We start from the raw sequence: 144,179 nt of genomic DNA, 5'->3' as shown, positions 1-144,179 counted from the left end.
GGAGGGTCCTGCACTTTTAATAAAATGCTCTGCCCCACAAGTGGCAAACATCACGTCTATTCATTGGCCAGGGCTAATTGTGCAGTCCCACTCAATCAGAGGAAAACAGAAAGTGAAAATTTATCATGTTCCCAGAACAGGGGAGAGCCATAAATATTTGTCAAACACCCTAATAACTGTCACATTGGCCAGGACCAGGGGCAACAGATATCCACACTGTAGATCCCAGGCCAACTTAAATGAAGGGTAAGTCTGATAAGAACTTGAAGCCCCCGGGTAGGCTTAACCAGGGGGTAGAAATAACTCATCCTGTCCAGTAATCTTTACATAAATGGAAAAACCCAGAAGTGTATAGTTTTAGGATAATCTGTGCATATATGGGATGTAGGATAGCTATCCCAATTGTTCTCAAATGATTCAGGATCAGTGATTTCCAAACCTGACCATGAGGGTCACCTGGGAAGGTTTAGAGACTAGAAACATTGTGAGACTTCTAACTCAATATATAACTGGACTAGGGCTCATAAATCTACATACTCAACCTACTGCTATGCAATGAAAAATGCATATTGGTCCCTGACCCCCTCCTCATTTCTGACACAGAACTTATAAAACTCTTGGAATTCCCTGAGTGATAGGAGTGATGGGAATGTCATTTGTTATTTATAACATGCCCTTTTCAAACACACCTGAATGATGCCAATGAGGTGACTTTTGGCAAACCTTTAATAGCTTCAGAAGGGTGGTACCAGAAGGAACCAACCTTATGACTAGAGGGTTAAACTTCTTGCCCCACTCTTAAACTTCCAAGGAGAGAGTGTGTTGATCAAGTTTTAACACCAATAACCAAAAATTTAGTCAATCATGCCTACATAATAGAACTTTCATAAAACCCTAAATGATGGGGTTAAGAGAGCTTCCAAACTGGAAAACACATTCGTGTCCTGGGAGGGTGGTTCAGCCCTCTTACCTGGGGACAAATGTTCCTGAGCTCAGGACCCTTCCAAACCTTGGCTACCTCCTTCTCTCCATGCTTGTTAATAAACTTAGTAGAAAGTATAGCATTTTCTTGAGTTCTAAAATTCATTCTAGCAAATTATCCAAACTTGAGCAAGGGAAGGACTATGGAATATCAGCTTTGTAGCCAAGCCAGAAAGGCAGGTAACTAACCTAGGAACCTGACAGCTGTGACTGGCACCTGAAATGAGAGAAATTTTGTAGGACTGAACCTTTATACCAGTGAAATCTGGTGCCAATTCTGGTTAGTTACTGTACAAATTGAATTGAATTGTAGGCCTTCCAGTGGTTGCAAAAGAACCAGAGTATTGGTTGAGTGGGTGATGAACCCCCTTACCCTCACATCCCATATATTCTAATCATTAGTTTTAGTGACTTTTCCTGAAGGCATTCAGCCATTGAGCAGTCCTCACACAGGGGAACTTGCCAGACTTTCTATTCCTTTTTTTTTTTTTTTTTTTCCTGTTGGTTCACCCTCCAATGGCCGCTGTGGCCAGCGCGCTGTGGCTGGCACACTGTGCTGATCCAAAGGCAGGAGCCAGGTACTTCTCCTGGTCTCCCATGGGGTGCAGGGCCCAAGCACTTGGGCCATCCTCCACTGCACTCCCTGGCCACAGCAGAGAGCTGGCCTGGAAGAGAAGCAACCAGGACAGAATCCGGCACCCCAACTGGGACTAGAACCCGGGATGCTAGCGCCGCAGGCGGAGGATTAGCCTATTGAGCCACGGCGCCGGCCCAGACTTTCTATTTCTTACATTGCTAAAAACTGTTGAGTGATTGGATGATCCAAAGGGAGCCACTGAGCACCAACAAAATAAGGTGAATGAGACACTGGCCAGAGTCATTACTTGGTCCTTTTTCTGCTTATCTATTCCTGCATAGCACACCATCCCAAAACTTAGTGGCTTAACATAGTGACCAGCACTTAATTTTCTCATAAATATACATATGGGCAGGGCTCTGCAGAGATGACTATTCTTATTCTCATGTTTCTAGCAGGGGAGGCTGGGATGGAGCCAGAGGATCTACCTTCCAGTTGGCCCCAAAGAGGTATAAGCTGCTGGTCTCCTAGGGCCTGAAGCTGGAAACTGTCCCAGTATCACTCACAGAAGCCTGCTCAGATTCACGGCAAGAGATACAGTTATCATCTCCATATGAGACAAATGTCCAAGAAATTACAGCCATCTTTAATCAGCCATGATCCCTATACTTTCCTTTGGGGCTTGGGTTTCCCACTTGGGAAATAAATGAGTCAAATTGGATTAACTTCAGGGTCCTTGCCAATCCCCATAGGCCGGCATCATGGGTTTTGGTATATAATTTGCTGGCTGAAAAGAAGCTCAGAGTCCACCACTTACAGGTCAGCATGTGGTAACAGCTCAAGTCAGCCACACAGACACACAGTCACAGAGCAGCAATGACCCTGAGCTTCCACACCCCTGAATTTCACTCTGAACTCACTGCTGTCTTCCTCTACAAAACCAAAGCTGTGTTCTAATTTCCAGAACCAGTCAGCAGCTGCCCTGAGGGCTTCTTAACCATCCCTGTCATTCTTGTTCTATCTCTTGGGCAATAACTCATAAGCTAAACATGTAAAAAGTAGACACAAAATTTTGGTGACAGCAGCAAAGCTCACAAGTACAACAGAGGAGTTCAACGAGTGGGCTCTAGATCTAGACATCATGGATTCATACACCCCAGTACCACATTCTAGCTGTGAGATCCATCAAAGAATAACTTCAGCTTTTTAAATTTCATTTTTCTGTTTTTAAAATGGTGATACAAACAGCACTGACCTTGTAGAGTTGTTGCAGGGGTTCCCTGAGATAGTACAAGTAAATCATTTAGTACAGCGTCTATTCCATAACACACTTGACAATAAGTCAAAATGCAATAGTCATCTGGCCCTGGTTTCTCCTGCATTTCCCAGAGACAGAGAGGATGGTTCTTTCTGGAATGAGTATAAGAGATGCAGGATCATATATTGTATATTGCAATGGGCCTGGCCCTTGACCTCTGGTCTCCCCACAAAGGAAGAGAAACAGTGACTGCATAAGCACCTCACCAGGCATCATGATGCTGGTCCGTGATTTACTGATCCTATTGTGGACAAACGTCTCACTTCTAAGCCACCAAGACCCTAGAAATAATTACTCAGTGTCCAGCATGAGCCTACTAGCACTGAACAAGCCAGGCAGCCTGTTTGCATGGAGACCGTGTTCTGCTTTTCCTCCCTATTTGAAAAGCACAGCTTTCAGAGGCTTAGGCACTCTTTCTGCTCTGTCCTGGCCTTCAGTCTCATGTCCTAGAATCTTCAGTTTTCCTGGAGCTGGCATGATGGTCCCTTTCAGGGGTGGGGGTAGAGGACAGCAAGGGGAAAGACTGTATATACTGTAGACAATAAGTGTGTGGCCTTGCAAGAATAACTTGGTGATGCATTAAAATGCAGTTCCTCAGTGTTATTACAAAACTGCCAGCACATTTCTGAAGTACAGAGTGCAAACAAGCTGGCCTTGTTTGCTTTATCAATGCCATACTGTAGTGCTCAGTTCAGCGAGGCGGCTGCCCAACAACATCTCATAATAGCCCTGCTGACCCTTTTAGGAGATGCCTGCAGGGCTCCAGTGTTTCCTGAATAAAGAAGAAATGCAGTGTGCAATACTGGGAGAAATTCAGATGTTAGAGAACCAGGCAACACGGTCTGTAGAGGTCAGCTCTCAAGAAATGAAGGCTGCAGAGCACTCACGGCCATGTGCCCGGGGTCCTCCACAAACACTCACTCTGGCCCTTCCTTCCCAGTTCCCTCCTGCATGGGCTCCTCCCTGCATGGGCTCCTCGACCATGAGCTCCCCAAGGCTTCTCTGCTCACTCACAAGCTTGCTGTGTTACCCCACACTGTGTTTCTTTGTGGGTCATTCCTAAAAGAGATACAGTACCCAGGGTGCTCTCCACAAGCTGTCACTCATATCTATCCAGAAGCCTCCTGGGCATGACCCTTCAGACTCAAACTTCCAGCCATCGTGGGGTGAATTGCAGCCCCCAAAAGATATGCTGAAGTCCTGACCTCTGGTACATGTAAATGTTTGAAAATAGGCTCTCAGCAGTTAGAATCAAGAGTCATTAGGGTGGACGCTAAGCCAGTATGACTCGAGTCCTTATAAGAAAAAGGAAATGCTATGTGCAGGCAGAGACACACAATGAGAACACCATGTGCTATGTGATGGCAGAGGCAGGAACTGGAATGATGTGGCAGCAAGCCAAGGATTGGCAGCCTCTGCCAGCAGCTAGAAAGAGGCAAGGCAGGAAGGATTCTCCCCTATAGTTTCAAAGGGAGCGTAGCTACGGCTCCAGCACCCAGAGCTGTGAAAGCAAACTTCCTGTTATTTTAAGTTGCCCACTTTGTGTAATTTTGTTACGACAGCCCTGGGAAATGATTATATGCAGAAGGGCCCAAACAGAATTCATTGATTTCTACTTTTTTCAGACTAGCTTCTCTTTCAGTACTTCTTGTGGTAGGTGAAAACAAGTTGCCAAATCAGAAATGTGAGGGTCATCTCCCTTCCTCCCTCTCCCATCTTAGCCCACCAGCACTGTCATGTCAATTTGATTTTTTTCTGAGTGTGTATTCACCCACCCTTCATCCATTCATTGCACTACCTCTGCCCTGAACAAACCTGATGACTTCACCAGTAGATTCTATCAGCTCTTCTTTCTATGACGTGCCTGTCAATCTCCCTTTGTCTGATATCCCCTAACCCATCCTTATTCTTCTAGTGTGACCTAAAACCCCCACATCCCACACCTACCTAAAACCTTCCTCAATAGTTGACTCTGTCTTCCTTCAACACAAACTCTAAACTTACAGACATCACCTACGGAACCCATCATGAATGATTTGGTTTCAACAAGCTGTCTCCACTTAATGATATTTCATATGCTCCTTACACAAACCTTGAACTTTATGCTCAATCAATGCTAAGTCTCTGGAGCTTTTCAGAATATGACATGCTCTTTTATACCTCTGTGCCCTTGCAGGAGCTGGTCTTTCTGCCAGAAATATCACCGGGTTCCTAGTCAATATGTATTCATCCTTCAAGTCTTTGATTAAATGATCTCCCACTTGTGAAATCTTCCAGACTTCCCTCAGGCAGTTTTGGATAGTTTATGTCCCTCTGTCCTGTGACAATAATTATCCTCTTGTGTTATAACTAAGCTGTTTACAACCCTGCCTGTCCACCACACAATGTTGAAGACACAGACTGTGTTTTCTTTGTATCGCCAATGTTTTGGCATTCCTTTCCTTTCTTTCACTTATTCATTCATTAATTTCTTTACTTATTCATTCAACAAACATTTATTGTATTCTACACCTACAAAGAGCTAGAAAAGGCACTGAGGACACCACAGTTGCCTTTCTAGAACTTACAATCCAGCAAAGGATAAAATTAGAAAAAAGGGGGTGATTGTGGGGAGCAGGGAGCAGTTTCACCAAGGAGACAAATGCAAGGTGCTGTGGGAACTGTGAGTGCGACCAGGGTGTATGAGGAAAGCATCCTGGTATCAAGAATGCTCCTGGTCCTGCACAGCCAGAGAACAGAGGGGACAGCGCAGAACAAAGGAAAAGACTGGTGATGTACATGGACCCCAGAGGTCTTGAGAGTCAGCTAACGAGAGTGGGCATCATCCTGAGGGGTTTTCTAAGTACTTTGCCTTTTTTCCCCTTTTAAAACTGTCTTCATCTGATGCCTTTAAGTTTAGATAAAAAGACTCCAATAGTAAGCAAAACAGCTAAAGATGTAGAAACAAGAAATTAAAAATTGTTCCTTCTTATTTTTATCCCCTAAGACAACTGAGGCTGTTCAACTGTACTTTTCCAAGCTGGTATAAATATGGGCTTGCCAACCTGAAACAGGCATCAATGTTGGGTTTTATTTTGATTTTTGACTTCTTTGCAAAAACAGAATTATAATATTTGCCTTTTGAATTTAATATGTTGACATCTCTCCATGGGAATATGTTGACTGTTAACTCCAACTCATTCTCTTTTCTTGGTAATAGTTACATAATATCCCACAGCACTGAGAGACTGTGTTAACCACTCATCTTATTGTTGATAGATTATCATGTATTGTCCAATATTTTGCCACAGCAACAGTGCTGCTATATATACCCTTGTCAATATATCCTTATGTACTGATGTATTTATATTTTAATGAAATGACTGCCCAAAATGGAGCATTGGGTAATATGAGCATTGGGTAAGTTTTGGAAAATATCCTTCTAGGTGTGCTGCATATATTTACTCAAGTCCATGGTTTCTCTTTTGACTTTGCTTATGGTGACTTTTTCTTATAATTTGAAAAAAACATTAGATGGGAAACCCCTTTATGGTGTTTGTCCTGCCATCATTGAAAATATCCCTCTATTCAAAGTAACATGAATTTCCTACTAGGTATCCTTCAAATATTTCATGCATGTGTTTATTTATTTATTCATTTATTTACATTTACATCTTTAGCCTAAACCCATCTGTAATTTAGCTTTGTGTATGATGTGAAAAGGTCATCTGCCTGAGTTTTTTCCTCCAGATGGAGAGCCAGTTAGGTCAATACCACTTCCTGAATCATTCATTACTTTCCCACTGAACTATCATCCTTATGAAACAGTAAGTGTGCAAATACACATTCATTCCTAAAAACCACATGCACTCATTCTCAAATTTTAGTCTGTCACAGTGAACCACTTATTCATGTGCCAAAACCAGATATTTTGAAAATGATCAACTTAACTTAAATTTTAATATTTGATAAGGAAAATGTCCCCTACTTCCTTTTGCACAATTATCTGTCAGAGTTCACAAGGTTGTATTCCAATGCCCCACTGTAATTATGCTTTTAATTAAGCATAATTGAAAGAGGAAATTATTAAGAGAGTCTGGGCTACTCCTAGATGGGGCACGAATGAAAGTCCAGGCATTCGCATAGCGAGAATCACTCAGCGGCTTCCATCTCAGGGTCTCACATCCCCCCAATTCCTGTGACCCAAGGCCCCTATAACTTTGTACCCTGATCACCACCCACGTCTTCCCCTCAAGGCCCAGAGGCTGCCTCATCCAGACACTGCGGGCCTTCTGCCCCCTGCCCTCCTCCGACTGCTCCGTCCCAGCTCCTGTAGGACTGCGTGCTGCTGGCTTTCCTCCTCCGCACGCTCCTGCCATCCTCCGCACTGCAGTCCGCCGCTGGGTGTTTCTGCAGCTGCTGCCGATGGCTGCACGCCAGGCTGCTTCGCCAGCACACGCTCTTCTGGTAAATGTCCCCAGCCTCTAGACCCGCCTTGGCCCTGGAATCAGCTCTGACCTCCTCTTTATAGGCCCCGCGGATGGCAAGAGGAGGGAGTAAAAGCAGAATCACAGAGCTGTGTGCTGAACTGTGGCTCTTAAAATTCATACGGTGAAGTCTCCACCCCGCTGCCCATAGCTCCAAATGTGACTTTAGTTGGAAACAGGGTGATTTCAGATGTAATCAGCTTAGATTATGTCATTAGGGTGGGCCCTCAGCCAATAGGACTGGTGTCCTTTTAAAGAGGGGAATTTGGGCACAGAGCTATGCATAGCAGGAGAACGCTCTGTGAAGGGGGAGGCTGAGGTTGGGGTGCTTCTAAGTGCCAGAATGCCAGAGATGGCAGCATCCCAACAGAAGGTAGGGGAGAGGCCTGGAACCAATCCTCTCTCACAGCCCTAGGACTTGTAATTTGCAGAACAGTGACACAGTACATTTCTGCCATAGAAGTCACCCTGTTTGCGGCCCTCCATTCCAGCTGGCCTAGGAAACACCTGCACACATGCAACCCCACACAACCCAACCCAGAGGCCGGCGGGCTGCCTGCCCCCATCGGAGACCTCTCTGACCTTTGCTGCGGTAGGGTAGGAAGTGCGATCACAAGATCACAACTGGCTGCAGTGACATGTTCTGGAGAGCCTTTGCGTGGAGGTTTAGGAGAGCAACTCGGGTTCCTCTTCACCACCAAGAGCCTGGACTCCCATGCAGAGGAATCTGTCCTCGTAGTAGTGATATAGGCAGGCATGTAGGATAAAATTCAATTAGGTTTGTGAGCTGGAAGACCATGCCTTCACCACGCCCCCTCGGAGATCTCCTGCCCCTACCTGACCACACCTGTGCATCCACCTGCCAATCAGACTAATTAACCACTCCCCTTTGGAAGTGGATTAAAGGCCTGGAGCACGGTGGGTCCGCTCTCTTTTTTTCCTCCCTGCCCTTGATCCTCTTGCTGCCCTGTGCCTTTCGGGGCCCGTGGTCTTCGGGCCACCCACTCCATGATTTCCGGCCTGCACGCTCCTCCACGTGGCTGGCTTTTAGCCTACTCTCTGCTCAATCTGAATCCAGATTCCCCATTCTCTTTTAGATAGAGTCCTCACTCTCCTATGCATTTCTCTCTCTCTGAATAAAAAGCTTAACAACTTACCATGTTGCCTGGTTTATTTGAGCCAGTATTCAGGATTCTTCTCTGAATTCACGACAAGAGCCTACACCGCTTATTAATTTCAGGAAATATTAATAAGCAAATTGGTATCAGTGGGGGTGGTGTGCCCAGGTGTCAGTGGCCGGGCAGGAGACAGGCAGGTAGCAACTGCTCTGCAAACGAGCTCTGTGCAACACAGTGAAGTTTCTGGTCCTCCAGGGAGTCCCTGCCACACAGGGTCGTCCCTCTTCTGCAGTGTGTGCCAATGTCCAGCGGGCACTCCCTAGGACAAGTTCTTCCCATTGCCCTGGCGCCTGCCTTGTTGTGAATGTGCCATCTTCGCTTAATGCAGTGACTGGATGGAACTCGCACAGGAGACTCCCTGGCTGAGCATGCCCTAGTGTGTGATTCAGCACAGTGAAGTCATTCTAGGAAGCAAGCACGGAGGAGTGGCTGCAGATTCCTCTTGGTGCCATAGGGCCCCTGAATTCTCTCATTCTCCCTGGGCTGAGAGCGTCCCAAGCACCAAGCACTGCCCCAAGGCTCCCAAGCTCCCTTCCATTAGTGCTCCCTCCTGGCAGCTCTTTGCAGTCCGCCTGGCACAGAGGTTTAAACAGCCTCTGGCAGGTCTCCCTGGAATTCACAGCAGCCCCCCTCCCCCAGCCCCCTGCCAAAATCCACCCAAAGCTTCTAACAAAACCCTGCACGTCAAAGTAGATCTCCTTCCCTGATGTTTCCATGTTGCTTTCTTAAAAAGCACAAGCTCTTCTTGAAACACCCATCCAGGGGAGGCATGTGAAGCGGAGACAAACCCCAAAACACCCAGACTTTTGTGTCATTGTGTTCCAGAAACTTCCACATCTGGGAACTGCAGGGGAAAGGCACATGCCACCACTGGGGAGAGACCCAGGAGACTTGAGAGCTGGAAATGGCAAGAAAAGTGTCCTGAGCTCTGGCCCAACTTGGCTCTTAAGAGAACCCCAACACTCATTAGCTGCCCTAAAACCTGCTACAGGAGAAAGAAAAACAAATGAGCTCATTAAATCCGGAAAGAGGGAATACCCGGGGGCTTAACCGTGGCAATTCCCAGCACCCACTTGGAAAAACAAGGGGGTGTTGGGCGCGATTCAATCATGGCCAGGAGGAGGGGCTGGCGCCCAAAGCAGGGGTTGAATCTTCCCTTATGCTCTGCAAACCGGTGCTTGGTTGCAGAACCACGTTCACTCCTAGTGCAGCCCCTCGGGCTGTGTGGTTTGCCAGTTCAAGTGGACCATGTCTCCAGTCACACTCCTGGGGAAATCACTACGGAAACACAGTGAGAACAGGACAGTTTTTGAGAGCAACAGGACTTCAATCCACACCATGGTAACTGCTTGTGGCAAAGACAGCCTCAGGCCTGGCTCTACTCCTGCCCCCATCCTCACACCTCACTGAGGACCATCATGTGCTGGCTTCCACCAGCTGCCTGACTTGTTAGTGACGTGGCCATCACCCTGTCCCCATCTCTGGCTCTCAGCCACAGCTTCACGCTCTGACTGCGACTCCTGTGTGTTTGGGGCTCCGCACGCCACTTTCTGACATCCCTAGTATCTCCTTTTGTTGAGGGCAAGAGCTCCTGCTTCTCTGTGGCAGCTCCACCTAGAACAATGCCTGCTGCACTGACGCCTGGGCGGGAACAATGCGGGGCAGAGGAGAGAGACCTCCTGGCTGTGCCTGTGTGTCTGCAGGGGCGCCCTCGGAAGGGGGGACTTCTCAGACCTTCCCCAGGTGGCGATGCCTGGCACAGAGCCTGAGGCGACTCTGGGCACAGTGGGGGCCAAGGCACAGGACGTTAAAGAGGAAGACAGGATCAATAAGAAGCCCACCTGCTCCAAGGAAGAGAAGTTTATTCTGGGCCCTTTGCTCCCACCCTCCGATTACGGTTTATGGCAATGGCGTTCAAGACTGACTCACAGGCAAAGCTACCAGTGGTCTATCCTTGAAACCTCACAAGGAACCCTGCAAGATGGTAAGACTCATTCCCAACCACCTTCTCTTCACCGCTCTCTTCCAAACTGGACACCGATCTGGAAGGGCAGCATGTAATTATAGGAAGAGAAGAAATTTTAGAGTCTCAAGATCTTCATCTCAACTCCACTGGTAACTGGCTGTGTGATGCTGGACGGGATACGTAACAACTCTGAGCCACATTTTCCCCATCTATAAAATGAGTATAATAAAATCTGCCAGAAAGAGTGCTCTGTAGATCAGAAAGAACAGATATTTAAAAAGCCTTCAAAATGCTTTGCGTGCAACCCATGTTCAAGACCCCTGTGCTGTGTCACCCCGGGTGCCTCTGGTCCCCCGGAGGACGGGGGTTGTGTCCTGTGACAGCCAAGACTCTCACTTTCAGAGAGAGGTCTGCAAGGAAAAACCGAGTTCCCTACTCAGTACCCCCTTGGAGTCCACCTTCTGCTCTAGAAGCTGTAATTGTCACGCATGAACAAGCCCTTGGCATCCAGTCACTTCCTTAACAGTCAGAGGGGTCAGACGGCTACACCAGCTTCAGATGCACCCTCCCGGGTCTGCTGGGAGGGTCAGGGCCACAGACTGCTCCAGGTCTGAAAGCACGCTGGACACATTCTTCACTCCTCCGAGGCAGCGTGACTTACAAGCGGGGTGCTTATAAAAGATTACACATTAGATGTGTGGTCCCCTTCTCTGGCGGGGAAAGCGCCAACTACTTGGGCTGGTAGCCTGGGATAGAAACCCCATTGACTCCCCCGACGGACAGGACTAAGAGGGTTGCCGTGGGGAAGGGGAGGCAGTAGGGCAGCCCGGAGTCCCCTGGGAGAGGCCCTGAGGTACTTTTCTCAGAAGTCTGGTTAGAGGGCAACGGGCCTCCGCCGCCCTCAGGAAGGGGAGGTGGTAATAAGACCCTTTGTGTGCTGAGGTGCAAACAAAGCGTGGCTGGGATTGCGACTGCGAGGGAGCCTGCGCCGGCCCGGGGCTCCTGGGACCAGCTGGCACCTGGAAGGCGGCTGTGAGAGGAAGCCGGCAGCAGAGCTCAGCGGAGCTGCAACCTCGTGAGCGCATGTCGGGGTCACACTGCTGGCTGGGGATTCGGTGCAGGGAATGGGGTCACCCTCCCTCAGACAACCTCGGACGGACAAAAGCCGCTTTGTGGAAGGCGCAGGGAACGTCCGAGGGCGCCACCGTGTGGCCGCGGGGAGGACCGCGCGCGTCCCAGTTCTTCCTCGCACTCCGGGAACCCTGTGGACAGGTGAGAGCAGGCGCGCGCGAGACACTGGTTTTCTGAGAATCGGGAATTTAGGAGGCTACCTGCCATGCAGCTGGGGCGGGGGAGGGCGAACAAAACAAGAGAAAGAGAAGGTGCGCCCCAAGGGTGAAAAGACGCCCCCTTTACACTTCCAAGCCTGCTGCGGTCAGTTCCAGTCAGGGGCACTGCCTTCAGAGTGATGACTTCAGCACTGCCTGGCATGTGTCCTGGCCCTGACCCCAAGAACACGTGCCGTGGTGCGAGCCACACGCGTCGGGGAATGCGGCCATCTCAGTGTTCACCCAGGCTGTGGCACACCTGCTAGATGGGGCTTCCGGGCCTCCCCCGCCCAGGTCTGGCGGCGCGTGACATTGTTGAGCGTGTGCCGAATCCACAGGACTGGTTCCGGGATCCTCGGGCACTCACCGTCTCCAACCTGAGAGCCTGGGAAGAGTCCGTGCCGGCAAGTGGAGGCGAGCCCGGAAGAGCTGGGAGGTAGGAGGGCTGCCTCCCTCACGCGAGACCTGAGGCTGGTGCAGGGGAAAGGCGCCTAACGCTCTCCGAGACAGAGTCTCAGACCGCTTCAGAGCCAGGTGAGTGGGCGAGGAAGGAAGGCCAGGCTGGGCACGTTTCTGTCCCGCCTGGAAACAGCTCCAGGCACTGAGGGGCTCTGCACGCTGAGACCCAGGGCAGAGCGGGCCTGGGGTGTGGGCCACCCAAAGGGACAGCTCATGAGGGCTGTGGCCACAGGGACTGCACAGGGTCTCTGAGGAGCCCAGGGATGTGCCACAAGTGCAAGGGGTGGGGGTGAGGGCGGCTTCAGGTCTCGGCCTTGCAAGGAGCTACAGCAGCCGCACAGAGGAGGCTGCTGTTAGCCCCCAGCAATCCCTTCCCCAGCCGGATCACCAACGTTAGCAACTGGTGGTCACATGAACTGAAACAGTGAGAAACTAACCATTGGGCCTCATCAGAAAATAGGTTTGGGGGCTGTTTATGGCAGCAGTTAAGATGCCCACATCCTCTGTTGTAGTGCCTGGGTTCAAGTCCTGGGTGTGCCCAGATTCCAGCCTCCTGCCAGTGTGCATCCTGAGGCAGCAGGGATGTTTGAAGCACTTGAGTCCCTGCCCCCCAGCTGGGAAGCCTGAAATGAGTTCCAGGCTCCTGGCTTCTGCCTGGCCCAGCCCAAGCTATGGGAAGTAGATCAGCAGATGGAAGCTCCCTCCTTGCCTCTTGTCTCTCAATCTGTCATCTCTACCTTTCAAACAAATAAAAATAAAAGGAAAAAATTTTAAAGAAAGCAGGTTTCTACCTGTCTTCTGCCCCAGCTAGGAAGGGGAGACAGACTGAATTCTAATTTAGATTCTGAATTATCATTACACAAACCAGCCCTTCTAAGCCCTTGGGGATGACTGCTTACAACTAACTGAATGCAAGACTGCTATTACCTGAGTGTGAGCAGAAAGGGCAAACGTCCAGGGCAAATAAATTCTGAAAGGATGGTGAAAGACCAAACTAAAGATGTGTTTTAATTATAATTCACTTGAGTTTGCTCAGTGTACAGCTCACAGTCTGGGCAACAACATTTTCTGTGCTGTGGGTGGGTCTTGAGGCTTTGGAGGGGCAGGGCTGTATTCTGGTGTTTAATTGTCCTGGAACATTTGCTGTATTGGTCCATAATAAACAATCACTGAGCATCTACTAGGTGATTTGATGGTAAATAATTTTAAAACACAATCAAACAAAAGCTTTACTGGGGCTGCACCCACTGTCACCCTTGCCTGTCCTAGTCTGCCCCCACTTGGGTAGGTGCCCCTCCAGTTAGGAACACAAACATGCAGGCACCTTGAAATGGCCATCTTTCCCCTCCTCTCTGCCAGGGGGACTCCCTTCCTCAAGCATAGCAAACTTGCTCCTTCTTGAAATTCTTCCCTCCCTTGGCTCTTACGCTCCTGCTCTCTTGGTTTGTATTCACTTCCTCTAGCTACACTCCCTTTGCGTTCCTCCAAATCTCCCTGCCCTACTATAACCTCTTCCCAGAACTAGGCAGGAAGCAGGGGTGCCTGGTTGAGTGTAAGGAGCTACTTACATGAACCCTTGCCAAAATTTTGTTATGCAATTGGATCTGGAGGCAAAATGGGAAAGAGGGTTCCAAGGCCTCACAAGGGAAGACTTTCAAAAATGGAGATTTGAGTTGAGCAAGAGAAGACCAAGAGAAAAGGGAAGGCTGGGCTGGTTACTGGTGACAGGAATGAAGGCCACTCTCCTGACAAGTGCTGTAGATGGAGCCTCCACAAGATACATGTGTAGGACTTCAGGAAAGAGACGAAATGACCAAGCCAAGTATTCTGTGGCAGAATTAAATTAATCCACAGAACAGAGGACAGTGAATCTTTGAGATTCTAGAAGTGGTAATGGGTTTTCAGGTTGGAAAGGCAAAGGATGATGAGTAAGTGGTCAACCACGATAGCCTGTGGGCTCCTCTTGTATGCTTAGCTTGAGATGGGTGCCTTGTACATCTCCAAATAAGAGCTGCTCACCAATAGTGCCCACCAGTTTCACTATGGCCAGGAAGGGTGAAGTGAAGAGTCTGACATGCTCAATCACAGTTTTATCCATGAGTTGCCCAGTGTCTATCAGGTTTTCAGTCAGAGATGAGTATCTGAAAAGCATTTAATCTCTAGCACTGTGGATAGGGCAGAGTTTGGGGGGCCCAGACCCTACACTTGTGGAAGTAGCCAGTGATGTTACTAGTATCTAGGAAGGAGTGAAAGTGGGGATGAGCTTTCTCTTCTACCATATCCACACTGAGGGCACTAACAGGGAAGGAAGTTGCTCCCTTTGAGATGCAGAGGTGGAATTCTCCACTGTTTCCTCGCCCTCCATTGGCTTTACATAGGGACAGAAGCATCAGCCAGCCTGACCCAACATAACAATGGACACCTGAGACTTTCCCAGAAGTGGACCCTCAGCACTACTTTTTCCATTCCAATTCCTCTATAGTGTACTAAATGCCGTGGAGTCCCTGGCCACCTCCACACCTCCATGCCTTGTATCTCTGCTTGCCCTTCATATCCTAAATCTCCAGAGTATGGGCATAGTAGCATGGACTCCCGTTTGGCAGATGACATCACCAGATGTACTGTTCCAGTAAGGTGGGAGGCTTGCATCAACTGCAGGTTCCTTGAGAAGGGGCGGGGCGGGGGGTGCTGCAGGGCTGCAGGAGGGAAATAATCCATTTGTTGGGGCGCCCAAGCAAAATAAGAGTAGAAGAGAACAATAAGAAAAGATGAAAATCACCTATGACAAGGGTGGAACTTTGGAGATGAGTTCTTCTTAAGAATACACAAAATTCAGAAGTCAAAAAGGAAAAGATGGATATATTGGACTTTGGTGGAATGAGGTGAAAAGGTCATATCAAGGTGGCCACTGAGGTGAAAAGTTCATACCAAGATGGCCGCTGAGGTGAAAAGGTCATGCCAAGATGGCCACTGACAACAGAAACTGCCTGGCAACAGGCCATGATTGGATGGCTTCAGAAACCACATGACAACAGAGGAAACCACATGACAACAGAGCCGGACTGACCGCAGGCCATGATTGGATGGTTTCAGAAACCACATGACAACAGAGAAACCACATGACAACAGAGCCTGACTGACCGCAGGTCGTGATTGGATGGTTTCAGAAACTGCTTGGCAACAAGAGCCTGACTGGCAACAGGCTGTGATTGGATGGCTTTGGAAACTGCCTGGCAACAGGCTGTGATTGGTTGGGGCATAGACCGCCCCTTGACCAGATTGGCTGCCTTGGCTATATAAGCTGTTGTAGCAACTGAAATAAACGAGTCTGCGGGCTGCTTGCCTCAAGCCCACTTTCACCTGACTCCCAACGTCTGTGTGGTGACTCCGAGCCTCTTGCCCCCACCATGCTCCTCCTCTCAGAAACGAATCCACTGCAACATTGTTGAGAAATCAACTGCAACATTGGACTATTTTTAAATATGCATAACAAAAGTCACCACAAAGAAAATAAAAAAGAAGCCAAAGCAATAAAATGAACAAAAAACTTATAGCACATGCAATAGTCAAGATATTGTATCTAGTATAGAGTGCCTACAAATTGACTTTAAAACAAACTAATGGGGTGTAGTGGTAAAGCCACCGCCTTATGGGTGTTGGTTTGAGTCCCTGCTGCTCTACTCCCAATCCAATTCTCTGCTATGGCCTGGGAAAGCAGTAGAAGATAGCCCAAGTCCTTGGGCCCCTGCACCTGCACAGGAGACCTAAAAGAAGCTCCTGGCACCTTGCTTTGGATTGGTACAACTCCGGCCATTGCAGCCATCTTGGGAGTGAACCAGCGGATGGAAGACCTCTCTCTCTCTCTCTCTCTCTCTCTCTCTCTCTCTCTGCCTCTGCCTCTCTGTAACTCTGCTTTTCATATAAACTAATAAAATATTTTTAAATTTTTTTAAAATAAAACAAATTAATGGAAAAATTGGCAAAGAATGTGAACAGGCGATTGATAAAATGGAAAATGCAAATAAATAATAAACCTATGAAGAGAAACTCAATTTTACTAGTAGGGAAATCTAAGTTAATACAATGTTTTGCACCTGATATTGGCAAAACATTTTATAATTTTATTAAGAAACTTAAAGTCTAACATGTAGAACTGGCAAAGAGGAAGGAAACATAAATAGCAAAAGATTGCTCATGGTGATTGGCTAACACTTTGAAAGATATTCTTAAAGGGGATGGCATTGTGGCACAGTTGGTTAAGCCTCCGCTGATGATTCTGGCATGCCATATGAGTGCTGGTTTGAACTCCAGCTGCTCCACTTCCAACCCAGTTCCTTGCTAATGTGCCTGGCAGCAGCAGATGACCCAAGTGCTTGGGTTTCTGCTACCCACATGGCAGAACCAGATAGAATTCATGGCTCCTGGCTTTGGCCTGGCCCAGCCCTCGCCATTGGAATCATTTGGGTTGTGAACCAGCAGACAGAAGATATATCTTTCTTGGTTGAAAGAGTGCAGTCTCAGGGAGAGTTAGGGAGAAAACAGCAGAGGAAACTCTATGCAAATTGGAGGGACATAGTAGACCTATGTGGAGGGTGAGGACATGCACAACTCAGGACCTCAACAGGAAGATATAACTATTATAAACATATATACACCAAATTACAGGGCATCTGGCTGTTTAAAAGAAATCTTATGTGATCTAAAAGGAGACGTAGACTCAAATATAATAGTAATAGGGGGATTTCAATACACCATTTTCAGCAATGGACAGATCAACCATACAGGAAATCAGCAAGGAAACAGCAGATATTTACAGAACTTGTCATCCTACAGTTGCAGAATACACATTCTTCTCAGCAGTATACAGAACTTTCTCTAGGATTGACCACATGCTAGGCCATAAAGCAAGTCTCAGCACATTCAAAAAAATCAAAAGCATCTTCTCAGAACACATATAATGAAGCTGGAAATCAGCAACTCAGGAATCTCTAGAACATACACAAACACATGGAGACTGAACAACATGCTCCTGAACAGTGGGCCATAGAAGAAATCAAAAAAATTCTGGAAACAAATGAAGACAACAACATATCTAAACTTATGGGATACAGCAAACACAGTGTTAAGAAGAAAGTTTATGACAATCAAGAAATTGGAAAGGCACCAAATTAATGAGCTATCAATGCATCTCAAGGATCTAGAAAAACAAGAACAAACCAAACCCAAAACTAATAGGAGAAAATAAATAATTAAAATTAGAGAGGAAATCAACAAAATTGAATTAAAAATTTTTCAAAAGATCAGCAAAACAAAGAGCTGGTTTTTTTTTTAATAATCATAATTGACACAACATTGGCCCAACTAACCAAAAAAAAAGGAGAGAGAAGACTCAAATCAATAAAATAAAGCTGAAAAAGGATATGTAGCAACAGACACCATAGAAATAAAAAGAATCATCAGAAATTACTACAAAGAGCTGTATGTCAACCAACTGGGAAACCTGGAAGAAATGGATAGATTCTTGAACACATACAACCTACCAAAATTGAGCTATGAAGACATAGAAAACCTAAACAGATCCACTACTGAGACAGAAGTTGAATCAGTAACAAAGAAAAGCCTAGGACTGGACGGAATCACTGCTGAATTCTAACAGAAATTTTAAGAACCAACTTCAGGGCCGGTGCTGTGGCACAGTGACTTAATGCCCTGGCCTGAAGTGCTGGCATCTCATATGGGCGCTGGTTTGAGACCAGATTGCTCCACTTCTGATCCAGCTCCCTACTATGGCCTGGGAAAGCAGTACAAGATGGCCCAAGTCCTTGGGCCCCTGCACCAACATGGGAGACTCAGAAGAAGCTCCTGGCTCCTGGCTGTGGATCAGTGCAGGTCTGGCTGTTGCAGCCAATTAGAGAGTAAGCCAGCAGATGGAAGACTCTCTCTCTCTCTCTGTCTCTCTCTCTCTCTCTCCCCCTCTGCCTCTCCTCTCTCTGTGTAACTCTGACTTTCAAATAAATAAATAAATCTTTAAAAAAAAAAGAAAAAGAAGAAGAACCAACTCCAATTCTTCTGAAGTTATTCAAAAGAATGGAAAAGGAAGGAATCCTCCCAAATTCTTTCTGTGGAGCCAGCATCACCTTAATTCCTAAACCCAGAAAAGACACAACAGAGTAAAAGAACTACAGACCAATTTCCCTGATGAACATAGATGCAAAATCTTCAAAAAAATTCTAGCCAATTGAATCCAACAACACATCAGGAAGATCATTCACCCAGATGAAGTGGGATTTATCCCTGGTAAGCAGGGATGGTTCAACATTTGCAAATCAATTAATGTGATCATCACATTAACAAGCTGCAGAACAAAAACCATAGGATTATCTCAATAAATGCAGAGAAAGCATTTGATAAACTACAACACTCTTTCATAACGAAAACTCTAGGTATATTGGGTATAGAAAGAACATTCCTCAACACAATCAAGGCAATTTATGACAAACCCAAAGTGAGCATCCTATTGAATGGGGAAAAGTTGGAAACATTCCCACTGAGATCCAGTAACAGACTCTCACCATCGCTATTCAGTATAGTCGAAGTTTTAGCCAAAAAGAGAAGTTTTAGGCTAGAAAAAGAAATAAAAGAATTACAGATTGGAAAGACAAAGTCAAACTATCCCTATTTGTAGATGACATGATTCTATACATAGGGGATCCAAAAGACTTCACCAAAAGACTATTGGAAATCATAGAAGAGTTTGGTAAAGTAGCAGGATATAAAATCAATGCAGAAAAATCAACAGCCTTTGTATACATAGACAATGCCAGGAATACCTTGGAATAAAGTTAACCAAGGATATCAAAAATTTGTATGATGATAATTACAAAACATTAAAGAAAGAAATAGAAGAAGATACAAAAAATGGAAAAATCTTCCATGTTCATGGTTTGGAAAAAACAATATCATCAAAATGTCCATTCTTTCAAAAGCAATTGACAGATTCAATGTGCTACCAATCAAAATACCAAAGACATTCTTCTCAGATCTAGAAAAAATGATGATGAAATTTATATGGAAACACAAGAGACCTTGATTAGCTAAAGCAATTTTGTACAACAAAAACAAAGCTGGAGGCATCACAATACCAGATTCCAAGACATACTACAAGGCACTTATATCAAAACAGCCTGGTACTAGTACAAAAAAATTAGATGGATAGAACAGTGGAACAAAATAGAAATGCCAGAAATTAATCCAAGTATCTACAACCACCTTATATTTGAAAAAGAAGCTAAAACCAATCCCTGGAGTTAGGCCAGTCTCTTCAACAAATGGTGCTGGGGAAACTGGATTTCCACATGCAAAAGTGTGAAGCAAGACCTGTACCTTACACCTTACACAAAAATCCATTCAAAATGGATTAAAGACCTAAATCTACAACCTGATATTACCATCAGATTATTAGAGAACATGAGGAAATCCTGCAAGACATTGACACAGGGAAAGAGTTCTTGGAAAAGATTACAGAGGCACAGGCAATCAAAGCCAAATTAACAAATGGGATTACATCAAATTGAGAAGTTTCTGTACTGCAAAAGAAACACTCAGGAAAGTGAAGATGCAACTGACAGAATGGGAGAAATTATTTACAAACTATGCAACTGATAAATGATTAATAACCAGAATATACAAAAAGATAAAGAAACTGCACAACAACAAAGCAAACAACCCAGTTAAGAAATGGGCAAAGGACTTAAACAGACATTTTTCAAAAGAGGAAATCTAAATGCCCAACAGACACATGAAAAAATGCTCAGGATCACTAGCTGTCAGGGAAATGCAAATCAAAACCACAATGAGGTCTCACCTCACCCCAGTTAGAATGGCTTTCCTACAGAAATCAACAAACAACAAATGCTGGTGAGGATGTGGGGGAAAATGTACCCTAATCCACTGTTACTGGGAATGTAAACTGGTAAAATCACTATGGAAGACAGTTTGGAGATTCTTCAGAAATCTGAATATAGACCTACCATATGACCCAGCCATCTCACCCTTTGGAATTTACCCAAGGGAAATGAAATCAGCAAGTAAAAGAGTTAATCTGTATCCCCATGTTTATTGCAGCTCAATTCACAATAGCTAAGACATGGAACCAACATAAATGCCCATCAACTGATAACTGAATAAAGAAATTATGGGATATATACTGTATGGAATACTTCAGCAGTAAAAAAAAAAAAATGATTATCTGGTCATTTGCAACAAAATGTCTGAAGCTGGAAAGCATCATACTTGATGAAATAAGCCAGTCCCAAAGGGACAAATGCCATATGTTCTCCCTGATCTGTGATAACTAATAGAGCACCTAAAAAGAAATCTGTAGAAGTGAAATTGATGCTTTTAAAAGCAGTGACTTGAACAGCACTTTTCTTGACTGTTGAGGAGCAATTTTTTTTCTCTTCTTCATATTATTTGTGGAACTCTTTACTTAACATAGTACTAATCAAATGTGTATAAAGTTAATTGAAAATAGATCTCAAGAAAAAGTAAGAGTGGGAATAAGAGAGGGAGAATGAAGTTTGTAAATGTAAAGCTGTAGAGTTCTGCATACATTCCTATAGACTTACTTCTTTTTTTTTTTTTCCACAGGCAGAGTGGACAGTGAGAGAGAGAGAGACAGGGAGAAAAGTCTTCCTTCCTTTGACCGTTGGTTCACCCTCCAATGGCCGCTGTGGCCAGCGCGCTGTGGCCGGCTCACTGTGCTGATCCAAAGCTAGGAGCCAGGTGCTTCTCCTGGTCTCCCATGTGGGTGCAGGGCCCAAGCACTTGGGCCATCCTCCACTGCACTCCTGGGCCACAGCAGAGAGCTGGACTGCAAGAGGGGCAACCGGGACAGAATCCAGCGCCCGATAGACTTACTTGTAAAGGTACAGTTTAAAAGCTTGCCATGGGACCTGAAATCCCATTAAGCTGGGTTGTAAAAATGCCATCTTAAATCTTAAAGTGACCATATTAAGTGTTGAAGTAATCATATAGCTAGAATTAAGTGTTAAAGGGATCATATAAATATCAAGTGTCTGATAATAATAATAGATAGAATTAAAAAGAAGATAATGTTCCAACATGGGAAGCAGTCCACACAGCTGACTCATAGAATGACAGTCACTTTAAATAGCACTCTGACCTCAGAATCAGCCCTTAAGGCATTCTAGTCTGGTTGAAAAGCCCATGAGAGCATTTCAGGCATGGAAAGCCAAGACACTGTGGCAAAAAAAATCTCCTACATGAAAAATCTGTGTGAGAGAAACCCCAGTGGAAAGAAGTGGCCATCAAAGATGGATGTACTTTTATCTGAAGGGATGCAAGAACTTCTACTTTGCTTATGACCTTGTTAAATACAGGCATTGTGGATTCTAAAGGCTTCCATAGCCTTAGCAGCTCATGTCAAGAGCCTTGGGTGATCACTGATGCCATACATAAGAGTGTTAATTATTAAATTAACAACAGGAGTCATGGTGCACTTACTTCCCATGTAGGACTTCTGTCCTCAATGAGTTGCATTATGAGAATTAACTGTAAAATTTGTTCTCAAATATTTGTGTGTGTGTGTCCAAATTATTGAAACCTTTACTTAGTACAGAGTTGGTCTTCTGCATATAAAGTTAATTTAAAAAGAATCTTAATGGAGAATGGGACTGGGAATGGGAGTGGGAGGAGGCGGTGGGGTGAGGAGGGTGAGAGGATGAGCATGGTGGGAAGAATCACTATGATCCTAAAGTTGTACTTATGAAATGTATACTCATTAAATAAAAGGTTCTTGGGAAAAAAGATATATCTTTCTCTCTATATAACTCTTCCTTTCAAATAAATAATAAGTAAATAACTCTTTTTGAAAACAAAGATATTCTTATGGTTTCAAATAAAATCACAAATTCACAGATAAGTTGGCCAAGAAATCTCAGTTGATGATCTGTTCTGCAAGACACAGAAGCAAAAAACATTTAGATGCAAAACCACCATTGATTTTAGTGGATAGGAAAAAGTAAAATTACCAAAACACAATTTTCTACTTACACTTGCACATGAGTTACAACACTGAATAAAGTATACCATCTGAACTGCTTGACAAATGACCATGAACTTGAGTGTTCCTAGGAAGAAAGACCTAGCAGACATGTTGAAAGATCTTTGTTGACCAGTAAACCAGAGAGCTACAAACTTACTCTCGCCATAATTAGCAAACGCTTTCCTAGCATTCCCCCAACATAATCCCCTCAACAAAATTCTATGTGAATTTCTTCACTGACATGTACTCCTTGCCCACGACGTAATAAATTTTGTGTTTTTTTTCCATGCTCTGGTGGTTTTTATTTTATTCTTCAATAGAGGAAAAAAAGTGAATTACAGAGTTATGGTCTGGACATACTGAATTCTAGTGCCCATAGGACTTGCCCTGTGGTGAGGCTGGCATGCAGTTGCAGGACTCTATCTGAAGCTTCACAGATGTGTTTTGGGGAGAAGCCATCAGCAAGGAGGTGTTTGTTGAAGCCATGGGTGAGAAGAGGATCCAGCTAAGGGTCTGAGAAGAGAAGAGGGCTTTGTGGGCTCCCTTGGGGGACTGTATCAAAGATTCAGAAGCAGAAAGTATGAATGGCTGTGTGATCGTTTACTTGAGGGGTTTTGTGTTCATTCTTCATGCACAGCCAACATTCAATGTCCTGTGCCTCCTGTTGCTTATAGTTTTAAAGTGACTGCTTTGTCTCTGTCCATATCTGTAACTTCTTCCCAGATGTCCTTTGGGAAACAAGGGAGCCCCACGGTTATGTTATGATGGAGTAAGCGAGGATATTCTGGGTAATTCCAAATTACCATTACTGTGCAGTATTGATAAGGAGACAAGTCCTGTTTTTGTTTCAAGGAGGGAGGAATCTGAGTCCTCAGATTCATGAAAAGGAATATAACTTCATTTATGTTTAGCTCAATTTCTACTTGGAACCCCACAATAACCACAATTGCTGCCTCTCCATGGGAAGAGTGGGAATTTAATCCTAATACATTCAGGTTCATTCCCACCCCAACCCATAGAGGCCATGTTGGTCCTTTCAGGTTAGGCTGCATTTCTTGGTCTTCTGTGTGCCTCTGTTGAGAACTGATAGATTCTCCCACAGTGATATTGCTGTCAGCTCACTGGGCACCTTAAGATCTCTCTGGGGGCTGGGGCCGGCGCTGTGGTGCAGCGGGTTAATGCCCTGGCCTGAAGCGGCGGCATCCCATATGGGCGCCGGTCACCGGTTCTAGTCCCGGCTGCTCCTCTTCCGATCCAGTTCTCTGCTATAGCCTGGGAAAGCAGTGGAAGATGGCCCAAGTCCTTGGGCCCCTGCACACACATGGGGGACCTGGAAGAAGATCCTGGATCCTGGCTTTGGATCGGCGCAGCTCCAGCCGTTGCAGCCATCTGGGGAGTGAACCATAGGATGCAGATCTCTCTCTCTCTCTGTCTCTCTGTCTCTCCTTCTCTCTCTGTGTAACTCTGACTTTCAAGTAAATAAATATTTTAAAAAAGATCTCTCTGGGGGCTGGTGCTGTGGCATAGCGGGTAAAGCTGCCACCTGCAGTGCCAGCATCCCATATGGGCACGTAATGACTTCTGACTGGTAATTGGGGATACTATGCTAATTTGGACATCTGTGACTCAAACTTTAAAAAAAAATGCCTAAGAGAGTTCACAATGTTTTTTTTAAGTTCCTGGGATGTAAATATAACAAATACAAATTTTAATGGCAGTTGGGATGGCAGTGAGAGAACACTAGCCACAAAGTTCTTAGTCCTAGCCACAAAGTTCTTAGTCCTAACAGAGGCAAATGGCAGCTGCTGAAGACTGTACTTCCTAGTATCTCTTCCATAGTGTGAGGAACTTTTACAGATTTGCAGAAAATGGAATTAAAAAATACACACTTTCCGTGAACTTTTGAAGAGTTCTCTCACGTGTCGCTAGAGAAGTGTCTGAGCCTCACAGGGCATTGGGAATCCAGAGGATTGGCCTTCTCTCCTGAGCGTGAGGCTAGCAGGTGGTGCCATCTGCTGGCAATGGCTGCTTACTGTGGGTGATTGTTCTTTCTTGCCTTCGGGATGAATTAAGATGGACAGGGAGAAAAACTGGGGCATTCCTTTCTGAAGTGATGGTTTGTATATTCTTCTTCATTCTTGTAATCAGCTCCCTTTTCAGTAAAGGGAAGGAGTTATATCTGGTATCTTCCCTTATTTCAACATTTTGTGTGAGCATTCAGTGCTCAAAAAGATGAAATGAAAATTTAGTTTCTTCATGGCTGCCCACTCTTTACCAAAAACGTCCTTTCTCAGGGAAGGCTGTTCTTTCTCTACAGTTCTTTTCTCTTTTCTATAGAACAATACATGATATGGTTTCTTGTACTTGTGTCTCCTCACTGAATATCCACATCAGTACATAGATGCCGAATTATTTTTAACTGTTGTGTAGTATCTTCAGATATTGACACACCATAACATTTAAATATTGATTTGCTATAGTATATGAAAGTACTTCAAAAAGATCATAGAAAAGACTATTTTTTAAACTTTTATTTAACAAATATAAATTTTGAAAGTACAACTTTTGGATTATAGCAGCTTTTCCTTCCATAACCTCCCTCCCACCTGCAACCATCCCATCTCCCACTCCCTCTCCCATCCCATTCTGCATCAAGATTCATTTTCGGACCGGCACCATGGCTCACTTGATTAATCCTCTGCCTGCAGTGCCGGCATCCCATATGGGCGCCGGGTTCTAGTATCAGTTGCTCCTCTTCCAGTCCAGCTCTCTGCTGTGACCCGGGAAGGCAGTGGAGGATGGCCCAAATGTTTGGGCCCCTGCACCCACATGGGAGACCAGGAAGAAGCACCTGGCTCCTGGCTTCGGATCGGTGTAGCGCCGGCCGTTGCTGCCATATGAGGAGTGAACCAAAGGAGGGAAGACCTTTCTCTCTGTCTCTCTCTCTCACTGTCTATAATTCTACCTGTCAAATAAATAAATAAATATTCATTTTCAATTATCTTTATATACAGAAGATCAACTTGGTATATACTAAAATTTCAAAAGTTTGCACCCACACAGATACACAAAGTGTAATACTGTTTGAGTAGTAGTTTTACCATTAATTTGTATAGTACAACACATTAAGGACAAAGATCCTACATGGGGAGTAAGTGCACAGTGACTCCTGTTGTTGATTTAACAATTGACACTCCTATTTATGATGTCAGTAATTATCCAAGGCTCTTGTCATGAGCTGCCAAGGCTATGGAAGCCTCTTGAGTTCACAAACTCTGACCTTATTTAGACAAGACCATAGTCAAAGTGGAAGTTCTCTCCTCCCTTCAGAGAAAGGTACCTCCTTCTTTGATAGCCCATTCTTCATGGAAAAGAATATTAAAAGACAAGTTTAGGCCAGCTCCGCGGCTCAATAGTCTAATCCTCCACCTAGCAGCGCCGGCACACCGGGTTCTAGTCCCGGTCGGGGCACCGGATTCTTTCCCAGTTGCCCCTCTTCCAGGCCAGCTCTCTGCTGTGGCCCGGGAAGGCAGTGGAGGATGGCCCAAGTGCTTGGGTGCCTGCACCCCATGGGAGACCAGAAGAAGCACCTGGCTCCTGCCTTCGGATCAGCGCAGTGCGCAGGCCGCAACGCGCCAGCTGTGGCGGCCATTGGAGGGTGAACCAACGGCAAAAGGAAGACCTTTCTCTCTGTCTCTCTCTCTCTCTCTATCCACTCTGCCTGTCAAAAAAAAAAAAAAATTCCAAAAAAAAAAAAAAAGAAAAGTTTATTTTGGCAAAGTAGATTTTGAAATTCATCCTTTTTTTAAATAATACACATTTCTTTCATGAGCCTTTTGAAGACCATGTAAGGATTTTTATATTAAAAAACATATCTTGACTTGGAAATGCAAGTGTGGAGAAAACAGTCATTTACATAACACTGGAGATTTGTGAACGAACTCAGCCTCCCAGTGATAGTTTATAAAGTGAGAGCAGAAAAATAAAAGCAACTGAGGACAACAATGAAGAAGGATAGGGCACAAAATAGAGAGATGGTGTCTGCTGCATCCAAGCTCCCTGGAGAAGCCGCATACCCTAGAAGAGGACCCGAGCCCCATCCAGGGCACAGGCTCCTGCCTCCAGACTTGATTCAGTTCCGCACTAATGGTCCTTGTGATTCTGCATTGCCTCTATACATCCCCGTGTCTCTGACCAGAATTTAATTCCTTTCTAGCACCACTCGTAGTACCATTAGAGGATGCCACTGATATTTCATGCATGTAGGCTACACTTGCCAACCAAGATCAATCATACTAAAACCAGTCTGTACAAACACACATGTATCCTTCTCCAGACGGTCATAAAGCCTCCTGACAGAAACCCAGAAGAAAGGTTGGAAAGCTTTTGCAAATCTATGGGAGACAGGATGAAGGATGAGCTACAGCAGTGGCACAGGGTGGGTGTGGGGTGGGGGAATGGGCCCAAGGAAGGTCTGTGAAGTGGAATCAGCAGGGCTGGATCTTGCTTGGATGATCCAGGGTGCAAGACACAGAAGTCAATGAATATGCCCATGCCTGTAACTTGGGCAGCTGAGTTGTTGGGTATTTTATCCATCAAGATGGAAAACAGAAACAGGTCTGTATAGATAAGAAATGATCCTAGCACTTCATTTTTTGGACCCAGGGAATTTGATCTCCCCATGGGGAGATACTGTACAAATACCCAGCAAGCCAGGATTCCCTTGATATACAAGAAATCTGTATGGAAAAAGCTTTCACACAAGAGGCTGAGCAAAATCAGCCAGGGTTATATATCACGCAACGCCTACCGTCCACACCGTTTAGTAACATCTGGGGAAAGTACTCCAGGAAAACACACAGATCACTGTGTTCCTACCCAGCCATGGTTCTCCTCCCTTTATGCTTGCCTGGAACCTTGAGGACCCACTATGCAGAGAGCCTGGGGGTGACCTTGACTCTCGGGCTCCCAACAGCAGCGCACACTGGAGGCCCTCCCTGATGTGGAGCTCAGCCAATCCTGCGCAAGCACCGTGCAGATTCAATTACCCTGGAGCCTTTGTAGCCTCTGGAAGTGAAAAGGGGGAATAATTAATTGGTAGGCAAATAAAACCAATTAATCATCCAGTTCAAGTTCTATTGCTTGTGCATGGGTGGCAGGCAGGGGGCATTTAAACCACCTCTCACATATCACCACCAAGGCGATACATTTCATGTGGGTTATTTTTGTGGCTGTTACAGAACGATCTCAGGAAACAGCTTCAAGCTCCTGCTTCCTACAGCTTGCTGCATCCAATTCCCCCTGCAACAAAAGCTGGGCTGCGTGACTCCCATCGCTGTTCTTGTCTTTAGACCCCTCAGGGGTGAGGGAGCAATGCTGAGTCCAAGAAGGAAGAGTTCTCAGAGGAAGGCCACTCTCAGACCATGGGTGGCTGTTGAGCCATGCCTTATAGCTCAGAAATGTGTTGCTGGCGCCGTGACTCACTCAGTTAACCCTCCGCCTGCAGCACCAGCATCCCATATGGGCGCCAGGTTCTAGTCCTGACTGCTTCTCTTCCAGTCCAGCTCTCTGCTGTGGCCAGGAAGGCAGTGGAAGATGGCCCAAGTGCTTGGGTGCCTGCACCCGCATGGGAGACCACGAAGAAGCACCTGGCTCCTGGCTTCAGATCGGCCATTTGGGGGGTGAACCAACGGAAGGAAGACCTTTCTCTCTGTCTCTCTCTCTCACTGTCTAACTCTATTTGTCAAAAAAAAAAAAAAAAAAAAGGAAGGAAGGAAGGAAGGAAGGAAGGAAGGAAGGAAGGAAGGAAGGAAGGAAGGAATGTGTTGTCTGTGAGTTCCTAAGAAATGCTACCCCATACTGTTCAGAAGGACGAAGACATCTTTGTTCGTTTTGTTGCTGCTCACCTGTTCTGCTGATTCAGGGTTTCCGGGTTTCCCTCCTGCTGGCTTCCGGACACTCCTCAGCCACGAATCCTCCTTCAGTAGCCCTCTGCGCTTAGTGAAGGCGGGACTGGGTCCTAAGGCTCACTTTCTCCTTCCCACAGCAGCCACTAAAGCCACTGTATAAAACAAACCTTTGAGGGGCAGTCACAAGGGCTTTGCAAAGGGAATAGCATTTAGGCTGAATGGGAAAAACTAGAGTACTTCTGGCACTTCGTATTTACATTTCTCAGTGCTCAGTTTTTCAAAATGCAGTTCTTTCACCACCTGCATGCAGGTCTGTGACATCTGTTAAAGCGGTAGATTCCTGTGCTTCACCCCTCGCCTCCTCACTCTGACCCCTGAGGGTGAGGCTTAGGAGTCTCCCAGGTGGAACATATAGCCAAGCTGGTTGCCATATATACCAGATTTGAAAACCACTGCTACAGGCTCAGAATTTTGATAATCAATAAATTAACATCTGGTCTTATCAAACGTGGCTCAAAATATCTGAGCAGTGCAGGCGTGGCTAACCCACCTTGCCCCTCCCCTCCAGTCTCTCATTAACCAGCAACAACAGTTCTTCAAGTGTAGTCTCGGGCAGGTGCTCAAGAGGTAAAACAGACAAGAGTGGAGCTGCTCTGGTCGGAGTGGAAACAGAGTGTTTTAGTTACACTTGCTGAGTGCTGCCTCAATAAATGTGTTCTCTTTCCTGCCCTGAATAGCACAGATCTGGGGACTTGGTAGACCTAGTTTGAATCAAACATTTGTTTAGCTGAGTGAAATGACTTTGAATTACTAAATTTGTCTTCCTTCTTCAAGCTGGGAGCAAGTATCCCTAATTCGTGAAGTCTTCTGCAGTGTGGTCTTGACCCGAAGGCACCCCCTTGGCTGTTGGCTGGGTGCTGGAGTGAGACCAATCAGATGGGACCTTCAGCTTCCGGCCACCCAGTGGAGGAAAGCTCGGGGAGTAGCACTAATCGATGACCATTCAGTCTAGATCCCTGCCACTTCACAGATTTACTCACTATGAATTCTGTCCCCATAGTCACCAGCATTTCACATCTTCTCCCATTAGCTGATCTATGGTAACTGATTGGCTAAAACATAGTGGCTTGTGATTGACTATGAAGTGGTATTTTGTTAATTGGGAGTTAGGAAACGAAATTTTCTTAAAGAAAAACTAATCAAGAGTCCAAGAAGCTTTCTCTTAAAAATAAACAGCAAACACTAGTCTCAAAATGTTTGTTTGATGTTTTTCCAAAATGTCAGTAAAATAATGAAGAGCTCATCATCAGCCAAGGGCGAGTGTGTACTCCACATCTAACACAGACACATGACTACCCCATGAGGGCTGATTTCTAATGTATGTTTCTGCACCTGCAGTCTGTGGGGTACCAGGACCAGGAGTCTTTATGCTGGGACCATGCGGTGGGGCTGTCGCCTTAGTGACTCTTCTTTTTCTCTCTGGGCAAGTGAGGAGCAGAGAACCTAGTTTGTCAATGTCTTCTCACATTTAAGCTAAGCTTCTTTTGCCAGGTGTGCAATCTGGACATTGTCTTCCCTTTTAAAATATTTTCAAGGATCTGTTGATGTGTTCTTGTACATTTTCTGTTATTTCATTTTCTGCTATGATTTTAAAATCACAAGTACATTTTTACTAACAATTATAAAGTGTATAAATATGTAACTTGCTTCCAAGCATTCTCCACAAATCAAGCTATTAATTACTTTTCTCATGTAGATTTAACTTTGACTAGTAATATGGAGTTTTATTTAGGTATTTTTTATTTATATTTATTTATCTATTTTATTTAGAAGACAGAGTTACAGAGAGAAGAAGAGACAGAGAGAGAGGTCTTCCATCCTCTGGTTCACTCCCAAGATGGCTGCAATGACCAGAGCTGCGCCGATCTGAAGCCAAGAGCCTGGAACTTCTTCCTGGTCTCCAACATAGTTGCAGGGGCCCAAGGACTTGGGCCATCTTCTACTGCTTTTCCAGGCCATAGCAGAGAGCTGGATCGGAAGTGGAGCAGCTGGGACTAGAACCAGTGCCCATATGGGACGCCAGCACTGCAGGCCAGGGCATTAACCCGCCACACCACAGCGCCAGCCCCTATTTAGGTATTTTAAAAGATGCACACACAGTAGTAGGCATAGGCTGAATGGTTAGAATGCCTGTGTTCGACATTGGAGTACCTGAGTTCAATACATGGCTCTAGCTCCTGAGTCTAGGTTCCTACAAAGGCGAACTCTGGTAGGAAGTGGTAATGGCTCCAGTAACTGTGTTCCTGCCACTATTATGGGGAACCTGGCTTGAGTTCCTGGCTACTGGTTTTAGCCTGGCCCAGCCATAGCTGTTGCAGGCACTTGGGGAATGAACCAGTGGATGAGATTCTATCTCTAAGTTTTTGCCTCTCAAATGAACAAATAAAAACACACAAATCACACAGTAGAGTTGACTCCCATGACGGTGAACATCTGGTTTGCTTCCATACAACGTTCTAGAGTTCATACAGAAAGCACTTGCATTGGACTTCCTCAGGTTTGGTTTTCTGAAGTCAGGAAGTCTGTACCCTCATTGCCTGGCAGAGTTCTCATCTTATTGAGTCCCCAGTAGCAACTCAACATGTTTAATAGATTTAAGGAAGGAAGGATTAATAAAGAGTACATGATGGAGCGATGTAATGAGACCTGAAGGATGACAAGGAGTTCCGAGTTGATCTACCAGATTCTGAATCCATCCTGATACTAACCCATTTTTGTGACTTGCTCAATTTGACAGGCATGCTGTCCACAACAGGCCATTTTTCAGGCTTGAGCTTGCAGCGAACAAGCTATGAAGGATGAGGTTGTACCTAAGATAAAGGGCAGTTTTGTGTAATGCTTGCTAAGAAAGCAGTGTATTCTGAAATCTCAGTGGTCCTTAGCTGTGGAGGAAATTTAGGTGTCAGCACCTGGACATGTAATATCATCACCCATGTGGGCCCTGTCGGGAAAGGGAACTTCTGCCAACAGGTGGATGCTCAGGCTGTTATGAGTAACAAACTCCTACATCTCTGATCCAGGAGTCTTGTACCTTCTACCAGTGTCCATGAAATAATACACTAACTTATTTGCTTTTTAAATACAGTAGAATCACATTTCCTTTCCTTCAAGTGTTTTTATGATATCAAACTCATCCATATTAGTATGCAATTAGAAATGATCCTTTCTGTTGATGTCATAGAAGTACAGAGTAAGTAGAATAGTGATCGCTAGAGTTAGGAAGGATGGGGTGAGAGGATAGAATGGCAGGGTGAACAGGCACCAAAATACAGTTACAAGGAAGGAATGAGCACTAGGGTTCTATAGCACAGTAGGATGACTGTAATTCTCAACAATATAGTTTACAAAAAAACTAGGCGTTCAAAGTTTCCAAACACAAAGAAATGAAAAATTTTAAGAATATGGAAATGCGTATTACCCTGATTTATTTATTATACATTGTATACATGTATGGAATTATCACACTGCACCTCAAAAATAGGCACAATTATTATATGTCAATTAAAAAGCCAAATGATCTCTTTTTAGGAAATTATTTTCCTTCCATGAGTCTTTTGGTGGCATTGATTAAAATGCATTGATATGCTTCTCAAAGCAAAAGACAAAAACTGGGAGCCTAAGTCATTACATTTAAGAATATTTCCCTTGAAATATTTTGAATATTTCATAATATTGAAAACATTTCTCAAGCAAGAGCTTCTCAGCTCTCAACAGTATTCAGTTTTCTAGTAAAACATAATTATACTGCACAATCTGGGGCGGTTGCTTCCCCTGTTCCTTCCCATAGCTGGCTCCACAGTGAGTGCCCATCCTCCTGTGTGTGCCTGGTAATGGGCTCCAGGCTCTGCCACTCTGTGCCTTCCTCAGCCCCATTCTATCCTTCGATGGCAGTTAAATCTGCTCATCTTTCCAGGTCCAGAGGCTTCAGCCTCACCTCCTTTAAGCTTTGGCCTCCACACTTTACTCCCCAGGGAGAAAAAACACTACTCTCTTCAGGGCTCTGAAACCAAGAGCTGTGGACTCTGCTGCTGGGAGATGGAGGGGAGAGGAACTGCAGACTCACATCCTTAGAAACACACAAGCAGCTTGCCTAGGATGGGCGTGAGGAAAGCAAGTGCTAAGACCTAAGCTTCCATCTTAGTAAATTACTGCAGCATCCGTACACAGTGTCTCCATTTCCTTAGCTCCCATGTGCTTCCCAAAAAGTCAAGATAAATAAATATGCAAGCACCAGCAGTACCAAAACATACCAAACAATTCCCACTAATGTCATGTTCAAGTCTGCGGAACTCTGTCCACAGGCCAGTGTTCAGTTGCATCTGGCTGGACATCTCAGGGCCTCTGGCCCTGTCTACAAGCTGTCCGGCACCTCCTCGGGTTCGGTAGCTCACCGATACTTCCAGAACCCTTCCCCTCTTTCTCGCTCTGCCTTCTTCTTCTCTGTATCCTTGACGGCTTGTCTCATGCACACGTTCAGAGTTCCGTCCTGGGCCCCTTCCTGTCTCCCACCGGGGTCCTCTTGAGTAGTCTCATCCCCACAGCTCCAGGTGCTGCTGCTCTTGCCCAGGCCTGGCTCCTGAGTCCTGGACTTCTCCCTTCCAGCTCTCACAACCTTCTTTGCTCGCATGTGGAGAAATGTATTCTAAGCTCAACGCTTCCAAAGCACACTCAACCTGTTCCCCCTCCTCATCCCATCCCCTACCGCAGCTGAAACGACACCATCCCCCAGATTCCCAGGAAGCAATCCAGAGGCTACCTTCACAGCCTGTCAATCACCTGGAGCTGTTGATTCTTGGCCCTCAGGATCCACTTTACTGGCTTTTCTGATTCCCCTTGCAGGTGCCTGCTCTCTCGAATCCTCTCCCGAAACTCACTCTCTGCTCTCCAGGACAACGAATGTCCAGAGGCACAGCCTGATCTCGCCTCTCCTTTCAAAAAATGCTCTGCCCGCTCCCTAGTGCCCTCCTGGGGAAGCTCACACGCCTTAGGACTGCCGCTCCTCTCCGAGTGCTGGAGCCTGCTCACCTCCCACCTCCATTGGCTCAGGTAAAATGCAAACAAACAAGACAAGCCTGGTTCCTGACTTCACAGTCAAAGTCTAGTGGAGGAGGCAAACACACCACCAAAAAAACTCTCTTATTTTCTCCAAATGGGTTGAAAATGAGAGACGGGAAAAATTGAGAACTTCAGTGGGGAAGGTGGTCAGGGCATTCGGTTTGCTGGCTCCTGAGACGGGGAACTGGGAGGAGGAACAACCTAAGGGAGGACCACAAAGATTTGTTCTTTGTGATACAGACCTCTGCGATGCATTTTAAATATTTGCCCGTGGTCTTTAAGTAGACATACATTGCTCAAAGTAGATATCTTCAGCGCTGCAGAAAACTTCTTGTCCAATATAAGGAAGTCTCCAGAACTGGCAGAGGTGGAACCTGGTGTTCTGCATCTACAGTATCCCGTAACTGGAGACTCCTGTATGTGCATCTGTGCGTGGGAGATGGAGAGTGGGATGTACCTTATATCTGCAAGGCTCAGTTCAATTCTTCTTTCTTCTAGGAAACTTTCCCTCAGTCTGGGCATAGCTGCCTTCCCCCGTCCAGCTCATCGCTCTAGATTGTAATAGCTTCCCTATTTCATAGTAAGTGCATTGTTTATCTTCTAGACTTGTGGAATACCCAACATAGATAAGGCGTGACCTTTGACAAGGTGTGGCTTTCCTGTAAACCTTGATTTTCTCATCCTTTCAGGTTAATACAGCTCAGTACTTTTTTTTTTTTTTTGACAGAGTGGACAGTGAGAGAGAGAGAGAGAGAGAGAGAAAGGTCTTCCTTTTGCCATTGGTTCACCCTCCAATGGCTGCCGCCGGCACACTGCGCTGATCCGAAGGCAGGAGCCAGGTACTTAACCTGGTCTCCCATGCGGGTGCAGGGCCCAAGTACTTGGGCCATCCTCCACTGCCTTCCCGGGCCACAGCAGAGAGCTGGCCTGGAAGAAGGGCAACCGGGACAGAATCCAGCACCCTGACCAGGACTAGAACCCGGTGTCCCAGCGCCACAAGGCGGAAGATTAGCCTAGTGAACCGCAGTGCCGGCCTACAGCTCAGTACTTTGTGATAAGGCTTCACTGAGAATTTTGTGCAGTTTGGTAAGAATATAGTTACAGAGCAAAAAACTGCATGGGATATCAGAATCTTCTTATCAGGCTCCAAGGTTTCTTCTCTAGTTTTTCTTCTGGGGTGTTTGCATAGAGCACCAAAGGCTCAATTAGAGAAAACGCACTCTGAGAGAACTGGAAAAGTCAGCCTTGCAATGTATGCTGTATCCACCAGAGGGCAGCCTAACCATGGACGCTGTGGAACTCTGTGTCTCAGAGCCCTGAGGTAACATTTTCCAGAGAGCTGAAAATTGTCTTTTTTTTTCCCCTTGCAGCCATTTGGGCGAAAACCCCTATAAAACAGATTACATTATCTCCTAGCCATTATGAGTAGATTATTGTAACTGTTTCCTGTGAATTAGTCTCACCATTTTCTGTCATTGTTGCTATTAAGCTCAATACGAGACCACTGCAGCTTTTTATTTTGAAGAAAAAATGCAAAAAGGAACTAAGAACTGGCACAGTTTATGCATTCATAGATTTACTATTATTTTCAGGAGAGAGATAGAGACAGAAATTGATCTCCCATCGCCTGGTTCACTTTCCAGATGCATGCGAAAACCAGGGCTGAGCCAGGCTGATGTCAAGAGCCTGGAAATCAATCCAGGTCTCCCACGTGGGTTGCAGCGATCCAAGTACTTGATCCATCCTTGCTACCCAACAGGGTGCACATTGGCAGGAAGGTGGAGGTGGAAATGGAACTGGGACTCAGACCCAGGTACTCCAGTGTGGCAGCCAGGTATCCTAAGCAGCACCTTAAGCATTTAAACACCTGCTACTCCAAACACCCATGCTGTCATGTTTTGAAAACAAAATCTATTACTCTTCCTTTGTAAAACTGAACTATCCTTATGTATTAATTAGTTTTTCTTTACTACAACAAGACACCTGAGGCAACTAACCTTATAAAGGTAAAAGAGTTGCTTAGCTCACAGTTTTGGAGTTCAGGTCCAAGATCAGGTGGGCAGACATGCTTGGCCTCTGCGTGGGCAGTGGACCACATGGGACAAGGGATCACATGGCGAGCCAGGAAGCAGAGGGAAATATCTGGTCCAATGGAGCATTTTTTTAAAAATTTATTTAAGTTATACAAGTTTCATGTATTTCATAGATACAGATTTAGGAACATAGTGAAATAACTTTCTCTTTCAAGACATAGAGAAATAACATAGAGAAATAACTTTCTCTTTCAAGAACTCACAAGGTCACATGAGAACTGGCATAAAGGGTGCCATGGTGAGCAAGCAAGACAGGAATCTTGAGGTTGCCGGTAATCAGCTCACCCACGCCGTGCTCTTTCATTGTGCTCCATGAAGTTGTTTAGTAAAATTGAAACTGCAGCCTGTTCTTCAACTAAGATAAAGTCAGGGAGGCCTGGTGGACGCTGGCTGTGGAGGAATATGGGAGAAAACGAAACAAGATTCTTTAAGCTTATTCTTTCAGTTTTGTAAAACTCTACAAACCATTCCTTACTCCTTAGAAGGCTGGAGCAACAGGAATACCTTGGAAATGACCAGTAAATCCTGCCTTCCTCCCATGAAAGTCTGTCTTTTATTTTTCTTCTCCTACCCATGGGAAACCAGTTCAAGGAAGAGTAAAGTTTAAGCAGTTCTGAGTATATTAATAATAAAATATTCTCACCACTACAATCACAATAATCTTTGTTTTCCATTTTACTCTTCTTTATGAATTTGGAGTCTACTTTTTGAATTGGCAGAAGAGCCAAAATTTTGCTAATCTGAAACTTGAGCTATGTGATTCATTGCTATTTATAAGGATCAGTTCTTGGTGTAGTCAAGGAAGATGAACTTTAAACAGAAGGCTCTGCCTTTCCACACAGTGCTTTGCCCTCTTGTTAGGCTAATGTAACCCCTTTACCCTGAGGATACCAAGCTAGAGTATGTGGGGTGGGCTGCATAGGTGGTTGAGGTTTTAAGAATGCAATTTCCTTTTTAGACTAAAGTCAACAGGAAACTTTGGAAGACTTTAAACGGGGGGAAGAGGAAGGTGTGGAATGTGTTTTTGAGCCATCCTCTTTGGCTGCCAGGTGGAGCAGACCTGGGGGTAAGTAGACACAGGAAGACCAGTGAGAAGACGATCCCAGTGATTTCCAGTGATCCAGAGAAGGGATGATCACCCGGATTAGAGATGTGGATGGGAAAGGAGAAAGTAACACAGAGACTCCTGAGATACTTGATGGTGCCAGTTTCAGAAATTTCACCATGGAGAGACAGGGAGGAATCAAGACAGCACTGAGGTTCTGGTTTAGGGGACAAAATGGGTGTTGAAGACCTTCCTTGAGATAGCCAATATGGAGGAGGAGTTTGAAAGGGGGCAGGGTACATTCAGTACAGTACAGTACCATTCAATTGGGTTAACTAACAAGTAGTCAGATAATCACATTACACTATGTGTTAACTCCTTGCAGTTCACCATTGCTGACAGTGTAACTTCCAAGTTTCTCAGCAAGACTTACAATTTCCCCTATCCAACTTCACCTCTTCTCCCTATGCCACCAAAGATGCGAGGTCCAAACTCAGCTCATTTCTTGAAGGCGCAATGCTGCCTGTGGTCCCTGGGACTTTGAGGCGGCTATTATGTCACAAGCTGTTTTCTCCTCCTTTCTGTGCACCCAGCAGAACTAGGTAGGACCAGATGAGTACTAATTAGGTACTAGCATAACACAGTGAGCAAAAGCCTGTATCCATTTCCTCATGGAGCTGATGCTACAATGGCAGAGTTAAATACTAATCCAGTAACTACACAAGTATGGAGACACTGCAAATGAGATCAGAGCTGCAAATGGAATACACCTAGTAGGAATGAGAGCCCAAGTACAGAAGATTTGCCTACAAAATATTAATTTCAGAGGGAGGATACAGCTTTCTAGGCTGGGGAGGCGTGTAAATTAGTACCTTAAGGGGGAGTTAGAGAAATATGCATTCCTTCTGAGGCGTCCTAAGCAAGATGTGGTAGAAAGACATAAGGGGGAAATAATAATAAAAAAAAATTGTCCATTTTGTCCCATAGCAGCCGCCATCCGCCCTCAGGTAGCCAGACCTCGTCGCACTGGAGTCTGGGAGTTGTAGTCCTGACCTGAGGCAGCAGACATGGCGGCCTGCCTTGCAGGGGGCTGTGGGTCCTCCATGGGCCTGACCCGGAGCTTCCGCGCTGCCAGGGCGTTGCTCGCTGCGCCGGCTTCCGTCGCCTGTCGTAAGTGGAACGGGACTTGCGAGGCGGGGAGCGGGGGCTGCTCAGGGCCAGGTTGGGGGAAGGCGCGCCCCGAGGTAACGATCGACCCGGGCATGGATTCCCCATGGAGCCGCGGATTGGGGTGAACTGCGGCGCTCCGCGGGATCTCAGGGCAGCCCTGGAGTCCTGACTTCAGTCGCCTGTTTCCGCAGGGGTCCACACGGAGCCTGGCCGTCTGCAGAGCAGTGGGCCTTCCGAGCCCCGCGCGTTCCAGCCGCCGCCGAAACCGGTCATCGTGGACAAGCGCCGATCCCTGGACCAGGAGAGGAGGTGAGGCCGGGCCGCGGCGGCGGCTCGCTGGCCTGGACAGTGCACGTGGGCGTGCAGATTGTTCAATTCGAACTTCAGGCAGGGATTCCCGCGTTTTGAAGCCCTTGTCCCGTTCCAGAGTTTTTTTTTTTTTTTTTTTTTTTTTTTTTTTTTTTCTTTTTTTCTCCTTGAGGCTTATCCAGTAGCTGTTTACGGTCAGATCTGTTCTCTCGGAAGACGCTTAACCGTCGGTGGCAATCACTTGGCAAAACTCGCCCTGTTTTAGGCAGGAATGCCTGGTAGAAGGTGGTGCAGTGGTAAAAATCTCCGCTAGTCGGTGTCTGAAATTTCCCCTTCCAATGAGATCCCTGAAATGAATGCTGGGCACCTGGGAGGGAACCTGGACATATGGCTGACCTGATGAAAGTGCCTGTAGAGCTGTGGACGTTTTCAGAGGCCCATTTTAGGAGGAAAAACTTGACGTCCTCGCAGCTTTCTCAACGGGCAGGAGGTTATTGATTAGATTATCTCTGAGGTTTTTTTTTTTTTTTTTTTTTTTGATAACATGTAAATATTCTCTGATTCTCAACTGAAACAAACTTGTATGTTAGGGAACCTAGGAATCAGAAAAGATTTTCTTATTATTTTTAAGGATTTATTTATGTATTTGAAAGTCAGAGTGAGACAGAGAGAGAGAGAGAGAGAGAGAGAGGTCTTCCATCCGATGGTTCACTCCCCAATTGGCTGCAACAGCCAGAGCTGCACCGATCCGAAGCCAGGAGCCAGGAGCTTCTTCCAGGTCTCCCACGCGGGTGCAGGGACCCAAGGGCTTGGGCCATCTTCTACTGCTTCCCCAGGCCATAGCAGAAACTGGATCAGAAGTGGAGCAGCCGGGACTCGAAATGGCGCCCATATGGGATGCCGCACTGCAGGTGGTGGCTTTACCTGCCACGCTACAGTGTGGCTACAGCCCCAAGATTTCCTGATTGTATGTTGTTTTTTAAATGGAAAACAAATATATGTTCAAAGGCAATGCTTAAGTTCAGTTAAATAGAAATATAAGACTTGTGCTCTGGAAAGCACTTTGGCCGAATGTGGTACATAATGTAGTACATTTGAAGTTGTGCATAGCTCTTCACCAGAAGGTACACAGCTTGAAGGGTTAATACACATGTACAAGGAGACATGGGCAACACTGACCAGAAGAATATTGTTTGTGACAAAAGTTTAGAGGTGGCCTAGATGCCCATCAGTAGGTGAACAGGCAAATACAATAATAGAATATTATATGGCAGTGAAAATGAATGAACTAGAGCTAACCTTTAAACATGGGTGGATTTCAAATTTGTAAAAAGCAATCTTCAAAAGAGTTGATATGGTAGGATACCATTTTCATGAATCTAAAACCTTACTAAACAGTATGATATATTGTCAAAATATGTATGCGTTTGTAAAGTATCAAGATGTAAGGGGAACATTCTGTGCTTTCGCGAATCAAACTTGACTACTAGGCTGTTCTTGATGTGACATCATCACATATTCTCACTAAAAGTATTTAACCTCAGCCTAGGTGTGTGAAACAATAAATCCCGAATCCACTGACAGTCTATGAGATAATAGGGCCTTGACTGTTTAAAAAAGTTGGAGCCAGCGCTGTGGCATAGCAGGTAAAGCTGCTGCCTTCAGTATGGGCATCCCATATGGGCGCTGGTTTGAGTCCCAGCTACTCCACTTCTGATCTAGCTCTCTGATATGGCCTGGGAAAGCAGCAGTACTTTATAATTTGTGTGTCTTTGTGGGTGCAAACTTAAAATCTTTACTTAGGATAGAGTTGATCTTCTGTATATAAAGATAATTAAAAATAAATTTTAATGAAGTATGGGATGGGAGAGGGAGTAGAAGGTAGGACAGGAGTGGGGGTGGGAGGGCCGGTATGGGGAGAACTGCTGTATTCCTTTTTTTTTTTTTTTAAAGATTTATTTATTTATTTGAAAGTCAGCATTACACAGAGGAGAGGCAGAGAGAGAGAGTGGTCTTCCATCTGATGGTTCACTCCCCAGATGGCTGCAACAGCTGGAGCTTTGCCGATCCAAAGAAAGGATCCAGGAGTGTCTTCTGGGTCTCCCACATGGGTGCAGGGGCCCAAGGACTTGGGCCATCCTCTGCCGCCTTCTGAAGTGCATTAGCAAGGAGCTGGATCAGAAATGGAGCAGCCAGGACCCAAATGAGTGCCCACGTGGGATGCCAGCATTGCCTGCAGTGGCTTTACTCGCCACACCACAATTGCAACCCCAGTCACCAAATTTAGAATAGTGATTAACTGTAGGAAGTAGGGAGCAATGTACAGGGACTTCACCTATGGTGATAATTTCTTTCTTTTTTTTTTAAAAAAAACTTTTATTTAATGAATATAAATTTCCAAAGTATAGCTTATGGATTATAATGGCTTCCCCCCCATAACGTCCCTCCCACCCGCAACCTTCCCATTTCCCATGCCCTCTCCCCTTCCATTCACATCAAGATTCATTTTCAATTCTCTTTATATACAGAAGATCAGTTTAGCATATATTAAGTAAAGATTTCAACAGTTTGCACCCACATAGAAACACAAAGTAAAAAATACTGTTTGAGTACTAGTTATAGCATTAAATCTCAATGTACAGCACATTAAGGACAGAGATCCTACATGAGGAGTAAGTGCACAGTGACTCCTGTTGTTGACTTAACAAATTGACACTCTTGTTTATGGCATCAGTAATTTATTTCTTGATTTTAGGGGTGGTAGTGACAGGACTATGCATTGTAATGCATATATGCTTTTTCTGTAAGTTAAATACTTAATCAGTTTTAAACCAGTTAAAGAAGAACATAGAAAGATTGTTTTTATTTTATCTTTTTGAAATTTTTTAAAGATTTATTTATTTATTTATTCAAAAGGCAGAGTTACAGAGAGGCAGAGAGAGAGAGAGGTCTTCCGTCTGCTGGTTCACTTCCCAGATGGCTGCAATGGCCAAGGTTGCACCGATCTGAAGCCAGGAGCCAGGAGCTTCTTCCAGGTCTCCCACGTGGGTGCAGAGGCCCAAGGACTTAGGCCATCTTCCACTGCTTTCCCAGGCCATAGTAGATTTTATTTATTTATTTATTTATTTGGCAGAGTTAAAGAAAGAGAAAGAGAGAAGGAGGGGGAGAGAGAGAGATTCTCCATCCACTGATTTACTCCCCAAATGGCTGCGGTAGCTGGGGCTGGGCCAGGCTAAAGTCAGGAGCTTCATCCGTGTCTCCCACTTAGGTGGAGGGGCCCAAGCACTTGGGCCATCTTCTGCTATTTTCCCAGGTGCATTAGCATGGAGCGGGATCAGAAGTGGAGCAGCCAGGTCTTGAACCGGCACCCTTGTGGATGCCCGTGTCCCAGCTGGAGGCTTAACCTACTACAGCCACACTGCTGGCCCTGTGAAAATTGTTTTTAAAGCAATTGGTTATTTATATGTTTATATATTTTCTAACAATCTTTTTAAAAATATTTATTTATTTATTTGAAAGGCAGAGTTACAGAGAGGCAGAGGCAGAGAGAGACAGAACCATCTGCTGGTTCATTCCCCAAGTGGCCACAATGGCCAGAGGTGGGCAGATCTGAAGCTAGGGGCTTCTTCCAGGTCTCCCACGCGAGTGCAGTAGCCAAGGACTTGGGCCATCTTCTACTGCTTTCCTAGACCATAGCAGAGAGCTGGATCGGAAGTGGAGCAGCCAGGACTACAGCTGGCGTCTTTACTTTCTATGCCACAGCACCGACCCCACCAACATAATCTATTGTAACATGTATAGCTCAATGTGAGTCCTGTGGATATGATCATAGCCTTTGGAGGCTGACAAGATATGCTTACATTTGAATCTTTTTTTTTTTTTTTTTTTTTTTTTTTTTGACAGAGTGGACAGTGAGAGAGAGAGACAGAGAGAAAGGTCTTCCTTTGCCGTTGGTTCACCCTCCAATGGCCGCCGCGGCCGGCGTGCTGCAGCTGGCCCACCGCGCTGATCCGATGGCAGGAGCCAGGTGCTTCTCCTGGTCTCCCATGGGGTGCAGGGCCCAAGCACTTGGGCCATCCTCCACTTCACTCCCTGGCCACAGCAGAGAGCTGGGCTGGAAGAGGGGCAGCCGGGACAGAATCCGGTGCCCTGACCAGGACTAGAACCCGGTGTGCCAGCGCTGCAAGGTGGAGGATTAGCCTTTTGAGCCATGGTGCCGGCCTACTTTTGAATCTTGATTTGATGCATTTATAGCTAATGTAATAGTGGGTCAATTACTACTTACCTTTTCCAAGCTCCAGTTTCTTCAACTGTACAAGAAAATGGTGACACCAACCCCAGTCGGTTACAAGGATTAATTTAAGCTCTTGTTTAATGAAGTTGTTAATAACATGCCAGTTAGTACTTAGGAACTGGTAACTATTTTCATGAGCCCTGACAACACTTTTAGAGATAAAGTTGAGTTTCCTTATTTTTAATAAGAATAAAGCATCAATATCGTATTTTTAATTTCTTTGTAAAGTTAACTTTTTGTTGGAGTTCCCTTTTAAGTTAGCTTTTAATTTTCTTTTTCTCCACAGGTTCTTGAGTCCTGAATTCATTCCTCCACGGGGAAGAACACATCCTCTGAAGTTCCAAATGGAAAGGAAAGATATGCTAGAAAGGAGAAAAGTACTCCACATTCCGGAGTTCTATGTTGGTCAGTAAGAAGAACTGGATGCTTTTATTATTAGTGCTGAAAGGGCTAGTTTTCTTTGCATAGAGAAGATTGTTTTTCACATATCTGGGTTTTGCCTGGGAGAGGCACTTAACTCCTAGTACTATATGAAAATATTGAGGAAGTTTAGTTACCTAGAAATATTGCTTGTGTCTTCATCTCACGTACACATTCACTTCTCCTGAATCTGTAGGAAGCATACTTCGTGTTACCACTGCTGACCCATACGCTAAAGGCAAAAGCAGCCAGTTTCTGGGGATCTGTATCCAGAGATCGGGAAAGGGCCTGGGAGCGACTTTTATCCTGAGGAATACTATTGAAGGACAAGGTGAGCTTCATTGCATAATTTTGGTTGTCTGGGAAGTGTTATGTTGGCATTGCTTTTTGATTCTGCATCCTGGGATGAGACAGCTGGAGCTTGAAAGTGGAAGAGGGCTCTGGGGAAGATAGGCAGCATGTACCTTAGAACTGCAGTACTGCTCAGACACTGTGGGTAGTCTGCTTTCTCTGGAAGGTGCCTTTTGTTATGGGACCAGGACGGGGTCCGCACTGTGGTGCAGTGGGGTAAGCCACTGCTTATGGAGCTGCATCCCGCATCAGAGTGGTGGGTGGAGTCCTGACTGCTCTGCTTCTGACCCAGGTGCCTGGAATGGCAGAGGATGACAGGTCAAGCATGGGCTGCTGCCACCCACATAGGAGCTCCAGATAGAGTTCCGTGCTTTAACCTGGCTGTTGCAGCCATCTGGGGAGTGAACCAATGCATTTAAGACTTCTCTCTTTGTGTCTCCTTGTCTGTGTCACTCTGCCTTTCAGAGAGAGAGGGAGACACTAGAGAGAAATCTTCCATCTGCTGGTTCACTCCCCAAAAGGCCACGGCAGCTGGGGCTGGGTCAGGCTGAAGCCAGGAGCCTGGAACTCCATCCAGGTCTCTGTGTGGGTTCAGGGGACCAGGAATTTGCGCCATCTTCATTTGCTTTCCTAGGCACATTAGTAGGGAATTGGGAATGAAGCCGAGCATCCAGAACTCAAATCAGGATGTTGGCGTTGCCCTCTGTGCCACAGCGCCAGCCCCTAAATAAATAAACCTTAGAAAAGGAAAAGGAACAATAGCCATTAAAGTAGACTTCCCAAACCATGGCATCTTCAGCAGAAGGAACAAGCGCCTCTAAAGCTGCGTTAGGATTAGATAACCCATGAGGACATTAAGACAAACAACTGATGTCTGTCTGATTTACTTCTAAAAATGAATGCCTCCATGTTGGTTTATATGAAGCTACTTCAAAAAGTTCATGGAAAACTAGAATTAAAAGGTAAGCTCATTTTTGCAGGAAAATATTTTGAAATCTACACATAGTTTTCTCACAATATGTGTTTCCCTTGAACTTTTGAAGCTGCTTTGTATTGTGACATAAGAGAGTTGCTACAATTATCACTGTTTTAATAAGACTCAGGGGCATATTAAAAAGGCAAAATCATATTTGCATACTGTGCCTAATAAGGCAGAGGAACAAGTGATAAAATTCTAGGAAGATTATGAATTAAAACAAGAGGAGTAGGGTAACATTTTCATGCTTAAGATTTTATGCTTCATAATTCCCAACAGTGAAGTGTTATTATGTTCAAAGAAATTGAAACTATGAGAGCGGTTGCTGTCTTGCTTGTTTCGTAGCAATCTTGTGCTGTGCATGTAGGAACTCAGCAGGACTTGATTGATCACAGAAATTGATGCTTTCAGTCAGTTCGTGTACTTGGAGAGTCTGTAAATAGAAAGAAATGAGCAGAGGTGTGAGTCGATCTATCTGGGTAGGATTTTCTTCTTCAGAGTAGAGATATGAATACTTTCTGCCTCCCAGGGTTTAATCACCTTTGAGATACTGTGTATGAAGTACCACATCCAGACTACTCCAAAAGTATTAGCTGCCCCTTGCTGTTCTCCTTACTGTTTGACCATTGTGATCTGCCTTGACCTTCTCCCTCCATACTTCCTGTTTTAGTGGCTTCAATTACTGCTGCTATGAAGCTGATTTCCAAATTGATATCTCCAGGTCTGGCCCTTTCCAAGTTCCAGATTTGTATATACAACTCCCATTCAAAATCTCCATTTGGATGACTTCTAAAAGCATAAAACAAGTTGAAAGCAGAGTTCTTTATTTCTTTTCTCTCCTCGCACAGTCTTTTCTATGTCCATGAATGCTATCACTGTACACCCATTTACTTACACCAAGAGCCTTGGTGCTGTTCTTTCTCACACATTCAATCACTGAGTTTTCTTAGCTCAGTCTCCAAAAAATATGTTCCAATTTTGTCTCCTTTTCCTATCCATTGCTAGTACCACTCTTGTCATCATCTTCTGTTGATAGTTGTGCAGTCTCTGGTTTACTTCCTGGTATCTTAGCCCACCTGTGCTGCCGTAACAAAATACCCAGACTGAGAAATTATTTATCAAGAACACAGATTTATTTCTCAAAGTTCTGGAGACTGGGAAGTCGAAGATCAAGTTTTCTGCAGGTTTGGTGTCTGGTGAGGGCCCTGCCCTGTTCCATGCTTCCAAGAAGGAAGGGCACAAAGAACCTAAGCTAGTCTATCTAAGCCATTTTATAAGGTTCAGTTCCCCTCCTCCTAACATCACCACATTGTGGAATAAGTTTCATTGTGAGTTTTGGATGGGACACATTGAAACCATAGCACGTGGCCCACAAAGTTACTGGGCTCTGGCCAGTTGGCTCTTTTTCTTGTTTTTCCAACACAGCGAATCTGTAAACAACCCAAGGCCCTTCCATTTGCTGTTCTTCTGCTTGGAGCAATCTTGGTCCTTTATAGTATAAGTTTAAATGTCATCTTCTATTCAAAGTTGCCTCTCCCTAGTCACAGTGCTGTCCCCCTGTATTTTCTTCACTATATGAAATCACCTTGTTGATTTGTTTACTTAGTGTTTGTCACCCACTAGAATGTAAGCTTTATGAGAGGAGAAAGAGCTTTCCTGTTCTGGTTTTGCTGCAGGGACAACTCCTAGATCAATACCTGGAATAGAACAGGTATATAGTAAAATAATGGATTGAGTCTTTTTTTTTTTTTAAAGATTTATTTGATTATTTGAAAGACACAGTTACAGAGAGAGAGGTAGAGATAGAGAGGGTGGTCTTCCATCCGCTGATTCACTCCCCAAATAGCTGCAATGGCTGGAGCTGAGCTGAAGCCAGGAGCTCCTTCTGGGTCTCCCACGTGGGTGCAAGGGCCCAAGGATTTGGGCCATCTTCCGCTGCTTTCCCAGGCGCACCAGGAGGGAGCTGAATCAGAAGTGGAGCAGCCGAGACTCGAACCAGCGCTGCAGGCCAGGGCTTTAACTTGCTGCACCACAGCACCAGCCCCTGGATTGAGTCTTGATATTAAACACTAGATGCTAATGTTGGTCATACATCTCTTGAGTTTACCCCAGAAAACTTCAGAGTGTGCTCTGAAGTGTTTGATAATACAGGTGATATATAGTAGACTGGTTCCTGTCGCAGCACCTTGATTGCTCAAAGCTGTTCCTGCCTTCCCATGGAGGGTCCTAGTATATTAAAAACAAACAAACAAACAACCTAGGCTGTCTTTAAGCAGGGCTTCTAACCCAAACATAAAATTTTACTTACTCTATCTCATCATTACTCCTATTACTCAACATGGAAGATTAGTTTTTATTCAGGTAACTTGGAAATAAACAGGAATGTGACATAGTGAAGAATTTACTCAGATATTCTCTAAGCTAATGTGTAAGCTAATTCTTCAGAATTGAAGAATATAAAATGGACTTTTTTTTTCCTTTGGCTTTAGCATTCTGATTCATATTTACTCACTTTTATTTCAGTGGATTTTGGCTTATTTCTATTTCCTTAATTTTTTAAAAATTGCAAATTTATGTAACACTTCCTATGTGCCGAACCTTGTGCTAGTTCCTATCTTTAACTGGGAAGAGTGACACATGCAGGCATCTGGGCTTAGTTTGTTAATATGTTTTCTGTTCTTTTTAAAGGTGTTGAGATTTGCTTTGAACTTTATAATCCTCGAATCCAGGAGATCCAAGTGATCAAATTAGAGAAGCGACTGGATGATAGCTTGCTGTACTTACGAGATGCTCTTCCTGAATATAGCACTTTTGACATGAATATGAAGCCAATAACACCAGAGCCTAGTCAAGAAGTTCCTGTTAATAAGGTATAGGTTGCACATTTGGAACTTGAACTTCAAGTATGAAATAAGATTTATCCTATTTATCTTTCATTAATGAAAACTTTAAGGGGATTTTTGCTTATCTGTTAGTCCAATTATTCTTTCTTTCCTTTTTTGTATCATCCTTAGCTGCAAGTAAAAATGAAGCCTAAACCCTGGTCGAAACGCTGGGAGCGTCCAAATTTTAATATTAAAGGAATCCAATTTGATCTTTCTTTAACCAAAGAACAAATGAAAGCAGCTCAGAAGTGGAGTCAACCATGGCTTGAGTTTGATATGATGAGGGAATATGATACTTCGAAAATCAAAGCTGCAATATGGGATGAAATTGAAGCATCAAAAAAGTCCTGATTCTGCGGATGGATTCAGTTACTTGCACAAGACATATTGACTCTCAGAGGATTTATTTGGAGACCAATTTAGCTTCATTTATAAGAACATAGTTATTAAATAAACTGAACACTCATTATTTTATTAGTATTTTTTGAAAAATAAAATTGTCATACCAGTTTATTACTGTAAAAGAGAAATATTTATAGCACATGGTCTACTCTCCATTCCCTTACTGAAGGCAAAGCTACCATAGAAGTCAAAGTATCCCCAGAAGGCCCTTCAGTGAGTATGGAATCTGAGCAAGGGGAACGGGTGGGATGATGTCTTCAAATCATGAAATAACTCATAGAAGAGCAGGGTGTGGATTAAAGAACAACAAGATGCACTCAGTGTCAGAACATTTGCTAAGATCTAAGAAGGCAACTCTTGGTCTGCAGTTGTATCTGTCCCTTCTTACAGATGGGGACACTTTCCTTTATCTCCCTTGCATGTATTTAATTTCTTCTTATGTGTGTGTGTGTGTGTGTGTGTATTCTTAAACATTGTGTTTGGCTTTGAAAAACCTAATAGTAAATACAATAAGACAGTATTGCTGTTAAGCTTCAAAGCTAACATGACAGCCCTTAAGTCAGTATGGCATCAGCTTCCCGGAGAGTTTGTGAAAGCTATTTTTGAGGGAGTTGATGGCTAAGTTTGTTAAGTGAGTTTGTTTTTTTTCTCAGATTTATTTATTTATTTGAAAGAGTTACAAAGAGAGAGAAAGGAAGAGAGGGAGAGAGGGAGAGAGAGAGGGGGGAAGAGAGAGAGAGAAAGAGAGGTCTTCCATCTGTTGGTTCACTTCCTAACTGGCCGCAGTGGGAGAAGCTGCTTCTATCTGAAGCCAGGAGCCAGGAGCTTCCTTGGGGTCTCCCATGTGGGTGCAGGGGCCCAAGGACTTGGGCCATCTACTGCTTTCCCAGGCCATAGCAGAGAGCTGGATTGGAAATGGAATAGGCACGACATGAACTGGCACCCATATGGGATGCCAGCAGTGCAGGTGGCAGCTTCACCTGCTACACCACAGCGCTGGCCTCAATTGAGTTCTGTTAAACAATGTTCACCACGGGGTTATAGTGTAGACTGCGTGATGTCGATGTCCACCACGAATCTGGTCACAGGGAGTGAACTGTGTGTTCTGATTATCAGAGTGTAATGAATCAAACTCAAGGTCTTAGTTGATTGAAACAGAATACTTCCATGAAGTGATAGGAGTGCCCTTGCCACTCTGTGCAGTTGGGCATGGATTGGAAAGCTGGGATGTAACCACTCATGGTTAAGGCTGACTGTCATGTAATTTGGGCCAGACTCACCTGGTATGCTGTTCCTCAGGTTAAAACATACAATACTAGCCCAGATTCTGACGAAGGCAACCCCCTGCATGCCTGCCAATTGAATCATGCTTAGGTCTGTCCTCTGGTGTCAGCTATGTTGAATCTTCCCTATGCTGAACTATTTTCTGGATTCTGTGTTTTCCAGGACATCTGGTAATCCTTGGCTGTCTACAAGTCTTGGGGATTTTAGGGAGGAGTTGTTTTTGGGTTGGTTGGATGGGCTTTTTTGGAGAGTCCCTTAGTGAATACCCACAGGAAAGGCTGCCTGTCTCCTTGGAAGGGGAGGGTCTGTGCCAAAGCAACATTCAGCTGGATCCTCCCTCATTGTCACTGGTAGTTGTTACTCAGCCGGTAACTACTCAACCAGTAACTGATGGACAGCATTCACTAATTGGTTCGCGTACCTCAAAATAAAATTTTAACTAGAACCTGTTATCTGTATTTTTCTTTATATTGTTAGGAGATAGTCAATTGAAAGCTTGTTCTTTTTTTAACTTTGATACACAGATAATAACTAAAACTAGACATATAATCAGCTGGTAAGTGCAAGTGCTCAAAAACAGCTGACTAGTCCTGCTGTTTACTGTGTAGAATTTTGAGTTTTCTCACCAGAAATAAAGCAACTGTTAGCACACTGAGTAGTATATAGTATAGAATTTTGCTATAATAAAATATATATCATTTTCCATTTCAACCATTTTGGCTCTGGTGTGTAATGCAGTGCATGCCAACACTGTTGGGTGGGATTGCTAGATTGTCATATTCTACATTTCCTTGTGCTTTCTTTGTCATACTGATTGGTTGTGTTACTATCCATGTGTTTGCAAAGTTTTCCTGTTTAACTTTGGTTATCTTTTTCTATTGTGGTCAAAGAAGATAGTATGGATGGGGCCGGTGCCGTGGCTCACTTGGTTAATCCTCCGCCTGTGGCGCCGGAATCCCATATGGGTGCTGGGTTCTAGTCCCGGCTGCTCCTCTTCCAGTCCAGCTCTCTGCTGTGGCCTGGGAAGGCAGTGGAGGATGGCCCAAGTGCTTGGGCGCCTGCACCCGTGTGGGAGACCAGGAGGAAACACCTGGTTCCTGGCTTCGGATCGGCGTAGTGGCCATTTGGGGGGGTGAACCAACGGAAGGAAGACCTTTCTCTCTGTCTCTCCCTCTCACTGTCTGTAACTCTACCTGTCAAATAAATAAATAAATAATCTTAAAAAAAAAAAAAGATAGTATGGTTTCAGTCTTTTAATTTTTTTTTTAAGATTTACTTACTGTAATGCCAAGTGAGAGAGAGCCAGCGAGCGAGCGAGAGAGGGAAATCTTCCATTGCTGGTTGACTCCCCAAATGGCCCCACAGCCAGGTCTAGGTCAGGCCAAAGCCAGGAGCCAAAGCTTCATTCTGGTCTCCCACACGGGTGGCAGGGGTTCTGGTGTTTAGGCCATCTTCCACTGCTTTCCTAGGTCATTAGTAGGGAGCTGAATTGCAAATGGAGTAGTTGGAACTCAAACCAGCAATCCAGTGCATGATGCCAGCATTGCAAGCAGCAGGTTAGCCCATTGTACCACAATACTGGCCCCAGTCTTTGAATATTGGTTTGTGGCCATCCTGGAGAATGGTCCGTGTCCATCTGAGAAAACCGTATTGTGCTACTGTTGGATATAGTGTTAGTAGTTTCTGATGTTCTCTCTTCATTATGGACCTACTGTTTAAATATTCAATTCATTTTGACAATGGAATTTTGAAGTTTCTAACTATTGTAGAACTTTTTCTCCCTTTAATTCTGCCAATAATTGCTTCATTCATCTTGGAGTCTGGTGGATTCATGATTATAACCATTGTATTGTCTTTACTAACTGACCCTCCTCAATACAGAATGTCCTTTGTCTCTATTAAGTTTTTGGCTTAGAGTTCATTTTTCTGACATTAGTTTAGCCCCTCCTGCTCTATTGGTTACTATCTGCATGGAACATCTTTTTCCATCATTTGACTTTGAATGGGTTTGTGTCTTTGGCTTTCAGGTGTGTCTATAGGATCATGTTAGGTTTTATTTTTTGTTCATGCTGCCCATTTCTTCCTTTTCACAAGAGTTTAATTCATTTATATTTAAAGTACAATTAGTATATGGAAGGATTTCTGTCAGTTTGTTATTTTTTGCATGTAATACCTTTTTGGTGCCTCATTTTCTCCTTTACTTTCCTTCTTTTTTGTGAGTGGTGTGTGTGTGTGTGTGTGTGTTTGTAGTGAACCACCTTTTCTGATTCACTTCTCATTCTGTTTTGTGTGAATTTGTTACATGTTTTTCTTTGTTTACCTTGCACATTCCTTGACATCTTATTGATACCAACTTACTTTCCATTGCATAGAAAATCTACACCTGGCAGAACTCTTGGCAGGTCTGTGTTTGGTCCACCGTGCCCATCACACCACTTGTCCATCATCTGCACTGGCCACGGGCATGAAGGTGAAGACCATGTTCTCAGGAGACCTTCCAGGAGCACCCTCCTGAGGTGTGGTGCAGTATTAGTGCAGTGCACTGAGACGCTTTAAGATGGAAAGAAATCGGATTTCGCCAGAGCAGAAAAATCCCTTCAAGTTTATGTTAGGCAAGTATATGTGAGAGAATCAAACCTCCACCTCCTGAGACTAAGTGGGAACTGTGGTGTCATCCCATCACATGCCGCTGTCCTCTTCTCCACTTGGAGCTTCCCTAACTGGAATGACAGGAATGGCCTCCTCCCTGCCATGGAGGGAGGGTCTGGTGCCTCAGTATTTGCACATGAATCCACAGGGAGCTTTTCCAGATGTCCCACCACACCAGGAGTAACTACCTCAACCAAATGTGTTTGATCACTCAGCTTTGCTTCTGACACTTCCACTTCCTCTTTCTCCTTGTGTATGTTTATCTGAATGATATGCCATAAACCTCAGGTTATTCATTTTGTTTTCATTTTGGGATGAAGATGCAGGTTCTGCCTTCTGGATCTGGGTTTCCGATTAAGTATATGGTTACGTATTAACAGTACAAGTGGTGGGTTAACTTTAGAATAGGAGTTGGTGTTGAGGGTTTACAGGAAGTTTTGCTTTTGGATAAAATTTCGATCCACTATATAGTAAGCATTCTTGCTGCTGTGCTGCAAAGCCAAGCAAATCTGAGACACTGTTGAGAGCTGAATTGTTCCCCAATGTGAGGGATGTCCCTGGGTCAAATTAAAAGCCCAACTGAACTAGGGGTGGGGAGAACCTTTACCTCTGCCTTTAGAAAGCAGATCACTTTCACTGCAATCTTCACTACAGGTATCTGTGCCTGGACCAGTAGAGATCTCCCCACACCCCCAACCCCATCTGTGATTTCTCTAATAGATCGTCAGACATTTATAATCTTGTAACTATCCAAACTATTTCCTACATGTTAAGAACTTTAGTTCAGCACTGGTGTCTTGAATTGAAAGTTTAAATTGAATATGCCATTTTTAACTTACCCAGTTAAAGCCCAGTCATCATGAAAAATTATTAAGATTCTGGTGGTGGGCATTGTGGCCCAGCAGGTTAACCTGTCACTTGGGACATCCGCATCCCCTATCAGAGGGCCAGGTTCCTACTGCAGCACCCTGGGAAGGCAGCTAATGAGGGCCCAGTACTTGGGTCCCTGCCACTCATATTAGAGACTCCTGGCTTTAGTCTAGGCCAAATGCCTGAATGCATTTGGGGAGTGAACCATCAGATGAAAGCTCTCTCCTATTGCTCTGTCACTCTGCCTTTCAAAGAAACACTTAAAAAGAAAAAGCTGGTGATCACAGCTCTAGTATCTCCTGGTTTTTGATGCTTGCCTCTGCTCATCTCCAAGTTTCCCAGCTCCTCCTCCTGAACCCCTCACCGCTTTTGTCCTGCATACTCCTTTGGTGAGACAAACTTGCTGCTCCCTTCCCTTTAGCACCACAAGTTTTATTTTTGTGATAAAGTGCTTTATGCTGGCATTTCTCAAAAAAAAAAAAAAATACTCCCATGAAGCCCTGCCCCTCCCTTTATGTTGCTGATGTCACAGAGTTTGTTGTTCGTGCCCAAGAACCAATTTATAATTGTATGCACCTTTTTTTTTTTTTTTTAATATGTATTTTATTTTAGAGGGAGAGAGAAACAAAGATTCCTCCCCAGTCTCTCCACCGTGGTTCACTCTCCAAATGCCTACAGCCAAAAACTCACCCAGGTCCACAAGAAGGTGGCAGGGAATCACTTACCTGCTGCCCCCCAGGGTGTGCATTAGCAGGAAGCTAGAATTGGGAGCACAGCCAGGACTCTGGCCAGGCACTCTGATGTGGGATGTGGGCATCCACATGGTATCTTAATCAGTGCATCAAACACCCACCCTACATTTGTCTTTTTTTTTTCCTTTTAAAGATCTATTTATTGATTTGAAAGTCAGAGTTACACAGAAAGGAGAGAGGGAAAGAGAGAGAGGTCTTCCATCAGCTGGTTCACTCACCAATTGCCCGCAACAGCTGGAGTTGCACCGATGTGAAGCCAGGAGCCAGGAGCCTCTTCCGGGTCTCCCTCATGGGTGCAGGTAGGGTGAGAGGCCGATCCAGTGGATGGAAGATCTCTCTGTACCTCTTTCAAATAAATAAATCTTTAAAAAAAAAAATGTCTACTACAGAAAGAGCAGATTAAGAGGTGAAATTCAAGGCAGATCATTTTGCTCCAAATAAGCCAGTTATCCAGAATGTCCAGGAAATCTGTTGAATGAAGGCAACAGAGTAACCAACATGTTTTGGTTTTCCCAAGACTTCTCCAATTTTAGCAATAAAAGTCCTATAACATAAGAAACCTCCAGTCTTTGCTTTCCTGGAATAAAACCTATTTGGCCAAGATATATTATTACCATCTTTTCTTACCCACTGCTAATATTTTAAGAATGTGTATTTCATATGTTAATAAGGGATATTGTTCTTATCTTTTTCAGTTTTTATACCACATATGGTATTCCGTAGGCATCATCTACATAAGTTATCATTTTGATAAGAGCCTAAAATTATACAAATTAATTGTTTTGAGGTGGCTTGCTGCAATTTAAAGTTATGCATTGGATTCTGTAAAATTTGACATTCTTTTCTTTATGTGCACAAAAAAAAATATCCAGGGAAAGCATTATGGTGTGAGATGAGTTGCCAATCAGCGTTTTGTTCCTGCTACTTGTGTATGTCTCCTTTATTCCATCCATCTCATAGCAATAGGAACAAAGAAAATGAAACTGAGGGTTAATTAACTTCAAAAACCTCTCTGAATTATAGCTATCGGGGGCCGGCACTGTGGCGCAGTGGGTTACTCCTCCGCCTGCAGTGCCGGCATCCCATATGGGCGCTGATTCTAGTCCCGGCTGTTCCTCTTCCAATCCTCTGCTATGTCCTGGGAAAGCAGTAGAAGATGGTTCAAGTGTTTGGGCTCCTTCACCCGCGTGGGAGACCAGGAAGAGGCTTCTGGCTCCTGGATTCGGATCAGTGCAGTTCTGGCCATTGCGGCCATCTGGGGAGTAAACCAACGGAAGGAAGACCTCTCTGTCTCGCCCTCTCACTGTCTGTAACTCTACCTCTTAAATAAATACATTAAAATCTAAAAAAAATTATAGCTATCTGGCAGATAAAAACCTTTTAACTCCAGGCATAATGTAATTGAAGTGAAACCATCAGAGTACTTTTAAAATGTCAATTTGCAGTTTTGAAAACAGTTCTAATATTTTCCTCTACAGAAAGTCTCTCTCCTTACTTTAAAAACATAAGGGAAAACATCAAACACATCTAACTAAATCCAAAAGTCAGAGGATAATTTCTAAATGCACACTTTAATAGTAAAAAAAGTTACAAATTTCATGTTCATATAATTTCAAAAACAAAGCTTCATGTATATGTACACATACAGACACACACGGTTTTGCAAACATGCAGAGAGAAGGAGGCAGGTACCTCAGGACCGTAGCTGAGTAGGACTGCTAAATGCTTTTCAGCAATGGTTTGAATTCCTAGGCAATGTTCTATTGCATAATTAGTGTAAGTAATATAAACTTTATTAAAAAATCCTTCAGACTAGCAAATCACTCAGATTCACTACAATAGATATAATACACCTAGTGGTTAAAATTACATGTAGCTTCAAAAGCAGGGGTGATATACATTCTTCAATTATAAATAAACATCTTTTTTTTTCCAATTATCTTTTGGGAAACAATTTTCAAAATATATAGTTAGGGTTGCCCTTGAGTTACTGAACAAACAGAAAATTACTACCAAACTCCACAAATTTTATTATTATTTTTAATTATTTTGCCTCTTTCTTAGATAAATGTTTTTCATCAGAAAGTGAATCACACGTTCTGTGTATCTAAGATACCTGTTTCCTTTTTTTTTTTTTTTTAAGATTTATTTATTTACTTGAGAGGCAGAGTTAGAGAGAGGGAGGGAGAGACAGACAGAGATGACTTCCATCCCTCTGGTTCACTCCCCAGATGGCCCCAATGGCCAGGGCTGGTCTGATTAGAAGCCAGGAGCTTCTTCCAGGTTTCCCACGTGGGTGCAGGGGCTCAAGCACTTGGGCCATCTTCCACTGCTTCCACTTGGGCCATTAGCAGAGGGGCAGTTAGGACAAGAACTGGTGCCCACATGGGATGTCAGTGCCACAGGCAGTCTTAGCCTACTACACCACAGTGCCAGCCTGTTTTCTTTTTAATCCTATCACTCATAACAACGACAGCAACAAAAGTGACTTGCTATGAAGTAATGACTTAGTACATCAAGAGAAATGGCATATGACAAAAACTATTTCCAACATAAGAAGGGCAAAGATCAGTATTTTTAAAATACAAAAGTCTTACATATTCATAAGAAAAGGAATGGTTATTTCAAAAAGAATTATAAATGGCCAAAACCAACACATCGTTACTCTCTATGCAATTAAAATAAGATTCTTCTTATGGCTCAAATTTGTTAAGAATTACCAAAATGGTAACATGTATTACTGGTAGAATTCATTGGTACCCTTCACATCTGGTTTGGTACAACAAATTGGTATAATTTCTAAAAGACAATTTGACAATCATTAGTTACCAACTGCCTCCCAATGCCTTAACCATTTAATATTTAATAATTTATTCTAATTAAGAGTTTCATAATGGTCGCATGGCTCACTAGGCTAATCCTCTGCCTGCGGTGCTGGCACCCCAGGTTCTAGTCCCGGTTGGGGCACTGGATTCTGTCCCGGTTGCTCCTCTTCCAGTCCAGCTCTCTGCTGTGGCCCGGGAGTGCAGTGGAGGATGGCCCAGGTCCTTGGGCCCTGCACCTGCATGGAAGACCAAGAGGAAGCACCTGGCTCCTGGCTTTGGATCGGCGCAACGTGCTGGCCACAGCGTGCTGGCCGTAGCGGCCACTTTGGGGGTAAACCAACGGAAAAAGGAAGACCTTTCTCTCTGTCTCTCTCTCTCACTAACTCTACCTGTCAAAAAAAAAATAATAATAAAAAGTCTCATATTAACTTAATTATTAAAAAAAGTAGTTAAAATAGATGGTTTAAGTATTTAAAGATATTTGTGTTCAGGACAGACAACATGCTCATTTTGCCAAAACAGCTTCAAGCAAGGTTTCTACATTTCTTAAATTGGCAAAGAAGTCAAAAGAATTTTAAAAAAATGTTGAACTTTTATGCTCCTGTGCATTTAATTCATTCAAACACCACCGAATGAGTGAGGAAGGGCAGCCTTTCATGGCAGCAGCAGGCAGAGCCCAGGGAGCAGAGGCGTGGGGTACTTACTGCCTTCTTGCAGAGCCCACCCTCCACTGCAGGGAATTAAGAGGCACTAGGTTTTGTTTTTTCCCCAAGCAAAGGAACTGAGTGTGACTGTATTAAAATATCATTTTAGAACTTTCTTATAAGATTTATTCAAATATCTTCAATTAGTGATTTAATACTGTCTAGATGATACTCTTCTATGAGAGATTCTGCTTGATTCAAAGCTTTTATTTTCACCAGAATATGAATGATTTCTTTGACTTCATCTCTGAAAAACAAAAGAACATTTTCCCCCTTAAAAGTGTAATGTCTTGGACACAGTGGTAAATTCTATACCTGTACTGCATATCAGTCATTAATCTATAAAATTAAAGTTTTACTTGAAAATAACATAAAATAGAGATGCTGTATTTTCCACAAAAAGGTGAAATATAAATATTAGTGGATATATTTTGGCAAATGTCAGTGTGAATGACTGTAAAAGGTAGAACAGCTCAGAGCAAATCTATCAGCAGAAATTTTGGTAGTGATGTGTTGCTCTCAGCCTGTATAGGCCATTATCATGAGAGTTATTTACACCACAGATATCAAAAATGCTATAAAAATCTGAGTTAAAAAAATCTTTTGGGCAGTAGTTTACCAGAACACTACTGTAGTTAAGCCCCAAACATCCTGTGCAGTGAATGAGATACTCAGAACAGAAACTCAGCTACTGTTGGGTAATACCTGGCTGCAGACCTGTACTGAACAAGTGCTCAATCTTTAAAATGACCAAGAAAATTGAAAACACATTTTAAATTGCTTAAAGGAGTTTTTGATTACAGCCTTAATTCTAAATTTCCCTGTGCTTCAGTTTTTTTGGAAGTGCTTATTTTAGGAGATTTACATTTAAAAATATGAATATATATGAAGGGTGACTATAAAATAGTGAGCCATTTCAATACTAACCATGAAAATATCTATCAAGATATTTCGTATTACAAAATCTTCAAAAGATTTTTAAAAGTACAGCATAAATACAAATATATCTAAAAATCGCTGAGAGCATGCAAAATCCTTGAACTCCCAAGTATGGAAGTAACAATAAAATATGTATTACCTGAATTCGGTTGTAGACAACTTATGTGCAGACTGCAATAAAACTTGAGTGAAATTTTCTAGCTGGGGAATAGATGTCCTCATGGCAGAATTTTCAAACCACTTTTCTGGCAGAGAAGCTACTATCTGTTAAGAAAGACACATGGTTTATAATAAATACTTATCTATGGATTTGTATTAACATAATCTTACAGTGATCCTGCAAGTTGAATATATTCTATTAGTTCAAGGTTTAACATTTGTAATTTTTTTCCCTTTGTCAAAGGTCATATATATTTAAAAAAGATGTATTTATTTAAAAGGTGGAGTCATGGGGGTAGGGGAGAGGAGATCAAGAGCTGCTATCCACTGGTTCACTCACCAAATAGTATCATCAGGGAGCTGGGCTGAAGTGGAGCAACTGGAGCTTGAACGGGTACTCACAAGGGATGCTGGCCTCACAGGCCACAGCTTAATTAGCTGTGCTACAATGCTGGCCCCTCTTTGGTCATTTTAATCAGAATAGTCAAACTGTTGACTATTTTGTAAAGAGCTTTTTTACTTAATGTGAACATTAATCCTTGTTAGATGTTACAAGTTTTTTATTTCCTAGTTTCTCAATTCACTGTTTAATTTTTACTACTATTTCAAACACAAAATCAGAAAAACAATAGTATAGTAAGCCAGATGAGCAAAACCCCAATTTTATCAGTGATCAATTCATCTGGAAACCTTTCCTGTGTTGTTGGAGCCACTAGAGTTCTATATTTTTGTTAGATCTATTACTTCTTATGATTTCTTTTGCCCCCCCCCTTTTTTTTAATTTGGAGAGAGAGAGAAAAGAGAGAGAGATAAGAGATATTATTTGTTGGTTGCATGCAATGGCTGGGACTGGGCAGGACCAAAGTTGGGAGCTGGGAATTCAATCTAAGATTCCTATATGGTAAGAACCCAATCACTTGAGCTGTCACTGCTGCCTCGCAGGACTGCATCAGCAGGAAACTGCAGTCAGGAGCCACAGCTGGGTATCAAGCCCACAAACTCTGATATGGGACATCGTCATCTTTTTTTTTTTCTTTGTTGTTGAAGATTATTTTATTTATTTGAAAGATAGAGTTACAGAGAGAAGTAGACACAGAGAGGTCTACTCCTCATTGAGGTTCACTCCTCAAATGGCCGCAATGGCTGGAGCTGAGCTGATCCAAAGCCAGGAGCCAGGAGTTTCTTCCTGGTCTCCCACAAAGGTGCAGGGGCCCAAGGACTTGGGACATCCTCCACTGCTTTCCCTGGCTCATTAGCAGGGAGCTGGATCGGAAGTGGAGTGGTGGGACTTGAAGTGATGCACATGTGGGATGCTGGCACTGCAGGCAGGGGCTTTAACTTGCTGTGCCACAGTGCCGACTCCTACATGGGTATCTTAAATAGCAGACTAAATGCCTGCCCTCATCTTTAAGCTTTCCAAAGGGCTCTCATTCTCAGATGTAGTCATTTATCATAGTATATTTTATAGTTTTACTTTTTACCATTAATATTTTATTTCACCTAAAATTGTTATTGGTATATTCAAGCAGTGAGAAGTAAGGATCTACCATTCTTTTTGTAAACAGCCAGTTGTCCCATAATCATATATTAAGTAATTTTTCCATTCTTTTCCTTATTAGTAGTACTGTAAACCAGTGTCCTAATTCCTAAATTGTTAAGCTGATGTTTTGCTCTTATGTGAGCACAATTTATTTTATTTTATTTTTTTAAGATTTATTTTATTTGTAAGAGTTACAGAGAGAGGCAGAGACAGAGAGAGAGGTCCTCCATATGCTGATTCTCTCCCCAGATGGCCAAAATGGCCAGAGCTGCGCCGATCCGAAGCCAGGAGCCAGGAGCTTCCTCTGGGTCTTCCACATGGGTGGAGGGACCCACGAACTTGGGTCATCTTCTACTGCTATCCCAGGCCATAGCAGAGAGCTGGATTGGAAGAGGAGCAGCTGCGACTAGAACTAGCGCCCATATGGGATGCTGACGTTTCAGGCCAGGGCTTTAACCCACTGCGCCACAGCACCAGGCCCCTTGCTCTTGTGTGAGCACAATTTAAATTACTTTGTGACAAAATAGACTTTACTAGGTGAATTTCAAAATGGTAAAATTACACTCAGTTCCTACACAACTTACCTGGTTGCATTTTGTAACAACTTCTGGCCCAGGAACAGCATTAAGAAGAGCTATAACCAGGTAGCGATTCAGCAGCTTCCCCAGTCCTAGCTCTTGCAGGATGTCATCCTGGAGGAGTCCATTCCAAAGAAGAATATTGCGGAAGAGCTAAAATACAGTATCATGTGAACATACACCTTTTCTCGGAAGCACAATTTTAAGTTTCTAACAAACATAAAAAGATGGTCAAACTCTTAAACTCAACAAAACAGCTCTGCAGGAGTTGTCAATTTTATAACAGAAAACATCTCTGAATATATGTTCCAACCTCCATGAATTCGCTTATCTTATTTTCATTTCCTAGGATAACATCCAAAATCTGTCTCAAATAACATATATTGCAGCCTTCCCAGATGAAAATCTTCTTTAATCGATTCTCTCTCAGAGCCTAGGCTATTGATTACTAGACTGAAGAATCCCAGGATTTATAAAGAACGGCTGTCAAAGTCATTGCTATTATCACTACTGTGTGTCCTTGAGAAATCTACCAATATTGAGAGAATCCTATCTAAAGTAAGATTAACAATAATCTGTGATTGTGGAAATAATTACTTACAATATATTATGTTAAATAAAAGACTGGTTGTCTTTCTCTACTCCAAATCCAGTTTTCTGTGAATTTGATGGCATTTTCTACTTTATTCCCAGTACTACATGAGGATATTTCAAAAAGTGCATATTTTTTTTTGCATTTTGGTACAAAAAATGTAAACTCCATACATAGTTTTTTCAGACTATGCATTTCCCATGAACTTTCTGACGTATTATATTTGCTATTGCTGAGTATTGGACTACAGTTTTTCTAGTTTGTCAATTTTTTACTTTTCACATGATTATTGATGTTGATCTCTTTCCTCGAGTCTTCTCCCTTACTCACGTGACAAACATTAATTCGCCTTATTAAAGCTATTCTTTTTGAAGTCATCTATGTCCTTCTGATGTCAAATCCATAAACATTTCTAGTCCTTGCCTTAACTGTATTTGGTGGCATTCAGTGTTTGTCTTCATTGCTGGAAACCTTTTGTTTAGCTTCCCTGAGGCCACTCACAAGACATTCTATGGTTTCTTTGAGGACCACTTTCCCTGCTCCACTTTTGTCAGGTATTTCCCAAATTCCTGTCCTTAGTCTTTTCCTTGTGTTTCACCCAGTCTCCTCAGACCTTGTCATTCATAACCGTAGCCCCAAACCCTGTCTATTGTAGCTGACTCCAGTTCAAGTCGTTCTCCTGAATTTCAGGAGACGCCCACACTGAACTGCCTCCCATACTCCTAAATTTCTGTCCCAGGGATATCTTCGCCGTGCCTAAAATAGATCTCACCTTCCTTTCCAAACTTTTCCTTCTTCCTCTATCTCCTAGAGGTTCCTCCCAAAATTTCCCAAGCTAACAGGCTGCCAGAGTCAGAAACTTGGCCATGACTTACTCCTCACATGTAATTAATTACCAAGTCCTTTCAATGCTCCATCTTAAATATCTTTTGAACCCATTTTCTCTTTACCATCCCTATTGCCAATAACTTGGCAATGACTTCACCTTGATCTTTTAGACCAGGGGTTAACCAATTAGGAATTGAGAGTGAAATCCAGCCTGCTTCCTGTTTTTGTAGGGTTCATGAGTGAAAAATAGCTTTTACATTTTAAAGTGACATATTTTATAACATGATATACATTGTCCACAAGTTATGTAACATAGCAACACAAATATGTTTATTTGTTTACATACTATCTATGAATATTTTTGAACTACTGTAGCAGGTTTTTGTAGTTTTGATAGAGAATATGTAGCCCACAAAACCTAAAATACTGTTTGGTCTTTACAGGAGTCTGCTGTTCTCCTTTCTATCATAAACCAGACTTTTAAGAAGATTACATAAAAACCTGTATTTTTAACATTTTTTGCTTACCTTTAGACCTGACCAGAACTGTCTTTCTTGAAACTTTGAATGTGGTGAAGTCTTGTTTTCAATAGCACTAATTAGACACAAAATACAAAGGGAGAAAATACAAAGGATTGTTATTTTTTCAGAACCATAGATTAAAAAACAGGTCTTTTTTAAACAATCCAAACTAAATTTGAATGGAATAGAAATGCAGATGTTTTGATGATATCTATACAAATGAATGAACATTCTGACCCAAGAGTCCCATTCAGAAAATGCTACTCACAGACATATTTGCACATGTGCAGAATGATGTGTCTGTAACAATGTCTACATTGTTGCTGGTTACCATTTACCCTTCTCATACTCATCAGTAACAGCAGTTATATGATGACACACCACCCAGCTTATGAAGGAAAGAGGATAAGATGACATGAAAAGATTTCAAAGAGGTACTAAGAGAAAGAAGGTCTGAAACTAGTTGTAACTGTCCACAAATTTTATTCATGTTTAAAATTACAGAGGCAGCTTGAGAGAGTGAATGCATGTGAGTGTGCAAGAGCTCCCATCCACTGGTTTACTCTGACTCCCCAAATGTCTGCAGTGGCCTAGACTGGGCCTAGCTGTAGCAGCTACTGGAAATTCAATCTAGGTCTTCTTAGACTGGATGACAGGGACCCAATTACTTGAGCCATCACCTGCTGTACCCCAGGATCTGCAATGGAAGGAAGCTGGAGTCAAAAGCCAGAGTTCTGGGTACAGAACTCAAGACACTGCCATCTGGGAAGAAGATATCTTAACTGATAGGACAAACACCTGCCCTACAATATACACTCTTTGCTATAGAAAGGAGAGGGAAATAAGATGATAGCATATATACTTATTTATATTCGCAGGAAAAATTCTAGAAAGATAAACAGGAATTCCTACCAGTGATCATTAGTGGATTTTTATTTATTTACAAAGGGGGAAATATCAGACTGCATGGACAGAGGTCAGGGTGGGAACAAAGACAACTTTTCTTTTAAATAAACGAATCAATAAATCACACCCATACTTTTGAACCCTGTGAATGTACCACTCAGCTGAAATGTTACAAACCAAGCTTTGCCAGGGAAGAATTTTTCACATAGACATCTCTTTATGAGTCAAAATATAACAGAAACCTCTGAGGTTCCTTTTCTCCCCTCAATAAAGCTTTTCCACACTTTGATTGCTGACTGAGTAGTTGCATCTCGTGAATTACTGCCAGAACTGAAGCCTTCTTGGCAAATGTATGACCATGCAATGCATCAAATACTACAAGGGTATTTCAAAAAGTCTGTGGAGGGGAGGGTGTTTGGGAGTGGTTGAGATACTGGTTAAAATCCCATGTCCCATACAGGAATGTCTGGGTTCAATACCCAGCTCTGCTCTTGATTCCAGCTTCCTGCTAATGTGCACCCTGAGAAGCAGCAGGTAATGGCTCAAGTAGCTGGGTCCCTGCCACTCATTGTAGGAGACATGGACCGAGTTCCTGGCTACCAGCTTCGACCTGACCCAGCTCAGATTATATAATAGATAAAAAAACAAAATGAAAAGACAATAAATTTAAATAGAAAAAACAAATTGAAGTATGTGGAAACATGGAATTAAAACATAAATTTGTTTTGGGACAAAACTGTTCATTTTTAAACCCATGTATAGTTTTTTTCTAAATAGGCATTTTCTGTGAACTCACTGAAGACCCTTCCTATTTGGTTCATAATCTAAAGTAAACACAGAATTCAAAGTTGCAGTTTTTGGTTCCTTAGTGGTGTTCCAGGCCTTATACTGTGATTTCTCAGTGCTAGACATTATAATGCTCTAAGCACACTCTTCATATTCCCGAAGTCCAGTGAGGTAGGCACTAATTTTAGAACAACTGAAGCAGAGAAAAGCAGAAATAAGGTAAACTACAAGAACACTTTAAAAAGTTCATGAAAAATGGAACTGAAAGGCAGGTATTTGGCATGGTAATTAAGACACTGGTTAAGACTGCCACATCCCTATGGGGGCCGGCGCTGTGGCATAATGGGTAAAACTGCTGCCTGTGGCGCCGGCATCCCATATGGGTGCTGGTTCAAGTCCTAGGTGCTCCACTTCTGATCCAACTCTCTGCTATAGCCTGGGAAAGCAATAGAAGATGGCCCAAGTCCTTGGGCCTCTGCACTGGCATGGGAGACTGGGAAGAAGCTCCTGGCTTTGGATTGGCTGTTGTGGTCATCTGGTTAGTGAACAAGCAGATGGAAGACCTCTCTCTCTGCCTCTCTCTAAATTTGCCTTCCAAATAAACAAATCTTAAAAAAAAAAAAAAAAAAAAAAAGGCTGCCATATCCCATATAGGAGTAACTAGGTTTAAGTCTTGGCTCTAGCTCCCATTTCTAGCTTCCTGCTAATGCACACCCTGGGAGGCAGCAGACGATGGCTCATGCAGGAAAACCTGGAAAGAGCTCCTGGTTTCAGCCTCAGCTCTAATAGGCATTTGGCAAGTGAACCAGAAGATGGGAATTCTGTCTCTCAAGAAATAAATGTTTTAATGAAAAAAAAAAAATCGCTTATTTTGGTGAAAAAAATCCATGCATATGAGTGATATGCAAAATGTTCATGGAAAATATGTATTATAAAAAACTAGACATGAATTTCAAAATACTTTGCACAAAGATGGACTTATCCTATTTTTCTATTTGAACTTCCCATTTTTTAATATAATTTTTTAAAGATTATTTATTTGAAAGGCAGAGTTAGAGAGAGGCAGAGGCAGAGAAAGAGAGAGGTCTTCCATCTGCTGGTTCATTCCCCAGATGGCTGCCAACAGCCGTGAGCTGTGCCAATACAAAGCCAGGAGCCAGGAGCTTCTTTAGGGTCTTCCATGCTGGAGCAGGGGCTCAAGGACTTGTGCCATCTTCCACTGCTTTTCCAGGCCATAGCAGAGAGCTGGATCAGAAGTGGAGTATCTGGGACTCGAACCAGCACCCACATGGGATGCTGGCACCGCAGGCGGCTGCTTTACCTGCTACACCACAATGCCGGCCCCCTTTTTACTTTTTTTTTTTTTTTTAAGATTTATTTATTTGTTTGCAAGTCAGAGTTAGCGAGGGAGAGACAGAGACAGAGACAGAGAGAGGTATCTTTCACTCACTGGTTCACTGCCTAAGATGGACGTACAAGGTGTGACTGGGCCAGGCCTAAGTCAGAAGCCAAGAGCTTCTTCTAGCTCTCCCACATGGGTAGCAGGGCCCAGGCACTTGGATCATCTCCCACTGCTTTTCCCAGGCCACTAACAGGAAGCTGGATTGAAAGCACAACAGCTAGTACACAAACCAGTGCCCATATGGAATGCCAACATTGTAGGCAGTGGCTTTACCTGCTTTGCCCTAATGCTGGCCCAGAACCTGTGTTGTTTATCACCTATTCCCATCTCTTTTTCCTAGGATGCATTAAAGTAAACAATAACAAAAGTTATGTACAAGTGCTAAGCATCATGTAAGGCAGATGAGGAGTCTTCAAAAAGTTTATGGAAAAAAGAAATAAAAGGTAATGTGAATTTTCCACTTTTTTTTTTTTTTTTTCTGACAGGCAGAGTGGACAGTGAGAGAGAGAGACAGAGAGAGAAAGGTCTTCCTTTGCCGTTGGTTCACCCTCCAATGGCCGCCGCTGCAGCCAGCGCACCGCGCTGATCCGATGGCAGGAGCCAGGATCCAGGTGCTTTTCCTGGTCTCCCATGGGGTGCAGGGCCCAAACACCTGGGCCATCCTCCACTGCACTCCCTGGCCATAGCAGAGAGCTGGCCTGGAAGAGGGGCAACCGGGACAGAATCCGGCGCCCCAACCGGGACTAGAACCCGGTGTGCCGGCGCCGCAAGGTGGAGGATTAGCCTATTGAGCCACGGCGCCGGCTTCCACTAACTTTTTGAATTCCTCTTGTATAGTACATGACTGAGCAGTATTTGTTGTAATCTGTTTGCATCATAACAAATGTGTATATGCATATTTTGAAAAACACTTACACTAACATCTTTTGCATTACATTCTTAAACAAGCCCATATTACTTGATTACTTGTTTTAAACAATCTACACTTAACACCTTCTTACCTCTTTGGATACAGAGGGATAAAAACATCATCTTCTATTGCCTTCTTTATTCTTAAAACAATGGATTCAAGTAAATCCTATTTAAAAATTTGAAGAACATCAGTGTTAGTTATAAATGAAATGTATTTATCAAAAACATGTAATTTTAGTTACAAAACAGATCTCAAGAAATAAAAGTCCTATATTTTTTCTGACTACAATGGAAAAAAACATAGTAATCAACCAGAGGAACTGTGGAAATTATGCAAATACATGGAAATTAAACCACAGGCTCCTGACTGGTCAATTAACCCCTTTAACCATTCTTACTCAACACATTACTGGGAATCCTACGTAGAGCAATTAAGCAGGAAGAAAGAAATGAAGGCCGCCATGTAAAAAAAAATTATTTTTTCATTTGAATGGTAGAGTTATATATGAGAGGGACAGATATTCACAACCGAAATAGTTGTAATGGCTGGCGCGTGGCCAGACTGAGGCCAGGAGTTCAGAACTCCATCTGGCTCTCCCACATGGGTGGCAGCCACCCAACCACTTGGGCCATCTTATGCTCTTCCTAGGCACATTAGCAGGGAGCTAGATTAGAAGTGGAGCAGCCAGGATTCGAACTGATGCTCACATACGATGCAAGTACTGCAGGAAGCAGTTAAACCCAGAGTCACAACATGAGACTCGACGGCATCCACTTTTGAAAGAAGGAAGGCGAACTGTCCCTGTTTGCAGATGATATGATAATAAATATAGAAAAACTAAAATCTCCACCAAACAGCACACAAAAAAACAAAAGAACACAAAAAAAAATAATTCAGTTTAAAAATGCAGAATATAAGACTGGCTTCCAAGAATCAGTGGCTTTTTTTTTAAGATTTACTTATTTATTTGAAAGTCAGAGTTACACAGAAAGAGAAGGGGAGGCAGAGAGATAAAGAGATAAAGAGAGGAAGAAGAGAAAGAAAAAGAGAGAGAGGTCTTTCATCCACTGGTTCACTCCCCAGATTGCTACAACAGCTGGAGCTGCGCCAATCCAAAGCCAGAAGCCAGGAGCTTCCTCTGGGTCTCCCACACAGGTGCAGGGGCCCAAGGGCTTAGCCATCTTCTACTGCTTTCCCAGGTCATAGCAGAGAGCCGGATCGGAAGAGGAGCAGCTGGGACTCGAACCGGTGCCCATATGGGATGCCAGCACTGCAGGTGGCAGCTTTACCCACTATGCTACAGCACTGGCCCCCATCAGTAGCATTTCATTACACTCAGTAACAAATCAGATGGAAACGAAATCAAGAAAGCAATTCCATTTTACAACAGCTACACACACTACAAAAATCCCCAGGAATAAATTAAAACAAGGAGGTGAAAGAACTATGCAACAAAAACTGTAATACACTGATGAAAGAAATTGAAGAAGACACTAAAAAGTGTAAAGTCATTCCATGGTCATGGATTTGAAGAATTAATATTTTTAAATGTCCATGCTACACAAAATAATCTACTGATTCAATGCAATCCCTGTCAAAATACCAGCGACACTCTTAACAGAAAGAGAAAAGACAATCCTAAAATTTCTATGGAATCACAAAAGACCTCAAATAGCCAAAGCAGTACCTGATTTCAAAACATACTACAAAGCAATAGCTAAAAGAGCATGGCACTGAAATAAAAACAGACACACTGAGCAACAGAACATAATAAATAAATAAATCCACACGATCTTCAACCAACACGTTTTAAACAAAGGCAACAAGAACATACTATGAAGAACGGACAGTCTCTAATTAGTAATCCTGGGTAAATTGGATATCCATATTCAGAAAACTAGACCCCTATCTCTCAGCATACACAAAAATCAATTCAAAATGTTTAGAACAAAGTCTTAAGTGTAAATCTAAAACTATGAAACTAGTTGAAGAATACATATGGAAAATTCTTGAGACCATTTATCTAGACAAATATTTCCTTGGGATGTGACCCCAAAAGTAAGGCAAACAACACAAGAATTGCTAAATGGGATTATATCAAACTAAAAAGCTTCTGCAATGCAAGGGAAACAGTTACCAATGTAAAATTACAACCTATAGAACAGGAGAAAGTATTTGCAAGCTATTCATTTGACAGAATTTATATCTAGAATATATAAAGAACTCAACCTGACAGCCAAAAAAAAAAATCCAATTAAAACATGGGCAAATAGGTGCTGGCACTGTGGCGAAGTGGATTAAGCTGTTGTCTGCAAAGCTGGCATCCCATATGAACACTGGTTCAAGTCCTGACTAATACAGTTCTGATCCAGCTCCTGGCTAATGTACCTGGGAAGGTAGGGGAAGATGGCCCAAGTGCTTGGGCCCCTGGCACCAATATGGGAGACCCAGATGGAGTTTCAGGCTCCTGACTTTGGCCTGAACCAGCCCCTGTCATTGTGTCCAGCTGTGGAATGAACCAACAGATGGAAGATCTTTAACTCTACCATTCAAATAAATGCATTTTTAAAAATGAGCTATACCTGAATAGATATATTTCAAAAGAAGATATATAAATGGTTAGCAAGTATAGGAAAGAATGTTCAATTACACTAAACATCAGAGAAAGAGAAATCGAAATCACTATGAAATATTCCCTCACCCCAGTTAGAATGGCTATTAACAAAAAGATAAAAAGATAAGTGCTGGCAAGAATGCAGAGAAAAGGGGAACTCTCATACACTGTTGATGGGAATGTAAAATTAGTACAGTCCCTGTGGAAAACAGTATCAAGTTTCCTCAAACTAGAAACAGAACCATGATCTGTTCCAGCAATTCCACTATGGGTATATATCCAAAGGAAAGGAAATCAATAGGTTGTGGAGATACCTGTACTCATATGTTTATTGCAGTACTATTCACAATTGCCATGATACAGAATCAACCTAGGTGTTCCATTGATAGATGAACAGACAAAAAACATGTGGTTCCATATACACAATAGAATATTGCTCAGCCAAAGCAAGAATACAGTCCTGTCAGTTGCAGCAACATGGATGAGCCTGGGGGACATTGTATAAGTGAAACAAGTCAGACACAAAAAGACAATCATTGTATATTACTACTTATGAATGAAAGCTTAAAAAGTTGACTTCACAGAAGTAGAGTAGTGTAGAATAGTGTAGAGTAGAATAGAGTAAAATAGTGATTACTGGAGTCACTGGAAAGGGGAGAAGAGTGTAGGGAATGGATGAAGGATGGTTAATGGGCACAGCTGGATGGGAGGAATAACTTCTAATGTTCTATAGCACAGTAGGGTGACTAACTGCAAACAGTTGTGTACCTCAAAATAGCTAATTGAGAGAATTCAGAATGGTCCCCACACAAGCGTTTGAATGATGGCTATGCTAATTACCCTAACCTAATCATTACACATTGTATAAATGCACTGAAATAACACACTGTACCCCATAAATATGTATGAATAAAAATATATATTAGATTCTTTTAAGCATTGCTTTAGTTGCATCTTAAAAAATATAATTTTAATAGTGCATATTTGTACATACTCACAAAATCGGCTGTTTAGGTAACTATCCAATGAGTACAAGCGAACCTTTCATCTGTGTTGTTGCATATGGTTGTAACAGGATCATTTTCCCTGTCCTAAGGTATTCTGTTGCGTGAACACTATTGATGGGACACTTAGTTTCCAGTGTAGTGTCCATTATGAATAATGCTGCAACAGTTTTAGTATGCATGGACATATATTTCTAATGGGTATATACACAGGAGTGGAATTGCTTTAACAAACCTTCTCAGGAAATCCATTCTTATTCAAAATAGCACATACCTAGTAGAATGAACGGCCATTAGTTTTTTTTGGCTATTAGTTTTCGTGTTACTCAAGTGACATTGTCAACTCACACTAGGTTTACTGTTATAATGTTTAACCTATATTGCTTCAAAGGTATCTCTTCCACTTTTCTTTATGCAGCTGATTTTTCAAATGTAAGGGTATGACCTTCTTTTATTCCTTGTACATTTTGTCTTCTGAGAGTCAATCCATTTTCTCTAATCTGTTGAAATCCTTTTGGATGCTAAAGAATTCCTAGCTTTTTCAGACAAATTTTGTCAGCATGCATTTTACATCCTTATCATTTGGTTAAAACCACCAAACAGGGCAAAGCTGAGACTGTAACACTAACAGACTCATAGTATTCAAGGCCCTGCTGGTTGGAATTTTTTACGTAAATGCTGTTAGTTTCTATGCATCTAACTGTGCCACACCAAGGTTATCTTTCCCATTTGATCCATAACAATCATAACACATTAAATATAATTTCAACTGTACTGTATATGTACAGTTGATAACATTTATCAGTAAATGAGAGATAATATAAAATAATTTGCTATGATGAATAACTATTACTTGGAACATTATTTAGTCTAGTAATTCTGAATCTGGAATGATTTTCCTACCCCCAGAAGATAGTTTACAATAAGTGGAGCCATTTTGGTTGTCAAGACTGGCATCTGCTGAACACAGGATAAGGATACTGCTAAGCATACAACAATGCACAGACAGTCCCCACAACAAAGAATTACCTGGTTCAAACACTGAGATGGAAAAACCCATAAGTAATCTAGACTCCTACTAACACAAAGAAGACGTTTATCTGTGATGCTCATGAGGCAATGTGGTCAGAGAGAAAAGCCTGGGCTTCAGAGGCAACTAACTAAGGTTCAAATCCTAGCTTTATTGTGTTACTGTGAGCAAGTGTTTGAGATTCATTTTCTTCAACTGTCCTACTGAATTTTTAATCTTTAAAGCAATTATTTAATTTGACAGATTATAAGTAACTAGTTAATACTATGAGTGTCACCTAATTTAGAAATCACTGTTAAATCAAACCCAGAACATAACTAGATTTTTTTAAAAAAGAACAAAGCAGTGAGTTTTACTTTCTTTTATAAGTAATAAAACTACTAATGAATTAATTCCTGTTGACCTCTGCAGGGCCAAGGCATGTTCATAAACCTGAGAAACGGTTGCTGGGTCACAAGAACACAAATCAAACCACTGACACAGAGAAATAAACTAATAGGAATGGAAGCAATAATATGGATCTTATCTATACTTCAACTAATCATGATTACCACTGTTGTTAGAGTGCTTAGCAGTATTAGGGTATATTCAATCCTCACATCTACAAATCAGAGCAAACATGTTTTCTCCCAGTTTCCTGATTCTCCATCTTCTATAAACAACAACTTATCATAAAATTACACAGATTTACAAATAAATCAAAGAATTTATAACTCCAGAAAATATTACCTGTTTGCTTGTATTAACTTCATTTTCGCAAGTGGAAAGTTCTTCAAAAATCACTCTGCAATGTGTTATTAAACTCGTTGTCTGTGAGGTTGACAAGGGATCCCAAATAAATTGGACAAAGTCTGAAACAAATATTTCAGTGACTCACAACTTATTTATAAGATTGTTTTGTTTCTTACACATGAATAACTGAAGCCTTCCACATTTCTTTTCTTAGTTTAAACCCCATGCCAGTCATTGCCATTATGTATTTGCACACATTCTCTACTTCTTGTCTTTACTGAACTTATCTGGCTAACTCATAATCCTTGTTAAATCCATCTTGTCACCAAATCTGCCTGCAGGCACACAGCAAATATGTGGCTGGAAAAAAAGGTGCATTAATAAAACTCAAGGGAGACCTTATCCATCAGAAATCATATTCTCTTTCCCTAGTCCACTCTCCTTGTCTAGATGGTCATTCGGTACATTCTCCTTCCTGCTGAATCTTCCTCTTAGCTGATGGACTTTACTTTCTTACTTTTTATTCTCCCTTGCTCCCTCCCAAATTACTTCCCAACTTGATGGAAACAACTAACTTGTATACTATTCCTGTGGATGAAATACCCATGCTCCCAGTCAAGGCCAACACTTGATCTGTACATGAGATCCCAACCCTTTTGACTTACTGGAAGATCCTACTCACAAAATTCTGTCCTTTCCTTTCATATTGTCATTACTTCTACTGAATCTCTTATCACTCTACAATTATTTCTCTTGTATTAAAATTAAATTTCCAGGGGCTGGTGCTGTGGCATGGCAGATAAAGCTGCCACCTGCAGTGCCGGCATCCCATATGGGTGCCAGTTTGAGTCCTGGCTGCTCCACTTCCAATCCAGCTCTCTGCAATGGCCTGGGAATGCAGTGGAAGATGGCTCAGGTCCTTGGGCCCCTGCATCCGCATCGGAGACCAGGAAGAAGCTCCTGGGTCCTCGCTTCAGACAGGCGCAGCTCTGGCCGTTGTGGCCAACTGGCGAGTGAACCAGTGGATGGAAGACCTCTCTCTCTCTCTGCCTCTCCTTCTCTCTCTGTGTGATTCTGACTTTTAAATAAATAAATAAATTAAAAAAAAAAAAAAAAAAAAACCACTGGCCTGCAGCACCAGGCATCCCAATGGTTACTGGTTCAAGTCCCAGCTGTTCCACTTAAAAAAAAAAAAATTAAACTTCCTTTTAACCATACTTCTCCTTCCAGCACTGCTCCATTTTTCTCCTTCGTTTTATAATAAAATTCCTCAAACTACTGTCTAAACTTTCATTTCAGACTTCCCTCTTTCCATTCTTCTTAATTCCCCTTTAATTAGGCTTACCTCTCAACACTCCAAACTACTTTAATCATAGATAACAATAATTTAGCAAACTCCAGTAGATGACTCCAATCATCAACTGCCTTACTTCCAACAACTTCAAGAGTTGATCATTCTCTTTTCCTAGAAACACTTTTTTCATGTAGCTCTGGCATGCCAGATTCATGGTTTCCTGCCCACCTCTCTGGTATTCTTTTGCTGGGCACCTGTTACCTCTTTGACTGCTAAATGCTGCAGCACTTCAGGATCTCTGGTCACTTAACTTTTCTTTCCTATTTACATCCACTGTTTTAGTGTTTAAAGCCAGTTTTATGGCTTTAAGTATCATAAGTACACTAATAAATTCCAAATTTATACATCCTGCCTTGACCCTTGACCTCCCCCCTTTTTTAAAATTAAAGATTTTATTTATTTATTTGAAAGGTAGAGTTACAGAGAGAGGGAGATTCAGAGAAAGAGAGAATCTTCCATCTGTTGGTTCACTCCCCAATGGCCACAATGGCTGGAGCTAGACCAGACCGAAGCCAGGAGTCAGGAGCTTATTCTGGGTCTCCCATGCAGGTGCAGAAGCCCAAGAACTTGGGCCATCTTCTACTGCTTTCCCAGGCCATAAGAAGAGAGCTGGATCAGAAGAAGAGCAGCCAGGACATGAACCGGCACCCATGAACTTAGCCTGCTACACCACAGAGCTTGCTCCGACCTCCCTTTTAAGATTCATTTATCCAATAATTTGACACTGTGATTCAGATGACAAAGTCTCAAATTCAGCCATGTCCCAAACAGAGCTACTGATAGACCTGTCCACTGTAAACTTAATTCTCTCAGTCTTTTCCATTACAGGAAATGACAACTCTGGCCTTTTAGCTGCTCAGGCCCCAAACAAATCATTGTGATTCCTTCTCTTGCCTCACAATCAATCTATTAGAAAATTGTTATGGCTACCTTTGAAGTATATTTAGAACTCAATCACTATAAATGTTTATTTTTACTTATTTGAAATGCAGCGAGACTGAGAAGGGGATAGTGACAGATCTTCATCTGCTGGTTCATTTCCCAAATGTCTGTAACAGCAGGGGCTGGGTCAGGGTGAAGCCAAGAGCCAGGAACTCCATCTGGGTCTCCAACATGGGTGGCAGAGACCCAGGTATTTAAGCCATCAGCTGCTGCCTCCCAGGGTATGCATTATTATTTTTTTAAAAAGATTTTATTTGAGAGGTAGAGTTACAGTGAGAAGGAAAGACAGAAAGCTAAGTCCTTCCATCCACTGATTCACTCCCTAAATGTCCCTAATGGCTGGAGCTACACCAATATGAAGCCAGGAGCCAGGAGCTTCTTCCGGGTCTCCCACGCGGGTACAGGGGCCATCTTCTGCTGCTTTCCCAGGCCACAGCAGAGAGCTGGATCAGAAGAGGAGCAGCCAGGACTAGAACCATGCCCATGTGGGATGCCAGCACCGCAGGCAGAGGATTAACCACAGCACCAGCCCTCAGTGTATGCATTATTCAGAACTTGGATTGGAAGCTGAGGCAGATTGAAACCCAGTTACTTCGATATCGGATGTGTGCCACACTTACAGCACAACACTAAAGAACCTAGTCAGTATTAATTTCTCATAAAAATACTAATTTGTGGGACTATTTAATCATAAGTATTTGGATTTTTCAGAAAGGTACTTCAATGAGGCACTTATATTAATAGAGTTCGTTAAAAATAACAACTGATACACTCCACAACACACTGTTTCATTACAAAAATCTAAAGTTTAATCAAGCTGGCTGCAAGGCAATGTAGAAAGCTGACTGCTTAATCTTTTTCAACAGAGATTTGCATTTACTGTTACCAAATTCATTATTAGTAATAAAGTCTAACAGCTTCTTATCAAAGCATAGTTTCAAGTAAAGTGAGTTGTCAGACTTTGAAGGCACCAGCACTAATGCTAAGTGGCCATAGTTACTAGCTGCACATGCAAAGAGAATGCAGTTTTTTTTTTTTTAATTTAAAGAAAACAAGAAACATTAATGGGAGAAGTTAAGGGAAAGAAAGAGGTTCATAAAGTACAGATGTAAGTATACCACTAACAGATGAGTAAGGTGTCCCAGAAGCAGCAGAACTGTCACAAATGCTAAATGCTCAGCGTATTAGTGGTTTGGTTACCAACCAACAGCACACAAAAATTTTTTTTTAACCAGCTTAAAATTAACATTTGTTGGTCTTCATTTTAAAGGCAAAAAGAGAGAGAAAGAGAGACAGCTAGAGGTCTTTCATCCAATGGTTTGTTCCTTAAATGGTTCAGTGGGGACTGAGCCTGGGGGAAGCCAAGAGCACAGAACTCAATCTGCATCTTCCACATGTATGGCAAGGACTTGAGTACCTGAGCTATCACCTGCTGCCTCCTAAGGTGGGCAGCAGCAGGAAGCCAGAATTCTAAGTAGAGCTGAGACTCAAACCTAGGAACCTTGATTTGGGATACAGATGTCCCAAGCGGCATCTTAACCACTAGACAAAGGTCCACCCTAACATCTGTTGATCTTTACTGCATAACATTTCCTTGTGTTCAAAGATTCCCAAAACACCATTTGTAGCTGTAACAGAAATTAATAATCTTATATCTGTCAAAGAACAATTTAATCTGAGCAAGATTACAGAATAGTACCTTTCAGCCGTGGAATAACTGTTTTGTTGATGATAGCAGACAAAATTTTTTTATCAGAACTGTCATCCTTACTTGAATTTTCCACATGGCTATCCACAAATTTTTGTATAGATGTGAACCATGGCATCTGTTTTAAACCTATGGAATCCAACTTAAATACAAAATTATAAAAGTTAGAAATAAATTCTTAAACATTAGTGTATTTTAAAATAGTTACATTTTTCAATAAATACCAGAACTTTTCTTAGGATCAAAGGAGAATAATTCTCTATTTTAAAATTATGTATGTATCATTACAGCACCAGGCAAGGCAGGATGACCTAAGACATGGTATCTAGTAATATAAGAAGTTGCAGCATTTCATGCATTTACTTATACATAAATACTCAAATGCCTACTATGTGCCAGGAATTCAAATACTCTGGTAGGAACAAAATATACCTTGGCTGGGCACATGAAGTAAACACAGAATTTGTTTATAAAAATTCATTTACCTCAAGCAAAATTTACTTTTGGCTCCTTCAGTTCTTAAAAGCATACATATAATTCACATGTGGTTTAGCTTATTAGATAAACAGCAGATGGCCAATTATTATTTGTTGAATGGAAGAGTGGAAATATCTCTGCTAGGCCTAACACAGTATCCAACTCAGCTTGAAGGGTTGACAAACTACCTATTCTTCTTAGCTTAGTTCCTGTACTATGACTCTGAACCTAATCTACAGCAACAGGCATGCATGACTGATGGAAAAAGATAAGGGCAGGTTCCATCCTTCACTTTGTTAAATCTTTATTTCTCTTTTTCTCAGAACTTAATTTTCTTGTTTGTTGAGTAGGCATATCCACCATAATTTTTCACATGTTAAGCATACCTTAAGAGGATTCCAGTCGATTAACTGAGCCCTTATTAGGGGATTTAAAAGCTTTGGTATGTATAAACTAATAAATGCTTCATAATAGGAATCAGGAAACTTCTCTCGCCATTGCTGAAACTTCAATAAAATACTCTGGATGTTACCAAAATCTTCATGTACATCTTCAAAAACTCTCTTATGATCCTTTAAAATGTCACCTGTAAACAAAATAAGACTCTATTATGAATTTTAAGTTTGTGAATTTTAAATATGCTTCCTCATTTGACTATGCAGCCAACTGAACTGAAAACTTTTCTTTGACATTAACATACATACCTATTTTTATTAAAAGTTGATTTGGTAACAAAAGTAAAAACATACTAATAAAACCTACCATTAACTGGGTCCCTGCTATTACACTAAAATACTATACATGCAGTGCCTTATTTTAACACTCTAACTGCTGCTGGCGCTATGGCGTAGCAGGTAAAGCTGTCGCCTGCAGTGCCGGCATCCCACATGGGTGCTGGTTCGAGTCCCAGCTGCTCCATTTCCAACCCAGCTCTCTGCTATGGCCTGGGAAAGCAGTAGAGGATGGCCCAAGTCCTTGGGCTACTGCATCTGCATGGGAGACCAGGAAGAAGTTCCTGGCTTCAGATCGGCACAGCTCTGGCCATTGCGGCCTACTGGAGAGTGAACCAGCCGATTCAGGATCTCTCTCTCTCTGCCTCTCCTTCTCTCTCTGTGTAACTCTTTCAAATAAGTAAATAAGTCTTTAAAAAAAATCTGGAGATTCCTCAGAAACCTGAAGATAACCCTACCGTTCGACCCAGCCATCCCACTCCTTGGGATTTACCCAAAGGAATTTAAATTGGCAAACAAAAAAGCGGTCTGCACCCTAATGTTTATTGCAGCTCAATTCACAATAGCTAAGACCTGGAACCAACCTAAATGCCCATCAACGGTAGACTGGATAAAGAAATTATGGGATATGTACTCTTTAGAATACTATACCGCAGTAAGAAACAACGAAATCCAGTCATTTGCAACAAAATGGAGGAATCTGGAACACATCATGCTGAGTGAAATAAGCCAGTCCCAAAGGGACAAATACCATATGTTCTCCCTGATCAGTGACAACTGACTGAACACCAAAAAGGAAACCTGTTGAAGTAAAATGGACACTATGGGAAACGGTGACTTGATCAGCATAGCCCTGACTGTTAATGAACAACTTAATATATTATCCCTCTTAGTAGTTTTTTTGTCTGTTCTACTTAATATGACTGGTTTAATTCTGTAATTAATACACAGTTATTCTTAAGTGTTGAAAATTAACTGAAATGTGATCCCTGTTAAACATAGGAGAGGGAAGAGATGTATAATTTGGGACATGCTCAAGCTGACTTGCCCCAAATGATAGAGTTAGAAATATACCAGGGGATTCCAATTCAATCCCATCAAGGTGGCATGTACCAATGCCATCTCACTATTCCAAGTGATCAATTTCAGTTCACAATTGATCATAATGAAAGGACTAAGAGTCAAAGGGAGCACATAAACAAGTCTAGTACCTGCTAACACTAACTGATAGAATAAATAAAGGGGAGAGTGATCCAACATGGGAAGTGAGATACTCAGCAGACTCATAGAATGGCAGATGTCCTAAATAGCACTCTGGCCTCAGAATCAGCCCTAAAGGCATTTGGATCTGGCTGAAAAGCCCATGAGAGTATTTCAGGCATGGAAAGCCAAGACACTCTGGCAGAAGATCTCTGTGAGTGAGATCCTAGGGGAAAGAACAGGTCTTCAAAGAAGGAGGTACCTTTCTCTGAAGGGAGGAGAGAACCTCCACTTTGACTATGACCTTGTCTAAACAAGATAAGAATCGGAGAACTCAGAGGGCTTCCATAGCCTTGGAAACTCATGACTGGAGCATAGGGAGATTACTGATGCCATAAACAGGAGTGTCAATTGGTAAAGTCAACAACAGGAGTCACTGTGCACTTACTCCTCATGTAGGATCTCTGTCCTTAATGTGCTGTGCATTGAGATTTAATGCTATAACGAGTACTCAAACAATATATTTCACTTTGTGTTTTTATGCGGGTGCAAACTGTTGAAATCTTTACTTAATGCATACTAAACTGATCCTCTGTAAAAAAAAAAAAAAAAGAAATTATCAACTCCCAACTTGACTCTCACTGGGATTAAACATGACAATAGGTCTGATCTGATTTCATCATCATTTAAAAAAATCATCTATTATTTTTCACTTTATGTTTCTGTGTGGGAGCAAACTGTTGAAATCCTTACTTAATGTACACTAAGCTGATCTTCTGTATATTAAGATAATCGAAAATGAATCTTGATGTGAATGGAAGGGGAGAGGGAGTGGGAAAGGGGAGGGTTGTGGGTGGGAGGGACAGTATGGGGGGGAAGCCATTGTAATCCATAAATCGTACTTTGGAAATTTATATTCATTAAATAAAAGTTAAAAAAAAAACACCCTAACTATCTTCCAACAAGTTAGGCATAACCAATTTACTTAGACAAAAACAAACATCAGATTCACGGAGATAAAAGAATATGCTTATGAGAAAACAGAATAGAACCTTCTCTGAACCTAAAGCCCAGAAGCTTTCAACTACACACATCATTTCTGTTCCTAATACTAAAAATGATTTTACTAAATGCAGTTGTTTTGAATTAAAAGATAGAATGAAAAAAGTATGAGGTAAAAAAATGAAACCGAAATGTTCGTTTCTAACAGGAAAAAAGGCTGAGGGGAAAAACTATGAGGGTACTTCAAGTTTTTGGAAAAAGGGAATTAAGGGGCCGGCGTAACAGGTAAGGCACTGTCTGCAGTGCCTGCATTCCTTGTGGGCACCAGTTCTATTCCCAGCTGCTCCTCTTCCAATCCAGCTCTCTCTTATATTGACCTGGGAAAGCAATACAAGATGGCCAAAGTCCTTGGGCTCCTGCACCCACGTGGGAGACCTGGAAGAAGTTCCTGGCTCCTGGCTTCAGAATGGTGCAGCTCCGGCCATTGTGGCCATCTGGGGAGTGAACCAGTGGATAGAAGACCTCTCTCTCTCTCTCTCTCTGCCTCTCCTTCTCTCTCTGTGTAACTCTTTCAAATAAATAAAGCTTTTAAAAAAGGGGGGATTAAAAACACAAGTTTATTTTGGTACAAAAAATTTTGGAAATCCATGTGTAGTATTTTCATAACATACATCTCAAGAAAAAATCATTTTTGCAACTGTTAATACACTCATACTTTTAACTCCACTTTTCTATGACTTTTTTGAAACATCATCATATAAAGATGCAAGGAAAAGTCTCTAGGAAGAAAAAAAAACTTTATTTTACCTGAACTTTCCTTTTTTTAATGTAGATACATAATTTAGGGCAAATACAGTGAAGCATCTCCTACCATTTCAATACTTTAAACCAAGACATATTACAAACTTGGCAATTGACCTTGGCTGTTTTGGAAGTCAGTCATCTCTGCAGAGGTCAGTTCATCATCACTGGATGTCCCTTCCTGATGGTCACACTTTCCAGAAAGTGCCCTGGTTTGTCTTCGTTTTTCCCTATAGTTTTCAATAAACCAAAATAAACAAAAAGCAAATAGTTCTTACTGAAAACAAATAGTTTAAAACAAAAGGCTAGAATGTTATCATTCATTTTAAATGGCCACAAACACTATCACACTGGCACACAATTATCTCAATTAGGACATTCCCACAGGCTACCCAGATTCTGAACTGGGGTGACAATATAAATAGGACCACCTTCTGGTTATAAGCTTTCATAAGTTTTTCATAAGCTTTTATAAGTTTCTAAGTTTTCACTTTGATGAATGTTTAAAAACTTTTTCTTTTTCCTTTTTTTTTTTTTTTTGGTAAACAAAGCAGTTTTATTGAAAGCAGGGAGCCTTCTGATGCAGCACTCAGGAAGAAGCGCCCAAGGGAGGAGTTGCCCCTACCCAACCCTTTCAATTGGTCCAAATATACCAGTGGGTCTTTATAACAGCTGATGACTGCTAACTAAATTCTAGTTTCACAGTATTCTCACAAATCACTAGGTCAGGTTACAGTTAATTATTTCACAAAATTAGTCATAAAATTATTTAAGCAGTAAAAAGGTACTTGCTCAATGATGTGTCTTCATTTTATATAGCTACCTTCGAGATTCAATCTCTTCCAAAATCCGCTGAAGTTTTTCATCAATAGCCAAGTTTTCATCTGCTGATGTTTCAGCTTTGCCTGTTAATGAATAAAATTGATTTTGTACTGCAAATTCTCAAAAAAGTGAAATTCTTTGAAAATAAAGATAATATCATCAATGTATGTATGTGTGTATGAGTATGAACACATGCACTATGTCTAAATCACATATTTCTTTATGAAGTGAAATTCCTATGTTAACTCCTTATCACAATATTGAGTTATCAAGTTTGGTAGCCTAAAAACTGTACCTTGGCTGGTAAATGTAATTAGTACTTGAGAACAGTAACAAAACTCTCCAAGTTTCTTTCATTCACATTCTTCATCAGTTATCTCTATAGCTTAATTCCAGAAATATGTGCACCAACATCTTATGATTACCTATTTTAGTATGTATCATTGTTATTTATGACAAACTAAATGTCATGTGTTTGAAAGTCACTTAGGTATCTAACAGAGTAAATAGGTCTGTGCAAACTTATCTCAAAATATTCATTAAATGGCAATATAAATATTTTGCTTTAAATACTAAATGATTCAAAGTTAAAATATTCAATGTTAAGTATTTTGGATTTTTGGAAGGGGCTGCAGGAAGGGTTAGTGGAAAATTCACTTAAAGCATTTTATTCGGGAATAAAATTATTTTTATTCCTCAAATAATAATTTACCTTAATGAATATTAAGTCATATTGAACATGAAAAACACTAACGTGATAACTGCTGTAAATGCGTTGATTCATGTTTTAATTCATCTTGCCTGCGTTTCATAATGGTCAAGGCTTGTTTTAACAGAAGTGCATGCATGGATGATTCTATTTCTTGTATGTAGATAATCTGAAATACATATATAAGTAACATTTTGCAGGTTGTCACCAATGAGTCATAAAAAGTATAAAGAAGTAATACTGAGAAAATATGTAAGTAAATGAATATGCTCAACTCTCATAAAAATATTTTTTTAAATTTATTTGACAGGTAGAGTTATAGGCAGAGAGACAGAGAGAAAGGTCTTCCTTCCATTGGTTCACCCCCCAAAATGGCCGCCACGGCATGCCGCTGCACTGATCCGAAGCCAGGAGCCAGGTTCTTCTTCCTGGTCTCCCATGCGGGTGCAGGGCCCAAGCACTTGGGCCATCCTCCACTGCCTTCCTGGGCCACAGCAGAGAGCTGGACTGGAAGAGGAGCAACCGGGACTAGAACTCAGCACCCATAAAAAATATTAATACTATACATAGTACATCTAAATTATAAAACACTTTGTGCCGTATACTGACAAATGTTTTGAATATTAAAAAACAAACCAGCTACCAAATTGCAACAGCTATCATGTTATGGTCATGGATAGGTATGATAGGTAAGAGAAAATATTCTTTGAGACAAAAGAGTAGGAGGAAATGAAGGGGGCAACTCTTTTTTCCCCAGGATGAGCGCATGCACAGCAAGGGCACTTGAACAAGCTGTGGAAATCTGGAAAAATGGAGAATGACAGACCTATCCAGAGACAGGTTAAGAAAGCTGTGAAGCAGATTAGTTAGTTGATTAAAACTTATGTTTCTTGGGAAATAATTCCTTCTACTCCAGTGATGTCCCAAAGCTGCTGCTACAAATACAGCAATGTGTAGGCTGATTTTTTTTTTTTTTTTTTTTTTTTTAAGATAGGCAGAGTTAGACAGTGAGAGAGAGAGAGACAGACAGACTGCCTTTCCGGGCCACAGCAGAGGGCTGGACTGGAAGAGGAACAACCGGGACAGAATCCAGCACCTCAACCGGGACTAGAACCTGGTGTGCTGGCGCCGCAGGCAGAGGATTAGTCTAGTGAGCCACAGCGCCGGCCAGGCTGATAAGATTTTAACAGTCCAATTCGTCAAGGATGAATGAAGAAAATTACACCATAATAAACAAAGAACATAAATATTAAGTGATACTAGAAAGTAGCCAGCTTAAAACAGTTATGGTGGGGTCATAGCTGTGGTGTAGCAGGTAAAGCCGCCTCCTGCAGTGCTGGCATTATATGGGAACCGGTTCAAGTCCTGGCTGCTCCACTTCTGATCCAGCTCTCTGCTATGGCCTGGGAAAGCAGTAGAAGATGGCTCAAGTCCTTGGGCCCCTGCACCCGCATGGGAGACCTAGAAGAAGTTCCTGGCTCTTCGCTTCAGATAGGCGCAGCTCCAGCCATTGTGCCAACTGGGGAGGGAACCAACAGATGAAGACCTCTCTCTCTGCCTCTCCTTCTCTGTCCAACTCTGACTTTCAAATAAATAAATAAATCTAAAAAAAGGCAAAAAACCAAATAAACAATAATAGGGGACAAAGCATACAATTGTTCGGTAACATTTTAATTACAAATGGAAAAACATTGATTTTAATTATAAATTAAAGCCAGCGCTGCGGCTCACTAGGCGAATCCTCCGCCCTGTGGCGCCGGCATACCGGGTTCTAGTCCCGGTCGGGGCGCCGAATTCTGTCCTGGTTGCCCCTCTTCCAGGCCAGCTCTCTGCTGTGGCCAGGGAGTGCAGTGGAGGATGGCCCAAGTGTTTGGGCCCTGCACCCCATGGGAGACCAGGATAAGTACCTGGCTCCCGCCATCGGATCAACATGGTGCGCCAGCCGCGGTGTGCCGGCTGCGGCAGCCGTTGGAGGGTGAACCAACGGCAAAGGAAGACCTTTCTCTCTGTCTCTCTCTCTCTCTCACTGTCCACTCTGCCTGTCAAAAAATAAAAAATAAATAAAAAAATAAAAAATAAAAAAATTATAAATTAAAAATAATATGGAAATAATTCTTAATAGGGAATTATTTTAAAAAGGCCAATCTATTTTTTAAAAAGGACAATTGAAGATCTCAAGGTGAGGACTATACATAAAACAGAAACAGAAACTATGAAGTAAAAGATTCATAAATCTGGTAACAAAACTTTCAAAACATCTCAGTATCAAAAAACCATCACAAAATCAAAAGACAAAACCAGTCAGAAACTTTATATCAAGTAGGATAAAACATTAAAATTTTAAGTTACAAAGAATTATTTATCCTTAATTAAGAAAACAACAACAACAAAAAAGAACAAAGGATGGACCAATCCCCACTATAAACTAAAAAGATAACTGGGCAAAGGAGACAAAACACAATAATTAAAACTATAGATGGCTAATGAGCTAAGGGGTTCTTTGTGATCAAAACACGATGTTTAGATAAAAACAAAATCTTCAAAATTAACAAACTGGCACAATCTTTTGGGAAGACAATTTGTCACTATTCTTAATAAGTTTTAAAAATATTTACACTGAGGGCTGGTGCTGTGGTGTAGTGGGTAATCCCATATGGGCACCCGTTTGAATCCCAGCTGCTTCACTTCCAATCTAGTTCTCTGCGATGGCCTGGGAAAGCAGCAGCAGATGGTCCAACTGCTTGGGCCCCTGTACCTGCATGGGAGACCTGGAAGACGCTGCTCGCTCCTGGCTTCCGATCATTTGGGAAGAGAAACAACAGAGGGAAGACCTGTCTCTCCTCTGCCTCTGCCTCTCTGTAATTTTGCCTTTTAAATATTTCAATAAATCATTAAAAAAAATATTTACACTCAGGGCTGGCATTGTAGCATAGCAAGTTAAGCCATCACCATGACGCCAGCGGTCCATATGGGCACTGGTTCAAGACTGCAATTCTACTTCTAATCCAGATCCCTGCTAATGGCCTGGCAAAAACAGTGGAAAATGGCCTAAGTGATTGGGCTCCTACACCCACATAGGAGACCCAGAAGAAGCTCCTGGCTCCTGGCTTCCACCTGGCCCAGCCCTGGCCATTGCAACCATCTGGAGAGTGAACAAGCAGATAAAAGATCTTGATATCTCTCTCTCTCTCTGCATAACTCTTTCAAATAAACAAACAAAAATCTTTAAAAAAATTATTTACATTGAATATTTTCTTTGACCTCCATTTTTTAGGAATTTGTCTTAAACAGATGAAATTTTGAAAAAAATTAACAAGATTTTATTCAGTGTTAGTTATCAGAGCAAAATAATCCAAAAAAAATCCTAAATAGCCAACATTGAGGGAATGTTTAATAAAATGTTAAAAAATATACAAAAAATACTAGAGAAAAGTAATTAATTGCAAAATTTAGACTTTTCTTTTTTTTTTTTTTTTTGGACAGGCAGAGTGGACAGTGAGAGAGAGAGACAGAGAGAAAGGTCTTCCTTTGCCATTGGTTCACTCTCCAATGGCCGCCGCGGCCAGCGCGCTGCGGCCGGCGCACCGCACTGATCCGATGGCAGGAGCCAGGATCCAGGTGCTTTTCCTGGTCTCCCATGGGGTGCAGGGCCCAAGCACCTGGGCCATCCTCCACTGCACTCCCTGGCCACAGCAGAGAGCTGGCCTGGAAGAGGGGCAACCGGGACAGAATCCGGCACCCTGACGGGGACTAGAACCCGGTGTGCCGGCGCCGCTAGGCGGAGGATTAGCCCAGTGAGCCGCGGCGCCGGCCTAGACTTTTCTTTAACTGAGTGCTAAGGGTGTTTCTTCCAAATAAATGATAAAAATATTTATATTTACCTTTTCATTAAGACAGTCAATTAAATTTTCCACAAAAATTTTCATGTTTTTATAGAATTTATACTTTTGATTTTGATTTGATGAATTCTCTAAGTTCTGGATTGTATTCTTAGAGCTCTTGACATCTTGCAGGTATTTTTCATATTCCCTTAGGTGTGAGCGATGAGTATCTTGTAGTAATGTCAACCTAAATAAGTTATTTTAAATATAAAGTTATATTTATATGTTATATAAATTATTTTATTTTACAAACTTTTCTTTAAAAAGTAGCAGCCTAACAAAAATTTTTCAAAGACTACCAAGGAAAGTGACTGGCAAGTAAGCTCAATTTATTAGACTTGCTGGAGATCACAACTAAGAAGGTCTCAAAGGGGAATGGTGAGAAAAGAAACAGGTTTTCAGAGGCCAGAGCTATTCTTTTAGAGTTAAAGCTAACAGGTTAGGTTTTTAGGCCAGGAGTGATCAGAATTTATAAACCAAGTGAATTGCAAGCACACTTAACAGCATTATATTTGAAATACGAGAAGCCATGTAGCATCGCTGTTAGATCAATTTGTGGTTCTCTTTGGAATACAGGTATCTGAATGAGCTGGTATTAAAACCATCTGAGCATGTAATGGTTTGGTACAATATATCTGTTTTGTTTTTCATAATGGTTTTGGGTTTACTTGTCATTAGAATCTGATATCCCTTGGAGTACATTCCATTTCCTCTGTTGCTGCTCTGCTGCATTTCCCCATATGCTGTTATATTAAAGACAGCCCATTTTCTTTCAGGTCTCATGACTATCACATTTATCAATCAATGTTATATGAAAAAAACTGTCAAATATGATGTAATAAAATTCAATTATCCATCATATGAAGGGTCTTCAAAAAGTTCATGGAAAACATGTATTACAAAAAAGTTATGCATTAATTTCAAAATGGTTTTGCAGCAAAATAAGTTTTCTTCTCTTTTTAAAAAGATATATTTACTTGAGAGGCAGTTAGATAGAAAGAAAGAAGTAAATAAATCTTCCATTCACTGGTTCACTTCCCAAATGGTTGCAACAGATGGGTCTCAGCCAAGTTGAAGCCAGGAGCTAGGGACGCCCTCCAAGTCTCGCGGCAGGGTCCCAGATACCTGTGCCATCTTCTGCTGCTTCCCCAGGCTCATTAGCAGGGAGCTGGAAAGGAAGTGGAGCAGCCAGGACTCAAACTGGCACCTATATGGGAGGCCAGCACTGCAGGTGGTGGTTTAACCTACTGCCACAATGCTGGCCCCATAAATTTATCCTTTAATTTCATTTTCCATTAACTTTCTGAAGTACCTTGTACATCTACACTTGTAGAGATACACATATAGACCACTTCTGAAGGAAACAAGAAACTGGTTGTAATGGTTTCCTAGAGTAAGGTGACTTCATTTTCTCTGTTATCCTTTTGTGCTTTTTTTTTTTTTTTAAACCATGACAATGTATTCACTTTTTAAATTAAAGAATCTAGGGGGCTGGCACCATGGTACAGTAGGTTAATCCTCTGGCTGTGGTGCCGGCATCCCATATGCGCACCAGTTCTAGTCCCTGCTGCTTCTCTTCCAATCCAGCTCTCTGCTGTGGCCTGGGAAAGCAGTAGAAGATGTCTCAAGTCCTTGGGCCCCTGCACCCACATGGGGAACTGGAAAGAAGCTCGTAGCTCCTGGCTTTGGATTCATGCAGGTCCGGCTGTTGCGGCCATTTGGGGAGTGAACCAGCAGATGGAAGACCTTTCTCTCCGTGTCTCCTTCTCACTGTAACTCTACCTCTCAAATAAATAAATTCTTTAAAAAAAAATTAAAGAATCTAGTTTATACAAAATAAGTTACAGTGCAGTTAAAAGTAACAAGTATCTATAATAAATATTTATTTCACTAAAGATTGCTATAAAATGTCTTTTTTACATAAAATATTCATACACATGTACAAATAAGAACAAATATACTTTAGGATGCAATGTGAGGAATAAAGTTACTTTGAAGATGATTTACAGAAACAATACCTGGGAATCTACTCTCAGGTACTAGGAAAAATACATCCTGAAAAGCAATAAAGGGGCTGCCACTTTGGTGTAGTGGTAAAGTCACTGGCAGCAGTGCCGGTATCCCATATGGGCGCCAGTTTGAGACCCAGCTACTTTACTCCTGATCCAACTCTCCGCTTTGGCCTGGGAAAGCAGTAGAAGATGGCCCAAGTCCTTGAGTCCCTGCACTGCACTGGAGACTTGGAGAAGCTCCTGGCTCCTGGCTTCAGATCAGTGCAGTTCCAGACCTTGCGGCCAATTGGAGAGTGAACCATCGGATGGAAGACCTCTCTCCCTCTATGCCTCTCCTTTCTGTATAACTCTTTCAAATAAATAAATAAATATTAAAAAAATAAAAAAGCAATGAAAATATTGCTTAAAAAGACTTGTTTTGGTACTATTTTTGTAACAAAGTGTTAAAAGGACTAATTAAATTGTAATCTTCATACTTGTTTTTTCACATCAATTTATGGTATATTCTCTGTCCTGCATAGGACAATACAAAATACAAAGAGTTAAAATAACCTGTAATAGGGTTTACCTTAGTTTTAGAAATAATACCACCTATAGTAAGACTAATATTGTCTCCTTCAGAGATAAGAACTGATAGAATAAAAGATGTGTGCTTTAGAAAGGCAATCTGTAGCAAAAGTCATAAAAACTGGAATTTTTCTAGGGACAACTTTCCCTGGAAATATATTTTAAGCAAAAAACTAACATATTAAAAGACCTACAGGAACAAAATGTTCCTTAACTGTAGCATTTTCTATTAATAGAGAAAATTTGAAAATCAAAATGTCTAACAGAGAAATAAGTAAATTAGCATCAATTTTATGAATAACTGCTTTAAAGAAACCTAAAGGCTATCTAACAAGGTAGCAAATGCTTATAAATCATATAAGTAAAAGGAAAACTGGGATTTGTGTTTACTGATTTTCACCATATAATACACAGACAAAAAATGCCATCGGTTGTGTTAGTATGGCAACACTGAGGACACTTTTTTCTTGCAAACACATTTATTAATTTAAAATAATATAGTGCTCTCACTGTTAAAATTCTAAGATAAATGGAAATTTCAAAATGAATATTACTCACCTCGTATTTAGCTGCTTCTTTATAATTTCTAAATTTACTGGTGGAAATGAAATAGAAGTGTCAAACTTCTTAGTTTGAGATGCCCCGCTGTGGGAAAGGTCTATTTCTCTTCTCTAAAAATAATGTGAAAATTTATTTCTTAGAAATCATTTAATTTACCTTACAAATATCAGTAGCACAAAGGAGACAGGTTAATCCAAGATCTCTTACAGTTCAAAAATCCCATGCCTCTGTAATTTTTCAGTCACAATAAATCTTTTTAAAATGAAAACATTTTTAAAATTTGGAATTTTAAATTCATTATGTAAGTGGTAAATTTAAACCTGGTCTTTCAAAAGTTTAGTCTTCAAGGTTTTTTGTTTTTTGTTTTCTGTTTTTTTTGTTTGTTTGTTTTGTTTTTTTTTGACAGGCAGAGTGGACAGTGAGAGAGACAGAGAGAAAGGTCTTCCTTTTCCGTTGGTTCACTCCCCAATGGCCGCTGTGGCCAGCGTGCTACAGCAGGCACACCGTGCTGATCTAAAGCCAGGAGCCAGGTGCTTCTCCTGGTCTCCCATGCGGGTGCAGGACCTGGGCCATCCTCCACTGCATTCCTGGGCCACAGCAGAGAGCTGGACTGGAAGAGCAGCAACCGGGACAGAATCCAGCGCCCTGACTGGGACTAGAACCCGGGGTGCGGGCGCCGCAGGCGAAGGATTGGCCTAGTGAGCTGCGGCGTTGGCCTAGTCCTCAAGGTTTTTAAAGTTATCTATTTACAATCTAATGTTTCTTAAAAAAGAAAGTTGTGCAGTTTTTGACGCAGCAACATTCCTTGGTGAGTGTTATTTTTTGTGGTACAAACAGCTGTCTGATTAAATTCACACTTACTTCTATTACAGAAGTAGCAATCGGGGCTGGAGCTGTGGCCCAGAAGGTTAAGCCTCTGCCTACAGTGCTGGCATCCTACTTGGGTACCAGCTCGAGTCTTGGCTGCTCCACTTCTGATCCAGCTCCCTGCTGATGCACCTGGGAAAGCAGCGGAAGACGGCCCAAGTACCAGGGCCCTCGCTCCTACGAGGGAGACCTGGAAGAAACTCCTGGCTCTTGGCTTCAGCCTGGCCTAGCGGCAGCTGGTATAACCATTTGAGGAATGAGTCAGTGGATGGAAGATCTCTCTTGATCTTTCTCTCTCCCTCACCCCACTCCCGGCTCCTCTATTTTTGCCTTTCAAACAAATAAATCTTTAAAAAAAACGAAGGGAAAAAGAAGAAGCCATTTAACTCCAACTCCATTCTATTCAATGAAAAGTAAATGGAAATTTAAGTATGCTGGAGGTTTCTAGGTAAAGTTCTTACTTTTCTTTAAGCCACTGTTATTTGGGATTTCTGGTACTCGCAGAATAATGCATTTCTCACTGATAACATGGTGCATTTCTCATCTTGTAACATGGTGTATTTCACATTAGTGTCCTCTGGCTAATCACAGCTCACCATCGCCCTGCTTGCAATGTTCTTAAAAGACAGCTGTATTGTGTATATTATGTCCATTTTCCAGAAGATTATAAACACCTTCCATTTCTTGGGACCCTATCATTTTTAACTTTATAAAAACAGACAATTTATACTGTGTGGAGTGAGTGATTAAAGTTTAAGAAAGTGGGCCGGCGCCACAGCTCACTAAGCTATTCCTCCGCCTACAGCGCCCGCACCCCAGGTTCTAGTCCCGGGCCGGGCACCGGATTCTGTTCCGGTTGCTCCTCTCCCAGTCCAGCTCTCTGCTGTGTCCCAGGAGTGCAGTGGAGGATGGCCCAGGTCCTTGGGCCCTGCACCCGCATGGGAGACCAGGAGGAAGCACCTGGCTCCTGGCTTCAGATCGGCGCAGCGTGCTGGCCGCAAGGCGCCGGCCATAGTGGCCACTTCGGGGGTAAACCAACGGCAAAAGGAAGACCTTTCTCTCTGTCTCTCTCTGTCTAACTCTGTCAAAAAATAAAAAAATAGAAAAAAATTAAAGTTTAAGCAAGTGTGAGCTTTAAAACAAACAAGAACTATACTTGAGGATAAAAGCCTGAGATTTTGGACTGGCGCTGTGGTGTAGCAGGTGAAGCCGCCTCCTGCAGGGAGCATCCCATATGGGCACCGGTTCAAGTCCTGGCTGCTCTACTTCCAATCCGGTTCTATGCTATAGCCTGGGAAAGCAGTAGAAGATGGTCCAAGTCCCTGGACCCCTGCACCCGCGTGGGAGACCCAAAGTAGCTCCTGGCTCCTATGGTTCCCAATTGGTGTTAGAAGGTATTCCAGCAAATTCAAAGGAGTGTGGTGAGATGTGACTGGATGGTGATCTCCAAATGATACACCAAAATCTTAACCCTGAATGTGTGAATATGACCTTATTTGGAAAAAGGGTCTTAGTGGTTATAACTAAGTGAAGGATATTGAAATCATCCTGGATTATCTGGGCGGGCCCTAAATCCAATCATAAACGTCCTTATTAAAAATACCAGAGCAGACACAGAGAAGGTTATCACATGAGGACAAAAGTAGTGAAAAAGACTTATGAAGTTACAAGTCAAGGACCATGTAAAGCAATCAGAAGTTGGAAAAAGCAAGGGAGTATTCTTTTCCAGGGTCTTCAGAGGAAACATAGCCCAGCCAACACACTGATTTTAGATTTCGGGCCTCCACATTGTGGGAGAGAATTGCTTTCAGTTCCAGAGTTTGTGTTAATTTGTTACAGCGGCTACAGAAACATAATTCACCTGGTATACTTTTTATTACCTGTATGGTTTTAATTGCTTTCCTCATTTGTTGCTGTTCCCAAATATCTTGATTTTCACCTTCATGGATTTCTTCACTTGTGTTTTCAATTCTGCTTGCTAGGGAAAAAAAATAACATATAAACATTCAATATTTTTCATTCTAATCTGCACAGCTAATACTTCTGAGGGGTTTACTATATGCAGGCTTAGTATCATTTTCCTTATTACTTATTCTTCACAATAATTCTGGGAAGAAGGTATTATTATTGCCTTCATTTTACAAATAAGGAAACTAAGATACTGGGAGATTAAACAACTTCACAAGGACTCTGGTGAGGCTGCAGTAATCAGACTCTGAAACCTGCATTCTTATAACCCCACTACCCCACTCAAAATATCATCACTACACACATGGGAAAAACTAGCCAATAATGAAATGCTTGGTTTTCTTCATCAAAGATCTCTCAATTCTTACCCAATAATTCAAACACTGAAAATAATTTCTGGGTTATGAGAAACCAGACTAATTTTGAAAAAATATTATTCGAAGTAACAAAAACCTTAGTAAAACATGTAACAAATGAGAAATGTGAAAATAATCCTTTGAGACTTAAGTATTATTGATAGAGGACATTTTATTTATGGCAGGATAGATTTTAATGCATGACACCTATAGAGTCTCTGTAGATGCTTCTATGTAAGAAAAAACATTTTTTCTAAAGGTGTCACAATGATTGTTTCCAACACTTAAAAATAATACACACCACTATTTTTTTTAATCTGTCAGAAAACATTAAGTGAGGGTTAGGCATTAGCAAACATCATTACACATGCTCTTTAACAACATTCTGATATATATTTTAGACACTACAATGTAATAGGCCAAATTTATATTAAATAAAAACCAACATGGGATATTATAATATTACGTTCTGATGAAGAGTGATCTTATCTTCAGATTAGTGTGTAAGATAAATACATACTTGTCTCTTCAGCCATTCTCTGTCTAAGTGTTTGAGGCTTTGGGGTAAATGGTATTTTTGTTTCAGCATCATCAGGTTCACTCTCAGAATTCTCATCACTGGCCCCCTTCAGACCAGAGATGGTGGAGCTTTGCTTTACATCCAAAGAAATATAATCATCTTGGGCCCTGGCCAATTCACGTTTTCTGCGGGCTGCCTGAATGAAAGCTGCATCAGGGATCTTCACTGAAAGAAACAAAGAGGGGGGCACTGAAAACCAAACACCAGCAGAAGTAAGTGTTCCTCTTGTTGGGCAAGAAAGACATCATTTTCACTAAGGTTTTCATGATTTTGATACATGCAGCTGCAATAAAGGACTCAAAATCGACAATAAAGGAAGAAAATTAATTTAATAGATTTTAAATATAAATTACAATTTACAGAAATAAAGCAAACATAGAAGTATCAGAAAACATACTGACACCATTTCACTTTGTCTCTTAATTCTCTTACCTACTAGGCATTACTATTTCTTGAGAGCTAGCTATTTCTCACGTCTCGAAGCACTGAGATTGTAAGGGTAGGGATGTGGAGAGGCTGAGTGGAGAGGCCCGCAGTGAGAACTGTATGAATCAGGAGGACAGACAAGTGTGAATCAGCAAAGTAGGAACGCACCACACTATGACAAACTGCTCCTCAGGGACACCCATGTACATAGGGACTGAGAAACAGATGACAATCAAGTCAATGCCAGGATCTGGAAAAAGTCTTTTTTAAGATGTATTTTATTTGACAGGCAGAGTTGGGGGGGCGGTGGTGATGAGGAAAGAGAAAGGAAGAGAGAGAAATATCTTCCACCTGCTGGTTCACTCCCCAAATGGCTGCAATGGCCAGAGCTGGGTGAGACCAAAGCCAGGAGCCAGGAGCCAGGAGCTTCTTCTGGGTCCCCACATGGGTGCAGGGGCCCAAGCACTTGGGCTGTCTTCTGCTGCTTTGCCTAGGCCATTAGCAGAAGGTGGATAGGAAATGGGGCAGCCAGGACATGAACTAGCACCCTATGAGATGCCAGCACTGCAGGCGGCAGCTACTTGTTACTCCTCGCTGTCCCCCGAAAAAGTATCTTCTTAAGAAAAACACCACAGTAAACAAAAGGCTAAGAGAAATTTTCACCAGTTCAAATACTTTAAAAGTCTTGAGATGTCAAAGCATTGAAGCTCAAGTAACATTTTCTAAATTTTCCTATAAATTGGTGCAAATTCCTTGAAAAATGAAAACACGTCATATGCTTAGAGAGATATACAAATGCTGTAATGTTTGAAACAACACAAAGATTCCATAAACTGCAGATCAATAAACTTGACAACAATCCAAGGAAAAATAAACATTGCTTGAGTTAATCACAGAATAATAATTGGTGATCATTAGGAACCAGGACCTATGAATCAAGAACAAGGATATCAAATCAAGTAATTTAACTTTTTTTCCCCCCAGGAATGTTTAGGGCAGGAGGGGGTGAGCAATTTAAATGGAAACAATGATACTCTATTTGTACAGTGCAGAAAGGGCATTAATAGTCGTTTTCTTTCCTTTTTTTTTTTTTTTTTTTTGATAGGCAGAGTTAGACAGTGAGAGAGAGACAGAAAGGTCTTCCTTCTGTTGGTTCACCCCCCAAATGGCTGCTATGGCTGGCGTGCTGCGCCGATCCAAAGCTAGGAGCCAGGTGCTTCCTCCTGGTCTCCCATGCGGGTATAGGGCCCAAGCACCTGGGCCATCTTCCACTGCCTTCCCGGGCAACAGCAGAGAGCTGGCCTGGAAGAGGAGCAATCGGGACAGAATCCGGCGCCTCAACCGGGAGTAGAACCCAGGGTGCGGGCACCGCAGGCAAAGGATTAGCCAAGTGAGCCACGGCGCCGGCCAAGTGATTTAACTTTTTATAGACTAGTAATTATTTAACTGATATCAGGGAAATGATAAAGGTTAGGTATCTCTTCATCCTGAAGCATTTAACATTTGGATTCTTTCCTTGTAGATTATATTAAAATAGGTGAGGTAAATCATATAGTTCATTGAATTTTTACATGGTTGAAAATAACTAAAAATTATTGATTATGAAGTAGTGACCTGCAACCAGAGAGCTCTGTACTTAGTTTTGTTGGCTTAATGGGTCTTATTTTGATGTGCATGAAGATGACATGTCTTAAAAGCTGGGATTCAGTTAATACAATCTAAAGCAAAATTAATATTCAAAACTGTTACATCAAGTTACGTCAGCAATTTTTTTTGTTTTTGAACATTTTAAAAGATCTATTTATGTGAAAGGCAGAGATACAAAGAAAGGAGAGAGAGAGACAGAATTTCTATTTGTTAGTTCATTCCCAAATGGCCCAACTGGCAGGGCTGGGCGAGGCCCAGTGGGTTCACTTGTGAGATCCTAGTGCTAAATAAAGCTGATCCTCTCATGCTACAATAACAAAGTAAAAGTTCAATGGAGAGAATATTTTCTCTGCCCTGTTTTTCCACATCCAATTGGCAGCTCAATGATTTCCATGGAGGAGATGCTGGACAGACTGGAGATGAATTAATTAAGCTAGCACACTTTTATAATAGAATATTTTTACAGATTTGTAACTCATAAGTATTTTCACACACATCATACTCTGTGATACACAGTCATCTAAAGCACAGAGTCAACCATCATCTTCCTCTGGTAACAAGTGGCCTCTGCCACAGGGAACATTTCAAGGCAGATATTCCATTCTCATAGTTCTGAACACAAAATAAATGCACTCCTATAAACCAGTCCTTAACATTATCACAATCCTCCATCTTTTCTTCTACAGTCAGGACATCCCTTGTACTTCAAGGGTTCCTCACATGGCAAGTTTTCAACTTTTAATCACTGTTTCCCAATGAAGTATTGAGAAAGGGACACTTCCTCACTGACCTGAACTATCCTGCAGTCTTCAGGACGTTTATCATTCCTGTCTCCAGGGCACTATATGCCAGCAACATCTCAATCACTGATCATTAGAAAACACCCCTAACACTTCCACACACTGCCCTCTCTCCTTAGGTGGGCAGTGCTGCCAACACTTAACAACTGCTAGCTTATACTGTTTAATCCACCATCTTCTATAGCACTACTGTTCAACACTGTGGCCACTAGCCAAATGTGACCACTTAAATTTAACTAAGTTAAAAATTCAACTCATCAGCTGTATTGGCCACATTTCGGGAGCTCAATAGCTGGCTATGGGTATGTACTAGACAGTAAAGATGCAGAATTTTTCAATCAATGTAGAAAATTCTATTGGACAGTGCTTCATCTGGAATCTAAACAAAAAAAAAAGCTTCAACTGTTTACCAAACTTCCACTTGTAATACTGGTTTTATCACTCTGTACTTCTGTATTCATGAACTTGGATAGAAAAAAAAAAAAAAAAAAACTATGGGGGTTGGTTTTGTGGTTTGGAGGGTTAAGCTGCCACCAGCAGTGCCAGTAACCCACAGGGGCATCGGTTCAAGTCCTGGCTGCTCCACATCTGATCCAGCTCCCTTCTAATGAGCCTGGGAAAGCAGTGGAGGTCGGCGCAAGAGCTTGGTCCCCTGCACCCAGGTGGGAGACTCCAAGAAAACTCCTGGCTCCTAGCTTTGGCCTGGCCCAGCCTTGGCTGTTGTGGACATTTGGGGAATGAAATCAGAGGATGGAAGATCTCTTTCTATGCCTCTCCCTCATTCTCTCTGTAACTCTGCCTTTCAAATAAACAAAATAAATTTTTTTTTCTTAAAAAGAATAAAACCTAAAAGGCTACAGATTTACTGGCTACTATTATTTAATGGATTATAAATAACTTATTACTGTTAAGTCCCTTAAAATATATTTTAATGATTATAATTTCAATATAACTTATTTCCTTTCTGAAGCTACATATGTGTTTTCTCAGAAGAGGTCTTAGGCTTCACTAAACTGAAAAGGACTACTCAGCACAGAACAAGCTGCAAACTCTTGAGGCGATCCAAAAGGTCTTGGTCACAACTCTCTCTGCCGCTTCAGCGTACAATCAACCATAGATGAGTTACCAAAAGACTGACAGTGTGTTTTGATAAAGCTTTATTAACAAAAACTTCATTAACAAATCTGTAAGCCCACAGGTGGTAATTTGCCAACTTCTAAACTAGACTATTTCAAAACATAAAAATGGTCTCATCATCTTTTTGTATAAAATCTCTATACATGTCACTCCAATTTGTTCCTCCTGCTTTGTTTCTTTTTCTTAAATTCTCAATTAAATATCTTTAAAAAGAGCTATTTTAGGGCCGGCGCCGCGGCTCACTAGGCTAATCCTTCGCCTTGCGGCGCCAGCACACTGGGTTCTAGTCCCGGTCGGGGCGCCGAATTCTGTCCCCCAGTTGCCCCTCTTCCAGGCCAGTTCTCTGCTGTGGCCAGGGAGTGCAGTGGAGGATGGCCCAAGTCCTTGGGCCCTACACCCCATGGGAGACCAGGATAAGTACCTGGCTCCTGCCATCGGATCAGCGCGGTGTGCCAGCAGCAGCGCGCCAGCTGCGGTGGCCATTGGAGGGTGAACCAACAGCAAAAAAAGGAAGACCTTTCTCTCTGTCTTTCTCTCTCATTGTCCACTCTGCCTGTCAAAAAAATAAAAAAAGAAAGAGCTATTTTACCATTTCTTAAAAATTTTTATTCATTTATTTGAGAGGCAAAGGCAAGATATACAGAAAGAGAGTACCAACCTGTTGGCTCACTAACAGCCAGGGGTAGGTGCCAGGGCTGAAGCTGGGAGCTGGAAACTCAACCTAGGTCTCCCTTGTGGGTGGCAGGCACCCAATTATTTGCACTATCACTGCTGCTTCCCATGGTTTGTATTAACAGGAAGCAGGAGCCAAAAGCCAGAGTCCACAATTGAACTCAGGTACTTTGATGTCCTGACTACTTGGCTAAATTCCCACACCCAGTTATTTTTAGTTCCCTGTACCCCAGTTCTGCCCCATTTTACAAACAGTCTGATCTTGGACTTGTTATGTGATGGAAACAAGCATTTTTGGCACTGTGACAATCATACTTCACTAGAATTTGTTGTGTTATCAACAAAAAGAATCTCTGGTATAGAAAATATTGATACTTGAAATAAAATTTTTAACAAAAATTACAAAAGCCACCAACCTGCTGGAGAAAATCGTTTTTCCAGAGAGGTAGAGCTGTCAGAAGATGGACTCTGATCATTCTTGCTTTCTGAGGAGTGATAGGTTCCATCCTCTTCCCCTGTGTAAAGATCAATTATTATAGATTCTAACAGGACAGTTTTCCAATATAACAGGACTCAAAGTATTGCAAACTTCTTACCAAAATTACAAAAGCCACCAACCTGCTGACCAATCAAGCTTTTCTGCCAGACCACTGGAGCTGTCAGAAGATGGACTATGATTATCTTTCCTTTCTGAGGAGTGATGGCTCCCAACCTCTTCATCTGATGAAAGATCAACCACTCTGGATCCTGACAGGACATTTTTTCAATGTAGCAAGAAAAAAAAAAATACTGGATTCAGTAATTAGAATTCTGAATACTACCTGGCATTTGCACAACAGGATATTTTAATCCTACTCTATATAGTTTAAGCAGACACACAGATCTTTCTCCAACTCTTGGATTTTCTGGTTTAATAAAAAAGACGTCCCCTATTTGTGTTATGTATCTAACAAAATGTTTTCCAAGTTTGCAATGAAAAGAGGCAAGGGAACATTAGTGAAAAAATAAAGGGATAGAAACTGAAGTAGTATCTAGAAAAGAAAAATAGTGGTAGTGAATAACCTGAAAAATAAAAAATATTTAATGTACACTTACTATGTGCTAGGCACAATGAAATCTGTGTTATAAGACTTACTTCATTTAGTCACTGTGACTATAAAAAGTAAGTATTAGTGATGAGGAAACTAAGGGTTGAAAGGATAAATACAAAGTAAATACGGAAGCAGGGCTTTCAATCTAATTCTAGCTAACTCCAGACTTTCTCTTTATTATACCGTATTAATGGTTGGTGGCAAGAAATATTGTAGTAAACACTGGTCAAAATTAAAGCATGGGTCTATCTTTTCAGTGTGTGATTTGGGGAAGGTTGCTTAATATGTTAAACTCTAATTAAGCAACATTAAGAAATAAAGAGGTGTTGTGAGAATTGAATGAAAGGGATTGTTCACAATGATTCTGCAATCTTCATGAAAAGTCTTAAAACATAAGGCCACAGAGTACATTTACTTTAAAATTTTACCTTAATTACCTACATACAGTTCATAAAGGTCTAAAGTAAATCAAGACTTACAAGACTAAAGGAGGGGCTTGCACTATGGTATAGTGGGTAGACACCTGCAGTGCCAGCATCCCATATTAGCCCCGGTTCAAGTCCTGGCTGCTACATTTCTGATCCAGCTCTCTGCTGTAAAGCAGTAGAGGATGGTCCAATCCTTGGGCCCCTACACCCACCTGGGAGACCCAAAAGTAGCTCCTGGCTTCGGACTGACCTGGCTCCAGCCATTGCGGTCAACTGAGGAGTGAACCAGCGGATAGAAGACCTCTCTCTCTCTCTCTCTACCTCTCCTTCTCTCTCTCTGTAACTCTTTCAAATAGCTAAATAAAACTTAAAAAAAAAAAAAAAGGAAATATAGCTGTAGCTCACATTTTTGCTAGGTAAAGCAGTTTCTGACAACCCTACCTGTTCCTAAAATGGATTAACATTAACACAGTGGTTCTCAAAACACAGCCCATCAAGCGGAGATTCCCAAGACCCTTTCAGAGGGTCTGTGAAATCAAGATTACTTTAGTTATAACACTAACGTGATATCACTGTGTTGGTATCTATACAACAGAGCAAAGGTAGTACTCGGTGAAACTGCTATTCACTTAGCCTCAATCAAGGCTATGACAAAAATTTAACATAGCAACCACACTGCATTCTTCATCCCTACACACTGGCAGGGGAAAAAAGACAGTTTCACTTACAGTCTGTGGTGAAGCGATGAAAACCTGCCAATCTTAGTGAGTCTTGACCCTTGAGCATATACACCTTTTTAATATACTACATAACAAAATAGAAGTACAGATAAGGTACTTTTGCTGCAGACTAAAAACAGTGACTGCCTCTAGGAAAAGCACTTGTGTGCCTGAGCTACAAGCTGAACCAGTCACTGTTTTCAGGGAGAAACTCATGTTACTTGAAAGATCTGACCGGCAAAAAAGTCAGGCACGGCTATCCGACATTTTTCTCAAATTGAGTTGATGAGTGCCTTTCACTTCAGAATTAGACACTTCAAATGAAAATTGTAATTTTGGGAAACTTAGATCCTTCACTGGGAATCTGACAGTATCCCAATCCTTAACAATTGATGAGATCAGTGTTAATGGTGATTTTTTGAATTTGTATAATAAAATGCACATTTGCAAGGTCTTATCAAATGAATATTTCCCAAATAATCAACAAATGATGCCTCCAATCATGTGTGGGTAAAAGATCCATTGCAAATGCAATATAGACCAATGGATGTTAATGTAAGAGAATCAAAAATCTAGTAATATGTTTTAATATTCCAAGTTACAACTGATGCTTCAGAGATTACATTGCCAAACTTTGTTGTAACACTAAAGCAGAGCACCTCAATGATCTAGAAAGGCTATTAAGTACTCCTGTTTGACTTTTTCTCAAATATTTCAAGCAGCTCATGCGAATGAATACAGATAACACCATGAGAATTCAACTACTCTTTAGTCAGACACTGAAGAAAATACTACTCTCCCATTTTTCGCAAAATATTTATTTTTGCATAAGTTCTAGTATGGTAATAAAAGACTGACCTCACAGAAATGAAAGGCCTTTGGGATCTTAACCTTCTTAAAAAGTTGTATAAAGAGGGTCCAAAGACCAAAGAGTTTGAGAATCACTGTTCTAGAAGGCCAGAGAAAGGCAACCCCTGGCCTACATTCTCCCTATCACCAGATAACTGATAAATTTTAGGGTAAGAAAAAAAATCATCAAAACTTTAGAACAGATGATCACAAGAAAGACTGAGAAATCACTACATCATGAACCTGGAGAACACTGTGTTTGATGAAGTAAGAGGAACACAGAAAGACAAATAAAAAAAGATCTCACGTGAAGATCCTAAAAAAGTAGAAATCACAAAACCAGAGCAGAGTGAGGGGGCGAAACGGCTGTGTAATGGGACAACTGGTCAAAACACACAAATCTTCAGTTAGACAAGAGGAGTAAGTTCAAGAGAGTGACCTACTGTGGTACTTTAAAACTGCTCAGGGTAGACTTTCAGTGTTCTTACCAACAAAAAATGCGAGGTAGTGTTTAGGTCAACTAGCTCAATTTAGTCACTGTATGCATATTTCAAAGCATCAAGCTGTGTTCCATAAGTATACTCAATTTTTGTCAATTAATAAATAAATTAAAAATCACTCAGATCATTTTAATGGTAACCAACAGTAGGAAGAAAATTTTGAAACCTCAGACTAACCAAAAACTATACTCCACAGTAAGCTACAACTCCAATTGAGGGCAGCACGTTGTATGTAAACAATTGTATGTCGCTGGAAACCTATAGTTAAAAACCCAAAGATAGTTGAAAACGCAGATATTTATAAATGATCACACTGTATTCCATAGTTACTGGTACAGTCTCAATTCTCTACTGACCTACTCGGTGTTGCAATTATTTCAGTTTTTGCTTATTTGATGAAAAAAAGAAAAAAAAAGCAAAAACAGAACATTCCAAAGGCTACCATTTAGCTGCTTCTAACGTACAACCCTGATCAAATGATTTCTAAAAAAGTAACTTTGGCAAGTTCCAAAAGGTACAAGGAACTTTTGACTACTCAGCAGCATTAGGAGTTATTTCACTCCTGAACGACGATTTAGGTTCTTCGTAAACATCAATGACTACTCTACAGCCCTGTAACTGGCGAGTCCTCTGATGGCCACCCCAAGGTGCCCACTACTCTACAGCCCTGTAACTGGCGAGTCCTCTGATGGCCACCCCAAGGTGCCCACTACTCTACAGCCCTGTAACTGGCGAGTCCTCTGATGGCCACCCCAAGGTGCCCAGCATGTAGGCGCAGGCAGCGGGCGAGGGTTCGAGCACCACGCCCACGACTCTGCGCGGCTGGCGGCCAGCCCTCGGTGATGGGCACTTCTAAAGATCCAGCGCCCCGGCCCGCCGCCCGCGTCACCTGGGACGCCCGAGCCGCCAAAGGCGCGGAGAGCTGCTCCCGCGGCGCGCCGGGAAGTCGCCCACACTCGGCCCCGGCCCCGGCCGCGAGGGCCCCGGGCCCTGGAAGGCCCTTCCGCCTCCTCCGCACGACCTCTCTCAGAAGGCTGGCTTTCCTCGGCAGGGCTTGCGGCCGCCTGCTCCCTCAGTGTCCCGGGCTCAACACCCGGCTCCTCAGCGCCGTCGCTGTCGCTGTCGTCAACTCGGCGCTGCCGGAAAGTCCTCTTGGGCTTGTGAGCCATAGCCGAGAACACAGCCTGCGTCCCCACCGGAGCACCCACCGGGCTCTCCCGCGCCTCCCACGCCCCCGCCTACCTAGCAAGCTGCGCTTGCGCGTCCGCTCTGCGCGCCATCGCCGCCGGCCTCGTCCGCGCATGCGTGCTTCGCTTCCCGGGTTCTGGGCCGTTCTGTAGTGTTCTTGGGCGCGAGTCTGTGGAGATTAATCGTTGCCGTCGTCGGGCTAGGCTTGGGGGCCGTCTCGGAGAGCTGCTCGCTGCTGAATCCCACAGAGAACAGTACTAACTCGCGCCCGCATCTATGAAACAGGCGCAGTGCTCGCTGTTGTGGACCGGGACTGCACACTTGTGTGCGCGCGAGCGCGTTTGTGTTGGTGGGGTGTTGTCTCTTGAGAGATGAACTGTAAAATGTACGCGTTAATGATAAGCACACGGGTAAGCAGAAATCAAACGATTGGTCTCAGGCGGCAGGGCCTTGAGAGAACCTGGTGAAATGCATTGGCCCATAAAGAACTATCCAGAAAAGGATGTTTCGAAAGGCGCAATAGCACAGCTAGGGCAGCTTGCGGGATATTCATTAATCTCTCTACCGGGAGGAAGCCTCCACTATGAATTTGGAGTGGGTGGTCCACTTGGGATGGGTCTGGCTCCATCTGGAAACAGCTCATTTAATTTCCTCCTGTTAGGGTTGGTCACCTGCTCAAAGACATTACCATCCTTGCCTTAGAGTTCAAAAAGACTTTCCAGAGATTAAGCGGAAGCAATTAAATTTCCAGACTGTCAGCTTCTATATGGATTTTTTCTTAAAAAGCTGTATTTATTTATGTATTTCACTCTGAAAATGCCCACAACACTCAGGGCTGGGCCAGGTTGAAGCCAGGAGGCTGGAACTCCATCCAGTTCTGCATGGATGGGTGGGATCAGGTACCAGAGCCACGGCCTGCTGCCTCCTAAGATGAGCATTAGCAGAAGCTGGAATCAGGAGTGGATCCAGGTCTCAAACTCAGGCACTCCAAGATGGAACTTGGGCATCGCAGCCAGTTACTTAGATGCTTCACCAAAGAGTGGCCCCTGTATGTACTCTCCTAAGTTACACTTGCTGAGAACCCGTGTATTTGCGCTGCACTGCGCCAACATAGTCTTTTTATAAAGGAGATGCGTAATTCTCAGTACACATACCTGCATGTGAAAACCTCTGCAGCGTTTTGTTACCAAGTGAATAATGTCTTCATAACAAACTTTTTGCAAATCATTTTCCAATGTCTGTCAACAAAATTGGAACCAAATCCAACTTTCAGCTAACCATTCAAAGTGATTTTTGATGATGGGGCAATGGAATTTTTGCATATAATTCATAAGAAGTTATAAGAATTATCTGACATTGAAAAGCACACTCATATAACAGTGCAACTAACAATGAGCAGTAAATCATTCTAGCAATAACTAATTGTCTATGGGTACATGGGCTAATGTGGAGGGAGAGCTGCTGCCTTTGTTATTAAGAGATGAATTTCCAACACGTATTCACTTGTTAAAAACATTGTGATGTGTTTATGCTGTGTTGGTCAAGTGTGTACTGTTGTTGAAACCACCAGCCAAAGGCCGCCAAGAGGAGACATCAAATCAAACAGATTTATTTAGCTTGCTCCATCGGAGGACAGCACACATCAAACAAGCCATGGTACATCTTGGTAAAAGAGGGTTTATTCTATGAGTTGGGCTTGTACTAGGAGATTGTAAGGAAAAGCCAAGGAAAGCAGGACTAGTTGTGGATTGCATAATGTCAAGAAACTGAGACAGCTCAGCAAGTGGTTTTTTTTCTTTTGTTTTGTTTTTTGTTTTTTTTTTGACAGGCAGAGTGGACAGTGAAAGAGAGAGACAGAGAGACAGGTCTTCCTTTGCCGTTGGTTCACCCTCCAATGGCCGCCGCGGCCAGCACGCTGTGGACGGCGCACCGCGCTGATCCGATGGCAGGCGCCAGGTACTTATCCTGGTCTCCCATGGGGTGCAGGGCCCAAGTCCTTGGGGCATCCTCCACTGCACTCCCTGGCCACAGCAGAGAGCTGGCCTGGAAGAGGGGCAACCGGGAAAGAATCCGGCGCCCCAACCGGGACTAGAACCCGGTGTGCCGGCGCCACAAGGCGGAGGATTAGCCTAGTGAGCCGCGGCGCTGGCAGCAATTGGGTTCTTCGACAAGCTGTTGACAAGGTGGAAGGGCTACAGGAAGGAAGTGGGGCTGGGGTGTCATCAAAAAGAAAGCAGTGGTCACTTTGGGGTGGTTTGCTGCTGCAGTGATCTGGGCTTCTGGCAGAGCTGAATTTCATTTTGTCGTTGTTAATGATTGTAAGGATAACTCAGTCCAGGGCACAAGATCGCCTAGAGCCTTGTAATCACAGGAAATTACATAGACATGGGGGTGCTTTAAAAGTCTGTGCAAAGAAGAAGGAATTAAAAGATAAAATTATTTTGGTACAAAACTTTTTTGGGGTATATGCATACTTCTTCATAATGCCTGTTTCCAGGAACTTTTGAATACCTTGAATCCTGCATGGATGTGAAATTTTTTGGCACAAAATTAAAGTTATATTTTAATTCCATTTTTCCATATTTTTTTTAAGATTTTATTCATGTGTTTGAGAGGCAGAGTTGCAGACAGAGAGAGGCAGCGACAGAGAGAGAGAGGTCTTCCATCTGCTGGTTCACTCTCCACATGGCTTCAATGGCCAGAGCTGAACCAATCTGAAGCCAGGAGCCAGGAGCCAAGAGCTTCTTCAGGGTCTCCCATGTGGATGCAGGGACCCCTGCACTTGGGCCATCTTCCACAGCCTTCCCAGGCCATAAACAGAGAGCTGGATCAGAAGAGGAACAGCTAGGACATGAACCAGCACCAATTCGGGATGCTGGCGCTGCAGGTGTAGGCTTAGCCTACTATGCCACAGTGCCAGCCCCAATAAACTTTTTTGAAGTACCTTCATATAGGTGTATACATATATGACATGTATAGTTATATGTATGTGTGTTATAGGACAATATAGATATGTAAATAAGACTTTCAAGTATATATTTCATTAGGGAAAATGTAAAGAATAGAAATTTGAATTCAAGGAGAAAAGAAATGATAAAAGGACTTGTACATTTATTAGATTACTGATGATGACAATTAACAGGTTTGGTGTTTCAATACATGAGATACATTTAAACGAGTGTTACATCTTTTTTGTACAAAGTCCCAGTGTTTATGGCCTACCAGAAACTGCATCCTTGAAATTGTCAAAATTTACAGTGAAAACTTAGGGCTAGCTACCTAAAAATTGCTAGGATTTTTAAAATTCCTCAAAGGATTTGCAAGCAAAAAAAGAATTAAACCACCATAATAGATGGCCATTATCAAATCCAGCTTCTTTCTACTGTCTGTGGAAGACCCTGTTATTAAAAAAAAAAAAAAAGGAAATCGTTTTTTTGTCTGGGCTTTATCATAGGGATTGCATATTTAAAATTGGTTGGGGGCCAGCACTGTGGCATAGCAGGTAAAGCTGCTGCCTACAGTGCTGGCATCCATCACTGAGTCCCAGCTGCTTCACTTCTGATCCAGCTCACTGCTATGGCCTAGGAAAGCGGTGGAGGATGGCCCGAGTCCTTGGGCCCCTGCACCTGCATGGGAGACCAGGAAGAAGCACCTGGCTCCTGGCTCTGGATCAGGGTAGCTTCAGCTGTTGTGGCCAACTGGGGAGTGAACCAGTGGATGGAGGACCTTTCTCTCTCTCTCTACTTCTCCTTCTCTCTGTGTGTAATTCTGACTTTCAAATAAATAAATATTTTTAAAAATTGGTTGGAGGAGAGAGTCATGGATACAACTGACATTGCAGTACCTTCTGGAAGGGATAATACTCTACTGATAAGCCACTTTTCTAAAAATTTCTCTTCCAGCAGGAGTCTGTATCCATGTCTACCTCTTGGGACAAGGTTAATAGCATCAGAGTGGACAACAGAACTGTGGAGACCAGTTACAGCATTTTTCTAGGATATTTGATCCGAGAATGAGCTGCAGTTCATTCCTTACATGTGGCAGGAGTCACAGCTTGGGAATATCTGACCTGAGAGACATCTTTCTTGGGAAGTGTAGAGTCAGCTCCTATTGACTGGAGAGCTGGTTGGAAAATGTATAGGAACTGTGAGATCCAGTTGTTAAGCATGATAATTACTAAAAATTAAATTATAAGCTTATAATTAATTATACTATAAGTAAAGGTAATAAATACTCAAAATTCACCATTACTAATATTACCTTATAAACTGTTATCTATGCTGTTGAGGTTATTTATGCATAATGTATTTATAGAATAGACATTCTGTATTGTGGGACTACTGTGCATCTATTTCCAAGTCTGTGGTTGGTGATGTCCCATTGGCCACTTGAAGCCAGCCATCATAAGAGTATTTATGTGACAAACATAGGAAGACCTTATACATGAAGGCTTTTCTCCCAGAAGTCAAGCATCAAGCATTTACCATCCTACCAGTGGTTGTGTTTCATCAAAGAGATGGAGAAGGGACGGTTTCCTTGACTGATTTCATGGCTTTTCTCAATGAAATTGTGCTCCTCAAAATAAATGTAGGAAGTGCTATAATAAGGTATTCTTCATCACTCATAATTTATCAATGAGTTGTAAGAAGAGCTTTCCTTTTTTAAATCCAGGTAAAATTTGGGAACTGCTGAAAGTTTTTTTTTCACTTGAAATAATGGCACATAGTATGAAATGAATATTTCTGGAGAATGAAGATCAAGCGTTCTTTGCAGCTAGAACAACTCTGAAGATGGAAGATGAAGGGGTGGAGTGCCAAAGAGTGTTTGATTTGCTCCAGTGACTTTTAGTATAACATCTTTCCAGACAGAATTTCCAAGTCCTGCTGTGAATATTACTCTATTCTCCCTTAGAGGAGGAAAATGACTTTCTAAATCATGCTACAAAGCTGTTAATGCAAAACTGAAAAGTAAACTATGATTTAAAAATGGTGAGGAGAATGAGGAAGATGATCATGATTGTAGTTAGAGGGAGATTCAGTGTTGTATTATGTAGTATTAAGGAAACATCCATATGTGGTACAATTCAACCAGCATTTACTGTGCATCTCCTAGACCAGGTGCCAAGCTAGATTCTAGCACCTAGGGATCATGTGAACATCTAGATGTTGGTTGAGCATTTCTGTGCTGGGATTTGACTCTCACTTATAACAAGCTCCTAGGTGAAGCCAAGGATGCTTGCTGAGAACAGCCATTTAAACATCAAGGCCCTAGAGCAGATACTAAGAAAGATTAATGACCCTTAAATATTTTGAAAAATGTTTCTTGTGACTTAACCATCAGTGGACATCTTACCAGATTGTAATAATATATAAATTCCATTTTGCAACTCAAAATTTGGAAACTAAATAGTCCTAATAAGGTTATTCTTATTAGAACCTATTCATAGTACTTGAGGTTATCTAAGCCTAGAAGTTATGCACCATGTAAATGTCTCCACTCCATCTTCAGAAGAGCTCCCTACTTGTCTCCAAAATTGTATTTGGTGTTGGGAAGGTGGTAAACAGGAAAGAACACATTCCCAGTGTTGTTCAGAAAAAAGCAATTTACTTCAGGATAATCCATGTGTAATGTTAGTATTCCAGAAGCTATCATCTTGTTTTGAAGCCATCAACTCGCAAGCCATAGCCATCAGGAATGTGCAAACACTTGGCACTGAACTCATGTAGGGCTCTAACTTGGTGTTATAGGTTGGTGGTACTGGGAGAGTGGAGGCTTGGTCCAATTATGATGTTTAGGAAGTGGGCCTAGTGAGAGGTCTTGATGTCATTTGGGACATGCCCTGGAGAAGGTAATTTTCCAAAGAGGGCTGGTTTTATAAGCTTCAGTCAGGCCCAGGCCCAGCTCTCACTCTCTCCTTTTCCTGACTCTTTCTCTCTTTTTAGATTTATTTATTTGAAAGGCAGAGTTACAGAGAGAGAGAGATATCAATTGATCTTATACCCATGGGTTCACTCCCCAGAGGGCCACAACAGCTGGGGCTGGGCAAGGCTGAAGCTAGGAGTCTGGAACTCCTCTTCTCCAAGTGGGTTAGCAATGGTTTCTGCTGCTTTTCCAGGTGCATTAGCAGTGAACTGGATTGGAAATGGAGTAGCCAGACTCCAATCAGCACTCATATGGGATGCTGTCTTCGCTGGTGGTGGCCTAACCTACTGCGTCACAACGCCAGCCCCTGCTTCCTGAATCTTGAAGTACTTGTTCTATGTATGCTCCCTCATTGAAATCCTCCAGCCTCCAAAGATGGCAAAACCAGTGGGACCATCAGCCTCCAAAACCATGAGTCAAAATAAACCTCCTTCCATCATAAATAGTTTCTCTCAGGTATCTGTTACAGTGAGGAAACTCTGATTACAAGAAGGCATAGTTCAGTGTTTTCAGCTGGGTTCACAATCATTTGCTAACATGGGCTAGTTCTCCATTTTAAAATACTCTACCTCCCCACTATCTCTCTATGTCTCCCTGTTGCTCTTTCAAATAAATAAATATTAAAAAAGAAAAAAGTACACTTTCTTCCCAGACAAGGGTTTTCTGTTACTCATCTTGATTTCCTGATGTAGTTCAAATGCCCAATGGCACTGAATGAACCTGAATGTGGTAAACTAAATGTGTGGATAAGATGATTCTGAAACACCTGCATTCAATCATGGTAATGAAACCTGAAAACCTTACTCTAACTTGTTGGATGTTAAGTCTGGTGTTACACTACTGAGATAGAAAGAAAAACTATGCCATTTAAAAGATAAACCAAATATTTGTTTAAGGAAGAGAAGTTAGAAAAGTTGAGTTTCTTCTGATGTTGTTTGACTGGAAGAGGGTGAAATAAAGAGCACTTGTTAAAGAAAAGGGGAGAAATCCTGAGTTTTCTCCTTTGTCCGTAGGAAAAGCAGAGTGAAAGCTCTGGGTTAGAGTTGCCAAAACAAAACAAAACAACAACAACAACAAAAAACCAGGGTGCTCAGTAAAAACTGAATTTCAGATACACAGGGATAGTATTTTAGTGTAAGTATGTCTTCTGCCGTATTTGGAACATCCTTGCATATGGCATTTTGGATCCCTAGCTCAGGGTAAAGAGATGTGAAAAATTGCAAGGGGAAGAGAAAGGATTCACACTCTGGGCTGGATAGTGGGGGATGATTCGGTGGTTCTGGAACATCAGGAGCAGTGGTGGTCAGTGAGAAGTTCCCACTTATGGGGGAGAGGGAAGGGATGAGGGGCTTCTAAGATGTGCTGTTTTCTCCCAAGCCTTCAGTAAAACTTTGCTGCATACATAATCTTAACTGTTAGAGTACAAGTGAAGGACTTGGCAGGTGAAGTCAGGCGATGGATGAGGAAAGCTGTTGACTGTAGTTTCTGAGCTGTAAATGTCAGAGTCATGGGAGATGACTGGGGAGGTGTGGGCTGCTGAGCATATTGGCTTAGAAATGGTTCTAAAATAGCCCCCTCACCCAAAGTGCCCTAGAAGTTGCAATTTTAAGGGGGTAAGATGGAGACAGTAAAAGGGCAGCCGGAGAACAAGAGCTGTATTTCTCCAAAAAGCCTTTCCAGATACCCATACTGATCAAGACATCATGTTATTTCTCACTTATGTTATTTCTCGTGAGTAGTAGCATTATTTTTTTTCACCAAGAGGATAAAGATTATGCTATATCTGATTGCCATATGTGACACTTAGTGACAATACAAGATTCTTAATTAATTGGTTATTGTGAGAATTTGCATTACTCCCCTTCTATTTAATTTATAGTTGCAGTGGTTAACGGTGGAAGAAAATTGGCATATAAAAAATCCCCACTTTCTGGAAATTGATTTTAGGCTTATCCCAACAGTTTCCTCCTCAAGTGGAATGAGTGCATGTTCAGCACATCTTGCTAGCTAATGGTGGGTTCTGAGCTCCCTCTAGTGAGAAACCTGCTTCTAACAGAAGATTTGTGTCAAATCTTGAAAATTGCCTCCTTTCTTATTATAGAGCTATTTCCCCCATCTGTCTTATAAGCAGTATAAGCAGTGAGTATATTTTCATTTTGAAGTCTAGCTACACCAAAAGTTATTAGAGAACCAAGTTTTAATCTCCTTTGGGAATTAAATAAATATGAAAACATTTGTAAATGTATAGACCTGATTGTGTCTTAAGCATTCTTTGTTTCTTTAAGGATTTTTTTTTTTTTTTTTTTTGTATTTGAAAGGTAGAGTAAGAGAGAGAGAGAGAGAGAGAGTATTTGTAGAGTTTCAGAGTGTGGGCTGAGTGATCTGTTTTATTGTGGTGAGAACACTTAACATGAAACTTAGCTGTTGAGAAATTTTCAAGTATGCAATGCAATACTGTCAACCTCAGGACAGTGTTGCAGGGCAGATCTCTGGAACTTGTTTATCTCTCATATTTGAGACTTCTTGCCCACTCCCTTCCCCCTCCTTGAGATCCCTGGTAACCAAATTTCTGGTCCTGAGTTTGACTGTTTTCAATACTGCATGTAACTGGAATTATGCATTATTATTATTTTTTTTTTTTTGACAGGCAGAGTGGACAGTGAGAGAGAGACAGAGAGAGAAAGGTCTTCCTTTTGCCGTTGGTTCACCCTCCAATGGCCGCCGCTGCAGCCGGCGCACCGTGCTGATCCGATGGCAGGAGCCAGGATCCAGGTGCTTTTCCTGGTCTCCCATGGGGTGCAGGGCCCAAGCACCTGGGCCATCCTCCACTGCACTCCCTGGCCATAGCAGAGAGCTGGCCTGGAAGAGGGGCAACCGGGACAGAATCCGGCGCCCCAACCGGGACTAGAACCCGGTGTGCCGGCGCCGCAAGGTGGAGGATTAGCCTATTGAGCCACGGCGCCGGCCTGGAATTATGCATTATTTATCCTTCAGGACTGGCTTGTTTCATCTAGCACAATGTCCTCAAGATTAACCCATGTTGTCACATATTGCAGGATTTCCTTCTTTTTAAAGGCTGAAGAATATTTCATTGAATGTGTGTGTGCAATGGACAAAATGGTATAGACACTATGGAAAACTATTGATATTCCTCAAAAAAATAAAAAAAAGAACTGTTGTATGTCTCACTTTGTTGTTGCAGTCTTATTTTGGGATACTTATCCATGAGAGTTGAAATCGGGATTTCAAAGACATATTAGTACTCCACTTTTCATTGTCACGCTATTCATAATTGTCCAGATGGGCTGAATGTTTGTAAGGTAGATGTTGTAAGAGGGAACCGCTTGGTTTGGGTGGAATTTATGACATGCCAGTTTAGGATTGGTGGCCACAGGGATGGATCTTGAAGTATGTCTGGAAGAACAAACTGTTAATATTAGTAAGTAAGCTGTTTTTACTTGGCTAACAATCCATTTTTTGCTTTCACTTTTATTGTTGCTGTTTTATTTTGATTGGCACATAATTATACATACTTATGGGGTACAGTGTAATGTTTTAATACATGTATACATTGTATAATTTTCAAATTAGAATAATTGGCATATCTATCACCTTGCACATTTCTCATTGTGGTGAGAACATTACAAATCCTCTCTTATTTTGCTTTTTTTTTTTTTAATTTATTTGACAGATAGAGTTAGACAGCAAGAGAGAGAGACAGAGAGAAAGGACTTGCTTCCATTGGTTCACCCCCACAAATGGCCACTACGGCCGGAGCTATGCCTATCTGAAGCCAGGAGCCATGTGCTTCCTCCTGGTCTCCCATGCGGGTTCAGAGCCCAAGCACTTGGGCCATCCTCCACTGCCTTCCCGGGCCACAGCAGAGAGCTGGACTGGAAGAGGAGCAGCCGGAACTAGAACTGGCGCCCATATCGGGTGCTGGTGCTGCAGGCGGAGGATTAGCCTAGTGAGCCACAGTGCCAGCCCTCTCTCTTTTATTTTGAAAAGTACACTTTTGTTAACTGTATCTACCCTATACGGTAGAACTGAACAGTGAAATTTCTTTATATAATTAACATTGTCCTCATCAACTAATCTCTCTTCGTTCTCCCCAGCCTCTGGTAACCATTGCTCTGCTTTCAACTTTATGAGATCAACTTTTTTAGATTCTATAAAGGAGTGAGATACTTTTGGGGCCTGACATGGCTCACAGTTTTATCTTCCAAAGGCAGGCACTTATGGGAATATGCACTTTTATTCAGTTCCAGTATGGTTTAGCATGCCCGCACACACAGTATGCTTCCTACCAAAACTATACAGACAAGAGAATAAATATGTTTGATTCCCAGTATTGTTTAACACAGGGATTTGACTTCCTTTCTCATAAGAGTTAGCTTATTTTAATTTTTTTTTTTAATTGGAGGGAGGATGCAAGTGCCAACATATGTAAGCGTTTCTATCCTCTAGTTCTCTCCTAAAATGTCCATAATGACCTGGGTTGGGTCTGGCTGAAGACGGGAACTGGGATCTCAATCCAGGTCTCCCATGTGTGTAGCAGGAATCCAACAAGTTAAGCCATCAGTGTTATAATTTCATCTTGTTTTATGTAACTGTAGTCTATTGTTAATGCTGTGCAATATTTTACTGAATAAATTACTACAGCTTATTTATGTGTAGTAATGTTGAAATTTGGTTGTTTTTACTTTTTTGTCATATTATAAATAGTATAATTACTAACATTCTTCTATCTCTTTTGGGGTTAGGTGCACATAATTCTTTCAGGTATAAGCCTAAGAATAAAATGCATTTCTTCAACTTCATGAAAAATGCCAGCTTCCAAAATAGTAGTTGCCTGAATTTACATTTCCATCATCAGAGCATTAAAGTTTTGATGGCTCCTCATCCTTGCCAACACATAGTGTTGTCAGTTGTCTTAATTTTAACCATCTGGGTGTATGTTCATATGCTCTGAATTAGAATTTCATGCTTACTAATGAGGACAATTCTCATTCATATAATGATTGTGTACATTTATATGAATATACTCACATATGTACATACACATACATACGTGTATTTTTAGGTTTTCCAGAGTTCTTCTTTTGTGAATTACCTGTTCGTATATCTTGTCCATTTTCTATTAGTTTTTCCTGAGTGGTGTCTAATTTTTCTTCATGTATTCTGTTTATGAGTCCTTTGAGTCACAGATATAGTATACATAACTTATACCACTTTTTGGGTTGCCTTTTTGTGGGGAGCAACTGGGAGCAACTCGGACTAGACTGAGTTACTGGAATTAAGACTTATTTTATGCATCTGCTCTCCCACAATATGGCGCTGAGAAGGGAGTAACAACTTCTACGCAGCTGCCTCTTGCCAACTTGAGTGATGACCTCCAGGAGCTGATCCTGCTCCTGATTGGAGGAGAGCAGCATACTCGGTGTGTGGGTAGCAGAGTTGGGATTGGTGGAAGAGGACTATAAAGGAGGAGAGAGACAACATGCACCAGGAACACCTATCTGAAGGAACACCTGAGCAGCCCCCGAGAGAGCCGGCCGGCGGTGTGCCGCTCCCCCGCGGAAGTGGGGAAAGTGGCAGGGGGAACCGTCCTTCCACGGAGGTGGAAGGGTCGGTAACCAACCCGGGAAGAACCAGCAGCAAACCCGGGGAGGGCCGAGCAGACAAAAGAACAACACAGGGTCCTGTGTCGTTCCTCCACGAAGAGGGGGAGCGACACTTTTTCCTCTCACTTGATTTTCTTGGTGAAGATAAATTCTTAATTTTTTTCTGTTAAGGTAATACAATTTATTTAACCTTTCCTTTATCATTTGTGCTTTATGTGTCCTGTTTGAGAAATGATTTTCTACCCTGAGGTAAAGAAGATATTCCCTGTTATTATATTAAAGAAATGTATCCATAGTATTCCTTTGAGGGATTTTGTTGGTATGGAGTCAAATTTTACTCTTTTCCTATGGATGTCGAATTGATACAATTGAATTAAAAATTATATTATGAAAAACTTTCGGCCAGCGCCGTGGCTCAATAGGCTAATCCTCTGCCTTGCGGTGCCGGCACACTGGGTTCTAGTCCCAGTCGGGGCTCCGGATTCTGTCCCGGTTGCCCCTCTTCCAGGCCAGCTCTCTGCTGTGGCCTAGGAGTGCAGTGGAGGATGGCCCAAGTGCTTGGGACCTGCACCCGCATGGGAGACAAGGAGAAGCACCTGGCTCCTGGCCAGCGCACCGGCAGCAGCGGCCATTGGAGGGTGAACCAACGGCAAAAGGAAGACCTTTCTGTCTCTCTCTCTCACACTATCCACTCTGCCTGTCAAAAACAAAACAAAACAAAATAAAAACTTTCAGTTATACCAAGTAGACAAATAATTCAATAAATTCTTAGCATTTAACTTTCAATTTTTTTTTAAAGATTTATTTATTTGAAAGTCAGAGTTACCCAGAGAGAGAGGAGAGGGAGAGGGGGAGGAGGAGGGAGGGAGAAAGAGAGGTAGAGACAGAGAGAGAGGTCTTCTACCCGCTGGTTCTCTCCCCAGTTGGCTGCAACAACTGGAGCTGTGCTGATCCGAAGCAAGGAACCAGGAGCTTCCTCTGGGTCTCCCATGTGGGTGCAGGAGCCCAAGCACTTGGGCCATCTTCTAATGCTTTCCCAGGCTATAGCAGAGAACTGGACTGGAAGTAGAGCAGCCAGGACTAGAACCGGTGCCCACATGGGATGCTGGCGCTTTAACCCACTGCGCCACATTGCCAGCCCCTAACTTTCAACTTTTCACTTATGGAACATTTGTTTTATGTCTGCCCCCATCTACATTTCTTCTCACACATTAGTTTGAAACAAATCATACACATGTTTCATCCATAAATATTTTTTCAGGCATCTCTAAAACATTTGGACTATTTAAAAATTGTAACTAGAATATGGTGATCACATTTAATAATTAATATTGATCCTTAATATCATAAAATATCTAATTAGTGATTTTCTCAGAAATATTTTGTATAATTTGATTAAATCAGAATCTAAACAAGGCTTTACAATTTAGATTAGCTAATACACATTTTAAGCCTCTTTTAATGTGTAATAATCTCTTCTTCTCTCATTCGTTCTCTTGCTCTTCCACTTACATCAAAGCAAAAACGAAACGAAACAAAACAAGCCCTGAAGATCTTTTCCAGAGTCTGTTTTTCACTGATTACTTTCCCATGGTGTCATTTTAAACATGCTTTGTGTATTTTTCATATTTTCTCTAGGTAGAAGTTTGCTTATTGACAGTCAACTTTTTAAAAAAGGGTTTTAATTAATTATTATTTTAAAGGAAGAGATAGAGAGGGAGGGAGTGCGATGGAGAGAGGGAGATAATGAGAGAGCTTTTGCTGATTCAATTTCCAAATGCCCAAATAATTAATATTTAATAATAATTATTTAATAATAATTAATTATTATTTAAAAGGAAGAGATAGAGAGAGAGGGAGGGAGTGCGATGGAGAGAGGGAGATAATGAGAGAGCTTTTGCTGATTCAATTTCCAAATGCCCACAAAAGCTGGGGTTGGACCAGTATGAATCCAGGATCCAGGACCTCCATCTAGTCTCCTACAGGAACCCAAGTAGCCATCACCTGCTGCCTACCATGGTGCACATTAGCCAGATGATGAATCAGAAGCAGAGATGGGACTCAAACTTAGGCACTGTCACATGGAATGCAGGTGTCCCAAGCAGCAGATTCACTGTTGGGACACAGTGCCTGCCTCCAAGTTTAACTTTTATGGTTTGAATACCTCATAGGAAGAGTTATTTTCTCCCATCAAGAGACAAATAATCTCTATCTGTTTCCTTGTATTTATTGTATTTATGTATATATGTATGATGGTATGTGCTGTTAATGCTTAAAATCTAGATTTAATAATTCATTAGGGCTTATAAATGGTAATACCTTATTTTTATCACATATTTTTTATTTATTAGACAAGATACTTTTTTTATTTAATTAATCTATTTTTACATAGATACAACTTTAGGAATATAGTGGTTCTTTCCCCCCTACCCCCCACCCCATTCTGATCCCACCTCCCATTCCCTCTCCCATCTCCTTCTTCATTATGGATCATTTTTAGTATGACTTTATATACAGAGGACCAACTCTATGCTAATCATAGATTTCAACAATGTGCCCCCACATCCACACACAACATATAGAGTACAGTTTGGGGAGAGAATTTGCAGTCGATTCTCATATTACAATTCAATAATGACACAGGTCCTACCTGGGGAGCAAGTGCACAGTGACTACTGTTGTCCCTTTAACAATTAACACTCTTTTTTATGATGTCAGTGATCATCTGAGGCTCTTGTCATGGGCTGCCAAAAAGCTTTTTGTGACCATAGACTCCGTCGGTATTTGGAAACTGCCATAAGCAAAGTGGATGTTCTCTTCTCCCTTCAGAGAAGAGTGTCTCCTTCTTTGATGACCCTTTCTTTCCTCTGAGGTCTCACAAACATCCTCTGTACAGGATTTTTTTTTGTCACAGAGTCTTATCTTTCCATGCCTGAAATGTTACAAGATACTTTTCAAAAGAGAAACTTGCTGTCTAATACTGGATTACTCAGTGCTATCATTCATGTAGGAAAGGAATGTTTATGTTTATTACTTTGTCTTTGTTTACTATTAAAATAATAAGTTGTTTCATAATATCTAATATCCTCCAATATTGAATCATTAGTATTTCTCAAAAGTTTTATATGTACTTAAGGCTTAAACATGTTGGGATTGTTTTTGGATTATTGCAGTTATTTTTTTAAGATTTATTTTTTATTTTACTTGAAAGAGTTACAGAGAGGCAGAGGGAGAGAGAGAGAGAGACAGAGAGACAGAGAGACAGAAAGGCAGAGAGAGAGGGAAAGTCTTCCATGTGCTGGTTCACTCACCAAATGGCCACAACAGCTGGAGCTGTGCGAATCTGAAGCCAGGAGCCAGGAGCTTCTTCCGGATCTCCTACATGGGTTCAGGGGCACAAGTACTTGGGCCATCTTCTACTGCTTTCCCAGGCCATAGCAGAGAGCTGGATTGGAAGTGGAGCAGCTGGGACTAGAACCGGCGCCCATATGGGATGCCAGCTTTTCAGGCGGCGGCCTTACCCCCTGTGCCACAGCACTGGCCTCTGCAGTTATTCTTTCAATTAATAATAAAGTTATGTCAACCATAGTCGATGGGAACAATTAACATATACCAATTCATGCTACATAAACAAAACAAACCTTTGAAAGAACAGAGAGTTTTGTGAGTAGGAATCTATGCAGGTCTTGGCAAGACTAAAACAAAACTGGACTCTACTTTTTGTCTTTGCAGGTCTACCTCATTCATCTCTTTGTCAACTCATCTTCCTAGTTTCCACAGTGGGAAGAAGACTTCCTGAGTTTCTCTGTGCTCCATTCCAGATTTACCCTCTACTCAGAATCTCCACTATCTTTATCTACAAATTTGAGAGAAGGTGAAAAGAATTCAGATGATTCAAAAGTATAACTATGAAAACTCTAAGAAACCACGAATACCCAAGGCCCAAATTGTTGCCATTAACCTTGATGCCAATAAGATCAGTCCTGGTAAGAACCACAGGTTATCTTCCTCTGAGTTAAACTCAGGTTGCCTCATACATTTGGTCGTTGCTTGCAATCCTGCATTCTACTCTATCCCAAAGTGATACGGCTGAACACTACAGGAGACTTATTTGATGCCTCCAGCTTTGTCGCCAACAAGCTTTATTCCTGAAACATCCCCCTAAGTAGACTAAAGAATCTGCAATCTGGAGAGTTAGTCTTTTAAAGGAGGCATTAGAGAAAAGCTACACTTGATCTTTGATAGAATAGACCCTATCTGGTGGTGTTGACAGCGGACATTCTAGTGAAACTCTAAGGTGTTGATCCACTTTTAGAAGACACATAACACTTTCTTCTGACTACAACATAGTCATTCTATTCAATTCTTGGAGAATTGTCCAGAAGCCTTTCACTACAAAAATGGGTAGTCTACCCCCAGGATTACAGAAGACATTGCTGACGACAGAAAAAAAGCAGCTTCCACTCAAGGCAATGAACATGATAATTGTGTGATTCTTCATTATCCATTTCCTTTTCCTTTCCCATTAATCTTACTTATTATGTAAATTTACTATTTGAGAGGCAGAAAGAGAGAGTGGGGGGTGTGGGAGAGCGAGCCATCTTTCATCCTTAGATTCATTCCCCTAATGCCCATAACAACAGGGCCAGGCCAGGCAGAAACCAGGAGCTGAAAACTCAATCTGGTTCTCCCACATGGGTGACAGGACCTAGGTATTTCAGTCATTGCCTGCTGAAATGCATCCTAGGGTGCATATTTACAGGAAACTGTAATGGGGAGTGGATCCAGGACTGAAACTCAGGCACTCTGCTTTAGGATGTAGGTATCCAAAGAGGGGTCTGGACTACTGTACCCAAGGCTTACAGAACAACTTACCTATTATTGTATTTGATCTCCTTTTATGTAAATAAAAGACTTCTCAGTATGATCCCCCTTATATTTATTGTATTTCTTTTGCCTCCGTATGCTCTTTGGCTACTTAATTATACTTTCCCATGCATTTTTCTTAGATCACAGTTATGGCTAGAAATTTTTCTGTGTGCTGACAAAATTGAATTAACTCTTCTCTCAAATATTTCAAAAGGTAGATTATCACAGGACTTTCTATAACTTATATTTTCCTCACACCATTAAATCTAACATTTATTTAGTTTTATAAAAATTAAATCTTTACTTCCTATTGGCAAGATGCTTTTGCTGAAGTCATTACAATGGTGTCATCAAAATCTAGCCTTTTAAGAATGGTAACTGATAATAGGGCCATTCTTCTCACTAAAGTTTGTTCTTCTCAAAGACACCCCGATTTGATTTGTAGGAGCAGTTGAATTCAGTCTAAGGAATATTCCCAACTTGCAGTACGAATATTGTCCCAACAAATATTGCTGTTGTACTAAATTATGCTTACGCTCCCAGTATAACCTGAACCTACCAGAGTACTTTTTAGGTGAACACCAGGCATGTGCCTGACTGCTACCACATTAACTTAACCTGTGTATTCCGAATGATGGTTAGAGATTTCAGGTGGTTAAAAAGTACCAGCTTGGGGTACTAGCATCCTATATGAGCACCAGTTTGAGTCCTGGCTGATCCACTTCCAATCAGCTCTCTGCTATAGCCTGGGGAAGCAGTGGAAGATGGTCTAAGTGCTTGGGCCCATTCTCTGTATGTGAGACTCAAGAGGATCCTGGCTCCTGGATCAGCCTAGTTCTGCTATTGTGATTAATTTGAAAGTGAACCAGCAGATGGAAAATCTCTCGCTCTTCATCTCTGTAACTCTGTTTTTCAAAAAAGTAAATATTTAAAAAGATTATGTGGGAAAATATATAAATGTATCAATAATCAGTTGCTTTTTTTTCTTTTTTTTTATCTTTTATTTAATGAATATAAATTTCCAAAGTACGACTCATGTGTTACAATGGCTTCCCCCCCCATACCGTCCCTCCCACCCACAACCCTCCCCTTTCCCACTCCCTCTCCCCTTTCATTCACATCAAGATTCATTTTCGATTATCTTAATATACAGAAGATCAGCTTAGTATACCTTAAGTAAGTATTTCAACAGTTTGCTCCCACACAGAAACATAAAGTGAAAAATAATAGATGATTTTTTTTAAATGATGATGAAATCAGATCAGACCTATTGTCATGTTTAATCCCAGTGAGAGTCAAGTTGGGAATTGATAATTTCTTTTTTTTTTTTTTTTTTTTTTTACAGAAGATCAGTTTAGTGTACATTAAGTAAAGATTTCAATCGTTTGCACCCCCATAGAAACACAAAGTGAAATATACTGTTTGAGTACTCGTTATAGCATTAAGCCTCAGTGTACAGCACGTTAAGGACAGAGATCCTACATGAGGAGTAAGTGCACAGTGACTCCTGTTGTTGACTTTACAAATTGACACTCCTGTTTATGGCATCAGTAATCTCCCCATGCACCAGTTATGAGTTTCCAAGGCTATGGAAGCCCCTTGAGTTCTCCGACTCTTATCTTGTTTAGACACGGTCATAGTCAAAGTGGAGGTTCTCTCCTCCCTTCAGAGAAAGGCACCTCCCTCTTTGAAGACCTGTTCTTTCCACTGGGATCTCACTCACAGAGATCTTTTTGCCAGAGTGTCTTGGCTTTCCATGCCTGAAATACTCTCATGGGCTTTTCAGCCAGATCCGAGTGCCTTTAGGGCTGATTCTGAGGCCAGAGTGCTATTTAGGACATCCGCCATTCTATGAGTCTGCTGAGTGTCTCACTTCCCATGTTGGATCACTCTCCCCTTTATTTATTCTATCGGTTGGTGTTAGCAGATACTAGACTTGTTTATGTGCTCCCTTTGACTCTTAGTCCTTTCATTATGATCAATTGTGAACTGAAATTGATCACTTGGAATAGTGAGATGGCATTGGCACATGCCACCTTGATGGGATTGAATTGGAATCCCCTGGTATGTTTCCAACTCTACCAATTGGGGCAAGTCAGCCTGAGCATGCCCCAAATTATACATCTCTTCCCTCTCTTATTCCCACTCTTATGTTTAACAGGGATCACATTTCAGTTAATTTTCAACACTTAAGAATAACTGTGTGATAATTACAGAATTAAACCAGTCATATTAAGTAGAACAGACAAAAAAAAATACTATGAGGGATAATGTATTAAGTTGTCCATTAGCAGTCAGGGCTATGCTGATCAAGTCACCATTTCTCATAGTTTCCATTTCACTTCAGGAGGTTTCCTTTTTGGTGTTCAGTCAGTTGTCACCAATCAGGGAGAACATATGGTACTTGTCCCTTTGGACTTGCTTACTTCACTCAGCATGATGTGTTCCAGATTCCTCCATTTTGTTGCAAATGACTGGATTTCATTGTTTCTTACTGCGGTATAGTACTCTAAAGAATACATATCCCATAATTTCTTTATCCAGTCTACCATTGATGGGCATTTAGGTTGGTTCCAGGTCTTGGCTATTGTGAATTGTGCTGCAATAAACATTAAGGTGCAGACCGCTTTTTTGTTTATCAATTTAAACTCCTTTGGGTAAATTCCAAGGAGTGGGATGGCTGGGTCGAACGGTAGGGTTATATTCAGGTTTCTGAGGAATCTCCAGACTGATTTCCATAGTGGCTTGACCAGTTTGCATTCCCACCAACAGTGGGTTAGTGTCCCTTTTTCCCCACATCCTGCCAGCATCTGTTGTTGGTAGATTTCTGGATGTGAGCCATTCTAACCGGGGTGAGGTGAAACCTCATTGTGGTTTTGAGTTGCATTTCCCTGATTGCTAGTGACCTTGAACATTTTTTCATGTGCCTGTTGGCCATTTGGATTTCCTCTTTTGAAAAATGTCTATTGAAGTCCTTGGCCCATCTCTTAAGTGGGTTGTTGGTTTTGTTTTTGTGGAGTTTCTTGATCTCTTTGTAGATTCCGGTTATTAACCCTTTATCTGTTGCATAGTTTGCAAATATTTTTTCCCATTCTGTCGGTTGTCTCTTCACTCTCCTGACTGTTTCTTTTGCAGTACAGAAACTTCTCAATTTGATGCAATCCCAATAGTTGATTTTGGCTTTGACTGTCTGTGCCTCCCGGGTCTTTTCTAGAAATTCTTTGCCTGTGCCAATATCTTGAAGGGTTTCTCCAATGTTCTCTAATAACTTAATGGTGTCAGGACGTAGATTTAGGTCTTTAATCCACGTTGAGTGGATTTTTGTGTAAGGTGTAAGGTAGGGGTCTTGCTTCATGCTTCTGCATGTGGAAATCCAGTTTTCCCAGCACCATTTATTGAATAGACTGTCCTTGCTCCAGGAATTAGTTTTAGATCCTTGATCAAATATAAGTTGGCTGTAGATGTTTGGATTGATTTCTGGTGTTTCAATTCTGTTCCATTGGTCTATCCATCTGTTTCTGTACCAGTACCATGCTGTTTTGATTACAACTGCCCTGTAGTATGTCCTGAAGTCTGGTATTGTGATGCCTCCGGCTTTGTTTTTGTTGTACAAGATTGCTTTAGCTATTCGAGGTCTCTTGTGCCTCCATATGAATTTCAGCATCATTTTTTCTAGATCTGCGAAGAATGTCTTTGGTATCTTGATTGGGATTGCATTGAATCTATAAATTGCTTTTGGGAGAATGGACATTTTGATGATGTTGATTCTTCCAATCCATGAGCATGGAAGATTTTTCCATTTTTTGGTATCCTCTTCTATTTCTTTCTTTAAGGTTTTGTAATTTTCATCGTAGAGATCTTTAACATCCTTGGTTAAGTTTATTCCAAGGTATTTGATTGTTTTTGTAGCTATTGTGAATGGGATTGATCTTAGCAGTTCTTTCTCAGTCATGGCATTACTTGTGTATACAAAGGCTGTTGATTTTTGTGCATTGATTTTATATCCTGCCACTTTGCCAAACTCCTCTATGAGTTCCAATAGTCTCTTAGTAGAGTTCTTTGGATCCTCTAAGTACAGAATCATATCGTCTGCAAAGAGGGATAGTTTGACTTCTTCCTTCTTGATTTGTATTCCTTTGATTTCTTTTTCTTGTCTGATGGCTCTGGCTAAAACTTCCAGAACTATGTTAAATAGCAGTGGTGAGAGTGGGCATCCCTGCCTGGTGCCAGATTTCAGTGGAAATGCTTCCAACTTTTCCCCATTCAATAGGATGCTGGCTGTGGGTTTTTTATAAATTGCTTTGATTATATTGAGGAATGTTCCTTCTATACCCAATTTGCTTAGAGTTTTCATCATGAAAGGGTGTTGAATTTTATCAAATGCTTTCTCTGCATCAATTGAGATAATCATATGGTTTTTCTTCTGCAGTCTGTTAATGTGGTGAATCACATTGATTGATTTGCGAATGTTGAACCATCCCTGCATACCAGGGATGAATCCCACTTGGTCTGGGTGGATGATTTTCCTGATGTGTTGTTGTATTCTATTGGCCAGAATTTTATTGAGGATTTTTGAGTCTATGTTCATCAGGGATATTGGTCTGTAATTTTCTTTCAGTGCTGCATCTTTCTCTGGCTTAGGGATTAAGGTGATGCTGGCTTCATAGAAAGAATTTGGGAGGATTCCCTCTTTTTCGATTGTTCTGAATAGTTTGAGAAGAAATGGGATTAGTTCTTCTTTAAATGTCTGGTAGAATTCAGCAGTGAATCCATCTGGTCCTGGGCTTTTCTTTGTTGGGAGGGCCTTTATTACTGTTTCAATTTCTGTTTCAGTTATGGGTCTATTTAGGTTTTCTATGTCTTCATGGTTCAATTTTGGTAGATTGCATGTGTCCAGGAATCTATCCATTTCTGATAGGTTTTCCTGTTTGCTGGCATGCAAGTCCTTGTAGTAATTTCTGATGATTCTTTTTATTTCTGTGGTGTCTGTTGTTACGTTTCCTTTTTCATCTCTGATTTTATTGATTTGGGTCTTTTCTCTTCTTTTTTTAGTTAGTTGGGCCAATGGGGTGTCAATTTTGTTAATTTTTTCAAAAAACCAGCTTCTCACTTGGCTGATTTTTTGTAATGTTTTTTTGGATTCAATCCTATTAATTTCTTCTCTGGTTTTAATTATTTCTCTTCTCCTACTAGATTTGGGTTTGGTTTGCTGTAGTTTTTCTAGGTCCTTGAGGTGCGCTGAAAGCTCATTTATTTGGTACCTTTCCAATTTCTTGGTATAGGCCCCTATTGCTATAAATTTGCCTCTCAATACTGCTTTTGCTGTATCCCATAAGTTTTGATATGTTGTGTTGTTGTCTTCATTTACTTCCAGAAAGTTTTTGATTTCTCTTTTGATTTCTTGAATGACCCAGTGTTCATTCAGGAGCATGTTGTTCAGTCTCCATGTGTTTGCATACTTTCTGGGGTTTCCTGAGTTACTAATTTCCAGCTTCATCCCGCTGTGGTCTGAGAAGCTGCATGGTATGATTCTAATTCTTTTAAATTTGCTGAGACTTGCTTTATGGCCTAGTATGTGATCAATCCTAGAGAAGGTTCCATGCGCTGCTGAGAAGAATGTGAAGTCTGTAGATGTAGGGTTGAAAGTTCTGTAGATATCTGTTAGATCCATTTGGGCAATAGTGTCAATTAAATCTGCTGTTTCCTTGTTGATCTTCTGTCCGGATGATCTGTCTATTTCTGAGAGTGGAGTATTGAAGTCCCCCAGTACTATTGTATTGGAATCTAAATCTCCCTTTAAGTCCCTTAACATCTCTTTTAAATAGACCGGTGCCCTGTAATTAGGTGCATATACATTTATAATAGTTACATCTTCCTGTTGAATTGAACCCTTAATCATTATATAGTGTCCCTCTTTGTCTCTCTTAACAGTTTTTGTATTAAAGTTTATTTTGTCTGATATTAATATGGCTACACCTGCTTTTTTTTGGTTTCTGTTGGCATGGAATATCTTTTTCCAACCTTTCACTTTCAGTCTGCATGCCTCTTTGTTAGAGAGATGTGTTTCTTGTAGGCAACAAATAGTTGGGTTGTGTTCTGTGAGCCAGTCAGCCAAACGGTGTCTTTTAACTGAAGAATTCAGACCATTAATGTTCAATGTGACTATTGATACGTAGTGACTTTGCCCTGCCATTTTCCCGGAAATATTTTCTAGTATATGCTTTGAGCTTCCCATGCTCTTTTACTGGTAGGTGTTCTTCCTTTCCCTTCTTTCATATTGATGGCCATGTTTCTGTGTTTCTGAGTGTAGCACATCTTTAAGTATCTTTTGCAGGGCCGGACGAGTGGCCACAAAGTCTTTCAATTTCTGTTTGCTATGAAAGGTCTTTATTTCACCTTCATTCACAAATGAGAGCTTGGCAGGATATAATATTCTGGGCTGGCAATTTTTCTCTCTTAGCACCTGTGCCATGTCTCGCCATTCCCTCCTAGCTCGTAGGGTTTCTGATGAGAAGTCAGCTGTGAGTCTGATTGGAGATCCTCTGAGAGTAATCTGATGTTTCTCTCTTGCACATTTTAGGATCTTTTCTTTATGTTTCACTGTGGTAAGTTTAATTACCACGTGTCGTGGTGAGGATCTCTTTTGGTCATGTTTATTGGGGGTTCTATGAGCTTCCTGTACTAGGATATCTCTGTCCTTCTCCAAACCTGGAAAGTTCTCTGCTAGTATCTCACTAAAAAGGCCTTCCAATCCTTTCTCTCTCTCCATGCCTTCAGGAACTCCTAGAACTCGAATGTTGTTTTTTTTAATAGTATCCTGTAGATTCCCAACAATATTTTTTAGGTTTCTAATTTCCTCTTCTTTTCTTTGGTTTGACTGTATGTTTTCCTGTGCTCTATCTTCTAAGTCCGATATTCTCTCTTCTGCTTCACCCATTCTGTTTTTAAGGCTTTCTAATGTGTTTGTCATTTGATCTATTGAGCTCTTCATTTCATTTTGATTTCTCTTCACTATAACACTTTCCTGTTCTACTAGTTTCTGAGTTTCATTTTGATTCTTCCTTAAAATTTCGTTTTCACGAGAGAGATTTTCAATCTTGTCCATTAAGGATTTCTGTAGTTCAAGGATTTGCTTTTGAAAACTTCTAAATGTTCTTATCATAAATTTTTTGAAATCCGTATCTTGCATTTCTTCTCTCTCATCATCTTCATACTCTTGGCTTGGGGTGTTTTGCTTATTTGGAGGCATCATAGTGTCATTGTTGATCTTGCTCCCTCTATTTCTGTGTTTGTTACTCGGCATAGTTAATTCTTCTTGTGTCACTGTGCGTTTTTTTTTTTTTTTTTTTTTTTTTTTTATACTGTGTCCGTGTTAAGTGGACTGCCTGCTGTTGGAGGAGCCTTGGAGGCTTGAGATGGGTGCGGCCTGAGAGCTCTGCCTGGTTCTTCCTGGTTAAGGGTGTGCAAAGGTGACACCCTCAGGTTATGCGTGGTAAATCTCTCTCTTTTTATTTATTTATTTATTTTATTTATTCAGGGGGTAAGTAACACCGCAGGGCACGGCTGTGCAGAATTGATGGTATTTAGCTTCCAGTCTTTGGCTCCTCTGGACTCCCACTGGGTTGCCTAGGCTACTGAATTGTAGTGACTCAGTTCCTTAGCTCTCCCCCATTGATATGTAAATCCAGAGAGGAGGCCTGCTCTTTGTCTCTTGGGAATTCTTCACGCCTTGCAGCCTTGTAACCTTTGCAAGGTTAGGGGGAAGAGAAACCCCGAAGCTTTTTTTTTTTCCTTCTTTCCGATAGTGAGTTTGCTGCACTTTCTGGCCCCCCTCTAGATTCTGACCCCCGTTTCCCCACCAATGTCTCGGGTTATTGAGCTCACCTCCCCTTCCAGCGCCGATGTGTGGACTCGGAGCCCTGAGCGTCCCAAGTCTCCCCACTGTTGTCTGTGTGACATGCACTCCCCTTGGAGCACTGGCGCGCAGACCCTGGGGCTTCTGCGGCTCGGTCCCGCGACTTGGCTTCCGCGCGGTGGGCGACCTTGTTCTCCCAGTAGGTCCTCCGATTCACGATTCCCGTGCAATTTTTTTCCTGGTTCTTTTTTCTGCGGCTACCGTAACTCCCCTTTTATTAAACTAAATTTTCCCGGACTATCGGTGCGCGCCCTCACTATTCCGCCATCTTCAATAATCAGTTGCTTTAAAAACAATCTTCACAGAGCCATCAGTGTGGCCGTAATAGGTTAAGCCTGCACCTGGGAACCTGGCTTGGAGCCCTGTGGGGGATAGTGTACCTGCCAAACTAGAAGGGGGAAAAAAATGGAGAGACACGTTTTTCTTTCCCCGATTACTTTACAATGGCATCCTATAATAAGCCCTTAGAGTGGGTGCCATTTTGGACATACATAACAGCTCTGCCAGCTGTGTCCATGCCCAGCAACCAGCCAAGTAGAGACTTCTGACTCTGGTGGGGAGAACTAACAGGAGGCTGGGAGCTCATGACTGTGGGAGGCTTCTGTGCTGGTACTGTGCAGGAAACAGCAGAGTTCATTGACACTATGGACCAAATGGACCTAACACATCTACAGAACTTTTCATCCTACAGTTGCAGAATACACATTCTTCTCAGCAGTGCATGGAACTTTCTCTAGGATTGACCACATACTAGGCCATAAAGCAAATCTCAGCAAATACAAAAAAATCAAAATCATACCATGTATCTTCTTGGAGCACGATGGAAAACAGCAACTCAGGAATCTAAGCATATGCAAATACATGGGGACTGAACAACATGCTCCTGAAGGTACAGTGGGTCATAGAAGAAATCAAAAAATTTCTGGAAACAAATGGAGATGACAACACAACATATCAAAACTTATGGGCTGGCGCCTTGCCTTGCTACTCTAATCCTCTGCCTGCGGCGCTGGCACCCTGGGTTCTAGTCCCGGCTCGGGTGCTGGATTCTGTCCTGGTTGCTCCTCTTCCAGTCCAGCTCTCTGCTGTGGCCCGGGAGTGCAGTGGAGGATGGCCCAAGTGCTTGGGCCCTGCACCCCATGGGAGACCAGGAGAAGTACCTGGCTCCTGGCTTTGGATCAGTGCAGTGCGCCAGCCGCAATGTGCTGGCTGTAACAGCCACTTGAGGGGTGAACCAACAGAAAAAGGAAGACTTTTCTCTCTCTGTCTCTCACTGTTTAACTCTGCCTGTCCAAAAACAAAACAAAACAAAAACAAAACAAAGCAAAACAAAACAAAAAAAGCAAAACAAAAAACTTATGGGACACAGCAAAAGCACTATTAAGAGGAAAGTTTATAGGAATTGGTGCCTACTTCAAGTAATTGGAAAGGCACCAAATAAATGAGCTACCAATGCATCTCAATGATCTAGAAAAAAAAAAAAAAACCAGCAAATCAAACCCAAAACTAGTAGGAGAAAAGAAATAATTAAAATTAGAGGAGACTGGCGCTGTGGCATAGTGGTTAAAGTCGCTGCCTGCCGTGCCAGAATCCCATATGGGTGCTGGTTCTAGTCCCGGCTGCTCCACTTCCAATCCAGCTCTCTGCTATGACTTGGGAAAGCTGTAGAAGATGGCCCAAGTACTTGGGCCCCTGTACCGGAGTGGGAGAGCTGGAAGAAGCTTCTGGTTCCTGGCTTCAGATCAGTTCAGCTCTGGCTATTGCAGCCAATTGGGGAGTGAACCAGCAGATGGAAGACCTCTCTCTCTCTTTCTCTGCCTCTCCTTCTCTCTGTGTGTATCTCTGACTTTCAAATAAATAAATCTTTAAAAAAATTAGAGGAAAAATATAGAAAATGAATCCAGAAAAACAAAAGATCAGCAAAATGAAGAGCTGTTTTTTGGAAAAAATAAACAAAATTGACATACCATTGGCCCAACTAACCAAAAAAAGATTACCAAAATCTATAAAATTAGAGATGAAAAAGGAAACATAACAACAGACACCGCAGAAATAAAAAAAAATCATCTGAAATTACTATGAAGAGCCATATGCCAACAAACTGGGAAATCTAGAAGAAATGGATAGATTCCTGGATACATACAACCTGCCTAAATTGAATCATGAAGACATAGAAAACCTAAAAAGACCCATATCCAAGAACGAAATTGAATCAGTAATAAAGGCTGGCCCTACAAAGAGAAGCCCAGGATCAGATGGCTTCACCGCTGAATTCTACCAGACATTTAAAAAGGAACTAACTCCAATTTTTCTCAAGCTATTCAAAACAATTGAAAGGGAGGGAATCCTCCCAAATTCTTTCTATGAAGCCAGCATCACCTTAATTCCTAAATCTGAAAAAATGCAACAGAAAGTGAGAATTATAGACCAATTTCCCTGATGAACATAGATGGAAAAATCCTCAACAAAATTCGAGCCAATTGAATCCAACAACACATCAGAAAGATCATCCACCCAGACCAAGTGGGATAAATCCCTGGTATGCAGGGATGGTTCAGCATTTGCAAAACAATCAATGTGATATATCACTTTAACAAACTACAGAACAAAAACCATATGATTATTTCAATAGATGCAGAGAAAGCATTTAATAAAATACAACACCATTTCATGATGAAAACTCTTAAGCAAAGTGGGTATAGCAGGAACATTCCTCAATGCATTTATGACAAACCCATGGCCAGCATCCTTTTGAATGGGGAAAAGTTGGAAGCATTCCCACTGAGTTCCTGTACCAGACAAAGATGCCCACTCTCACCATTGCTATTCAATATAGTCCTGGAAGTTTTAGCCAGAGCCATTAGGCAAGAAAAAGAAATTAAAGGAATATAAATTGGGAAGGAGGAAATCAAACTATCCCTATTTGCAGATGACATGATTCTATCTATAGGGGATCCAAAAGACTCCACTAAGAGACTATTGGAACTCATAGATGAGTTTGGTAAAGTACCAGGATATAAAGTTAATACACACAAAATTAACAGCCTTTGTATACACATACAATGCCAAGGCTGATATTGAGCATATAAGATCAATCCCATTCACAATAGCTACAAACAAATCAATAACCTTGGAATAAATTTAACCAAGGGTATCAAAGATATCTATGATGAAAATTACAAAACATTAAAGAAATAAATAGAAGAAGATACAAAAAGATGGAAAAATCTTCCATGTTTGTGGATTGGAAGAATCAATATTATCAAAAATTTCATTCTTCCAAAAGCAGTTTACAGATTCAATGCAATACCAATCAAAATACCAGAAATTCTTCTCAGATCTAGAAAAATTGATGCTGAAATTCATATGGGGGCACAGGAGATCTTGAATAGCTAAAGCAATCTTATACAACAAAACAAACCTGAAGGCATCACAATATTAGATTTCAAGACATACTGCAATGCAGTTATAGTCAAAACAGCCTGGTACTGGTGCAAAAATAGATGGATAGACCAATGAAACAGAATAGAAACACCAGAAATCAATCCAAACATCTACACCAACTTATATTTGACCAAGGAGATAAAACCAATACCTGGAGCAAGGACAGTTTCTTCAACAAATGGTGCTGGAAAAACTGGATTTCCACATGCAGAAGTATGAAGCAAGACTCCTACCTTCACCTTACATAAAAATCCACTCAAAATGGATTAAAGATCTAAATCTATGACCCGACACCATCAAATTATTAGAGAACATTGGGGAAGCCCTGCAAGACATTGGCACAGGCAAAGAGTTTTTGGAAAAGTCCCCAGAGGCACAGGCAGTCAAAGTCAAAATTAACAAATGGGATTATATCAAATTGAGAAATTTCTGTGTGGCAAAAGAGACACTCAGGAAAGTGAGTCCCTCCATCTCTCTTTTTCTAACTCTGCCTTTTAAACAAACAAACAAATCCATTTTTGAAAGATAAAATAAAATTGGGTCAGCATTGTGGTGTGGCAGGTTAAGCCGCAGCTTGTAGAGCCAGCATTCCATATGAGCACCAGTTTGAGTCCTGGCTGCTCCATTTCCAATCCAGCTCTATGCTATGACCTGGAAAAGCAGTAGAAGATGGCCCAAGTGCTTGGAGCCCTGCACCCATGTGGGAAATCTGGAAGAAAATCTTGTCTCCTGGATTACCACAGCTCTGGTTGTTGCTGCTATTTGGGGAGTGAACCAGCAGATGGAAGACTTTCTCTCTCTCTCTCTCTCTCTCTCTCTCTCTCTCTCTCTGCCTTTGCCTCTGTCTTTCTGTAACTCTGCCTTTCAAATAAATAAATAAATAAATAAATCTTTTAAAAAAAGTACCAACTGATAATATTTCACTTAAAAGAATGTCTGGAAATTTCCAAAAGGTGGTATGCATAGGCTACTTGGAAAATTTACTTATAGGGAAAGCTAATGTTCTCTATGCATATTATATGGATTATAATTCCCACCATTTTAAAAAAAAAGCTATTGGAAAAAGATAGTAAGGATTTTCCTTTGAACTTAGCAAAAATTAAAATTATGCAACTTCTTTTCTGAAATATGATAAATCAGTTTTAAATAAATTCATTAGCTAAAATTATTATTAATAATCACATAGCATTAACCAGTTAAGGAAAACTTTCATGCTACAACAACCTCTTCTTGTTGTATTTATATATTAGAGGACAGGAAGAATAGTTCATGATATAAAACTTACCTGGTTCTCTAAAACAGATGCTAGTGAATTCTGGGACATGTTTGCATTGCCTAGTTTTATATTCTAGGTCCCTGACTTTGAAACTGATTGTAAAGGTGAATGAATAATCATTTTGTTTAGGCTATTGCATTTTTTTTTGTATGTGGCTAATATACATTAACTGCAATCCTAAATGTTACTGCACAGCCATTGCCATGTCAGATTATTCAGCAACTCATACCATGACAGAACGAAGAGGGGTCAGCACCAATCCAGTTGTAGACTGTACTCTGGACACTCTTGATTTTGATCAGCAAAACCTCAGCAATGGCAAAACAAACAAACCAACCCTGCCCTTGGATAAGAAGGGAACTGAGGAAAAGTGAAATAATCCCTACTTCCCAGAATGTGATCTGACACCATCAACAAGCCACTGTGTTTTTTTTTTTTTAAATTTATTTGACAGGTAGAGTTATAGACACACACACACACACACACACACACACACACAGAGAGAGAGAGAGAGAGAGAGAGAAAGGTCTTCCTTCTGTTGGTTCACTCCCCAAATGTCCGCTATGGCTGGCGCTGTGCCGATCCGAAGCCAGGAGCCAGGTGCTTTCTCCTGGTCTCTCATGTGGGTGCAGAGCCCAAGCAGTTGGGCCATCCTCCACTGCACTCCCGGGCCACAGCAGAGAGCTGGACTGGAAGAGGAGAAACCGGGACTAGAACCCAGCACCTGTATGGGATGTTGGCGCCACAGGCGGAGGATTAACCAAGTGAGCCACGGTGCTGGCCCGCCATTGTGTTTTTAAATGCTGACTAGGCTTACTCAGGTAAGCATTGTCATTCCTCTGTTGAACATAACAGTTTCATAGGTCATAACATTAGACAAGGTCATACTGTGGCCACAGTGGAATAAGACAAAAATAAGATCACTCTATAATCCTGTCCAAATCACAAAAATGATTGAATGTCCCTTTACACTGGTTAATATAAGTGGCTGCTGCTTTGTCAGTTATAGTGTTAGCTTCACTCTAGTCTCTCCCAAGATGAGATTTATTGAGATAGTCAGTGATAGAATTGTTTCTGTTTCCTGGCAGCACCAAATCCAAAGCAAAGCCCTGCATCCTTAATTCCCCCCATCAATCATCTAAGATAAGCTCAAATCCTACAATGTTTTCTAACACCCTCCCACTGAGACATCCCACAGTTTCCATTGGTGTGCATTCTCCCTCATTGCAATGTGCAATAAACACAATTTGCTCAGCTACAAGTGTGTCCCTCATAGTCTTTGGCTGGAGGGTATTGACAGATTGAGCAATATAAAATTACCATTTTTGTAAGTCAAAAATGATTGCACATTGGCCATTCCATATGGCTCAACTTAATATAGCAGACATGGTGGTGGTTTTGAAGGTCCATCTCTGAGAGTCAGTGGCAATTCTAAGAGGAAAAACTCCCCTGTTACTTCTACTGGATGCTTCACTAGTTATCAGGAGTTAATAGGAAAATGTGGACAAAGTAGACTAGTTTTAAAATTAATTTTATCTGGAGGGCATGACATAAGCAGATATTGGATAGACTTTTGAAAGTTTATTTGCCAAGACAGAGATGAAAGTAGAAAAGCAGCATTGAAAATAGTGCAGAGAAAGGAATCCTAGAAGAATGAGAGAGTAGGGATTTAGTCCTTGGGGAACAATAGCCCAAGGAATAATAATTAGAAACAGTAATACCCTTAGTAGGCTTAACATGGGTCAGGAACTGTTTCAAAGCCTTGCAAGGTGAACTTTGGAAGAATGCTAAGTGAAAGAAGCCAATCACAAAAGAACACAGAGTGTGTGATTCCGGTTATATGATATGTCCAGAATAAGCACATTTAGAGAGACAGAAAGTAGAGGAGTGGCTGTCAGGTCATGTGAGGAGACAGGAGAGGAGAGAGTGAGTGCTAATGGTTACAGGGTTTCTTTTACAGGTAATAAAAATGTCCTAAATTTGTATTAAATGGTGGTTGATGGTTATACAATTCTGTGAATATGATAAAAATCGTTGAACTGTATGCTTGAAATGTGTATATGTTATAGTATTTGAATTATATCAATATTTCTAAAGCTTTACAACATGTATTCAGTTTATTAAGAAACAGATTAGTTAATACTTGCAAATACTCCATGAGGTCAATGCTATTCCCATTTTATAGATGAAGATGCTAAAGTACAGTGAAGCAGTGAGACATAAATAATTATTTAAGAGGAATAAGAGAAAAAGATGTATGGTTATAAAATTTCTGGCCTTCAAGAAATTGATAGAATTCCAACACTATGGCTTCTGTTTTAGTTTTTTGTCCTAAAGTAGAGGTGAGGTTACATGCAGAGAATGTGAGTAAGAGTGATAGAGAATAACCTAAGTATGAGAAAATGGCTACATTTCAAAAGAGCTAAGCTGGTGAACCTCAGTACATAAATTATGAAGAAGTCATGAGGAGAGTGAGACTGTATACCATAGGTTTAAATGGTTCCACCACTCACGAGTGTGAGTGATGTTTCAGTGCCATGAGTAGAAGAAAATGGCTTAGATTTGATAAATTCTGGTTGGGGAATTTTAGGCAGAGTAGGGTTAGGTTGTTAAAGATGCAACATAGCCTGATAGGATGGATGAGATTCTAGAATGGATGTGGAAGAAAGGGAGAATCCCCAAAGTGCTCCCAGACAGAGTAAATGGAACAGGCAAAAAGAGTGCTAGTACAACTAATGAAAAGCAAACGTAGCAGAAACAAGCAAGTAAAAGTGCTTAAAGAATGAGATAAAATAGCAGGAGCAAAGCCGGGATTGTAAAGTTTAGATAACATCATACTAACAGAGCTAGCAGGACACTCCCAAGTGCCTCTGGCCATGTACTGCTGGAGACCATTGCAGTACTCAAACTCTGAGGAGGTACAGGCCGTTCTTTCTCTTCCTCTCAATTTTCTTTTCCTTCCAGATATGCCCTCTTAGTTCCCTTGCACCTGCTGTATGTTCAGGGATTGAGTAAAGTGCCTATTGTTCTTGCCATTCTCAGGGAAAAAAAAATTGCTGATGAACTTGTAAAACCCTAGAACTGTCTTCTTGGGGATGTGTTAGGGCCCAGAGAAATAAGAATTAGCATGCCTTTAATCTATCTTTTATAAACATTCACTCTTATTTTGGGAATCAGAAAAAAACATGTATTTCTTTCTTTTTTTTTTTAAAGAGTTTATTTCTTTGAGAGCTAGAGTTAGAAATAGTGAAAGGAGAGACAGAGAGAAAGGTCTTCCTTCTTTTGGTTCACTCCCCAAATGGTCACAGTGGCTGGAGCTGCACCGATCAAAAGCCAGGAACCAGCTGCTTCTTCCTGGTCTCCCATGTAGGTGCAGGGGCCCAAGGACTTGGGTCATCTTTTACTGCTTTCCCAGGCCATGACAGAGAGTTGAATTGGAAGAGGAGCAGCGAGGACTAGAACGAGCGCCCATATGGGATACCGATGTCACAGGTGGAGAATTAACCTACTGTGCACACATTGAGAGAGGGGGAGGGAGGGAGGAAGGTGGGGGGAGAAAGAGAGAGAGAGAATCTATCATTTGGTTCACTTTCTCAATGGCCTCAATAGCTGGGGCTGGGCCAGACTGAAGACAGGAGCCTGGAACTCCTTCTGGGTCTCCCCTGTGGGTTGCAGGGGCTCAAGCACTTGGCCATCTTCTGTTGCTTTCCCAGGCACATTAGCAGGGAGCTGGATCAGAAGTGGAGTAGCCCGGACTTGAACCAGCAGCCATATGGGATTAGGGGATGCTGGTGTCCCAGGTGGTAGCTTAACTCATTGCACCACAATGGCAACTACTACTTGTTTCCTTATATTAATAAATAAATTGTCCAGTTTTGTTGAAATCCAGCTTCTTACTTTTTAAAATTTTTATTTATTTGAGATGAAGAGAGAGAGAGAGACAGACAGACAGACAGAGAGACAGAGAGACAGAGGGAAAACAGAGAAGAGAATGAGTGACCTCACCTATTTTCCTTGTTCATTTCCCAAAAGCCTGCATTGCCTGGCGCTAGGCCAGGGCTGAAGCTGGGAGTCAGGAACACAATTCAAGTCTCCCACATGGTTGATGGGGACCAAATTACTAGAGAAATCTCCTGCTGCTTCCTAGGGTATGTGTTAGCAGGGAGCTGGAGGCAGGTATCAAACCCAGTCACTCCAATATGCAATGTGGGCATTAACCAGTATCTTAACTGCTAGGTCAAATGTCTGCTACTTGAGTTTAAGTTTTATATGATAAAATCAGTTATCTGTTCCTTCAACAGAATACTTCATTGTAGTATTTGGCTTCAGAATTTCAGCCATCTTGATCTGTGAAGGATTGTCAGTTTGCTGTTGTTGATAAAGTATAACTTAACTCTTGTATATTTATTTCCTTTTTTTTAAAGGAGTTTTTATAGTTAGGAAGAAAATACTACCATATGGAAATAGTATGTTTTATTATTTTTATTTTCATTTTATTTGAAAGACACCGAGAGAAGGAAGAAGGGAGAGAGAGAGAGAGAGAGAGAGAGAGAGAGAGAGAGAGAGAGAAAGAGCAAGCTTCCATCTTGTGGTTTATTGTTCAAATGCCTGCAACAATCAGGAATTGGCCAAGCTGAATCCAGGATCCTGGAACTCTATCTAAGTTTCCTATGTGGGTGGCAGGGACCCAAACACTTGAGCCATCACCTGCTGCCTCCCAGTGTATATATAAGCAGGAAGCTGGATTGGAAGCAGAAGAGCCAGGATTCAAACAAGGTACTCCAGTAAGGGATGTGGGTGTCCCAAAAGGTGACTTAACTGCTGCATCTAATGCCTGTCCCACCCCTTATTTACTTCTGAAAAATAGTCAGCTACAGGGCACCTGTGGGAGTTTGTTTAAAGAATATTTTTGGGGTGCTGATATTGTGGTGTAGTGGGTAAAGCTGGTTCTTGCAATGCTGGCATCTCATATGGGTGACAGTTCCTGTCCCAGATGTTCCACTTCTGATCCAATTCCCTGCGAATGGCCTGTGAAAGCAACATAATGTGGCCCAACTGTTTGGGCCCCTACCACCCACATGGGAGACCTGAATAAAGAATTGGCTCTTGGTTTCAGCCTGGCTTTACCCCTACCATTGCACCCATCTGGGAAGTGAACCAGTGGATGGAAGATCTGTCTATCTCCATTTTTCTCTGTAACTAACTTTCAAATAAATAAATAAATCTTTAAAAATATTTTTTTCCACATGATGGCACTGTCTCCTTTGGCTTTGACCTTAACGGTTCTGTAAGGACATATTTTCCAGTTTGCCTACTGCTATTGTAGCTCCATTTCTAGAACTGTTTAACCCTACTGCACCTGAAAATGTTAGGCTACAGTGTTATATGGGACCTGAGCTCGGTGCAGTTCCTTGCCTGGGAGAAAAGGAGAAGCCAGTAGCACCTGTCCTGCAGCTCTTGCCTACTGCTTAAAAACAACCTGGACCTCCAACCGGAGCCAAGCAATGTTGTTTGGTGGCCTGGCTTGGCCTGGTGTAGTTCTTCTATGATAGAACCCACAGACCCTGGTAGGGCTTGGGCGATAGGTAGTCTCTATGGGAAGCTTCAGCTCTCCGTGGGTGAAGGCTAGACAGAGTTTCCAAGGTCCTAAAGATGGATTTATTTATGCACATACTGTGATGCTCATATGGTACTTTGTCCACAGCTTCCATGGCTACTCTCCTGGAACCCCTGCTCCAACCATTCTTCTAATTACTGCCAAGCCAGGTGTTACAGCATACCCTAATGGGCAAGTTAGTTCCTCCTTTGTTGCTGGATCTATTCATGCACATTAAGTCCACTGCAGGACAGAACACTCTCAAACTTTGTACCACATTCTGGGTTTTGGTCTTAGGAGGAGATGCTTCAGGAAATTCTGGGGTGGGGGTGTAGGTTTTTTGCTTCCATGTTTACCTGATGATAGATACAAGGCACATGGGCCAGGTCTGCAGGAAGCTGGCTGCATTTGACGTCAGTTATCTCAGGAGCAGTCAGCTATCTAGGCTGACTGAAGCCTGCCTTGAGAGGACCTGGAATGACACAAGAAAGAATGCAGGCCACCAAAGCTTGGAACAATAGCTGGGAAAGACTAGGAATCCACAGTGTTCTCAGTGTGTATTGTTTGGATGTCTTATCTTTTACCCATACACCCAAACTCCTGGCCAGGAGTGCTACAACCTAAGAAACCCTTTAACCTGAGAACATTGCACCTCAGCAGAATCAGGGTTATAGTTAGAAACAGCAGAGAACCGGGGACCCAGAATTGCCAGATTCTGCTGGATTTGTGTATCTCAGAGGTGAGAGACTCTCCCTTCTGAGATATCTCACCTTGTACTTTTTGCCAGGATATAACATGGTCAGCCAAATCATACAAAATGATCCAATTGAGGTTTTGATGGCTTGATGATTACAGATCAAGATTATAAAATAATATTTCTGGGGGCTGATGTTATGGCATGTTGGGTAAAGTTGATGCTTGCAACGCTGGCATCCCATGTGAGTGCTGGCTCAAGTCCCAGTTGCTCCCACTCCTGATGCAGCTCCCTTCTAATGCACCTGGGAAAGGAGCAAAAGATGGCCCTGGTGCTACAAGGCCCTGCAACTCCGTTAAGAGACCAAGGAAGCTCCTGGCTTCTGGCTTCAGCCTGGCCCAGCCATGGGTGTTGTGGCCATTTTGGGGAGTGAAGTAGTGACTGTAAGATATCTCCCCCACAACTCTGCCTTTCAAATAAAAAAAAAGCAACAAAAAGCAAACCTATTTCAGATATTTGAAGTAGGACCAAGAAAAGAGCCCTGCATTTACAGGAGCTGTAGGTATAGAACTGTTCTTACAGAACATCCCTTTTCTTTTCTTTTTTTTTTTTTTTTTGACAGGCAGAGTGGACAGTAAGAGAGAGAGACAGAGAGAAAGGTCTTCCTTTTGCCTTTGGTTCACCCTCCAATGGCCGTCGCGGCCGGTGCGCTGCGGCCGGCGCACCGCGCTGATCCGATGGCAGGAGCCAGGTGCTTCTCCTGGTCTCCCATGGGGTGCAGGGCCCAAGCACTTGGGCCATCCTCCACTGCACTCCCTGGCCACAGCAGAGAGCTGGCCTGGAAGAGGGGCAACTGGGGGACAGAATTTGGCGCCCCGACCGGGACTAGAACCCGGTGTGCCGGCGCCGCAAGGTGGAGGATTAGCCTAGTGAGCCGCGGCGCCGGCCCAGAACATCCCTTTTCACATTCCCATTCTGGCTTTGAGAGTGAGGAACATTTTCTCAAAAATGGCAAACATTATTGATGCTGCCCCCATCCAGCTGGCGTCCTGCTGTGTGTTATCTGCCTTCCCAGACTGCCATTCCCCTTGAGATCAGATGCACCTCCTCATTTGTGACCTGATTTCGAGAACATGGTACCAAACTCAACTCCCATAGACAAATAGGCAAATGAAACAAGTTATTGGAGTATTTAGCCCATCTGTGTCACACAAAATGTAAGGACTAAGTCTATCTTTGTCAGGAAATGCTAACTGTAAGTTGATCCTAAGTTAGCAAGACAAAGAGGTGGAGAAGATGGCTTTTGGGCAAAGGGAAGAGCAAGAACACTTTGTGGAAGAGGCATGTGTATTCCATGAGTTAGGTAATGCTCATTGTGCCTGGAGTGGACAGAGATGGGAATAAAGAGGTGCAAAGACACCAGGCAGTAAGCCAGGGAGAGAGCATACATGGATAAGGGACTTTATTCTACATGGAGCAAGACTCAAATATAACTTCAACTTTTATTGTTCCTGCTGGCAATACTTTCTGGAATTTGTTTCTGTGATGGTAAGAAAAAAAATGCCATTTTAAACAAAATTGACTTGAAAAAATTTTGTCTTATTGGGCAATGGCATAATCTCAGGCAAACTTTTTATATTTATGTATTGCATTATATACGTATATACATGTGTGTATACACAGAGAGATGAAATAGTTTATTTGAAAAAATGAGTAACCCACCTCACCCTCCTCTAGAAGAAGCAACTTTACAACCTTTCAGGTGACTCTTTTAAGTATAAATCTGTCTCTGTAGTATGCTTATATCGTGGCTTTGCCATTTGTTAATCGAATTACCTATTCCAACTAAGGAGTAACAATAGCAAACACGTGTAGAACACTTACTTAGAGCCAGGCACTTTAAGTGCTTTACATATATTACTTACCAAATCCTGCAGGAAACCCTATGAAAGGATCTGGGGAACTGCTCCTCAAACATTGCCAGCCAGTCTTTCTATTGACAGTATAATTTTCATTATTTTACTTCATTCCAGAGATCCCTAGTGCCACCAAAGCCTAAGCCTTTTGAGTCTGCAGTGTAAATCACTTTGCTTTCTTGCCTTACTCACTACCAGCCAAGTCAATTACCAAGAATCCACTGCTTTCCAGTTTTCAAAATGTCATATCAAATGTCTCTCCAGCCATTGTTTTTGTAGGGTTCACCCTTAAATATTAGCTTCCATTTTAGTGGGATTTTAAAATTGATCATAAATAAATTCATATGTTCTGTTTGTTATTTTTTTTTACCAGTAGGTCTGATACAGATTTCCACCCATTCATTTTCTAACATCTTTTTGTTGTCTTCAATTAGATGTATGTTTTGGAAATTGAATTCTACTTACTTAAAGTTACTGTTTTGAATTTAGTATAGATGCATTTTTCTTTCCTTTTTAAAATTCATTATTTTAGCAAAAATTACTTCTGGAGTTTACTTGTAATGGCTCACGAGAGCCAGTTGTGCCTATCACTTTCCAACTCCATGTTCAGGGACACGTGGTGAAAATTGATCTTGGTAGGAATATATACACCATGAAAATTGAAGAATCCTGTAAATCAGGGTTTTGCTTTGTTTTTGTCTTTAGGACTGGGCATCATACATTTATCAAAATGCCGTGGCTTTTTAAGCACTGATAATATGCCAGATCCTGTTTTAGGTGTGACACTACATCAGGAAAGAAAACAAATAAACATTTTTCACCTAGTGGAACTTACATTCTAGTGGACAGTCAATAAACAAACTAACAAGCAAAAAGAATATTCTTGGTGGACATAACTGTAATGGCAAAAATGTGAAGTGAAAGAGGGGATGAGGGGTGTGGGATGGTGAGCAGATTGGCAAAGGGAGCCTCGCTGGCAGGTGGTGCCTGAACAAAGCGCTGTGGTGAGGAAGAAAGCTGGACAGATACCTGGCAAAAGAGTGCTCTGAATAGAGGAGACAAGTGCAAAGCCCTAAGGGGCAGGGTGTCCCGTATTCAATATTTTCAAGGAGCTTTAATGAAACTCTCATCCCTAGAGTGAGATGAAGACCAGGTACGAGTGGGAAAGAATTGTTTGAGAAAAATTCAGAATGTAACAAAAGTCAACTTGTGTAAAGCCTTGCCATTCAGTGTGAGGACTTTGGTTTTTTATTCTGAATGATGTGGGAAGCTACTGGAAGGTTTTGGAACAAGAAGTAAGGAGATATGATACAGTTGTTGGAAATAGATTCTAGGCCTTAGTGACTTTCTTAACCTGTAAACAAGGCAGAAATGCTGTTCTACTCAAAAGACTTTCAATTTTCAAAATTAAGTAATAAGAATCTTGTGGGGTGAGCATTGTGGCCCAGTGGGTTAACTTGCCATTTGGAATGCTCACATCCCAGATTTGGTGCTGATTCTGTCATGGCTACTATGCTTCTGATCTAGCTCCCTGCTAATGTGCCTGGGAAAGTACTTGAACCCCATGCCAGCCTGGTCCACCTCTGGCTGTTGGGAGCATTTGGGAGTGAACCAGTGGATGGAAGAGTTCTCTCTCTATTGCTCTTACTCTCACACTCACTCTTCCTTCCAAGTAGATGAAAATAATTGAAAGAAAAAAGAACACTTGTGTTTCTGTCTGCCTTTCTTTACTATTCCTTTTGGACACCAGTTACCACATAAGGAGTTCTACTATCCAGAGATTACCATGCTGTGATGCAGACAAACTCCTTCATGGAGATGTAGTTGCCTAACTGACCCTAACTGTGCCAGTCATCCTAACCTAGGCACCAAGTCTGTAAAAGACTAAGTATTCATTGGCCTTCAGACTCAATCACCAACTGACTGGGACCACCTGAGGGACCCAAATAAGAACTGCCCAGTCGAGCCTGTCAATCCCCAAAACAGTGAGACAAAATGTTAATTGTTATTTATCTATCTATTTATTATTTGAAAGAATTACAGAGAGGGACACACACACACACACACAGAAAGAGAGAGAGAGAGAGAGAGAGAGAAAGAGAGATCTTCCATCTGCTGTTTCATTCCCCAGATGGCCTCAGTGGCCAGGCTGGGCCAGGCCAAAGCTGAGAGCTTCATCCAGGTCTCCCCCCTGGGTGGCAGGGGCCCAAGCGCTTGGGCCATCTTCCACTGTTTTTTTCCAGACTCTAAGTAGGGAGCTGAATTGGAAGTGGAGCAGCTGGGACAGAAACCAGAGTCCATATGGGATGCCATCATCACTGGGGGCAGCTTTACCTGCTATGCCACAATACCAGCCCCATTAATTATTGTTTTATTATTTTTTATTTTTATTTTTATTGACAGGCAGAGTGGACAGTGAGAGAGAGAGACAGAGAGAAAGCTCTGTGGCCGGTGCACCGTGCTGATCAGAAGCCAGGAGCCAGGTGCTTCCTTCTGGTCTCCCATGCGGGTGCAGGGCCCAAGCACTTGGGCCATCCTCCACTGCACTCCCGGGCCACAGCAGAGAGCAGGACTGGAAGAGGAGCAACCGGGACAGAATACGGCGCCCGGACCGGGACTAGAACCTGGTGTGCCAGCGACGCAGGCAGAGGATTAACTTATTGAGCTGAGGCGCCGGCCAATTATTGTTTTAAAGCCACTTTATTTTTTTTTAAACTTTTATTTAGTAAATATAAATTTCAACAGTACAATTTATGGATTACAATGGCTTCCCTCCCCCCCATAACTTCCCTCCCATCCGCAACCCTCCCATCTCCCGCTTTCTCTCCCATTCCATTCACATCAAGATTCATTTTCAATTATCTTTATATACAGAAGATCAATTTAGTATATATTAAGTAAAGATTTCATCAGTTTGCACCCAAACAGAACATAAAGTATAAAATACTGTTTCAGTACTAGTTATAGCATTAATTCACATTGGACAACACATTAAGGACAGAGATCCTACATGGAGAGTAAGTGCACAGTGACTCCTGTTGTTGACTTAACAAATTGACACTCTTGTTTATGGCATCAGGAATCTCCCTAGGCTCTTGTCATGAGTTGCCAAGGCTATGGAAGCCTTTTGAGTTTGCTGACTTTGATCTTATTCCGACAGGGTCATAGTCAAAGTGGAAGTTCTCTCCTCCCTTCAGAGAAAGGCACCTCCTTCTTTGATGGCCCGTTCTTTCCTTCTTTCCACTGGGATCTCTCTCATGGAGATCTTTCATTTAGGGTGTTTTTTTTTTTTTTTTTTTTTTTTTTTTTTTTTTTTTTTTGCCAGAGTGTCTTGGCTTTCCATGCCTAAAATACTCTTATGGGCTCTTCAGCCAGATCTGAATGCCTTAAGGGCTAATTCTGGGGCCAGAGTGCTGTTTAGGACATCTGCCATTCTATGAGTCTGCTGTGTATCCCACTTACTATGTTAGATTGTTCTCTCCCTTTTTTATTCTATCAGTTAGTATTAGCAGACACTAGTCTTATTTATGTGATCCCTTTGACTCTTAGTCCTATCATTATGATCAATTGTGAACTGAAATTGATCACTTGGACTAGTGAGATGGCATTGGTACATGCAACCTTGATGGGATTGAATTGGAATCCCCTGGCACATTTCTAACTCCACCATTTGGGGCAAGACCAATTGAGCATGTCCCAAATTGTACATCTCCTCCCTCTCTTATTCCCACTCAGAACAGGGATCACTTTTCAGTTAAATTTAAACACCTAAGAATAATTGTGTGTTAATTACAGAGTTCAACCAATAGTATTAAGTAGAACAAAAAAAATACTAAAAGGGATAAAGTATTAAATTGTACATGAACAGTCAGGGCTATGCTGATCAAGTCACCGTTTCTCATAGTGTCCATTTCACTTCACCAGGTTTCCTTTTTGGTGCTCCGTTAGTTGTCGCCGATCAGGGAGAACATATGATATTTGTCCTTTTGGGACTGGCTTAATTTACTCAGCATGATGTTTTCCAGATTCCTCCATTTTGTTGCAAATGACTGGATTTCATTGTTTTTTACTGCTGTGTAGTATTCTATAGAGTACATGTCCCATAATTTCTTTATCCAGTCTACTGTTGATGGGCATTTGGGTTGAATCCAGGTCTTAGCTACTGTGAATTGAACTGCAAGAAACATTAAGGTGCAGACAGCTTTTTTGTCTGCCAATTTCATTTCCTTTGGGTAAATTCCAAGGAGTGGAATGGCTGGGTTGAACGGTAGGATTATATTCAGGTTTCTGAGGAATCTCCAGACTGACTTCCATAGTGGCTTTACCAGTTTGCATTCCCACCAACAGTGAGTTAGTTTCCTTTTTTCCCCACATCCTAGCCAGCATCTGTTGTTAGTTGATTTCTCTATGTAAGCCATTCTCACTGGGGCAAGGTGAAACTTCATTGGTTTTGATTTGCATTTCCCTGATTGCTAATGATCCTGAACATTTCTTCATGTGTCTGTTGGCCATTTGGATTTCCTCTTTTGAAAAATGTCTATTGAGGTCCTTGGCCCATCTCTTAAGTGGGTTGTTTGTTTAGATGTTGTGGAGTTTCTTGATCTCTTTGTAGATTCTGGTTATTAACCCTTCATCTGTTGCATAGTTTGCAAATATTTTTTCCCATTCTGTTGGTTGCCTCTTCACTTTCCTGTTTCTTTTGAAGTACAGAAACTTCTGTTTGATGCAATCCCAAATGTTAATTTTGGCTTTGACTGCCTGTGCTTTCGGGGTCTTTTCCAACAAATCTTTGCCGGTACCTGTATCTTGCAGGGTTTCTCCGATGTCCTGTAATAATTTAATGGTTTTGGGTATAGATTTAAGTCTTTAATCCATGTTGAGTGGATTTTTGTGTAAGATAAAGGTAGGGTCTTGCTTCATGCTTCTGCGCGTGGAAATCCAGTTTTCCCAGCACCATTTATTGAATAGACTGTCCTTACTCCAAGGATTTGTTTTGGATCCTTGATCAAATATAAGTTGGCTGTAGATGTTTGGATTGATTTTTGGTGTTTCTATTCTGTTCCATTGGTCTATCCATCTGTTTCTGTACAAGTACCATGCTGTTTTGATAACAACTGCTGTGTAGTATGTCCTGAAATCTGGTATTGTGATGCTTCCGGCTTTGTTTTTGTTGTACAAGATTGCTTTAGCTATTCGAGGTCTCCTTTGTCTCCATATGAATTTCAGCATCATTTTTTCCAGAGCTAGGAAGAATGTCCTGTATATTGTAATTTCCAAAGTTTTTCCTCCGTATTCCTTATTGCTCTACCATATACATAGGTACAGGTGTAGGTATGTGAATATGTATTGTGCATATTTTCTGTCTCCACTACTCTGGTTGATGAACCCTCAGACTGTCTTCTGATTCATCAATTCTCTCTTTGACTGTGCCATCTCTAGAGTTTATCTCATTCATTGATTTTATAAAAAATTTTAATGATCAGGGTTTTATTTTTCAATATTTATAATTAGGTGTTTTTCATATTCATCTGTCCTTTTAAAAATTTCAGTTTGCTTTTATTACATAAGTCCATTTTTTATATGACTGTATTTCCTTCATTTATGTCATTTAAGGATCTACAATTTTTGCAGTCTTGTTTCTGATCTATAAAATTAATTTCACTTGAGTGAATTTTTGCTCATATTTTCAGGTTCTTTTTGAAACATCTTTGTATGATTAGACACCTTCACATCATTTGAAATTTTGTTTCATCTGTGAATTTTGAGCTCATAGATCCTGCACTTTGCAGTCCTAGGTAGCATTTATGTGGTAGTTTTCTTAACCCTGCTTTCATGGATTGAAGATCTTCACAAAATCTTGTTTCAGGCAGTGAGTCTCTCTCTGATCACCTTCCCAACCTTGGGGACCATTTAATTTCTCATCACTTTGCAGGTATTAGACTCCTAATTGTTCCTGTTTGCTTCTTGACCCAGAGCTCAGCTCCCATTTTGC

At 41.9% G+C, this 144,179-nt stretch overlaps 2 protein-coding genes across 14 annotated transcripts; one reads left to right on the top strand and one right to left on the bottom strand.

Annotated features, from left to right (window-relative positions):
* The first annotated feature begins 37,556 nt into the window (after positions 1 to 37,556).
* Positions 37,557 to 49,303, top strand: MRPL19 (mitochondrial ribosomal protein L19). The gene is made up of 6 exons (XM_002709700.6): positions 37,557 to 37,671; positions 37,863 to 37,980; positions 42,561 to 42,679; positions 42,891 to 43,025; positions 46,710 to 46,891; positions 47,036 to 49,303. Exons 1-6 carry the CDS (start codon positions 37,569 to 37,571, stop codon positions 47,255 to 47,257), a joined length of 879 nt encoding a protein of 292 aa, XP_002709746.1. The 5' UTR covers positions 37,557 to 37,568; the 3' UTR covers positions 47,258 to 49,303.
* Positions 44,251 to 101,118, bottom strand: GCFC2 (GC-rich sequence DNA-binding factor 2). 13 transcript variants are annotated; one of them, XR_016230253.1, is made up of 20 exons: positions 100,633 to 100,992; positions 96,775 to 96,903; positions 96,573 to 96,671; positions 91,415 to 91,639; positions 90,451 to 90,548; positions 87,701 to 87,813; positions 84,564 to 84,750; positions 80,728 to 80,851; positions 79,975 to 80,056; positions 79,269 to 79,381; positions 75,804 to 76,003; positions 74,932 to 75,082; positions 70,934 to 71,055; positions 65,645 to 65,721; positions 61,556 to 61,622; positions 59,615 to 59,761; positions 57,471 to 57,595; positions 55,774 to 56,639; positions 53,082 to 53,331; positions 44,251 to 44,454 (listed from the first exon to the last, which is right to left on the bottom strand). XR_016230253.1 is itself a non-coding variant. In XM_051842718.3 (18 exons), exons 1-18 carry the CDS (start codon positions 100,910 to 100,912, stop codon positions 44,433 to 44,435), a joined length of 2,361 nt encoding a protein of 786 aa, XP_051698678.3. In that variant the 5' UTR covers positions 100,913 to 100,992; the 3' UTR covers positions 44,251 to 44,432. The 13 variants fall into 13 exon arrangements, 5 of the variants coding, with proteins under 5 accessions (XP_051698678.3, XP_051698680.3, XP_051698677.3 ...); XR_016230254.1 differs by lacking the exon at positions 55,774 to 56,639; XR_016230255.1 differs by lacking the exon at positions 80,728 to 80,851.
* Between the last annotated feature and the right edge of the window lie 43,061 nt (positions 101,119 to 144,179).

The sequence above is a fragment of the Oryctolagus cuniculus genome, chromosome 2 (assembly GCF_051225735.1).
Source record: "Oryctolagus cuniculus isolate XC-2025 breed Fujian yellow rabbit chromosome 2, ASM5122573v1, whole genome shotgun sequence".
NCBI classification, from domain to species: domain Eukaryota; kingdom Metazoa; phylum Chordata; class Mammalia; order Lagomorpha; family Leporidae; genus Oryctolagus; species Oryctolagus cuniculus.
The sequence above is the reverse complement of the archived record's forward strand: the minus strand, read 5'-3'. Positions and strand labels throughout refer to the sequence as shown.

Bases quoted from the DNA above. Each gene is read 5' to 3' on its own strand.
- MRPL19 (XM_002709700.6), top strand. From the start codon at position 37,569: ATGGCGGCCTGCCTTGCAGGGGGCTGTGGGTCCTCCATGGGCCTGACC. The intron at 37,981-42,560 runs GTGAGGCCGGGC...TTTTCTCCACAG, and splicing joins TCCCTGGACCAGGAGAGGAG to GTTCTTGAGTCCTGAATTCA. The intron at 46,892-47,035 runs GTATAGGTTGCA...TATCATCCTTAG, and splicing joins AAGAAGTTCCTGTTAATAAG to CTGCAAGTAAAAATGAAGCC.
- GCFC2 (XM_051842717.3), bottom strand. From the start codon at position 100,912: ATGGCTCACAAGCCCAAGAGGACTTTCCGGCAGCGCCGAGTTGACGAC. The intron at 79,382-79,974 runs GTAGCTATATAA...TGAAAACTATAG, and splicing joins GAAGAGATTGAATCTCGAAG to GGAAAAACGAAGACAAACCA. The intron at 65,722-70,933 runs GTAATATTTTCT...ATTTTTAAATAG, and splicing joins AAGTTAATACAAGCAAACAG to GATTTACTTGAATCCATTGT.